This window comes from Phascolarctos cinereus, unplaced genomic scaffold (genome assembly GCF_003287225.1).
Source record: "Phascolarctos cinereus isolate Bilbo 61053 unplaced genomic scaffold, phaCin_HiC Scaffold_4;HRSCAF=312, whole genome shotgun sequence".
NCBI lineage: Eukaryota > Metazoa > Chordata > Mammalia > Diprotodontia > Phascolarctidae > Phascolarctos > Phascolarctos cinereus.
The window spans coordinates 440,479,083-440,600,978 of NW_027555847.1; the positions used below are offsets into that span (position 1 = coordinate 440,479,083).

Here is a 121,896-nt window from a genome sequence, read left to right on the forward strand (position 1 = left end):
GCCCCTCAGGCTTATCTCTATAATCCTGAAGGGAGAAATAGGCAACCACTTTCTGGAGCTCCGGCCTGCCAATATTATTAGAGTTTGGGGAATTAGCCCCAGAGGAGGTGCTACACAAGTACTAACTTATGTGGTATGAGTAATGAGTATTAAAATAATTCTGAGGAAGGAGAGATTAGAGCTGATTTATGGAGAAGTAAGGGAAAACACTTATTCCTTCTGGAAAGAGATAGAACTTGACCTTGAAGAAAAAGTAAGATAGGTTAAAAAAAAGAGGAGAGGACTGGTCAGGCAAGGGGCACAGTATAGGCAAAAACATGGAGGCAATAGTGATGTGCATATGTAAAGTATGTGAAGTAGAAGTTGTACATCCCTCCCAAATATCTATCTCACAGGGTTACTGTGAACAAAGTGAGTTACTACTACTAGTACTACTACTACTTCCACCATCACCACCTCTATTATTGTTGTTGTTACTATTACAACCAAAATTCCATTTCTCAGTTCAGATAATACCACATTCAAGTTAGCAACAGGTAACTCCTACTGTCTCAGCAGCATGACTTTTCTACCATCATATCTACTTTGCTTTTGTCTTAATTCCTCCAAAGACTCTATTATAAAGCTTATATGAGAAATTGACAACTCTTGTAAAGATTCGAATGATCAAAGGATCCTCAGTAGCAGGTAGCAACTTATGAATAATATAAACATACTATCTGTACCTAATGATTAAATGGCATTTGCTGCTTTTGACAATGTTTTCCTTATACACTTGAATAAGTTTCACTTGACATCCTTTATACGTACTTTACAAATATAATTGTTTTATCAATTTACAAATATTTGTTGAGCTCACTGGATGTTGGATAAGTACCATGGGGATTATAAAGAAATATAAGAGGTACTCTCTGTTCTCAATGACCTTACAAACTAATTGAAGATAAGATGTTTACCTACAATCACTCCCATGAAGCAGTTAGTGGTACAGGGGATAGAGCACCGAGCCTGGAGTCAGGATAGACTTGAGTTCAAATCTAGCCTCAGACACTTGTTAGCTGTGTGACTCTTGACCTCAGTCTCCCTCAGTTTCCTCAACTGTAATATAGGGATAATAATAACACTTACTTTACAGGGTTGTTTTGATGATCAAATGAAATATTTGTAAAGTACTTAACATAGTACATAGTATGTACTTAATGCTTATTCCTTTCCTTTGTTCCCCTTCCAAATGTCTCCCCCATCCTCAAAAAAACTCTCATTTGATCCATCTGTCCCTATTAGTTTTATCCTATATCTTTTCTCCCTTTTGTAGCTCCCTTTTGTGGAGTTTTCCTTGAGAGAGCCAGTCTACAATTTATGCCTCCACTTCCTTTCCTTTCATGTCTTATTAACTCTCTACAGTCCTCAGTCTAATCTCATCATTCAAATTAAAAAACTAAATTCAGATTAAAATACTCTCCAAAGTTACCATTGATCTCTTAATTAATAATGGCCTTTTCTTAGTCCTCATCCTTCTTGACCTTTCTACTGTTTTTGACATGGTTGACAGCTTTGTTATCCTTCATATTCTCTTCTCTCTAGGCTTTCATGACACTTCTCTCTCCTGGTTCTCCTTCTGTCTCACCAGTCCTTTCCAGTACCATCATCTTCTCAATCACCTAGGCTCATAACCTAAGTATCATCCTTGACTTCTTACTCTCCCTATTGTTGTTGTTTAGTTGTTTCAGTCATGTCCAATACTTCCTGATCTTTTGGGGTTTTCTTGGCAAAGATACTGTAGTGGTTTGCCATTTCCTTCTCCAGCTCATTTTACAGATGAGGAACTGAGGCAAACAGGGTTAAGTGACTTGCCTGGGATCACATAGCTAGTAACTGTCTGAAGCCAGATTTGAACTCAGAAAGAGGAGTCTTCCTGACTCTAGGTCTACCACTTTATCCATTTTACCACTGAGCTGCCTACTTTACTCACTGTAAGCCCCACATGTTCCATTAGTTGCCAATTAATTACTTCTACCTTCCTAACATCTATTGTTTATACTTCCCTTCTCTCCTCTGAAACTGTCACCATCCTTGTGAAGGCCCTCATCACCTGATGCCTACACTATTACAATACTTTGCAGATGGGTCTGATTGCTTTAAGTTTCTCCCCACTCCACTGCATCTGCCACTCAATTGTTAAATTGATTCTTCTAAAGCATGATATCACCACCATTCCCCTCATTCAATAATCTCCACTGGCTCCCTATTGCTTCCAGAATCAAATATAAAATCCTCTTTTTGGCTTATAAAGCCCTCTGTAACTTGAGGTGGTATAGTAAATAAAGCATAGGGCCTGGAGTCAGGTAGACTTCAGTTCAGATCTGGCCTCAGACACATACCACCTGTGTGACCCTGGGCAAATCACTTAATTTCCATCTGCCTCAGTTTCATCGAGTGTAAAATGGGAATCCCAATGAGATAATATTTGTAAAGTGCTTAGCACAGTTGTTGTTGTTTATCCTTCATAATTGAAAAGGACCAGGACATCAGGAAGGTGAAGTCATGACTTACAAGTGAATTGGATTTAAGTGAGGGTGGGCTGTGCAAGGTCACCAGCCTCACTTTTTACTCTGGAGACATCTGGGTCCAGTGGCAAGATATAGATCAGGAAGATTAGAGATGGCCCTGGCTTAGCACAGAACCTGGCACATAGAAGGCACTTAAACGATTATTCTCTTCTTATTCCTTCTCTTCCCGATACAAGATACTCCATCTCTCTATTTTGAGTGTTGTTCCTGGCTATCACTTAGGCCTGGAACTCTCTCCCTCTTCATCTACACCTCCTAGCATCTCTGGCGTCCTTCAAATTTCAACTAATGTCTCACCTTCTGCAGAAAGCTTTTCCTGGTCCCCCTCAAAGTTAGTGCCTTCCTCTGTTGGTTATCTCCAGTTTATCCTGTATACATCTTGTTTGCACATAGTTTTTTTGAATGTTGTCTCCCCTATTAGACTGTGAACTCCATGAGAACAGGGACTGTCTTTTGCCTTTATTTGTATCTCCAGCACTTAGCACAGTGCCTGATACATAGTAGGCACTTAATAAATGCTAGTTGACTGACTGAATGGTATTAAAAATTAAATCAAAATGAGTTCCTAAAACACAGGTCTGTCCATGCCATTCCTCTGCTGGAGAAACTTCAGTGGCTCCCTGTTATCTCCAGGATTAAAAATAAACTCTTTTGTTTGGCATTCAAAATTTCAGAACCTAAATTCAATCTACCTTTCTATACTGATTTAACTTACTTGCTATTATATAGTCTACATTCCAGTAAAACTTCCCTACTTGTTGTTCCATATACATTACAGTCAATCTTCCACTTGAGCGTCATTACAAATATTGTCCATGAGGCCTGGAACATGTATTCTCCTAACTTTTGCCTTATAACGCATAGATTTCTTCAAGGTTTAAGTCAAAAGCTACCTCCTACTTGATCCCTTTTTCTGATCCACACATTCATTAGTATTCTCCCACTCCCTTCAGAAATCACTTTATTTTACTGAATTATCTGTGTGCACGTTCCTCCCTCCTGAAGTTCAAGCATAGTACCTGATAAATAATAGGTGCTTATTAAAAGCTTATAGAATGCATGAATAAATTAAATGAGGTGGGATATGATTTTATGATTTTTTCATAGAATTTTATTGATATTGTTTTTAAATCACCTTTACTTTTTAAAATATATTATGCCTCCCCCCTTCCCATTAAGTCATCCCTCATAACAAATATCTTAAAAGAAAGCAGAAAAAAATATTCAGCAAAACCATCCAACATATCAGTTGAATCTGGTATCATATGCAATATTCCATAATACATAATTCTCCACTATGCAAAAGAAAAGAAGAGATATTTTTTCTCAGCTCTTCTCTGAGCCAAACTTGGTCATTATAAAAAAACACCATGTTCAGTTTTGTTTTGCTCTTTCTATTTGCCTTTTAGTCATTTTATATATTGTTTTCCTGGTTCTGCTCACTTTAGTTCTCATCAGTTCATATAAATCTTCTAATACTTCTCTGAATTTTTCAAATTTGTTGCTTCTTACTGTATAGTAAGATTCCTTAATATATGGGCACTTGTTTTGTTTCTAGTTCTTTGCTACCACAGAAGTGGTCCTTTAAATATTTTATTGTCTCTGATCTCCCTGGAATATGTACCTGGATAAGTTCTTAATTATTGGTACAAACAATAAAATTGTTGTAGGAGTTCATAGGAAAGATAAATAAATCATTCCCACTTGTTGTGATTAGGGAATACTTTGTGAATAAAGTGGTATTTGACCTCCACCTAGAAAATGGATAAGAGTTGGATGGTAAGAGAGAAGGAGGGAAAGCATTCCAAAGAGGACGATCATATGAATATGTTTTCCCACATGCTCATGGTGCTGTTTTGGTCATCATATTTAGAAAAGATTTGTCACTATTGCCCTCTCATAGATGGAGGAGCTCACAATCTTGCAGAGACATCAAGTCTTATCACAAGTCTGGGAGGAATGTCAGAGATAGTTGTGTTACAACACCATCATCATCTTGGGACCCAAACAGCTATGCTATATCATCTAATTCTACTTGACAACATTAGTTATGGATTAGTTCTACTTTTGCTTTTTAGTTTAGCAGTGGTAACACCACATAATTGTCCACTTGGAAAGCATTTGGTGATAAATTTGAGAGAATGGGTAGAAGAGATGGATCACCTCTCTAGATTGTAATTAGCCCTTTGAACTGTGGATAATAATTATCAGTAGAGGAAAAGAGTAATTCAGAGGAGAAGATATCTATAAATCTATGGCTTCAGAGATCTATATATAAAGAAAAAAATCTCAATTCAAAGAAGTAAATGCGACCTCATTGTCACTAAGACTTAGTGGGAATGCCATTTGTAACTACTATAGTTATAGAACAGCATATCATATCAATAGAGTAGATAAAAGGAGCACTGGAATATCAGTGTGTATTAATGATGCATTCATTTGATGAAATTTATGAACAGAAAAAGAGAAGCATAGTGGTAGAGAAAGAACATATAAGTGAGGATCAAAGGAGGAAGAAACAGAAGGGATGTTATGGTGGGAATACATTTTAGGCCACTCATCCAGAAGAAATGGATGATGAGTTCAGGGCATAAATCAAAACGATGGGACCGAGATATGATACACTAGTGGGGGGAGACTTCAAATATCTAGATACCTGCTGAATCTCTCTCTCACTTCCCCCTGCCTACCTCTTTCTCTCTCTTTCACTCCTTGCCTCCATTTCTCCCTCTGCTCCCTCACCATTAAATGCAAATCACGTGAGTCATGAATTAATAATTTCATAATTTAAAAAGTAAAGAGTAAGTGACAAAGAAAACTATTGTTATTTTGGACCTGATTCTGATCAACAAAGAAGGTGTTTTTACTGAAATATAAATGATGGGAGCCTTGGGGAATTAAAAATTGTGATATGTAAGGAGGGGAAAATTGGGCATAGTTTCACATTAATTCAAGATTTTGGAGAACCAAATTTTGAAGAGTTTAGGGAAAATATGACAGGATCCTATGACCTAAAGTTCTATAAGCAAACTCTCAGCCCAAGAGGATAGGAAGTTTTTAATTATAAAATTACAATGCCAAATCACAAATGATTCCAGTGAGAGAAGGATCCTTCTAATGAAACTAAAGTTAATGTACAGAGAACTTAACAACTAACTTGGATTTTTAAAAGAAACAAACAGAAGATTGAAGTAAGGACAAGTGACTAAGGATATGAAAGAGTGTCATAGAACTGCAAGAATAGTGTCAGGATGTGAAAACTCAGAATGAATTCAGTTTACTGATGGATATTAATGAAAATCAAAAAGATATTTTTGTAATTCTAGTATGACAGGAAGCACAGACAAAATCAAAGAATGATTAGTTCTGTCTCTTTAAGTGGATGGATCATTGATAATGGATGACAGAATACATAAGTAACCCAGCTTATAGCTCCTGACATGTCATACAGAACTCTGATTTTGGTTGCGTTTTATCTAAGAAGGAGAATGACCTTCAGACTAGGAACAAATATAGTGTAATTGACTTTGAGAAGCATCAAATAAAAATGATCAATAAGCTTAACAATAAGTGAAGAGATAAAGTAGCAAGAGAAAACCAAGTTACTCTCAATAAGTTCAGGCCACAAAGACAAGATGAACTACATCTCAGGGTTCGGAAAGAACTAGAATATGTGATTACTTAGATGTTGTCACTGATCTTTTATTTAAAAAAATCATGGGGAATGGAAGAGTTTTTATACTTTGAAAGGATCTCAGTAATCATTAAATTCATCCCATACCCAAAATTAATCCTTCCTATACCATATCCAACAAGTGATCATTCAGCCTCTGCTCAGAGACTTCCAAAGAGCAGGAACCCACCACATCCAAAAGCAACCCATTTCAGTTTAGGGCAACTCTAATTGTTAGGAAGCACTTCTTGACATCAAGCCTACATTTGGCCTCTGCAACCATCACCCAGTATTCCTGGTTCTGCCTTCTGAATCCCAATGAAACAAATCCAATGCCTCTTCAACATGATATCTTCCAATACTTGAAGACATCTATCATATCATCCCTTACCTTACTTTTACCCCTAAATCTTCTCCTGGTTAAACATCCCTAATTCCTTCAGTGGAATCTAATATAACGTAGACATGAAATCCTTCATTATACCAGTTATCTCTCTCTGGACAATCTAAAACTTAGCAACATCAAAAATCTATGGAGTACAGTATATTCAAGACATGGTCTGACCATGTCAATTATAGAGGGACTATTGCCTCCTTCTTCCTGGAAGCTATGACTCTTTTAATGCAACCCAAGATTGCATTAGCTTTTTTGGTCACATCATAATACTAATTCATTTGGCTTTTAGTCTGCTAAAATTACCAGACCTCTTTCAGACAAATTGCTGTCTACTCATGACTTGATTTAAAAAAAACCCTCAAGTATAAGACTTTACACAACTTCTTTTGATAAATATTGCACCAACTTTAAAAAAAATTGAAGAGAAGCCAGTGTGGTACCAGTGCAGAGTTCTGCTTGTGAGTTGACCTTGGGCAAGTCACTTAACCACCCTATGCTTTAGTTTCATCATCTGTATAATGAGAAGATTGGACTAGATGAACTGTAAGTTTTCTTCCAGTTCTAAATCTATGATCATCCTATGATATTCGATCCATATTAGCCCTTATGGGGGTACACGGACAAGACTCTCATAGTATAGTCAGGACTGGAGGGGTTGGAACCTGCATCACTGTAGAGAACAATACTGACTAAATCACAGATCCACTTGAGTAGCAAACCATGGGGATACCACAGACCAGGGGTTCTCAAATTTTTTTTACATCATGAACCCCTTGCACAGGGACCCTTTTTCAGAATAATATTTTAAATGCACAAAATATATAGGATTACAAAGTAAATAAATCATATTGAAATAGTTATTACAGTAGTTTTTTTAAAGCCAAGCTCACAGATTCCACAAGAACTCCTGCCACAGACACATTGTATCCAGATTTAAGCAAAGCATTTGATAAAATTTCTCATGATATCTTTGTGGACTAACTAGATGGATAGATAACTATAGGCTAGATAATTACAATTAGGAGAATTCACAACTGTTCAATAACTGGATTCCAAGAGTTATGATGCAGGTGAACATATTAATCAGGGGAGGGGAAGGGTCTCTAGTAGAATGTCCCAGAGTTCTGTCATTGGCCCTAAGATGTCAATATTTTTATCAGTGACTTGGATAAAGACATACATGGCATTCCCATCAAATTTGTTCAAAGGCAGATTGGACTAGATTATCTCTGAAAGTCCTTCTAAATGTGAAATTCTCAGAGTTTTCAGGGTACCAAGAAAATGACTGTCCTGAAAAAATAATTCTCCCACCTGTTTTCTTTTGCTTGAAATTCCACTCTTAATAATATACTCCTTTGATTTAAGGCTTTTTGTCCCCTATTGAAATATTATCTAAGAGATAAATTCAACCTTATCATTCATTAATACATTGGGGATTACCTAGTCAATAAAATTGATTCAATAAATGTGTATTACATGCCTACTTATTGCCTGCAAAAATTCTTTTCTGAGGATAGGCCTTGATGGAGTTGGAATTTAGGGTAGGACAAAGAAGATAAAACTGCCAAAAGGTGAGATGAAGAAGTAGGAGGCTGTAGTACTTCCAAATTTTGCCTTAGGTTCTTAGGTTCAGGAGTATAGTTGGCTACTTTTTAAATTATTCTATGTTCTCTCTTCAATAAATAAGGCCCTCTTTCCTATCTATGCTACAAGTTCAAAAATCCTTTGATTCACAAATGTAAAGTGGTAAGTCATATGAAAGATAGATTAGACTTGTTCTGCTTGATCTTTAATGGGAGATGAATTTCAGCTGGAAAAAAAGGAAAAACTTGCTGACAGAGCTATTGAAAAATAGTAGTGATTGTCTCTCAGAGAGTAGGGTGTTCCCCATTTCTGGAGTTCTAAAGCAGAGGGGTAACTGACCCAATCTGTTGGAATTCCTGTTGGAATGCAGGGATTCATGATTTGGGTAGAATTTGGGCTGGAGTAGATGACCTGAGATCCCTTCAATTCAAATTCTAACACTTGAATTCCAAACACCAAATTTTAGGCATATTAAGGGAAATTTCCTGGCATCACCAATATTTGCAGAATAAAAACCAAAAGTTGAAACATAAATAACCACATTTTAGTCCAAATTGTTAAACAAGATAAAGTACTCTGAAATTCTCGAATAATTTTTATAGCACAGATGAAAACTTCTTGACACTTCACTTGAGTGTCTGAATATTATATTTTAGGAGGAGAACTTTCTTAATATATTTTACATAGAAACTTAATTGGCTTTACTTTGTGAATAGTAAACTTTTAAAAAATCTATTTGGAAAAAATAGACTTATAGAATGATAACTCCAAATATCTGAATAAAGTATTCATTTGAAATAGTCAACCGTACCCTCTAGTTCTCAAAACTGTTTTAGGAAGTCTCCACTTGTGACCACCACCATTTCTAGTTTAGTAGTTTCAGATGTGTCTTTGTGACATATAACACACAAGTTGACTTAAGTTTGTTTTTGTTTTTTTAATCAGTCAAATGTTAAGGAATATGAAGACAAAGTAGCTGATGAGAAAGCTGATTTCTTCCCTTTTCAGCCAGTTTTTGTGTTTAAGTGCAAAAATGCCTCAAGTACTAAAAATCGAGTACTAGCAAAGCAAACAGCCATTTTTGGCTTCAGAGGAAAACACCACTTGGGCTATTAAAATAACTTAGGCAATCCAACAGTGATGATAGACCTCCACACATTCCAATGATGTCTTCATTTAAGACAAAACTGAGGTTTTCCTTATGCACTAAAAGTCATTTTATCTTTCATTGAAATGATAACAGATGCAAAATAACAAAGCATAATGAACTTTCTGGAATTAAATTTCAGTGTAGAAAATGAAATACTCCAAGTTTTATCATTTTGGCAATTTAACACTATTGGGGGAAATGTAGGTTTGGTCCAAAACTGTTTACTCCTCACCATCCTATACACTGTCCTGTATAGACTAAAAGTTTTAAAATTAAATGTTATTTTTAAGTGAACAAAAATCTATTTTTCTCCCTCCTAAGACCTTCCACTCATTAGAGAAAGAAAAAAGAAAAACAAAAACTTTGTAACAAATATACAATCAAGCAAAACAAAACCCCACCTTGGCCATGTCCAAAAATATGTTTTAACTTGATTCCATCACTTCTTATCAGAAGGTTAGTGACATACTTCATCATCATCCTATGGATTAGATTTACTTAACTTCATGCTGGCAAAGATTTATTTTTTTGAAATTCTGTATCCAGAGTTGGGATTAATAACCCAAAGAAGGCATGTAGGTCAATCTTGTGTTGTACGTGACAGGTTATTGCTATTGTGTCCCACTGCCCATCACTCGTTAACAATAATAACTTCCAATGATACGGTGCTTTAAGATTTACAACATCTTCCTTACAACAATCCAATCAGACAGGTAGTGCATATATTATCTTCTCTGATAATTTATAGATTTATAGAGCAGAAAACACACCTGGTGTGTGTTAGTTGCATAGTAAAGACTTAAATCCAGGTCTCCTAACTCCAGGTCCAGTGTTCCTTCCATTCCTATTGCAATCTGCTACTACCCCCATTATAGTTTGGTGTCAACTCAAAGTCATTACCATTGGGAGTGATATCATAATAATCACTCAATTACCAATAAGATTTTTGAGTGTTTTTCTTTTTTACTTAAAACTAGTGCCCCTCTATCTCCACCACGCTTAATAGAGCTATGAACTAGTCTAACCATTTTGGAAAACAATTTGGAATTATGCTAAAATGCAGAGTGACTAAAAAGTCCATATCCTTTGATCCCAAGAAAGTTACAGATAGGAAGGTATCACATACACCAAAATATTCATGGCAGCACTCTTAATAGCATCAAATTAAAAACAAAGTAGACATCCTTCAACTGGGGTATGGCTGAACAAATTATGGTGCATATATGTAATGAAATATTATTACACTGTAAAACCAGAACAAAACTGATGACCGCGAAGAGTAAGAAAACATAGGAAGACTTATAGGAAATGATGCAAAATGAAGTAAGTAGAACCAGGAAGACAACATACACTATACCAAAACAATGTAATTAGAAAGGAAAAAAATGAAAATAATGCTGTGTAATTACAATGGCCAAGCTTGGGCCAAGAAAAGATGAGAAAATCTACCTTTCCTCCCTTCTTTGCAGAAGTGGGGGACTTTAGGTGTGGAACACTGCCTATGCTGTTAGTCTTGTTGATGTGTTGATTAGTTTTAGTCAGTCAGGTTGATGTGTTGGTTAGTTTTGTTGAACTGATTCCTTCCCTCTGCCCCCCTTATTCTTTGCTACAAAGAAAGAAAGAGGAAGAATATATTTGGAAATGAAGGTGCTATAAAAAAGGCATTAATAAAAAGTAAAAGAAAATAAAACTAATGCCCCTCAATTTAAAGTTAAACCTAAAATCTTTCTGTCATTCATCTGAATGTTTTATAACAAAGAATGGCATGTTCAAGACAAATAGGATTAACAGAGGCTTAAATAGTGATAAAATTGAACACAGTAAATGCTACACGGTCAGACACAGTAAATACAGGTTTGGAGGCTCTGAATTCTCTAAGCAGCAATGCAATGGCCTGGACAATTTTAAATGTTGGGTCATGGGGTTAATTATAGAGGCCAGTACATACCTGAAAGGAGAAAACAAGTCTAAGATACTCAGTCCAAACTAATTTCTTTTTTCTCCAATCAAATCTTTCCCTTCAAGATCTTAATTATGATTCAAATAATTAAGAGGCCTAAAGGGAAAGAAATATCTTTGTATAACATTGATCTCTTTGACAAGCTTTAGGCTTTGGATCATATATGTTGGCTCAGTGGGGTGTAGGGTATGTTCAGAGAAGACTAGTACTTCTGGTGTGAGGGTTGTCCAGGCCTTTTCAGGGCTGCTTTCCACCTTTGGTGTCTACCTGTTCTACCTAATTCTCACCTGCAGCTCCAAGAAGCCACAGCATGTGCAGCAGCCACATGTTTCCACAGACAGGCTAAACCAGGCTGAGGGTAACCAAAGGGTCTCAAACTCGTCAGTGAACTGGGGGAGGGGGAGCACCTACCCCAAGCATGTGAACACTTCCCCTGGTAGAATGGGTCAATGAGAACAATTTGTTCCAATGGCCATGAAGGCAGCTGAAGGAAGCACTGTGGAGCACTTAGAGCTTGGTTAGACAGCAAAGACACCAAGGTCATCCACTGCAACATGAGCCATCACCAGTCATCTTTATTCTGCCCTGCCACTGGACTGTAATAACTCTGTCGGAGAGAGTGAGGCCAATGACTCTGTGCACCTCTGCCTCACTTAAATCCAATTTACACATGAATCAAAAGACATCACCCATACCATTTTACCATTTTTATCTATCTCAAAGCCCTGTGGCAACAGCCAAGTGACAAAGCAGCAGATGAGGACACAATGAGAGCTGTAGTCACAACCCTGCACACAGGCATCCCAGGCCATAGGGTCATCTTCTCACTGGAAGCAGCAGTGGGATTCAGCAGGGCTCCCCTCCTCCACCTTCCTCCCCAGTGTCTGAACAGTCTGTTAAGGATCGCACTTGTGTGAGGAAGAGGCTAGAAAAGGTGCTCTAAAAATTTTTTGCTTACTCAATCCTGATCTGACCTGCTGCAGGCAGGGATCTCAGCCTGTGGTCAAAACACAAAAAAAGTGCAAAAACTTCTGCAAAGATGATTCCACTCACCATCGGTACATGGAATGCGTGAGCACTTATAGACAACACAAAATCCAGCAGACCTGAAAAACGAACAGCTCTTGCTTGTTGCAAGAGAGCTCAGCAGGTATTGCATCCAAATGGCAGCCCTGAGTGAAACAAGGCTGGCAAATGAAGACCAGCTTACTGAAGCTGGAGCTGAATACAGTTTTTCTGGAGTGGCCACAGTGAAGGGGAGCACCGTGACGTTGGTGTAGGTTTTGCAATCAAAACTAATCTAGTCAATAAGCTTGTATGCCTACCAAAAGAAGTAAATGACAGACTCATGACAATACGATTGCCACTTGCATGAAAACATCACACTACCATCATCAGTGCCTATGCTCCCACCATGATGAGATCAAAGAAAAATTTTATGAAGACCTGGAGACCCTTATCATCAATGTGCCAAAAGAGGACAGCTTATAATTCTGGGTGACTTTAATGCTAGAATAGGCTCAGACTACCAGACTTGGCAGAGTCCTTGGGAGGAATGGAGTTGGAAACAGCAAGAGCAATGGTCACTAACAACTGAAGACTTTGCATCTCATTACCTTCTCATTACCAATACTGTCTTCCCTTTACCAAAATGCACTAAAACTTTGTGAATGCACCCTCGAAAAAAACATTGGCATTTAATAGACTATGTGATTGGAAGGAGAAGAGACAGACAGGATGTGACAGTGACTTAAGGCTATGTGTGGCACAGAGTGCTGGACTGATCATAGACTTATCCTCTCCAAGATAAACATTCCAATTTGACAAAAGTAGCAGCCCCAAGGCAAAATGACTACCAGAAGAATTAATATCAACAGGTTAGGGCTCTTCTCTGAGCAGGAACAGTTTGTTGCTAACTTGGAGGGAAAGTTGAGTCAACACACAATTGGCAACAGTGGAGCAGAAAAGGTGTGGGCAGCTTTCAGAGATTTGGTATAGAGCATTGCATTTACTCCTCTGGGTCAGAACACTCACAAACATCAAGACTGGATTGATGAAAATGATGGGGAAATTCAGAAGCTGTTAAATGAAAAATGAGAACTCCATAGGGTTTACTGGCAGGATAGTTCATCCATCTCTAAGAAGGCAGCATTTAATTCCATCAAAAGTAAAGTACAAGTGAAGGTTACAGAGATGCAGGATTCTTGGCTCAGTAAGAAGGCAGATGAAATTCAGTTTTATGCTGATAGTAACAATTCAAAGAGATTTTATGATGTCCTGAAGGCTATTTATGGACCTATGGTGCATCTCAACTACTTGGTGCTGATGGAGCCACATTGATTAGTGATAAGGACATGATCCTAGAGAGATGGGCTGACCATCATCAATCAATGTTGAAACCACTGACTGTTTACCTCAGGTTGAAGTCAATCCCTTCCTAGCTGAAGTTCCAACAGAAGAAGAGGTTTTGAATGTCATTAGGCTCCTTTCCTGTGGCAAAGCACCTGGTGCTGATTCTATAACAGCTGAGATTTACAAGGTAAGGGGTCCATTTCTCATACAAAAGCTGACTGAAATTTTCTGAGTTATATGCCAAGAGGAGGTTTTCCCCAGGAGTTCAAGGATGCCTCCACTGTCCATCTCTATAAAGGTAAAGGAAATAGATTGTCCTGTGACAATCATGGGAGGGTGGGAAGGTGGTGGGGGGGTGGTCCTCTCTCTTAGTCATTGCTGGCACGATTCTTGCCAGAGTCCTCCTTAATAGGCTGATCCTTCACCTGAAAGATAGGCATAGAAATCCAAATCCCATTATATGACAGTACCATCTAAACCAGCTGTTCACTTGGTAGCAATGATGAAAGTAAATACCTGTGCTATTAAGATTTTCAATTTCATGCCCAAGACTTTGTAATCTTTAGCAATGCTTTCTAGATTCCTTTCTGGTAGAATCATTTATGTTCACCTATGTTACCAGAAATGAGCAGTAGTTATCAGGTTTGATAAGTCTTGGGAGATTCTCTGTCACATCCTGGATGCTTACTTGACCCAGGAGGTCAGCATGTCTTTTATTTATATTAGGTCAATGAATAGCGGACTTAGTTCCCCTCCAATGCACAATCATTGATCAGTACCTTTACTCTCTGATGTCTGATGTTTTACCTGTTGACATCTATGGCTCTCCATTATCATTCCATTGGATAAAAGGCATCTCCTCAGAAAATCCTGTTCCCTCCTTTTCAGGAAGTACCATATGTTTACTGCTTAGTTCCCATTGTTCGATGGTCCTTTTTCCTTTTCTCTTCTGTAACATTTTTCTTTCTTTCCATCTTCTGATGTAATCAGGATTCCTTTCTGCCTCTTCACACCTTTTTCTTCTTTCATTTTACATTGAAACCTTTCTTCCATGTTTAAATAGAATAAATTATGTTCATTGAGAACCTGAAGAGTAGAGAGTTGTTCCTTAAAATATAAATCCTTTTATCACCTCTTCTGTTTGGTAGAACAGCATGAACTTTGAATGTAGACAGCAATTATGTGGTTACTGAAGGGAAAAAGAAATATGCATATGCTACATAGGTCTTTGCATATTCACTCTACTCTCCTTACCTGGAGAATGTGAGATCTTCAGCCCATGTCCCATTTGCAATTTTTTTTTCCAGTTAGTAAATGTTGCCTCTGGGATAGGTTTAGGTCAGGCAGCACTAACTTTTAATAATTGAGCAGAAGCTGTACCTGACCAGGGCCCACTCTGTAGTCTCCATCAGGGCAAGCAGGAAAGGCTACTAGTTTATACTTTGCAAAGGCCTTTCTAGTTCCTTAATGTGTCCCTGAAATCAAAGTAAATGGGAGAAGAATATTCCACAGCTATCTTAGGAGATTCAGTTTGATTCTCAAAATTGGCACAGAGGGACCCTGGAAATTGGCTTGGTTTCAGGATTTCCTGGGAAGTATAGATTTATTCATGAAAGACTTTTTCACATGGGAAGATGAAGTTGGTTTGACTCAGTCTAGTCTTCTTAACAAATGGAACCAAATTCCATGAAACTAACTTAATTTTCTGGAACCTTCCAAAATAACTATCATATAACTAGACCAGACTTCTTAGGCAGATTCTTTTGCCTTCTTGCTCAACTACCTATCTCAGTATCCCTAGATTTTCTGATGTCATAGAATCAGCTCATGAGGTGGGACTATGTTGACATCACTAACTCTGATTTCTTTCTTATCTCGGGCCTGTCTTATAAAGAAAGGTATTTTTCCAAACTTTTTTTTTCTAATTTTATTTGTCCTTTTCCTCAGCGAAAAGTTCTTGCATTTATTTGATTAAACCATTTTTACTGCAACTGAACATTCAGTAAAACACTATGTGTGTTTAAAGTATAAAAATATATATTTTGTTTAAAGTCATGATAGCATTATACTCTATTTCAAATCTCATTTCTGGATTTGTTTTGAAAATTTAATATTTAAAGCCAAAATCATATTAAATATCCATAATAAAAATAAATTAATTATGGGAAAATACATGATATAACATTGGACTGGTAATCAGGAGACCTGATAGTTGCCATTGTATGACTTGGAGCAAATTACAATTTCTCCAGGCCTCAGTTCCTCATTTGTAGAATGAGAGAAATAGATGATCTCTAAGGTTCTTTCCAGCTCTAAAACCTACGAATTTATTACTCTTACACACATATAAGCACAATTTGGCATACAGAAATAAAGTGGGATTAGGAATATAAAAATAATCCAGCAATATTTCTCAAGTATCTTTTAACTGCAGGGAGAGAATATTAACACATTACATCAAAGAAATATAGCTAGCATAGCAAAATAGCCCAGATGAATTGGGCTAGGTACTTCAAATAGGTAATGATGTAGGTGGGTTCAGGACTGAATAGATCAGGGTGGATACTATTTGACAGATTGTGAAGAACTTTCAATTATCCCAAGATGTTTTCCATTCCAAAAACTAAAAAATAATATATTTCTAATTAGCACTGTCAGCGGGGGAAAAGTCTGTCATCATGTATTCACTTTTTTTAACAACAAAATTCTCTTCATGATGCGAATCATAGCACAGAATAATATCAGAAATATAAAAGATTGCCAGTGATCCAAAGGGCAATGGAAAGGCCTTTTCTGTACAATGAAGTGCCATAGAAGATACAATTTAGGACATGCAAAAAAGAGATAGGTCATTTATATCTGAAGAAGGATAACTGAAGCGCAGTCTGCACTTTTACCCACAAAATATCAGAAGAACAAAAGGAATATCTCCAGAATGTTGGGTAGATCCTCTGGGGTTGATTCATGGAAAGACAGATAAGAATCCCATGGGATGATAGAAAGCATGGATGAATTGAGGGACTATTTATATTGAGATCATGACTCCATGAAGTACGCAATTTAAATAAGGAAGTTTCCTTAATAATCTTTAAAAAGAAATTAGGTGAACAAGAAGAATCATTTGATGACTAAGATGCTATTATAGATCATGTCATGATAGATGAAAAGTTGAGGAAAGTCCATATCAAATCCTTTGTGGTTTATACAACACAGATTGTAGAAGTCCCTTTCCCTCACCACCATTAAATGGATGTATGAAAGTCTCTAGGGCAGCTAGGTGGCACAGTTGATAGAGTGGACTCCTGGAGTCAGGAGGACCTGAGTTCAAATTCCACTTCAGATACTAACTATATGACCCTGTGCATATCACTTAACCCTGTTTGCCTCAGTTCCTCATCTGTAAAATGACCTGGAGGAGATGGCAAACCACTTCAGTAAGTTTGCCAAGAAAACCCCAAATGAGGCCACGAAAAATTGGGCATGACTAATCCACAAAACAATAGCAACATGAAAGTCTCTGAAAGAGTTGCACATTTAAGCAGGCTGTGTCAATGACAGAAATATGACCCAGTAGTTATTTACATGACTTGCAATATCTCTAGTCATATTATTCTTGATAAATCAAAGTGCTCACAGAGAGTGAAGCAGATTTCACATAAAGGGTTAAACACTTCTATTTTTAAAAAACACAGAAGAAGGAAATAGAATTCTAAAGGCAAAAGTTTCCATAACTGTTGAGGTTGTCAGTTAGCTGAAGAGGCAATGGGAGGCCTAGCAGACCCTTGCTAAGTAACATACAATAAACACTGTTTTAATAAACAAGTTATCTTCTTTCTTGATATCTGAAAGGGTTCTCACCTACTTTGTGCACGAATAGAAGAAAAGCTGTCATTTTCTGGATGTCTCTAATAAATTATACAGGGTTTCTTGAGTGCTAAGGCTCTAATGAGCTTGGCTTTAGGAATTCCTTTGGTTTTATAAATTGGTTTCTTAGGGTTTGAGCTTAGTGAGATGAATAAGCTGGAGGCTTCATACTCCCATAAAAAATCATCTTTCACAGAATGGTTACAATGGGATTTTTATTTTTCTATATACAATACTCCTAAATACCTCTGTAGGGTTTCCTTATACTGACAAAATTGATATTCTCTCTTCAGCAAAGTAGTGAGCAGTATCTTATTGACAAAAATTTCCAAAGCAGAGGGTAGCTAAGTGGCACAGCAGATAGAGCACCGACCCTGGAGTCAGGCGGACCTGAGTTCAAACCCTGTCTCAGACTAGACACTTGATACTAGCTATATGACCCTGGGCAAATCACTTAACCCCCAACTGCCCCCCCCCAAATTTCCAAAGATGCTAAAATCATCTATTACAAGGAAAGAACCTAAAAAGTATTTTACTAACCTTCAACCAGCCCTACTGGATATAGAATGCTGACTATCCGTATAACATTTTAAAAAGGGCATCATGATAATAAAGTTTTGGTTGCCTTTTTCAAACTCAAAAATATTAGAGCTGTTAAAAATATTACGTTTTTTTTTGTAAATCTAGGTCTGAGAGATATACAGTAACTTGTAAAATTCTTAGACGCATAGCACCTATTTAGAGGTCTGAATGCTGCAATGACGTAAATAGCACAGAAATATAATTCAACAGATGAGAGGACTGACAAAGAGTAGGATCCTTGGGGCTCTGTGCCTAACTGGAGTTGACATGATTTGCCAATTATGTTACAGACCAAAGGAAACTATTAGATTGATAATCTCCACACCAACTACATTATCTCTTAGTTCAGGAACTGTTAGAAATATTTACTATTTAGCTGACTATCCAAGCATTATTAGACCATTTCGACACGCCTGCATAATAGTCCCTTCTTTTACTGAGGATTTAAAAAAAAAAAGTCTGCCCCAGCAAATGAAGTCATTAGGCCAATCAAAAAGAAAGGGAATTGAGTATTTGAATCTTCCTCTCAGCATAATCAATGCCTTTGAAACTTGTTAGATGTGTCTGGATATTCAGAGTTTAGGAAGCCAGGAGCCAGGAAGATGTGGGAGCACGCCCTGAGGTTGCATTCCTGCAAAAAGAGGAAACCTTTTCCCCTGCCAGAATCGGGGGGGGGGGTGCGGGGGGAAAGGGCCGCGCTCCCCATGTACGCAGAGTCGCGCCACTCCCAGAGCTGGGGGGTGGCTGGGGAAGCCTGGGAGGAGCTGGAAGGTGCAGCAGCAGCAGGAATCGAGGGGAGCAAGTAGAATTTCCCGGCTTTTCTGAGACCAACCACAACTTGGAGAAATGCGACGCAACTGCGTGGAAGGCACCAGACAACAGGCCAGACAGCCAGAGGAGTGAAACTCCGAGCTTCTTACATAACGTATCACACACACACACACACACACACACACACACACACACACACACACACACACACACACACACACACACACACACACACTCCGTCACACAAACACGTACACACCTTTCTCCCACTCCCTACCCCCCACCCCCACTTCCGTCTCCCCTGCCTAGCACCTTCCTTCGCTTTGGAACTCTTAGCCATTTAGGACCGCGCGGAAGCCGCGAGGTGGGGGTCGAGGGAGACGACAGAGGAGTAAGAAGGGGGCGGGGCCTTCGGAAGCTGGCGGCTCCAGAGGCCGATGGGTGTGACGCACAGCGGCCTCAGCCTCTAGCCCCGGCCGCTGATTGGCCAGAGAGCCAGTGCGTGGATGCCGGCGGCGTCCATCGCTCCCTCCCGCCCCCTCTACCCCGCCCCGGCCCTCTCTTCCCCTCCTTTCCCTCCAGCCCAGTCCTAGCTCGCTGTTGGGGAGCCGGTTCGCCGCCGCCGCCGCCGCCAGCTCCTTGGCTCCGTGTGTGCGGGAGGAAGCGCGCGACACACACACGTCCGGACACAGAGCCCGAGAGTGGAGGGCGCCGCCGCCCGCCCCGCAGCCGGGAACACCCCGCCCTCTCGCCCGGCGGGGAGACGACGACGACGACGACACCGCCACCCCTCCCGGCTGCCGGAGCCGCCTCCTCCGAGCCGCGGGGAGACTCTCCCCCGGCCTCCCCCGCCCCCTCCCCCACCTGGACTCCGGAGACGGCGGCATGGAGGGGCTCGGCTCCTGACTCTCGGGCGACCCTCGCCCTCGGCTCCCGCGCGCCGCCTGCCCGTTCCCTAGCCTCCGCCTCCCCCCCGCACACGCGCCCCTCCGCCTCCGCCTGCATGTCCGCGCCGCCCTAGCCGAGGATGCTGAAGATGAAACTGCCCCTGAAGCAGACTCACCCCAAGGAGCAGCAGCAGCAGCTGGAGGCTGAGGAGCAGGCGGCGGCGGAGGCGGACGGGCGGATGGGCGTCAAGGACCCGCTCCACCGGCGCGACTGTCACCTCCCGCTGCACCCGGCCGTGCGCCCACCGCTGCCTCCGGGCCCCGGGGGGCGCTGCCTCCGGGAGCGGCCGGGCCCGCTGCGTGGCTTGCTGCTGCCGGGGCCGCCTGTTGCTGCCGGGGCGGCGGCCGTGGCGGCGGCGGCCGGGGAGGGCATGTCCCTGCAGGGCGGCTGCGGCCCCGCCTCGCTGCTCCGGGACCAGGAGCGGGTGTACGAGTGGTTTGGGCTGGTACTGGGCTCGGCGCAGCGCCTCGAGTTCATGTGCGGGCTACTGGACCTGTGCAACCCGCTGGAGCTGCGCTTCCTGGGCTCGTGCCTGGAGGACCTGGCCCGCAAGGACTACCACTACCTGCGGGACTCGGAGGCCAAGGCCAATGGCCTCACGGACCCGGGACAGCTCGGAGACTTCCGAGACCCCGCCGTCCGCTCCCGCCTCATCGTCTACCTGGCGCTGCTGGGCTCGGAGAACCGCGAGGCGGCCGGGCGTCTGCACCGCCTGCTCCCTCAGGTGGACTCGGTGCTCAAGAGCTTCAGCTCCGTGGTCGCCTGCGGCCCCAGCGGCCGCCCGGCCCCAGCCCGCAGCGACCCCGAGCTGGGCGAGGAGAAGGGGGACAAACTGGAGGAGCGGGGCCCGGAAGGCAGTGGCGCGGCGCCCCGAGCCGACGGGCTGGGGTTTGGGGCCCAGGAGGAGCTTCTGCTGCTTTTCACTATGGCCTCCCTGCACCCGGCTTTCTCCTTCCACCAGCGGGTCACCCTGAGGGAGCATCTGGAGCGGCTTCGGACGGCCCTGCGAGGGGACCCGGAGAATGGAGACGTGGAGGAGTGCAACTTCCCTGCCCTCAGGGCCCAGGTAGACTTCTTCCTTGGGAGGGACCTGCGGAGTGTAGAGGGGAAAAGCGAGCCTCTCGTCCGGAAACATAGTGCTACTGTTTCTGTACCTAGAAACATCCTTACTAAACTGTATCTTCTAGACCTCAGTATTCTTCCCACTCTATTTCTCATAGCGTTAGTGTTAATCTTGTTTTTCATGTATTTCACCACTCTCACCCCCACCCGCCATAACAGAAAGCTCTAGAAATCATCCTCAGTGGTAGAATAGCCACAGAAAAGATGGGGATCCCGACTTAGGCCCCCACCATCTCTTTTGGAGGTTCCATTGCATTTTTTTTTGTCTTTTGAACCTACCCAAGGGTGCAGCGAGAAAGCTACCTTAGGAGACTTAATTTCTCTACTGAATTCCTTTCAAGTAGATTTAACCTTTTATAGTACACGTTTAAAAGCCCTAGTATGCTCTTCACTTTTTAATGAGATCTGGTGTGTCCAACCTACCTGATGAAGGTGTTGCTTGCCTCGGAGCATGGGCTGACTTTGGCCACAGCCTAATTCTGACTAAGTCTGATGTCCATCTAAAGAGTTTAGTGGTCTAAAAAAAATCATATACGAATTTATTCATTTCAAATAGAAGTAGCTCCATACACTCTTACAAAGTAAACAAAACAATCAAGAAATACTAGTTTTTCCCCCTTCACTTTTGCATAACCTGGAGCACTGGAAGCTTTTGGTTGTGTTAGTGTTTACACACTGGGTCCATCACCATATGTTGATTCCTTGCCGTAGAGGCTCAGATGTCATTTCCTAAGGATCTTATTGAGCAATCCAGGTGTGACTGGAGAGAATGTATTTGGGCCACTTTTAAACATTTTGATTTTAAAATTGAATTCAAATGTAGTTTTATAAAACCATCTGTGGACTAATGCAGTATTCTAGTTACAGTTTAGGTAACTTGTTTTAGTACTTAAGGGAACTCACTTCTTGGACTACATGCACTTCCTCCCCCTTTTTCATTCCTTGAAATCTCATCATTGGAACTCTGGCTTTTTCATGCAAAAAGCCAGGTGGACTGAGATAGGACTTTGTAAGTTTTGTGCCCTTACTGTGGCTTCTTAAAGAGGCTTTTTCCCCCCTTGCCTGGAAGTTTAGAGATGTAATGTACATACAGGAGCTTTATAAAATCATTTAACTCTTTTTCTAAAACTAAACTTGCTGTGTACATTTTAATTCTCAAAAGTTTCTTAGTATTTTTAAATGGGGGTATGAGGTCATTCTAATGTTTACTATGGATTGCTAAGTAATTTTGTCGTGGGAAATAGAGGTGGCTGAAGTTTTTCTCCTTAAAAATATCCCTTCTCAGATACTTAATATATATTATATGACGGCTTCTTAGATTTAGATGGTGTGGGCAAGCCTAGTTGAAATCTTGAGGAAAGGGCTAGAGATGATAACAAAATCATTTTGATATCCCCCAGCACTTAAAAAATAGTTTGAGTATTTGAAGCTTTACTTGGCAGAGAAATGTTCAAATTCACCTGCCAAGTTGTTAAGCAGCAAGAGTCTGTGGTTAGAAGTAGTTGAAATAGAACTTGGTCCTTTCCTTCTGGGAGCTTACATTCTGATAGCGAATTGCCTTGATTTGTCCTCAGCATTGACCAGTAACTCATGTATCTAATCTTGATTTTGATTTCTTACTGGAAAGTTTATTTGAGAGGATTGTTGGGAGAAGAGTGGATGAAAGAAAGAAGTGTAGTGTGAAAATAAACTATTTTTTAAATCTTAACTGCAACCCAGGACATTTCCTGGCAACCAGTGGCCAGCTGGGAGAAGGGTGGTGGATGGATCTGTATTGGGCATCCTGCCATTAATTTCAGCAAGTCATTAATTTTCAGGAAGTATCCTCTATGCTACCTTAGTGGGAAGAGGCATGTTATGTAGTACTACAGGTGATCATTTTTAGAGGGTGGTTTTCAAACTTGTCTTATGAGAAATAAGTGTGCTTCCCCCAAATGTTTCTTACACCATGTTTAGGTCCTAGCATTTACTCCCTTCATCTAATCAAAAATAGTTCAGGCACATCTACTTCTCATAATAACGTTCTCATTGCCCTACACCGGCATATTCTGCCGAAGAAGAGCCCGGAGGATACTCATTCTCGGTCCTGTGACAGCAAGTACATCTTCCTGTCACTTAATTCCTCATGGGAAGGGGTTGACTGGCTGCGGAGCCCACACAGCTGTTCCCCTGTCCTCTCCTGCCAGCTGGCTTAGGGCAGGAGAAGGGAGCAGCCAGGGTCGGTGAGGGGAGGAAGGGGGGTTTGAGGAGCTCTTTGGCAGTCTGGGAGGAAAAGCCTTAAGCCTCATGGACTTCTTCCCTGAGGGGCTTGAAATCTGTCCCAGACTGTGAAGTGCCCTTGGCAGAGAGGATGGGGCGGGTGTGCCCGGGTCACGTGTTGCCGTGGCACAGTCGGAGGTGGGGGTGGATGCCGATTAGCAATGGGTCTCCATGTGGGGCTTCTACCCTTCCCCCTCAAGATGGCGGCGGGGCCTCTCCCGTCACGTGATAAGGGTAGTTGGGTCCCCGCCCCCTTTCGGGTTGGCTGGGAGCGAGCTGGGGGCTGAGAGCGTCAGTCTTTATGTAAGCTCTGTTCTCTCCTGCTGGGGAGGGGGGGACCCGGGGGAGTACGGGCCCAGCGGAGGGGAGGGGCGGGGCGCACGCCTGGGCGGTCGGCCAATGGGAGGCCGGGGCGGTGCCGGGGCTGAGAGTCCCTCCTTGCCCAGAGTGGGCGAGCCCCTGGGCCGCGTCCATTGTAGGTGAGGACCCGGGGGGTTTGGAGCGTGACTCCGGACCCTCGAGATTGGGGTGGCAGGGTTTCCTTTCTGGCCCGGCAGCTTGAGGAATCGGGCAGCTCAACGCAGCCTCAATTTCCAAAACTTTTAATTGTGACTCAACAAGTGTTCTGGGCTAGTGCCTTAAATTGTCGTTTTATTTCTGTTTCTCCGAGACGTTTATGGTGTCCGGATCAGTGCTCCGACACAGCGACCGCAGAAGAACAGAGCACGGCTGTCGTTTTCATATCAGTCTGGTCACAGAAAGTTGCCCAAACACAACCTTTCCAATAAACAGAATGTCTTACCAAACCTATGACAGTTTTAAATGAGATCTTATTTATCAGATCCACTTAATTCTTCCATATTTTTGAAAAGGATTTATCCGGTATTTCTTCTAAAAGTGAAAATATTTCACATTTCATTTTGGTGTTTCTGTAATACAAAGTTTACAAGATTGTATAGTAAATTTGTTTTGTTCCATATATGAGAATGCAGGATTGCGAGTATTAATTTAGAATTGCCTGGGGGCACCGAGAGGATAAGTGGTTTGCCACGGGTCAGGAGGTAAGTATGTATCAGAGGTGGTACTTGAACCCAGGTCATCCAGATTCAGAGGCTGACTGTAGTCCCATCCTACCCTTCTTCTATTTAGTACATGTTGTATTTTACTGTCATTTGGGTATTCGGAGATATTTTTTGAAATGGAAGTAATGTATTTCTTAAATTCTAGTAAGTTTCAGTAGACTGTTAGTATTATTTCCCCTAGTAGAAAAAGCTTATGTCATTTATCTTTACAAAATATATCCATTTGTTGTGAAATTCTACCATTACATAAGTGTCTGTAGATTATAGGAACATAGTGAATTTTCTTAGATATCCTAGGAAAAAGTGTAATTTGCTGATACTAATGAATGCTGGTTCGAGAAGAAAGGAGTGCTTTGACATGTAGGCTTGTTAATTGAAAATTAAAAGGAAAATTCTTAATCCATGCTAACTTTTCAAGTGGCAGAATCTATTGAAAACAAATCTGATTTGTTCAACTTAATCTTAAAATAGTATGTGACGCATTTTGAAAACTCTGGCAAAGAAAGAGCATCAGTCCATAATTTTTTCTTTTGTACTTTTTGAAAGAGATTGGAGAGTTATACTATGAGGAATGCTCCTGACTGCCCCCTTTTCCTGGAATGCTCTCCCCTCCTCAGCTTCAGCTGTTGACCTCCCTGGCTTCCTTTAAATTCTAACCAACTAAAATCCCATCTTTTACTGGAACCTTTTCTCAACCCCTCTTAATTCTAGTGCCTTCCTTCTTTTAATTATTTACTAGTTATCCTCTTTGTAGTTGGATTTATGTATATATTTGTTTGTATGTTGTCTCTCCATTAGACTGTAAGCTTCTTGAGAACAGGGGACTGTCTTTTGCCTCTTTTTGTAGTCCCAGCACCGTGGTCTGGCATGTGATAGGGACTTTCTAAATGTTTATTGATTGAGGAGATAAAGCCTGCTATTGAACCCCAGTTGCCTCACCAAAAGAAAAGGGGTGGGGGGACGATTGTATTAGACACTTAACAGTTTAAGAACTAAAACATATTTTAAATTTGTTATTCAGTTGTGTCTTACTCTTCATGAACTATCAACTGTCCATGGGATTTTTTTGTCAAAGATACTGGAATGGTTTGCCATTTCCTTTTCCAGTGGATTAAAGCAAACAGAGCTTAAGTGACTTGCCCAGGGTCACACATCTAGTAAGTGTCAATTGTCTGAGGCCAGATTTGAACTCAGATTTTCCTGACTCCAGGCCCATTGCTCTGTCCACTAAGTTACCTAGCTGCCTCCTTAAATTATTAATGATCAATAATTATATTATTAGTTATGGGTTATAATTATTAGAAATAGCACATTAATATAAATTGTATAACATAATTTATATAACGTATGTGAATAAATTTAGTTATGAATTATATAACATATTTGATATATAATATTTTTAGATATTAAATGAAACTACTGAATCACAAAAAGAGGTATATTTTCAGTTGTATGAGTGCTGAGCTGTGCTAGGGTAAAACTAAATCACTGTTTCATTTTTCCTTCCCTGTTACTATAAAGGGCAATACCATCTTGCCAGTCCCCCAGGCTCAAAACCTAGGAGTCATCTGGGATTCCTCACTGGCCCTCACCCCGCCTCTCCCCATGTGCAGTCTACTGCCATAGCCTTTCAGTTTTGCCTTCCCAACATCTCTTAAATATGCCCCTTCTCTCTTCTGACACTGACACCCCTTTAGTACAGGCCCTCATCACCTCATACTTGGACTATTGCAATATCCTGCTTGTGGATCTGTCTGCCTCTAGTCTCTCCCCACTTCAGTTCTTTGTCCAGCCCCTAAAGTGATTTTTCAATCATGTCACCCCCTTTCCCACTACTTGATGAAGTCCAGTGGCTTCCTTTCATCTCCAGGGTGAAACACAAAATCTCCTGGCATTCAGAGCTCATCATAACCTAACTTCCTCCTATCTTTCCAGTGTTCTTACACCTTATTCCTTGTCATGTTCTCTTCCATCCAGTGACAGTGGTCTCTGGGCTGTTCCATGAACAAGACATTCCAGGCAGTGTAAATGGATGAGATAGATGGATTGTCCTTTATGAGGACCAACAAGTGGAACAAGTTGGCTTGATATTAAAATGTTTAGGGTGGGGACAGCTAGGTGGCGCAGTGGATAGAGCACTGGCTCTGGATTCAGGAGGACCCGAGTTCAAATGAGGATTCTAACACATAACACTTATTAACTGTGTGGCCCTGGGCAAGTCACTTAACCCCATTGCCTATCCAAAACAAAAACAAACAAAAAAAATTAAATGTATAGGATGGAATAGAGAGAAGATGGAAAAGGTAGAGAGGAGCCTGTTGTAAAAAGCCTTAAATGCCAAACAGATGTCTTTGATCTTGGAGGTGGTGATAAAGAGCCATTGGAGTTTGAGTATGGGGACTGACGTGGTTAGACGTAAGCTTTTAGGAAAATTGCTGGGGCGACAGCACTGTGGGGAGACACTTGAGGCAGACACACTGATTGGAAAGTTCTTGCAATAGTCTAGGTGATTACAGCTTGAACTATAGGGTATTGGCTATGTGAGGGAAGAGAATGGGATATTGTAAGGCTAGAAAGCACAGCATTTGACAACTCATTGGATATATGGGGTGAGTGAAAGTGAGAAGTTGAAGATGACAATGAGCTTCTATAAGTCTGTGTGACTGGGAAGCATGGTGATGCCCTTGATGCTAAGATGAGGTTGAAAGACAGGAGTGTTTGTGGGGAAAGATTGAATTCTTTTCTGGACATGTTCAATTTGAGATGCCCAAAAAGCAGTAGTGGATGGGATCTCAGGAGAGAGACTACTGCTGGTTATATCAATCTGAGAATCATCTGCATAGAGATAATAATTGAGCACATAACAATTGGTGACATCACCAAAGGAGATAGTAATTAGTCAAACAAGTATTTATTAAACACTTACTATGTGGCAGGCACTGTGCTAAGTACATGGGATACAAAAGAAAGGCGGATTGGATAAATTGGAGATAATTAGAAGGAAGCCACTACCTTAAGAGGAACTGGAAAAGACTGCTTGAGGTGGTGGGATTTTAGCTGGGGACTTGAAGGGGGTGGGGTTGGGTGGGGAGAGAAAGGAGCAAAAGAGAAGATGTTGGTCCAGGATAGACACCTGGGAGTTTGGGGGAGGGCGCATGGCTAGTGGGCGTGAAATGGATGGGTGAAGAAAGTCCAGCAAAAGATACAGATAAGGGGCTTGTCAGACAGGTAGGTGGAAAATCAAGAGAGAGCAGTATCAGGAAAACTAGGACAGGAGGGAATGTCCATGGTAGAGAAAGTGATCAGCTATGCCCAGTGTTTCAGGAGAGGTCAAGAAGGGTAAAGATTGAGAAAAGGCAGTTAGATATGGCAATTAAGAGATCATCATTCACTGTATATTTTCACAAAACAGCTTCTCAGTTTTTAATTTTTCTCTTTACTTAAGATATTCCAGGCTTAACAGAGTATCCAAAATAAATACACCAATGGACCTGAGAGCTAAGTAGAAAAAAGGATCTAAAGAAAGAGAAATATGCACATTACGCTTGCCCCGTCCCCGTTAGTTTTCAGAGTGTTGCTACTTAGTTTTTATTAGAGAACCTTGGCTTTAGCTCCTAGAGCCTGAAAAATGCATTATTCCAATAATAATAACAATTACAAATACACAGAAATCTTCAAATATTTTATACAGTTTATTACAATGGGATTTTACTCAAGTGAATATTTTGAGTATTAAACTCAGCTTTACTTTAAAAGTTGGCATGTGTTGTTTTTTTAACACAAGGTTTATAACTAAAAGGATTGATATATGCAAGAGGGATTAGTTAGTGAGTGAAAATTGTAGGGAGGTACATTTTCAGTTAAATATAAGAGAAGATGTGATGATGTTTTGTTTTTCAGTGGTATCTGACTCTTGGTGCCCCCTTAAGGGGTTTTCTTGGCAGAGACACTTGAAGTGGTTTTGCCATTTTCTTCTCAAGCTCATTTTACAGATGAGGAAACTGAGGCAGTTAAGTGACTTGCTCAGGGTCATACAGCTAGTAAATGTCTGAAGCGAGATGTGAACTCAGAGGAGATGTCTTCCTGACTTCAGGCCCAGCACTCTCTCCACTTCCCTACCTAGCTGAAATTCCCCCATCACTGAAGATTCAACAGGGGCAGTTACTTACTAGCTCAGTGATCCTGGGCAAGTCACTTAATCCTGTTTGCCTCAGTTCCTGCTCTGTAAAATGAGCTGGAGAAAGAAATGGCAAATCACTCCAGTATCTTTGCCAAGAAAATTCCCAAGTGGGGGCACAAAGAGTCAGATGTGATGGAAAATGCCTGAATAAGAAGATTCAAGCAAAGGCTGGATGACCGCTTGTCAAGGATATCTTAAAGGATATTCATGCTTTGGGTAGGAATTGAATTAGTTGACCCTGAAGTTCACTTCAGTCCCACCATTTTTGAATGCAAAACCCAAGTCAGTATTGCTGTTGCTAAATATACTAAGTGCTGTGATTTAAGAACATTTCCCAACATCCAGTATTCCTTTTGAAATCAATATTTGTTGAGACCAAGTCTCCCTACATTGCCTGAGTTCAAAAGGTAGCAACTGGCTGTTCCCACGACCTGATTCCACTCCTGATGGGCATGGAAACTTTGATCTGCTCCATTTCCAACCTGAGCTGGTTTGTCCCTCCTTAATGATGCTTTGGGGGGGCTTGCTATGTTGGTGCTAGACTTAGTACAGACAGTCCATCAGCTTTAGCCTTACTATGTCTCAGAGTTCTTAAGCTCAATTAGTCCACCAGTTTTGGCCTCATCAGGATCAGGAATTAGAGGCATTTGTCACTACACCCAGCAAGTATTAATTGCCGAGTGTGTGCTTGTTTGTATCATACAGCTGAAAAATCTCAGGACCTGGGGAGACCATGTGGCTGATATTGTGCATTTCCACCGCATATCTTTTTTCTGTGGTTAATAAATCATTCTGTTGAAACTCCTGTCACATATGCTGTGGGGTTTCCTTTATTTGAACTTTGATGTCTGAGGACAATTAGGTAGTATTATGGGGGTTATGACATGATTGGACCATCACTTTAGTGGCTGAATGGGGAATGGAGAGAGACTTGAGGCAGGCAGACCCACTTGCAGGCTGTTTCAGTAGCCTTGGTGTGAGGTGATGAAGGCCTTCACTAAAGTGGTGGCAGTGTCAGGAGAAAAGGGGGTGTATTTGAGAAATGTTACAAAGATGAAATTAACAGATTTTGGCAACAGCTTGGATAGCGATGAGGGGGGAAGAGTGAGGAGTCCTGGATGACTTCTAGGTTTCAAGCCTGAGAGACTGGGAGGATGGTGTTGAACTCCATTGGCTGGTCTCCATTCTGACAGTCAGAATGGTTGCATGATTTTCTTCATCTTTGTTAAGCAGCCCATGTGAAGGAGTAAAGCCTGCTGATGGTGGGAATGATCTAAGACTGAGGTTTGGTTGAGCATAATCACAAATATAAAGGAGGGTAGGGACTTGAGAGGACAGTGTAGAGTTGAATTGGTTGTTCAAAGGATCAAGATGAGAAAAAGGATATGGCCTGGGAAAGATTTTGAGGGGTCAAGGAACTGAAGATCGCAGTGCGGACAGAGAGTAGGATTTTGTAAGGCATGGCAGAAAGAGTGATGAAAAGTCGATAGTTATGGTTAGATAAGGGGATTTCAGAATTCTTGAACATAGAGATGGTACATTTCAGGTGGACTGCAAGATCAAGAGTATGTATAACCATCTTTGTGCGTGGCTGAGGCGAGGTGGAGGAGTAAGTCATGAGAAGTGAATAAGGTTGAGTGGTTATCATTTTGAAGGGAGAGTCTGTGTGTTGAAGGGCCCTAGTATGAGGACAGGAGCTGGGAAGGAGAGAAAAAGTGTGAACAAAATGAACTCATTGAGAAAGGGGAGTGACATCGGAATCTCTAGACAACAGCTGCCAGGATTTTGATTGGGTGGTAGATATGAATAGCATGAATCTCAAAGAAGAGAGGTTACTGAGTGATGGAGGTAGATGAAGAACCTGGAAGTGACAATGGGGAGCAAGGAGAATTCCAACTCCCCTGTCTTGACTAGTGAACTGAGGAGAATGAGTGAAAGTGCAGTCAGTATTGGAAAAGGGTGTCCAGGGAGGCTGTGTTATTGGTGGGAGGCTAGGATTAAGTAATAGCTAGTAGCTGGAAGGAATGGGAAGAGAAAAGATTTAATATGAAAAGAAGTTTGTTGCCTATGGAACAGGCATTCCAGAGGACATAGTAGAAAAACTGGATGGTATTTGGTTCAAACGTTGGAGAGGAAGAGGGCTCAAGGAAATGGAATGAAGAATGGGGGGAGAGGGGGATAGGTTTTGGATTATGATCTACACTGTAACTAAATTCCTATCAGGAGTTTAGAGTCACTGGCTCTGAAGGATATGACCAGGTGTGAGAATTCATCATTGAGTGGAGAGTGACAGATGTTTGGGATGAGGCTGGATGCAAGTGCAAAATGAGATGGGAGGTACTATAAGAGAATAGTGAACAGGTAAAGATTTAGTAAACAGGACATTGCTACTGTTTCTGTTAATTAAGCTTTTCTTCCCTAGAAGAGCACAACATAGTTAGTACTTAATAAATAAGTTAATATTATGGTTTGAATTTTTATTTGCCCCAAGCAGCTTGATTTATCTTTATATATAATTGTTGGTGTTGTTCAGTCATTTCAGTCACATCCAACTCTTTGGGACCTCATTTGGGGTTTACTTGGCAAAGCTGCTGGAGTGGTTTGCCGTTTCCTTCTCCAGTTCATTTTACAGAAAAGGAAACAGGTAAACAGGGTTAAGTGACTTGCCCAGGGTCACATAGCTAGTAAGTGTCTGAAGTCAGGAGGGTGTCTTCCTGACTCCAGGCCCAGGGCTGTGTTTACTGTGCCACATAGCTGCCCCTTACGTTGGATTACTTGGTGCTTTTGTGAGGACTAACTAGTATATTAGTTTTTGTTCATAGAAAAGGTAAAAATTTATCTTTGATTAGTGAATGTTTATGCATAATACTGTATAATAGAAGTATTTCCATTTCTTCTCAAGTTAATTATAAACTTAATGTGGTAAAGTAAATTTAACTATTGCATGACATTCATTTTGATTTAATGCCACGCTATGTATGAGATTATTGAATTTCATCAAATCACATGGAAAATGTGACAGGAATGGTATATGAAGTTTGGGCATTTTGGCTACCTGGAAAAGGGAATTCTCAGGTAAAAGTTCATCTTTCAGAAAAGTTGTCTTTTGAAAATGCTTTCATTTTGGATTGTGACCTGGCAAGTAATGATTTTGAAGAGATAGCTTTAAGAGCAATGTGGGTCAGGATATTAAAGTCTCAGGAACAGAAGGCCAATAATTTTCAAGGGGAATCCTGAAAATTTGAAGAGAATCCCAGGATGAAAAGTCATATTCTCATTTTAAGTTCTTTTAATCTTAAAACCAACTCAGTTATCTTTTGTTGTACCTTCATGCACAGAAATGTGTGTTTGACCAGCTCGTTCAACACTGTCATGAGGATCCCCTTAACAATGTCCAGATGAAAAAGGGATTATTCCTTGTACTTGGTGAATTCCTCCAAATGTGCCTTCCAGCAGATAATACTGTGTTGATGGCCTTGACCCCCAAATGTAATAGGATCTCTTTGGTAAGATCATGATTTTTGATGAGATAGTTTTAAAAGTCAGTACAGAAAAAAAAAAAAACTAGATGGATGAAAAATGCATTTGGATGGCTGGTGGTACATTACATTAATACATATATTTGGTACAAGTTTTGCAGTTGGACAGTGAATTAGTCCCAAATTTGGAGAAGGGAGAAAGCAGACTGGATTACATTTGAAAAACTGAACATTATTTTAAGCTCCATCATACAAAATCATTCATTGATTAACTTAGAGGACTATATCCAGTTCTTTACAGAATTCTGTGTGTGTATTTTGGGGCATAAAATCGGTTGTCATTATGGTAATCTGTTGTTTTATATCAGTCATGAACTCTTGGTGAGGGGACTAGAGAAAAGTAGCAAGGTATAGTGATAAATTCCCTGGACTTGTAGTCTGGAATATCTGAATTCAGATCCTGTCCAGACATTTGGTTAGCTGTGCAACCCCTGGGCAAGTCATTCTTACCTTATCTGTAAAATGTGGCTAATGCATACCTGGTAAGGTTATTGTTGAGATGAACAATTTATAAGTAAAACACTTTTAAAAAAAGCTAAAATTGTCATGAAAATGTCACATTATGATTGTGCTCCATGATGTGATGATTTTTACTGCTTTGGGGCACCTGACAAAAAACTTCCAATTCCTTTATTTTTCCTCTCCAAGGAGAAACTGCAAGCTCTCCTTCTACTTTGTTATACATGGTTTTCTGATTTGGTGGTCCAAATGTTAATATAGATATAGTTCAGTTATTCCAGTAGTGTCATTGCACAAAGAACACAAGTTTAGAGTAGGAACAGTTAAGGAGATGAAGGATCTGAGAAAGTGGGTTTTTAAAAGGATCATCAGCATGAAGTTTTACAGGTTTAATGGCAGCAGTTGGGGGTGAAGTGAAGAAGACTGTTAGCCAAATGCTGAAGTCATCGAAGAAGGTAGGATAGTATCCTGGAGATGGATAGATAAATGAATGACAAGATTCTGAAGAGGGTGGTGTAGTCAAATCAGAGGAACTTGAAAGAAGATTGTTAGTGATAATGACAAAGCAATGGTCTAGAATGAAAACTTAGTTTTGAAGTCTGGTTTTTTGACGTTGGAAAAAGTCACTTAACCTCACTAGATATTTTTATTTGTAAAAATGAAGGACTAGGGGCAGTTAGGTGGCACAGTAGATAGAGCTCTGGCCTTGGAGTCAGGAGGACCAGAGTTCAAATGCAGCCTCAGACACATGACACCTACTAGCTGTGTGACCCTGGGCAAGTCACTTAATGCTGATTGCCTCACCAAAAAGCAAAAAAAAAAAAAAGACTAGATCTTTAAATGGTCCCTTGTAGTTCCAAATTGTATGGTCCTATAAGTGATATTGGAAAGCTGCAAGTGGTAGGAGTAAGCAGACTTCCTTCTAGCTCTGTAAAACTAAAAGGAGATGGTGCATGAGAGGAAGAGGGACCAGAAAATGACCCTCAATTTGATGTTCTCAAGGGAAAGTTTCATTTAGTGTGGAACTAAAACAAATACAGAATATTCCAAAAGTCTTAGTGCAGTTTTAGCTATTAAAGCTTAACATTTTCCTCTTTTCCTCCACTACTGGGTGTCCCAGAAGTCTTAGTTCAGTTTTAGTAAGATTGAAGAGGAGTTTGACAGTAAAACAATAAATTCTAAGGGCGTGGTGGAAATCTTGAACAGAGGGGTGGGGCTAGAATAGGAGTGAGTTAAGTTACATGAGTATCATAGGGAATGAGTGGCAGGGAAGGAGGGTTTGCCACCTAAGTGTGGTTTTCCATGACAAGTATGAAGGATAGTGGGAACAGTTTGGAAGGGCTCTGAGCAATAACACAGAGTATAAAATAAATCAGCCCTGTGGTCACTTCCAGTTGCTTGAATGTTTCCAGGGTGCAGCTGGTGACTTCCATTTAGATTAAGTATTCTTAACCTGTCATCTACCCCCACAGGGTCTGGGGATAGATTTCAGGGAGTCCATGAACTTGGATGAGAAAAGATTTACATCTTTATTTTCACTAACCTTTAACTGAAATTTAGCTTTTCCTTTGAGTATGAAAGTAGGCAACAAACATTCTGAGAAGGGGTCCATAGTTCACCAGATTGCTAAAGGAATCCATGTGATTAAAAAAAAAGTTAACTCGTAATTTAGTATGTATGAATTAGTCACAGGCCTTCAGGAATAGTTTCAGTGGTGGTGTATGTATAGCTACTCTGCTAAAGGTCTCTGTGGTTGGAAGGAGGAGAGTAGGGGGTAGATAGATCTTGTTCAAGGCCAGCCTACCAACATGCAAATGAGATGAGGAATGCAGTGAAAAACTCAGATTAGACTGAATTTTTGGCTCACTGGACTGGTCGAGGCAGTCAGTCTATCAAGGCAGTTGTTGGTATGTGTTGTAACAACTACCTGTGTCCCACATTTGATCCCATTTCCAAATTTGTAGTTGAACCAGATATTGGGTGAGGTGGTAGGAAGCGAGTATGAAAGGGAGTAGTGACTGGAAATCTCTTGCTTATTCTCTGAACTTTAAACATGCAACACATACTTTTATCTCTTGATTTCTCCCATTATCTTTCTCTCAATAGTAAGAATAGATTGGCCTTCTAAAGCTGTAGGATAACTGACCCTCTTTGCATTAGACATTGTTAGATTATTGTTTGCATAGCTAGATACGCTATCATTATTAGATGGTGGTTTACATTAGTTAAGACCTGTAGCCTTTAGCAGTACAAAAAGTAAAATTTGTTAGATAATTCTTTTATTTTAAATAACCCATGGTGAAGTAAGGCCTTCTAATCTGTCTAGTAAGCTTTATAACATGTCCTTATAGATATAAATGAAATTATCCCAAAGGAAAAACTTTAAGGTTACAAGCATTTAAAAATAGAATGCTTATTTTTAGACATTTTCCTTTAAAGTTTTTAAAAGTCTGAAAAAAGCTTGTAGTGTGAAATAATTTTTAATTTTAGTAAACTCTTTACCTTTAGTTCAAGAAAGGAGAACTCCCTTACACGTGTTTTTTTTTTTAACTTAAAGAATTTTTTAGGGACAGCTAGGTGGCGCAGTGGATAGAGCACCGGCCCTGGAGTCAGTTCAAATGCATCCTCAGACATATAATACTTCCTAGCTGTGTGACTCTGGGCAAGTCACTTAATCTCAATTGCCTCACTTAAAAAAAAAAAGAATTCTTTGAATTTAAATGCTAATTGAAAGAGCCAGTAAAAACATTGAAGATTGTGTAGTATTAAATTAAAATTGAACTTTTATTACTAAAAATGAAGTTTGAACACTAATCTCTTTTTCACGGAGTCTTTTAGTAAGGAGATGCTCTCTGGGACTGTGTCCACACGTGAGGTAAAGTAGTTAAAAATTTAGAGTATAGTATTTTGTGATCCCACATGCAATCTATTCATATAATCACTGTATCATCTTACTGCTCATGAGAGGAGTTAAAGTTGTTTTATCTTTTGTGAAACTAATTTGCAATTGAATATTTAGATTTTTTTGCATTTTGAAATACAGGTAATGGCAAGCAGACAACATACTGGGAAAGAGAATCCTTGAACACACTGACTTCATAGCAGAGAGTTAGGAAAAGCACTTTGTTGACAAAGTGTTTTAGGATATATTCTTCATCACCTAGATCTAACCTCAGTGTACTCTTAAATTTTTGTTTCTCTCTGGCTTCCTTACATTCAGTCAGTCAGTAAGTCTTGTTCATTCTTTCTTTGCATCTCAAATCAGTTCCTTCCTTTTCATTCCCACTGTAAATGTGTCAGTTAAGTTCCATGTTACCCCAGCGATCATTGGGTCATAGATTTAGAGCTGGGAGTTCAGTTCCCTTAAAGATAAGGAAGGTGAGGCACAGTGAGGTTAAGTGACTTTTCCAAGGTCACACAGCTAGTGAGTAACTAAGGCAAGATTGGAATTCAGGTCTTTCTGGCTATAAGTCTGGCATTCTATCCACCATAGCACTTTATTGCCTCAGTAGTCTGGGAAATGTTCTTTCCTATATGTTCTTAGCATCGGAATACACTCAGCATACTGCCATCACATTAATCTTAAAACATTGGATTGACATATTCATGAATCCGAAATTCCTTTATCTGATCATAATCTGTTGTCTTTCTATCTCTCCTTTATGCTTGTATCCCAGAACACTGTTCTTCCTTCTCATTTCATCTTCTAGTCCCTCTCCCCCATACCAGCTTCACTCTCTTTTCACCATCTTGACCCTATGATGAACCAGTTCAGCTCTACACTGTTCTTTTCTTGTCCATTGCCTTCTTATCCCATTGCCTGTCTTTTCCTGACAAACCTTAGCCTTAGATTACTCCCACCTTTTGCTGCTTTGTTTCCTAGGTATGTGTTACTGAAGGAAGCTGGAAAAAAATCAGAAAACTGTGCCATCTGATTAACTACAGATTTGTGTTACATAATCTAAATTGGGCCCTCCTTGTGGGAATCATTTCACTTCCCTTAATCTGTTCACTATTCCACTCGCCACAGCACCTTTTCCAGATTTTTTAAAATCCCTCATAACTACCTCTTTCCCAACCCTCTCAGCTGGAAACCTTGCCTCACATTTCACTTAAAAAAATTGAGGCCGTTCTCTTCTGAGCCCCCTCTTCTGCCCTCCAGCTCCTTCCCTCACAACATTTAGTTGCAGAAGGCAATGATCCTTCTCATTGCTAAGGCAAACCCCTCTATATACACAAGTGTTCCATTTTATCCTGTCTTCTCCAGCAGATTTCCACCTTTGTCATCCCTACTCTCTAGCTTATCTTCAATATTTCCCCGTCTACTGGATGCTTCTTTCCCTTCTACAAACATGTTTATGCCTTCCCCATCCTCAAAAAACCCTTACTTCATCCATCCATCTCACCTGTCAACCTATATTTTCCATCCCTTTTTTGACTAAACTCCTTGAGAAGACTATTTATAATAGTGCCACCGCTTCCTTTCCTCTTTTAATTCTCTATAGCTTAGCTTCTGACCTCATCGTTCAACTCTTCCTGTGGGCAGAGAAAGACGAAATGTCTGAGGAAACAAAGATTTGAGCTTCCGAGCCTATGGATTTTATTAAGCATTGCATGCCAATTGCTCAACAAATAGGGACCATTAATTTCCTCAGTTTTGGCACTGGATCCCAAATACAAAGGGAGATTTTTATACATTAGAAACAATTACTCAAATAAGACCAACTAATTAAAACCAAGAAACAGTTAACCAGGATAAATCTCATTTCTAATTGGAGGAAAGATTAGGGACTTTCCCAATTGGGAGGGGTAGGTGAACATGTACAATTCCCTGAAATCAGAAAAAGAGATGTCCAACTCCCCCCAAGTGTAACCAGGGTTACACAGCTAGTGAGTATGATGTGTTGGAGGCCAGATTTGAACTTGGGTCCTCCTGACTCCAGGACCAGTGCTCTATCTACTGTTCTACCTAGCTGCCCCTGAGATGTATAATTGTGGGGAAACTCCTTGCATCAGTCTTTAGATCTGATCAGGTTTGTGGTCACCATAACCTAGGACCTTAGTTAAGTGTCTCTGAGCAATAGGAAGAGGTGGTCTAGCTTCCCAGTCATGCAGGGATAGGTTCGGACAATGCAACAAAGTCCTCTCACAATTCCCACAATTAAATAAAGTTTTCTCACAAAATAGAAATGAGACACAGCCCATAATTGAATAGAATTGAGCTAGCTCCAGAATTGATTCAGTGTGGTTCATTCAGTTCCCACCACCACTTGGTGTTCTAATCCCCTTGATTTGCCTCACTTCAAAGTTACCAACAATCTCTTAATTGCCAAATCTCCTGGTCTTCTCTCAATCCTCATCTTTCTTGACCTCTCTGCAGCCTTTGAAACTAACAGTCACCCTCTTCTCCTTAATAATCTCTTCTCTGAATTTTCATGACACTTCTGCAACTTACAGGCATAGTTGCTTGGGTACTGAGAAGTTAAATGACTTGCTAAGGAGTTTTTAGATAGTATAAACCAGAGATAAAATTGAACTCAAATCTTCCTAACTCAGAGGTTAACTCCCAGCCCCTACTCACCCCACCTTAATTTAGTAAATATTGAATAATGAAGTGGCCTTTTGCCTCAATAAGGCAAATGCCCTATTTGTACAAGTGATCCTGTGCCATCCCATCTTCTGCAGCAGATTGTCTCCTCAGTTATCCCTACTCTCTCACTTACTTTCAATCACTCTGTGTCTACTGGCTTTTCCTCTCCTGCTTACAAACATACCCATCTTCTTCATCCTCAGAAAACCCTTACTTGATCCATCCAACCCCCTCCCTTTTTTTGACTAAAATTTAGAAGGCTGTCCACAATAAGTTTCTTCACTTTTCATTCTCTTCTTAACTTTTTGTTGTTGTTGTTGTTGTTGTTGTTGTTGTGGTTGTGGTTAGGCAATCAGTGACTTGCCCAGGGTCACACAGCTAGTCAGTGTTAAGTATTTGAGGCTGGATTTGAACTCAGGTCCTCCTGACTCCACGGCCAGAGTTCTATCCACTGTACCACCTAGCTGCCCTGGTCTTCTTAACTTTTGCAGTCTGACTTCCAACTTTATCATTCACAGGAAATTGCCCTTTCCAAAGTTAGTAACAATTTCTTAATTGACAATTCTAATGGTCTTTTCTCAGTCCTCATCCTTTTTGGCCTCTCTTCCTTTGAAACTGTCAATTACCTTCTTTTGCTTGATATTCTTTTCTCCCTAGGTTTTTGAACCCTCTCCTGATTCTCCTCCTACCTATCTGACTGCTCCTTCTGAGTTTCCTTCACTGGATTTTGACATGCCCGCTACCTGTGAGTATTCTACAAAATTGTGTCCTGGGCTCTCTTTTTTCTCTATACTTTTTCAGTTGATGATCTCATCAGCTCCCATGGATTTAATTACAACCTCTATGCTAATGATTCTCAAATCTTACTTATCCAATCCCAACCTTTCTGCTGACCTCCAAATCTCATGTCTCCAACTACCTGGCTTCTTGAATTAGAATTCCCGTAGTCATCTTCAGCTTACTCTGCCCAAAATGGAACCCCTTATATCTCCATCCATACCCCCCTTTGTTCCTTCATTTTAACTCCTCTGTTACTGTTGAGGGTAGCACCAACCTTCCAGTTACTCAGGCTCACAACCTAGCTGTGATTCTCAACTCCTCAGTCTCTCTCATCTGCCCTCTGTTGCCAAGGCCTGTCAGTTTCACCCTTGTAACTTTTAGTACATATGCCTCCTTTCATGCCACCACCCTCATCACTCCATACCTGGACTATTGCAGTAGTCTGCTAGTTGGTCTCCCTGCCACAAGTCTCTCCCCACTTCAGTCCATCCTCCTCTGAGTCATCAGAATGATTTTTCTAAAATCTTCTCTCTCCCCCTTCCCCAAATCAATAAACTGCAGTAGCTCCTGTCACCTCCAGAATTAAATATAAAAACCTTGTGGTCAAAACCTTTCATTACTTTCCCTTTCCATCTCCCTTTGCAGGCTTCTTATAGCATCCCACCACCCCCACAATCCAATGACAGTAGCATCTTTGCTGTTTCTGGCAAAAGACACTTCATCTCCTCACTGGGCATCTTCATTAGTTGCTATCCATGCTTGGAATGCTTTCTGTCCTCATCTCTATCTCCTGGCTTTGTTCAAGTCCCAACTAAAATCCCACCTTCTGCAGGAAGTCTTGTCCAGTCCCTCTTAATTCTAATGCCTTCCCTCTGTTGATTATTTCCAATTATTCTCTATATAGTTTATTCATATATAGTTATTTTAAGCCTAGTGGCACGGTGAATAGAGAGCTGGACCTGGAGTCAGGAAGACCTGAATTCAAATGTGGCCGTAGACACTAGCTGTATGACCCTGAAGTTGCTTAATCCTGTTTGCCTCAGTTTCCTCAGCTGTAAAATGAGCAATAGAAGGAAATGACGATCCTCTCCAGAACCCCTGCCAAGAAGACCCCAGATGGGATCAGGAAGAGTCAGACACTACTGAAACAACTGAACAACATTTTAAGCATGCTGACTCCTCTATTAAATTGTTAGGTCCTTAGGAACCAAGACAACTTCCAGCACTTAGCATAGTGCCTGGCACATAGTAAGAGTTTAATATACATTTATTGCCTTGACTTTTAATATTTGGTAATAATTTTTTTAAATTGGCACATAGCCAGTGTGTGTCAGAGGCTGGGCTTGAACCCAGGTCATTCAGATTCTGAAATCTGAATTTCGGAAATTCTGAAATTCAGATTCTGAAACTAGGCTGTCTAGTCATCATGACTCTGTATATAAACATAGGCCATTCTAATAGAAATTATTTCACAAGTATGAGAAAGTGGGATTTAAATGCTCATAATCAGATGTTTTGATTCAGTTTTTTTGTTTGTGTTATTCTGTGGGCAAATTTTTTTTTCCTGTTGTTTTGGAATTTTTTTTTCTTCTTTGAGATCTTGAAAATTAATACCCGAGTATCTTAAAATTTTTTTCCTCCAAATATTTTAGCCTGCAACATGTCTCCAAAAACATCTTGGCCCACTAGAAAGAGCTCAGACTTAACACAGTTTCTACATGCCATTCACCCCAAGTTCGCTTCCAAATGAGGCCTGGCTGATGAGTGGGTGAGGCTGCATCTCTGCCAAGTACTGGTCTGGGCAGGACAGGTCTTTTGCTCTTCATAATTGGGCTGCTAGCCAGTCTTTAGACTTTGCTCCCAAATTTCCTGGTTTCTCACTCTTCTGACCTTTCAGAGTTGTCAGGATCTCTAGTGTCCATCTAAAAGCTGAAAAGAATATGTGCCATAGAGACAGAAGTGATCATGAGGCCCTTCCTCCATCCATCAGGAGCCCCAGAGCAGCTAATCTTCCTTTTCTAGTTAGCCAGGCCAGAAAACCAGAGTCCTAAATTGTTATCTCTAAAACATAATTTGCACTGTTTCTGGTAGGATGCCCTCTCATTTTCTTGAGGGCCATATTTACTTCATGGAGTATCATATGCTAAATTAAGATTCCAGTGTCTTTGCTGGTAATAGCTATAAAAATGCTGATGAAACTTTTCTTTTTTCATTGCTGTTTTTTTTAATTTAATATTTAAATGCTTTTGATATAACCTGGCTTCGTTGGTTTCATGCCAAGCTTTTTGTAAGCTTGTTTTGGCTGTTGCTATCTGCTCTTGTTGCCTCCCTTTTTCTCTCAGCTCTTTGCAGTCTGGCTTCTTATCACTCAACTGAAAAGACTATCTCCAGAGTTACAAATAATTTTTCAATTGCCAAACCTGAGGGCCTTTTCTCGATTATCATCCATTTTTTTACTTCTCTATGATATTCAATACTATTAGGCTGTCTTTCTTCCTGGAAACTCTCCATTCTGGGTTTTTGTGGCACTGAACTCGTGGTTTTCATACTTGCCTGACCCTTCCTTTGCTAGATCATCACTTGCTCCTTCCCCAAATAAGTGTATCCCTGCAGCCCTTTCTCAATATTTTCTATTGGTGATTTTGTCAACTGCCATGGCTTCAATTTGTCATCTCTTCATAGGTGACTTCAAGATCTACATAGCTAGCCCTAATCTCTCTCTTGAGCTCTTCCTACATCAGCACCTGCCTGTTAAACAACTGGATATCTCAGGCATTTCAAAGTCAGCCTGTCTAAAACATTTCCCCCCCCTAAACTCCTCTTCTGAACTCCCCTGCTTCTGTTGAGATAGCCACCATCCTTCTAGTTACTTAGAGTACCTTTGACTTTTCCCTCTTAATCTGTGAGTCCAAGTCTTCATAGATTGCACTGCCACAGCACCTCTGGCATCTGTCCCTTTCTTTCTGCTAACACAGTCACCAGTGTAATTCATACCCTTCTCATCTCTTATTTGGACTATAGCAGAAGTCTCCTAATTATTCTTCTTGACTCATCTCTCCCCTCTCTAAACTATCTTCCAGGGGTCAAAGGGATATTTCTAAAGTACGAGTCTGACTGGATCTAATTATTCACTGCTTAATAAACTCATGGTTCCTTACTGCCTCTAGGATGAAATACAGACTCTTTTATTTGGCATTTAAAACACTTGTTCTAATCTACCTTTCTAGCCTTATTTTATATTAGTGCCTTTCAGGTACTCAGCAATTTAAGTAAATAAGACTTTGCACTGGCTGCCCCCCTGCCAGGAAGGGGCTCTTTCCGTAGTCTCACTTTTTTACAATTCTTGATTTCCTTAAAAACTTCACCTGAAGGGTCATATTCTACATGAAGCCCCCCCTTCCCCATCGTCACAAACTGGTGGTACATTCCTCACGATAATTACCGTGGATTTATTTTGTTTATATTTTAGATGTACGTGTTCTCTTCTTCTTAAAATGTGAACTCTTTGAAGGCAAGGATTGTTTCCTTTTCTGTGTTTTTATCTTCTGTTCTTGGTGCGGTGTCTGGCACATAGTAGGTCCTTAGTAAAGGCTTGTTTGATTTTTGTGAAATGGCATTGCTCATAGTCTTGACCTTTTTAGTAATATTTGTAGAATTAGTGTGGTCCTTGGGTTCCATGTCCTTCAACAAGAAAATCAAGTGTTCTGCTGGCTAAGGCAGTTTTCTAGGTGCTTTTGATGACTCCTGTGGTGTTCTGATTGTTGTATATCAGCTAAACTTTTGTGAGAACTAATGAAAATTAAAATATAGCTTCAGTTTTATTCATTACCTGTTTTTCAGAATCAATAGCTTAGTTAAGTTAGGTTTAATTAATTTTTATCCTTTTGTTTTAGTGATTTAATTTTTACTGGCTCTAACCACCCACCCTTAAAGATTCTGAAATGATCTCAAAATCAGTATGCCATCTTTAACCGTTAAAATATAATCTAACTCTTCTTTTTTTGGGGGGGGGGTTAGTGAGGCAATCGGGGTTAAGTGACTTGCCCACCACCACCAGGTGGTGAAGTAGATAGAGCACCAGCCCTGAAGTCAGGAGGACCTGAGTTCAAATGCGGCCTCAGACCAAACACTTGACATGTACTAGCTGTGTGACCCTGGGCAAGTCACTTAACCCCGATTGCCTTAAAAAAAATCATTTATACTGTGTGGTTATAAAACTTCAGTAGCTTTTGGTTTCTTTTGTTTCTTAAGTCTGAGCTTTATTTTCTATCACATATTCTACTTCGCTCACTTTAATTTTTAGTTCATCAGCTGTTAAGTCATATTTTGTTGACTTGCTTAGAGGATCTGGTCAAATTCTTCATATTTTTTTTTCCATTTTTATCCTCTGCAACAGATGTCAGTACTTAAGCTGCACTTATCTTCATTATTTTCTCTTGTCTGTGCTTAACATGAGCATTGCAAGTTAAGAAGTGATCCTTTTGGTAGCCTGAATTATAAGATTGAGAATTGTAGATGATTTGCTTGGGTTAAGGAGTTTCCTCACTAGGAAATTCCTACACCAAAGAAATAAATCCGAGGTCAAGACTAGAAAAAAAGAAGGCAGTGATTTAGGAAATTTGGGAGGAGAGAAGAAATGAAGGAAGTAAGAATGAAGAGGCAAGTTCTTTCTTGGCATTAACTAATACCCCTTATTCACCTTAGTATGGTCTAATTAGGATATTGCTTGTAAAGAAACTTCATAGATATGTTTCAAAACTTTAGACAAAAGTAGAATTTTGCCTCTTGGTGCTTGATATGCTAGATGTCTTTTAAAATTATTACATTGTATTCTCTCATTCCTACTTCAGTTAGAATTACTGATAACTGTCAACTTTGGTATTTTTTTCTGTTGGTCTGATGCACCTGTGTTGATCACTAGTAGGTACCTTGTTTTCAAACTATTTACTAATAGCATTTTGCTTGGTATTATGATTAAAGTGACCAATCTGCGTTTTCTCATGTGTTGATGGTTATATTTCTGATAGATAATGCCTCTTTTACACAACCAAATTTCTTATTTAATTATGGTCAACTCCCACTTGGACTATAACTTCTCTTCACTTTAGATCATTTAAAACACCCAAATCAGGTCAGAGGCCTGAAAAAAATTTAGTTATATTTTTCTTTTAAAATTCCCTCCTGTGTTCTCACAGGAACATTAGAATGTTATATGCCTATATACTGTAAACTGGTAGTTTTCAAATTTTATTTCCTAATGTTGTAAGATTTGAATCTGTAAGGGAATCATAAGTCTGAGTATTTATATGAGGCCATGTATTATATGAGGCTTGCCCTATTGCCCTGTCATCATAATTTTAAAATAGCATCATAATAAATTTTAACCAGTCCTCTTCGTTTTTACTCATTTTTATAACATTGTTCCTATGAAACTAATTTTTTTTCATGGTATTTGATCCAGTATCCTATTTTGATGGAGCAAAATTTCATTGTTAGGCAGCTATACTCTGCAACCTGGTAGTTTTAAAGTTTTATCTCATAGAATTATGATTTCAAAGTTGGGAAAAGAACATTCAGAAAACTAATTCAACCCACTTCTTTTATAGATTAGAAAACAGACTGAGAAAGAAAATTATGACTCATCCAAGGCCACATAAGTTACAAGACTACATAAGTAGCAGAGATCGTTCATATTCATTCCCAGGTCCTCTCATTTCTAATCTCATTCCCCCCCCCCCACTATATCAAGATCTAGAGCCTATTCCTACTTAAGTAATTAGGATAATTTATTCAGAATGAATTTTGTGTGGCTGGAATTTTCTTGGAAGAGATAAACTTCAAGGGTGAAGAATCATTCAGCAAAGCCGTATTGTACGTCTGGTGGATGTACAACTTTTGAATCAAAAGGTGAAAATTTTTATAAAAAATTACAACTAGGAAATACTTGTACTGCTTCATATTGATCACAGAGATGGATTTAGGTATGTTTTTAAGGCTTTTCAGTGAAATTAAATGTAGCCTGGGTTAAATAAAATTAGTCTAAGAACATCTTTTAAAAACAAACAAAAAGTATTCAGAACCTCAGGACTTCCCAGGTAGTGAGGAAGTTTCAAAAAAAGAGAGGAACAACAGCTTTTGTTTTAACTAGCATGTAGTTTTATTCAAGTATGCACAAAAATTTAAATCACTCTAAACTTAGAATGAACACTTAGTGATATTTTAATCATTTGCGTTTTATGAACCATCACTTTTGTTGCAGAATATGAATTACACAATTGGAGTGTGCATACATAATCTGCTTGATAATTGGTTGAGTGACCATGGAGGAATACCAAAGTTTGGTATTATTGGTATTTGGTGCTTATAAAATTTAAAGTATTGTGCTACTGAGCATAGAAAGGCAAAAAGAATAGTTTCTGCACTTAAGGAGTTTACTTTCTGTCTACTGGGAGGGAAATTAAATAGATATAAAATTTCTCATATAATGGAATAGATATCAAATTTGGAACCCTGACTTTGTGTTGACTATAGGCAAGTCTTTTTTTTTTTTTATCGCAAGAGCTTTGTCATCGACAAAATGAAGGGGCTGGGCTGAGTGATCTATTAAGGTTCCTTCCAACATTTAAGTCCTTTAACATACTCCATTCCCAGTTTGCACTACAACATCTTATTAGAATCATATTACCATTTGAGATATGACAAATTAAAAAGAGGGATCTAGAAAATTACAAAGGAATAAATGCAAATGAACTTTGTAAAAAGATATAATAATTTTAGTATAATTGGTTTCCTTTGTAATCCAATATATTTTATTTTATGACTTTAAAAACATTATACTGGAAGGGACTCATAAATTCAATGGCATATATAATGTCAAAGGTCCGTGACATAAAAAAAGTTTAACAGCTAATTTAAAGGATTACACTTTTTTGATCCCAGGGATTCCTTCCTGTTCAGTATGCTCTATGGCACCATGTGCCAAATGTTGGAAATACGAAGACAAAAATGAAACAGTTCTTAACCCCAAAGAGCTTACATTTTATTAGGGAGGTTTTACACATTAGAAGGGGAAGGAACTAGTAACTGGAAAGGTGGGGTGGGGTATCAGGAAAAGATGTCATGTAGAAAGTGACATTTGAGCTGAGCTTTGAAGGAAAGGGATTCTAAGAGGTAGAGGTGAGGAGAGGGTTGCACTCCAGGTGTGAAGAACTACCAGCCACACATACATATATGGAGAGAGAGTGTCAGTCACATTGAATTTTGGTTTCTTTAATTTGGATCTTTTGGGGGGGGGGTGAGGCAATGAGGGTTAAGTGACTTGCCTAGGGTCACACAGCTAGTAAGTGTCAATTATCTGAGGCCAGATTTGAACTCAGGTCCTCCTTACTCCAAGGCCGGAGCTGTATCCACTGTGCCACCTACCTGCCCCCTAATATGGATCTTTCATCATGACCCAATTTATTATGTGACAAGAAAGATTATTCCTTTTTGCATAGAAGTTAAAAATGTCAAACTTGTGTGAAATATAATTTTAAAATTTTCAATTATGCACATAATTAGCAGAAATGTTACTATATAAAATCCTTTGATATTGTTGGAGTTTTTTTTTTTTTAAGTTTTTGGTTTTTGCTTTTGAGAATATATTTCTTATAGCATCTTCAGCACTGACTGTATTTGGAATGCATTAGTCTCCTAAAAATAAGGAAACCTACTGACCAGTCCTCTTGGGATTGCAGTATGTCTGTTATAATTTAGTGAATCCTATGATCTAGAACATCTCTAACTTGTTATTGCATACACGACTCTTCACATCTGGTCTTGGAAACTTTGTACTGGTGACAGTTATCCACTCCTGGACTGCATCCTTTCTTCACCTCTACCTCTCAGAATACCTTATTTCTTTCAAACTCAGCTGTAGACCTACTGATAACTGAAAAAACTGTTGACTTCTTTTTGGCTTTCTTATTCTTCATGCCTTCTCTTGACCAATCTCAGTTATCCTTAAAGTTGCTTATAAAATCATTACAAATATTAACAAAAGTATTAAACTTTGAAATTGTTAGAGGAATTCATTATCCTTATTAAAGGTTGTGTAATGTGAATTAATATGACCCTCTCTTTCATCTAGAATGACACTTCCTGTGGTGATTATATTCGAAATAATGAAACCAGTTTGATGGAACAAGCCCCTTTACTTCACGATGGACTTACCATGGCTTCTCATAGAACTCAACGAGAAGGTATGAAGATATTTTTGAGAAGCTCACTGTTGGCTTCAGTATTTCTTAAAGTATGTTAGAAAATTTTACATATTAATTATGGAAATTCACTCAAGACATATTTCACATATTTTGTTTTCAGATAAATTAATAGGGAGAAGGAATGAAAAGGATGCCATTGTAATACAAAGAAATAGGGTAACATTATGGAAGAGAGAAAAGAAATTATTTTCTCTCTTTTGCATTCAGGGAATCCCTTTTCCCATGCAGAGAGGAGAATTAAATGGGAAAAAAATCTGTCATTCACAAGTGATGTCTTTTACCTGAATTTCTGAAGCACCATAAAGTATTTTCATTTTAAACATAATATATCTTCAGAATAGTTGATTTATCTTACTTTCCTGTTAATATTTGGTGTTTTTCAAAGCACTAAAGGGGGCAGTTAGGTGGCTCAGTGAATAGAGCACTGGACCTAGAGTCAGGAAGACCTGAGTTCAAATTCAGCCTTAGACACTTGCTATTTGTGTGGCCCCTTATAAGTTACTTACCCATTTCCTCATCTGAAAAATGGGAATAATAGCAGCTCCTACCTCCCAGGATTGTGAGAATTAAATGAGATAGTAATTGCCAATTGTTTAGCACAGTGGCCGACACATTGTAAGTACTATCTATATAAATGTTGGCTATTATTATTATTACTACTAAAAGATGCTTTTTAAATTGTAGCATAATACCCATTTAAACTATGGAACCAGATTATGCCATTATGTTTTTAACTTTACTCCTTATTTTGCCAGTCATTATTTCCTACTTTTAATTTATACTTTGAATACCCAACTATTTTCATTTTTAATGCCTCTCTTAGCAGATAAACTTTTTTCCTGTTAGTTTTAAGATTTAATTCCTTAATAAGTATTTGTAGTAAGTGTTTAGAATCAGTAGTTTTGGAATTTTCTTGTCTGTAGCTGGTTTTGTCTACAGTTGGTCACTGTAACTATTTCAGATGAAAATAACAATCTTGCAAGTCAGTGATACTGCTACCTACAGCTATGTTTTTTTTAGTCATGTTGAATTTCAGTTTATTAAAATTAGATATTTCATCATGTCCCAAATTTTGTGTGACAAGATTTTTCCATTGATGCATAGAAGTTAAAAATGTCAAATGTATGTGAAATATAATTTTTAAATTCTCAATTTATGGTCAAAATTGGCAGAAATGTTGCTATATAATCTTTGAGATTGCTGGGTTTTTGTTTTATTTTTTAAATTTTTTTGGTTTTGCTTTTAAGATTACATTTTTGGTAAAAAATTTTTTTATTGTACACTTAAATACAAAATGATAAAAGAAAAAAAATCTGCCATGTGCACAGCAGACCATAAGAGAGAATTTAATAAAAAACAGTAAATTTTCATCTCCAGAAAACCTATGTAATAACTATTACATATTGTTTTCAAAACTGCCCAGCTTTTTATTGCTTCCTTGTTGGTTTTCTTTTGTTCTCTGCTGTGTACTTTTTCCTATTCCCCCTTCCGCCCCAAGAAAGCTACAATTAAGCGTGGAGATATATATATATATATATATATATATATATATATATATATATATATATATATATCTATAAATATATATACACACACATATATATGTATATGTGTGTATATATATATGTATATATGTGTGTGTGTATATATGTGTATATGTGTTGCGTGTATATATGCATGCATACACACACACACACGTATGCTTAGTTGTAAACGTAGACACATATACACTCATACACATATATGTAAGACCATACTATACTTATTTCCTTCTTTCACACTAGAGGTGGATAGCATCTTCCTTCATAAATCCAAGTCTTTTCATGTTTTTCTAAATGAACCAGCTGATAGTTGCCTATACTGCAGCAATATTCCTTTCTGGATTCAAACAGCATCTTCCTTCATAAGATTTTTGAGGTTAATTTGGGTATTTATAATAGAATGACATAGTTGCTCAAAGTGGTTTTTAAAACAATACTGCTGTTACTGTATACAGTTTCTCTTGGTTCTGCTCATTTCACTTTTCATTATTTTGTGGAGCTCTCACCATGCTTTTCTAAAATCATTGAGCTCATCGTTTTTTATAGCAAAGTTATATTCCATCCTGAACATTTCCATAATTTGTTTAGCCATTCCCCAATTGATAGGCATCCCCTCAATTTCCAATTCTTTGCCACCACAGAGAGAGCTGCTATAAATATTTTAGAAAATACAGGATTTTTTCCATTTTCCCTAATCCTTTTGGGAAACAGACGTAATCGTGGTATGGCTGGGTCAAAGGGTATAGGCAGTTTAATAACTGGTTGGGCATACATTTCTTATAGCATCTTCAACACCGACTTTTTGTATTCAAGATGTTAGTCTCCTAAAAATAGTGAAACTTTCTGACCAATTCCCAACTCTAGCGGTTAACATAGGGACAAAGAATACCTCCAGAGAGCCTAGAAGGCTGTGAGGTTTAGGTAGTACGTGCCCAAAAAATATTGTGAAGACCTTAGGGGTACAGGTAGTGTTTCTTCATCATTACTCCTGATTAAGGTTAAGGATTTAGAAGAGAAGCTGACTTTGGAAGTGAACAGCCAATGAAGGTAGTGTTTGAAATGTAATTTTGATTTCTGAAATAGAAATAATAGACTTTTGGCCAAGGATGAAGTGTTTCTAAGAAGGACCAATTAAAATGCATTTCTTAAGTACAAATCTACTTAAGAGGAATTTAAATTGAAAAGAAAGGTGTAGAAAACTACCCATAGAGATCTGTGACAGCCCTGGCTTCCCACAAAGACTAACAAGTAATAGAAGATGAATAGCTGGTGACTTGTCATTGACTTACTTCTTGGCTGTTTCATTCCCACCCTCTCCAGCTTCCATGCCTGGTACAACACTTTTAGGCCTGATAGCCCTGCCTTGCTGGTTGGTGGTTGCCTCATTTGATCACTGTATGTAGGCCTGGATTGGAGACATTCATTCTACTCCCCTGCCATTTCCTCAGTCGCCACCATCTTGCCATGCACTTACTCCTAGAACCTCTGCCCTGAACTGCCCTTCACCCCCCTTCCTTGACTCCACTCATCAGTCTGTCTCTTTATGAAATAAAGTCCCTTCCCTGGCCACTGTTCCCCAGATGCATTGTCTCCCCCTGTAAGCTCTTGAGTGGCAAATTAGACTATTTTTGCTTTTGCATTTTATTTCTAATGCTTAATACCGTGTTTGGCACCTAGTAAGTGCATAATAACTGCTTTTTCATTGATTCATTCATGGAAAATAATATCCAAGAAGTGAGCCTCAAATGTCTCTCATAAAATGCCCAGGGTGTACTAGAGATCTAATGTAGCGAGGCAGATTTTATTTCATAGGCATCTCTTACAACTTTGTAGGATAAGAATCATGACTAGAATATGGCTCTATTAGAGTATGCTTTATTCAAAAAGAATAAAATAAATGTGCTGTGAGGTGAAGAAGAATAGTATATGTAGAGTTATATGAAAAAATCCAGATATCTGAGAAAGAAGCAGATTTGAGATTATTTGTATAAAGGTAAGTGGGAAAAGACAGCAGTAGTGTTAGAGCATATACTACAGACCACCTGGCTAGGAGGAGGAAATTAGATGGGTTTGGGAAATAGGTCACAAGTCTGGCGTGTAATCTTGATACTACAGTGATGGGGAACTTCAAATGAGCATTAACTGGATTTCTCTCTGCTACTGTTTTGTAAGTCCTTGCCCCCAAAAGCAAAGCAGATATTTGACTTAAGGATTTCAGCGTTGAAAACATATAAAAAGAGGTACTACTATGCTTAACTAATTCTGACCAACTAGTAAGACCTGGTTTAAGTAGAAACTTAAGGAACAAATCAAGTGACTACTGTATCCTAGTTTTATAATAAAGGAGAGGTTGGGAGGCAGCATGGTATATTGGAAAGAATGCTGAATAGTGTGGAGCCTTTGGCCTGAGTTTCAATCATGGTTCTGCTACTTAGTATCATTATGTCCTTGAGAAGGTTACATAGCCTCTTGGCTTCAGCTTCCTTAACTGTAAATGAAGGGAGTTGTACTAGATAACCTTTAAGGACTCTTCTAGCTTCTCTAGATCTATGATCCTACTGAATGGTAGTCATAATCCAACATGTACCGTAGGTTTTTACAGAAGCAGGTTTTAGAGTTTGGAGAAAGGTTAGCTGAGATTCAGTGGCCTCATATTTTAATTCTAAAAAATGAAATTCATAAGACACAAGTCGAAATTATTTTGGTGAGGAGGAAAAGAGAGACTACTTAAAAGAATTGAATATGTACTTGACCAACTTAGATTTTATTTTTTAAAACTTGTATAGAAGATAGAAGTCAAGGCTGAGAATGAATATAAAAGTTTTCAGTATGTCTTGGTTCTTAAAAAATGTAATCTCAAAAGCAAAAACAAAAAACCCCCAGCAATCTCAAAGATTATTTAGCACCATTTCTGCCAATTATGCCCATAATTGAGAATTTAAAAATTATATTTCACATAAATTTGACATTTTAAACTTCTATGCATCAATGGAAAAATCTTTCCACATAAAATATGGAACATGATGAAATATCCAGCTTTAATAAACTGAAATTCAACATGACTAAAAAAAACATAGCTATGGATAGCAGTGTCACTGACTTGCAAAGTGGTCATATTATATTTCACACAAGTTTGACATTTTTAACTTCTGTGCAAAAGTGAAAGAATCTTTATTTTTAAAATTTTTTTTGTTTTTGCTTTTGAGAATTCATTTTTTATAGCATCTTCAGCACTGACTGTATTTGGGAGACATCAGTCTCCTAAAAATAGTGAAACCTACTGACCAGTCCTCTTGGGATTGCAGTATGTCTGTTATAATTTAGTGGATTCCATGATCTAAAACATCTCTAACTTGTTATTGCATATACAACTTTCCACCTCTGGTCTTGGTAACATTTGCTATCCTTGTGAGCAAGATAGAAGAGATAGTATGATAAATAGTATAAATAATACTGTGGTTATAGTATCATTTGGTTTTGAAACTGGTTGAATGCCTAGAATGAAAATTAGTGCCTAAAGCATGAGAATTAGTGGCTTAATGTCAAATAGGAAGACCATCTTTAGTGGAGCATCCTGAGAAATTTGTCTTTAGCCATGTGCTTTCAACAATTTTAGTGGTGACTTATCTAGAAGCTTAGGTGACATGCTTGTCAAACTTGATTATGATGTGTTTTCTTCTAATGATAGGTTTTCTGCTAACACTCTTAAGTCTTATAATTTGAGAAATTTCTTTCATGGGAGTTTGGAGAAAGTGTCTTATCTCTTAATTGATGGATAGCAAATTAATACTTTCCCATCTTGTCTCAACGTCAAAAGAGTTTTAGCCATGGTTTTGTGTTTGTTATTGAAATAAAACTAAGTCATTCTCTTTCTTTTCAGCTGTACACATTGAGAAAATAATACTGAAAGGAGCACAAAGAAAAAGGGCTGACAAGCATTGGGAATACACCTTCAAAGTAAGTTAAAATATTGAGATACTTAGAGTATTTGTTATGTCAGATTTTTTTTAAGGTAGAAACTGACGTTTTGAAAAAAAAACCTTGTAATTTCAGTTGTGTGGGTGTATGATCAAATATTTGCATTGATAGACTATTATGAAGTATCTATTTTCAAAAATTGGAATACAATACAGCATAACATTAAAATGATGCTGAACATATTTTAATCTTTGATTAAATGAATTGCATTTATAGGATTGTAGACTGAAGGGACCAGAGAGGTATCAAGTTAAACCTCTTTTTATTGAAAAAACTGAGATTCACTGAGGTTAAGTGAATCAGTATTACCAGAATTTGTTACATACAAAAAATGTGTACTTTCTTAATTTTCACTGGAGATATTCATGTCACATTTTGATGCCTAGAAATTTGTTTTTAAGAAAACAAATGAGTAAAATTTTACATTTTTTTAACTTTGAAGGGATTGCCTATAACAAATACTTTTGCAATGTTGTGTCTTGAGAACGTTTGATTATGAGTGCTTTAGTAGAAATGAAGAATTTTAAAAACTTTTGTTTTGTAGAATGCTAAGAAAAAAGTTTACAATGTTGGGTGGGAAAAAGGAACAAAAAAATCCCTTAGGATTATTTCTAATGTGGTAAGGTAACAATGTAGCTTCTTTGGCTTCCTTCAAGTCTCAGCTAGTGTCTCACCCTTAGGCAAGAAGCCTTTCCCAGTCCTTGATCTTAGTGCTGTCTTTCTGAGATTGTCTCCAGTTTAACCTCCATGTATCTTATTCGTACATAGTTTTTATTAACATGTCTGCCTAATAGACTGAGCTACTTGAAACTAGTGACTGCCTTTTGTTTTCTTTTGCTTTTCTTTATATCTTCAGTGATTAGTACAGTGCTTAATAAATGCTTGCTTGTTGACATGTGTCTTAATGACTTCATTAAGGTATTGTGAAGACTATCGTCAGTTTCCTTATCTGTAAAAAGGAGTTGGCTTAGAGCTCTTAAAATTCTGTCATTATATTGAGATTTGAATGAGAAAATATGTGACAATACTTTAGGTTTTCAAAGTTAGATGCATATGTATACATAACATATATGGTGCTGTTTCAAGTTGGATAATAGAAGCAAAGGCATAGGCAAGTATAACCTGCTATACAATATAGTACAGATAGATTTTTTTATTTAAATAAGTTTTTATCAATAATCTTTTATTTTTATATCACTACATTTCCAAATATAGTATATCCTTTCCTCTTCTCCCAGAGAGCATTCTCTTATGACAAAAAGTTAAAAGGAAATGAGGCAGAGCAGCAGAGAAAACTACCCTACTTGTTGAAAAAGCATCTCAAGACATTCAGTGTTCCACACTCATAGCCACCTACTTCTGTGAATAATCTGGAGAGGAGCCTTTTCATATCTCTTCTTTAGGGACAAGCTTGGTCATTATAATTTTATAGCATTCCATATCCACTGTTATTGCTGCTTCCATTTGCATTGCTCTAGTCATTATGTATATTGTTTTCTTGGTGCTTCATTTTACGTCAATTAATGTCTTCTCATGTTTATCAGTAAATAATATATTCATCATTTCTTGTGGCATCCCCAGTAGAAATAAATCATTTTTATCATTATCCCCCTAAGGACATATGTCTACCAGTGGAATTTCTGGGTCAAAGAGTGTGGACAGTTTAGTTACTTTGTTCATATAGTTACACATTAACAGTATTATTTTTATAAAGAGGTATAGTTAGTGCTTTTAACATACTAGTGTAGGATTATCTTTTGCTCAGCTATCTTAATTGTAACAGACAACTAATTGAGATACATGTGTAAAGTACTTTATAAATGTGAAAATATTATATAAGTATACAAGTGCTAGCAATTATTTTAGTAATTTTTAAATTTATTTTTGTTTTGCTTATTTTACTCTCCATCTATTTCTACAATTCTTTCCATATTTGTCTGAATTGTTCATACTTATCATTTCTTACTGCACAATAATAATTTCTTATATTCTTAGGCCTTAGTTTTTTCATTCGTCCCCCAATTTGTGGTCACCTACTTTGTTTCTAAGGGTGCTGCTTTACATATTTTGGTACATGTTGTACATTTGTTTCTGCCCTTGATCTTCCTTGGTTTATATGCTTATTTGTGGGATCTCTGAGTCAAAAGATAGGGGCATTTCAGTCACTTTTTTTGCATTATTATAACTGGATATACCTAGTATGGTTGGATTTCCTAAAAGCTCTGTTCAGTACTTGAATACTTGTGAATATATCCTGAATAATAGTTTAGAATTATGCTAAGAAAGTGAACAAAAACTCTTTGACCAAGACATTCCACTGCTAGGCAGTCTATATATACTATATTGTATAAATTTTACTTCGAGAACAAAGGACAAACAATAACTATATTGCATACCCCAGTGACATCAAAGATAGAAAGAGGTCCTATGTACACCAAAATATTTATAGCTTCCCTTATTGTGGTAGCAAAGAACTGAAAACAAAGTAGAGACCGTTGGGAATGTCTAAATAGATTGTGGTACGTGAAGGTAACAAAATGTCACTACTGTTAAAAAAAAAAAAGGACTATTATAAAGAATTCAGAAAGTCATGGGAAGACTTGTAAAAACTGTTGTCGAGTACAGTGAGCAGAACCAAGAAAAGAATATCCATGACTGTAGCAATATAAACAGAGGGAAAATACCCCAAACTGAACACTACATAGTTATGATCACCAAGCTTGGTTGGTGTTGAGAGTTGAAGAGTTGAGAAAATGTTTTATGTCTTCATGTAGAGGACTATGGATATATAATGCTGTATATACTCTCTATGTTTTAGTTAATTTGCTTTACTGATTTGTAATCCGTTACAAGGGGTGGCTCAAGGAAGTAGGGAGGAAATATAAAGAAATTTTTTTAAAGGAGAAAAAGTGAAGTAGTATACCTCTCTATAAGGACAGACCCTCTAACATTAATTGTTCCCATCTTCTGTCACTTTGCCAGTTTGTATGGTATGAAATAAAATCACACAGTTATTTTAATTTGTGTTTCTCTTGCTATTAGTGAGTGGGAGCGTATTTTCATGTGGTCTTTTATTGTGTGCAATTTTCCTTTTGAAAACTTTTTTCATATTATTTATCTACTTATATATTGGGAAATGCTTGTGCTGTTTTATATTTATCTTGATTACTTATATAGGATGTCATACTTTTATCATATCTTATGCAGAGCTTTTTTTCCATTCAACTCTTTTTCTCCTGAGTCTTTTCTCATTTTCCCCCCACACAAAACGTTTTTAGTTTTAGGTGTCAGAATTGCCTGTTTTGTTTTTTTGTGGATCCCTTATTGACTAGTGAATTCAACTTTTGGTTTTTCATTGACTGTTAAGATTTTGTACGTTCATCTAAGCAAGCTAAGATATCCAGATGCTTTAAGGGCCTCAGATAATAAAGAACACATTGGGTTTTATACCTTTCCTTTGGCAAACATTCACCTTCAACCTTGTCACCTCAAAACACACCATTTGTTGGAAGTTGTGTGATTTAATTGAGTTTAAAGTTCCAGTAAACTATAAGAGAGTATTTTTCACAATTCATTTCCTTATATCACATGACAGACTTGAGATTTTTCTATTGGGATGTTTTAAGAAGAAGATAACAGAGCAAAGCAGGTTATTTTAAAAGATTTGTTTCATTGATAGGCTCACTTCTTTTTTAATAGCTTCAACTTATACAAAACTTTCAAAAAAAATTTCTGTTGCAGGAAGTAAACATGCAATATGTTTTTTCTCTATCAGGTAAACTGGTCTGATCTTTCTGTAACAACTGTAACAAAAACACATCAAGAACTACAAGAATTCCTACTAAAGGTATGTATTTTTAATAAGGCTACATAGTAATGGCCTGCCCAATTTTAATAAAAGCCTTAGATATAGGGAATAAATTTTAATTTTAATATAAGGATACCAGAGAGGCATCTTCTTTCATTTCATTTTCAGAATGTTACTTTAACCAATGTTAATTGAAAGAAAATTTTCACTTTTAAATTTGTTTACTATATATTAACTTTCTTTCAATGATGGAAATAGTGAAATTTTTGCTCTTATGGAAACCAAGTCTAACTCCACATCTCTTACTGAAAGTTTTGTGTTGTTAACTTGGGGGATTGTGGAAAGAATGGTTTCCAGGAAATTAAGTCAACCTCATTTCTGTAAAACTTTTCACAAACTTAAAAAAGAAAGTCATTCGTAAGACTTCCTACTCCCATCTTCCTATATCTCCAAGTAAAAATTTTGATGGAATTTTTAAGCCAGTAAGCAGGAGATAGTGATAAAATAGTTTGTTTTGTTTTTTAGCTACTCATAGATGATCTGGTTCTTGATAGTTGTAGTTTACCTTTCTATAGTTGATATTTATAATAAGTTTATGTATGTAGTGAATGATAAACTAGATTAATAATGTACAATATTTGTGCATTTATGACTTATTAAATTATTAAAAGTTTTCTTTACATATGCACATGGTCTGCAGTTTTCCATAGCACACTGCTGATCTCCAAAAATTCCCATTTAATTGTTGATGGGCAACCTGGAATAACCAAAACCATGAATATTGAGGGATAACTGTATATTTTATTCCTTTGACCTGAAATAGCATCTTTGCCTCTTATGTTCCATTCTGCACTATAGTTATTACGTGCTATTTTCTCAATCCTCTCCGTCCCCCAACTAGATTATAAGCTTTATGAGGAAAGGGACCACCTTGTCTTTTTCTCTTGCCACACTTGCCACAGCACCTAACAGTCCTTTGCAGATATTAGTCACTTAATAAATAGTGGTTTCATGAATGAATTTGTAAATGAAATAGTAATTTAAAACAACCTTACTTGAATATATTGGGAATTTTAGGTGGGGTGGTTTTAAATTTTTCTTCTTGCACATTTGAAAAAAAATTAAATTTATTAAAGTTTAATTATCAGTAAAATCATATTTGAGAGATTAAGGAAAGGAGGCTAGAAATATTTGAAGTATTATTAGTAGTTTTTGCTTATTGTGGGTATGCCTTATATCTTTTAGTTGTTAGATAATTGACAACAACGTGCCAAATTTTTATGAGTAAAACGAATCCTTTTGAATAAGCAAAATTTTGTGAATATAAACTGAGTAATTCAGGGGATCAATTCTTAAACAAATAGATTTTTACCTTGGCATTGTCTGATAGCTTTTAGATTTTAATTTTTTTCTTCCTTTCTACTTCTCTGCCTTCTACCTCTATCCTGCAAGTTGTACAGCAAAAGAAAAAAAAAAAGTAAAGAAAAAAATCTTTATGATAAATATGTATAGTCAAGCAAAGCATGTTCTTCTCATTGGCCATGTCTAGAAACATGTATCTCATTCTGCATTTTGATTACATCTCCTGTCTGTGAGGAGATACGTTTATTGTGTTTCATTTTTGATCCTCCAGAATAGTGTTTGGTCATTTCATCAATAATTGTTAAGTCTTTTAAAGTTTTTCAAAGTTATTTTCTTTATAATGTTGTTGCTATTGTGTAAGTTGTTATTCTGGTCCTGCTCACTTCATTCTGTATCTGTTCATAAATGTCTTCCCAGTTCTTTCTGAAGCTGTCCATCTCTTATTTCTTAGGGAAATGTGTCATTTCATGTGAAACAATAATAAAAATATTCCATTATACTTGCATACCATAATTTATTTAGCCATTTGCTAAAGGGTGAATATTACTTTAGTTCCACCTTTTTTTTCTTTATTGCTGCTGCAGTAAACATTTTTGTACATGTGGGTCCTTTCCTTTTCCTTTTATTTCTTGGGGTTTAGGCTAGTCATTAGTGTTATTGCTGGGGTACAGTGACTTTGAGAGCATAGTTTCAAATTATTTTCTGGAATGACTGTACCAATTCATAGCTTCAGTAACAATTCATTAGCTTGTGTACTTGTTTTCTTTCACCCTTTCCAATATTTGTGATTTTCCTTGTTATCTTATTTGGCAATCTGATGGGTATGAAGTAGTTTCTTTAGTTGTCATATTTCACATTATTAGTGATTTCAAACATTTTTCAGTATCATTGCTGACAACTTGTATTTCTTCCTTTAAAACTATGTTTTCATATCTTTTAACCATTGATCCATTGGGAGAATGAACCATATTCTTAAAAATGTGGATCAGTTCCTTATATAATGTCTTGGAAATGAGGCCCTTATCAGAAAAACTTGCTGCAAAGGGTTTTTTTTTTTACAATTAGCTCTTTCGCTTCTAATTGTAGATTCATTAGTTTTGTTTACGTGAAAATTTCTTAATTTTATGTACTCAGAATTGTCCATTTTATCTTCTTTGGGCCTCTGTCTTTGGTCATGAACTCTTTTTCTATCTATAATCTCAAAGGTAAATTCTGCTTCTCTGATTTGCTTGTGATGTCACCTTCCACGTCCAAGTCATATATACATTTTGAGTTTGACTTGGTTTAGAGTGTGAGCTATTGGTCTATAGACCAACAATCTAGATCTGTTATGCTAGACTACTTTCTAGCTTCCCATTGGTTTTTCTCTAATAGTAAGATCTTATTTCTTGTTGGGGTAAAGGGTCTTGGGGCTCGCCAGATGCTGTGTTGGTTTTTATGTATATTTTATACTTAATTTGTTCTGTTCCACTGATCTAACCTTTCCAATTATTTTGATGTTTATTGCTTTGTAGTACAGATTCAGGTCTGATATTTCTAGGCCTCCTCTTTCCCATTATTTCCTCATTATTTGACATTTTTGTTCCTCCAGATGAATAATATTTTTTCTAGCTCAATAAAATAATAATTTTGTATGATTGGCAGGGCATTGAATGGGTAAATTAATTTAGTATTGATATTTTTGTTATGTTGGCAGGACCTTTTTATGAACAATTAGTACAAGGATTCTTGGAGTCTTTAAACTTTTAAAAAATATTTTAATAATTGTATTTTGATATAATTGGTTTTTAATCCTACATATTTTATGCATTTAAAAACATTCTGAAAAAAGTCCCATTATACATAAAAGGCTAAGAAACTTAGAATTAGTATTTCTGCAATTATTTAGGTCTTTTTTTCCCCCACAAATAGTGTTTTATAATTATGTTCATATATGGATCCTGTTTGTGTTTTGGTAGATGGACTCTCAAATATTTTATGCACTTTTACTACCCAGTTAAGACTCCACTTTCCAACACTGGAATTTGTTTTCTATATGTTTCTATTTCTGTGCATGTGTTGATTGTATTCATCCTTCTTTTGTCCAGTTAAGGTGAAAGTGAAGTCCATGGGATGCTTGTTCGCCCACTGCTTCCTGTATATTTGTATACTCTTCAGTTCATTTACCCTTATTATGTGTTTTTATCTGGTACATATTTTAGAAGATTTATTCAGGTTTTTGTGGGATATCTGGGCTCTTCTAGGTCCTACCATACTGCCATTTTACTGTCCTAATTTTTAAAAAATGTTACTGATAGTTCTGACATCATACAGCCCCCTACTGTATACTCCAAAATAGATTGCACACAATATAGAATCCCTGAAAAGTTAAATAAAACAACATAAATAATTGTGACTGATAGTATGTGCAGCCTTAACACTCAGTTTAAGAATAAATGTTTGCTTTGTAACCTAGTAGCAACTTCATCTAGTGTTTTCTCTCTGTTGCCATTTAATGTTGTCTTGACTTCAGTAGCCAAAGCAATTTGTTTAATATTTTAATTCTGCCTGGTTCATGCTGCATCACTTTATGCACATCTTCCTACATTTCTTTAATTTCTTTATTATTATTCCTTATAGTATATTAATATTCCTTTTATTATATTATTTATATGTATTATATATTACATATTTATAAATTATATATTTATGTATTATATTATACAAAAGGGCAGTCCTTTTAAAATTCCCCTAAATATCATGACATAAATTGATTCCATTTTTTTGCTATTACAAATGTTGCCATTATGCATATTTTCATCTAGATATATCTTTTCTTCTTATGTTTTTCCTTGGAATATTATCCTAATAGTGCAGTCACTGGATCAGAATGAATCAGTTGCCGGGCATTTTATTTAGTGCTTACGTGTTCCAGGCACTGAATTAAACACTGGGGATACATAGAAAGGCAAAACCTGGTACCTGCTACAAATTTTATATCCTAATGGGGAAATGATACCTAAATAACTATGTACAGATAATATATATGCTGTATAAGTGTAAGATAATCTCATATGAAAGACATGAGTAACTTTTCTTTAGAGATTCCAGGTGGTTTCCTAAGGGATTAGACCAGTTTATTGCTTGGCCAGAAGTGTATTTTTGTGCCTGTTGTTGCAGCACTAAATTTTTTTATACAGTAATCATAATCATAACCAGCATTTATGTAATACTTTAAGAGTAAAGTACAAAGTTATTTACAGATATCACATTTTATCCGCACAACAACCATGTGAGGTGAGTGCTATTGTTATTCTCATTTCACAAATGAGAAAACTGAGGCAAACTGGTTGTGATTTGCCCAGGATCACAAAGCTACTAAGTCTCTGAGACTGGATTTGAACTCTTGATTTCAGATCGAGCACTTCTCTACACTGTGCCACCTAGTTGCTTTTTGTCTTTGCCAACTTAATGGACCCAAGTGATAACTCAAGAGTTGTTTTAATTTTTTTCTAGTTATTAGTGATTTTGAGCACTTCTTTAGATAGATGTTGAAAGAATAGTTTGTATTTCTCCTTCCAAGAACTGTGAGTTTGTAATCATCAGTCACTTCTCTGTTGGCTTGTAGTGTCAGCCATTTCCTATGTGTTTTCTCTGTGTTTTTACTCTTTTTGCTACTTTTTCTCTCTGCTTATTTTTATGTAAAAGTTTTTTATTTTTATATATTCAAATTAATCTGTTTTGTCTTTAATGATCTGCCCTACTTGGTTACAAATGCACCATTTATCCATAGTTATGAGAGAACCTATCATCCAGAACATTTTTATTATGATTTAAAAAAATATTCATCTTATTTGTTTTTTGTGGTACATGGTATAAGATGTAGATCCAAATATTTTTTGTATTAAACTTCTATACAGTTCTCTAAGAATTGTTGAATAAAGGACCACCCCCCACTCCTCCACTCTCGTTCCGTGTGTTCTTGGGTTTATTTAAAACAAGACTGATGTACATATTTGCTTTGAAATCTTGTATATCTAATCTATTCCAGTGATCTACTTCTTAAAAAATGATTCAGCAGATAGTTTTGATATAATTTGTGATTTGGCAATGCCAAGCCCCCTTAATTGCTGCTTGTTTTCATTATTTTCTCAAATTTTCCTTGGCTGTTTATTATTACTACATATGAATTTTGTCATTTTCTTTGTAAATGGTCATTTTGGGGAAATGTAAAAAATTAAATCTCTATGAAAAACAATAGAGAATTGGCAGAGGTTGACCAGGAATAGACAGATTGTGGTGCTTATCTCTGGAAGGAATACTCAAAAGGCTGAGATGATATGTCATTGAGAGTTTGAGGAATAGAATTTTACAAAATATCCCCTTATAATTCAATAGGTTTAGTGTTAAATTTGTTGTAAGTATCAATTTAGTCTGTCTGTGGCTTCCACCATTTTGCCCTATCCATGTGCAGACAGGGACAATATAGACAGTGACAGGGACCAATAGATCTACACCCCCCACCCCACAAAATTTTACAAAGGAAAGAGACTTCCCCTTTCATCTGATATCCATTGACCTCAGTAACATAGAGGTGCTGAATGGGGATGGATTGGTTATTAATTTTAAAACAGCTTCCTTCAATAAGTAGAAGCTCCAGTGACTGGTCTTCTGTGAACTTGGTTTGGGAAAATGGGAAACTTTAAGAAGAGTTATAGACCCGTAAGTACTTTAGTCTTTGTTAGTGCAGATTTCTTAAGCATACCAAATTGTCAGGTATATTCCCAGGAGCAAAAATGATGTCAGAAAAATTTTCCATTTTCAGTAGCAATTAATTTGACATTACTTAACCTCATTTTTTCCTTCACTGTTGGGAAGCAGTAGAGAGCAGAGGCTGCAAACTTCAGAATAATAAACTGTTAGTCCCAGAGAGTAGGGGAGAAGTATTTCTTGGCTTCTGTTGTAGTTTTTCTATACACGATTCAGGGACTACTTTTGTTCCTTTCGATCTGTTTGGTTGTTCTCTCTCTTTCCTTCTGATTAAAATTTATGCTCTATTTTTATACAGAAGTTGAAGTACAATTAAATTTTGAGTGAGACCCTGTAACAGCATGATTTTACTACTCTCTCTCCTTTCATCCTAAATCTCCTAAATAATTTTAATTGTGCTAAGGTAAAGTTGCTTTATCAGGTTTCCTTCAGTCCTGGATATTTTGTCATATTTCATTTATTCAGTCATGTAAATTTCTAAGCTTTTAAAAAATACTATGTGTTTCCACAGGAAGTATATATAATATACTAAGTAACATCTAATACACAATTCTCTTCTGAAAGACTGTTTTGGTTAACATTGGAGCTTTACAACTAATTTCATATCACAAATATATTTTTTAAACTACCCAGTAAATAATTATAGTAAATGCTCTTTTTATGTTTTCTGAAATGCTCAGCAAAATTTTAGACCTCAAGGGGCAGCTAGGTGGCACAGTGGATAGAGCACCAGCCCTGAAGTCAGGAGAACCGGAGTTCAAATCTGTCTTCAGACAAACACTTGACACTTAACTAGCTGTGTGACCCTGGGCAAGTCATTTAATCCCAATTGCATTTAAAAAATTAGACCTCAAATAAATAAAAAAATAATAATTTAGACCTCCCAATGCTGATTGTTACCTGGGATTGATAATGAAAAGGGATAAATAAATGTATAAAAGTACAAGTATTTTAACAGTGTGTGTGTGTGTGTATGTGTATACACATCCTTTATAAACTACAACTCAGTAAAAATGGGAATTAATATAAGGAACAAAAGCAGTTAGACCTAGGTGGAGACTTAATGATATCCTACACAGTAATTGGGTCAAAGAACAACTCAGAAATAATAATTGTGAAAAAGATTGATAATGATGTGACAGGATGCAACTAAAGCAGTTATCAGGAAAGTTTTATCTGGGAATTTAGAGGATTAAAGAATTTAATATGTAATTTGAAAAACTGAAATTAAATCATCCAGTAAAACCAAAATAAACAAAAAATATCTTGGAAATTAGAGATATTAAAAAGAAAATGGAAAACAGAATTTCTGTAGGAATGATTAACAAAAACAAAAGCCTCAGTCTCCGAAAATGATAATAAAATTGATAAACTTTTAGCTACATGAGGAAAAAGAGATGAGAAAATCACATTGCTAAAAAAAAAAGATAATAGCTAACATTTATACAGTGCTTACTCTATGCCAGGTACTTTAGCAATTGCTATTTTATTTGATCCTCACAACAATTCTGGAAGGTAGGTGCTATTATTATCCTCATTATGTAGATGAGAAAACTGAGACAAATGGGGGTTAAGTGATTTGTCCTGTACCACTCAGTATGGTACAGGAAGCCTTATTTGAACTTGAGGTTTTCCTGACTCCGGTCCCAGCATTCTATCTACTGTGCTACCTGTCTAGCATATCCTCAATAGAATGAATTCTCAGAACCAACTATACATAATTATATGCCAATCAAACTAAGAATTTTAAATCAACTTAGGATTATTTTCAGTAATATGAAATGCCCGAATTACCAAAACATGGAAATAGTGATATGACCTCATTCTCAAAAAAATGAAGAGAGTAAGTAGAAATCAAGAAATGACAACACTAAAGGCAGCAATAACTTCATTGTCCAGAATACTGTCTGAGCATTAGAGATTAAAGTTATATAATTTGGGTATTTTAAGCATTTTGTGGAAAATGCAAATAATGGAAAATCATGTACTTTTCCCAGACAATATACTGGATCCCACCATATTAGTGCTATGTCATTAAGACACCTACTTCCACTTACATGAACTGATACAAAGTGAAGTGAGCAGAACCAGGAGAACATCATACACAGTAATAGTTCAACTGTGAAAGCCTTGGCTACTGTGGTCAGTACAATAATCTAAGACAATTCTGAAGTACTTAGGATGAAAAATGCTATCCACTTCTAGAAAGAAAACTGATCAAGTCTGAGTGCAGATTGAAATGGGATTTTTTTCACTTTATTTTTCTTGCTGGGTGGGGAGGGGGGAAGCAGATGGCATAGAAGTATGTTTTGCATGACTTCACATGTATAATTGATCTCACATTGCTTATCTTCTCAGTGGGTGGGGGAGAGGAGGGAGCAAGAGAATTAGGGAACTCAAAATTTAAGAAAAAAAAGAATGTTAAATTTTTTTTTTAAAAAAGGCACATCTGAGTCACTCTTGTACTTGGAGTCCTGAGATATTCTTATATGTTGAGCTTTTACATCATCAACTGAATGTTGAAATATATGCTTTTTTTCACTTTCAGGTATGCCCATAAAACACAAAAATCTGGTTATATATCACTTCAAAATAGTAAACATACTGACTACATTGATTATTTATTGTTTACTATGTCAGTTATGAATAATTAGAGTAGAAATTGCTTTTGGATGAGTCATGGGCAAGAATGGTTTTTCTTGATATTTAGAGTTATTACAAAAAGCCTTACATCTTTTTTTTAACATGTGAGAAATTCATTATTTATTTATCTAGCTTCCAAAGGAACTGTCTTCAGAAACTTTTGACAAGACAATTTTGCGAGCACTAAATCAGGGGTCTCAGAAGAGAGAAGAACGGAGACACCCTGACCTAGAGCCAATCCTAAGGTAATAAGCTTTCTGAAATAGCCCTTTTAGCATAATTGTTACTCAAGGTAGCAGATTATCATGATAAACACTAGTATTGGTAACTAAAACAAGCTGTTTCTCTGTAGCTCCTTAAAAAGGGCTATTTGTGTTAAGGATATTTTAGATATATTCCTTCCTGGATTAAAAGAAAATCAACTTTTATTTTTTCATTATGTTTAACATACTGATTCTGAGCTATCTACTCATCAGAATATGTAAGGTTTTGTTTTGTTTTGTTTTTGTGAAATCTTTAATTTTGTCCTATATGAAGTATTTACTGAGGGGAAGGTTGCATATTTAAGATCCTTGACTATGTCACAGTTGATTAAAAGATTACACTCAGGATAGTTGGATACAATAAAATTTTAGTACATATTACCATGTTTAAAATAAATGTTTATACGTAGGTTTGTAAATGGAATGTTACTTTCCTGTAATTCATGCTAAATTATTAGTTCATTCAGTTGTTTTTTGTGTCGTTTTGAACTTTTGTTACTTTTATTCCACAATTTTTGATATTACTTTTCATAAAATTCTACTTTCTGTGACCCGTCTGTATTCATATTGTGACAAGACAAATTTCATGCAGTTCTGAAAACTTAAAGCTTCTGATGACACAGGGAAAATAATTTTCAAAGGCAGAGAGCAGGATTAGTAAAAAAATGTACTTGTAGGACAGCGAGGTGGTGAGGGCAATAGAGCACTGGCCCTGAAGTCAGGAGGACCTGAGTTCAAATCCCGTCTCAGACCAAACACTTGACACTTACTAGCTGTGTGACCCTGGGCAAGTCACTTAACCCCAATTGCTTTAAAAAAGAAGCACTTGTCTTATTTCTGCTCAGATAAACAGTTTCAGTTTCTTTCCTGCATAGCCCTTATTTTGCATTTATTCTTTCATTTGCTCATTACACATATCATGTTAGTTTTAGCAGCTGCAATTATAGAGTTGCACAGTGATGAGATTATTAATTAATGTATATTCTTTATATAAATGTTAACATAATGCAGTGTAAGAATGAACTGCTGATTCATGCATATGGTCCATCATAACATTAAGATATTTTTCAATTATCTTTGTGAATGATCACTTTTCTTCTTAGCTTCATTTCTGATCTGTAAATATATCAAACTTTAAAATTTAGCATCAAATTTTACAGAAAAATTTAAATCCTTTAGTATATTATGGAAACTGTTCCAACCCATTGCCTTCATTGGGTTGACCTCAGTTAGAGCAAGTATCTAGTTCTAAGTCTGCTTTCGTGTTTGTGTAATAAACTTGTATTTTATTTGTTTTTTATTTATAAAGTGTTGATAATGTAATTTATTGTACACAAAATAAGTAATTCTGTTCTCTTTTTATATGCAGGCAGCTATTTTCAGCTTCATCGCAAGCTTTTCTACAGAGTCAAAAAGTGCACAACTTCTTTCAGTCCATATCATCAGAATCTTTGCACAGTCTCAGTAAGAATATTTGCTTTTATTATGTTTCCTTTTAAAGTTTGTCTCTTCATTTTACTTTATTCTACATTCTCATTAGATTTACAGTTACTTTAGAGTGTAATCAAGTGTCAGTGATCTTTTTTGATATTTGCAAAATATTAAAGTGCTTTTATCACAAAATAAATTATAATTAGTAGTGAGTAATACTTCATACTAACATTCAGTTTTTGAAACAAAGATTTAGCAGCGAATGTAAACCCTAATGTAAATATTCCCCAAATCTGTGTGTGTAGTCCTGCCTCTTAAAGTGCTGATTTACAATGAAAAAAAAATACATTTTAAAAAATATTTGAGGTACTTTTTTTCATTAGTAACACTTTTCCATAGTAATAGTAGTTAAAATCTGTTGTCTTCTCGAATTTTCTTCTCTTCTGCTAGCATTAATATTAGAGAGTAGGGTGTTACATTACTGGTTAATTTTATGACTTCGATAAAGAGTAAAAGCTATCCTGCTCCACTTGATTTTATGATCTTTTTTCATACATAGGTTGCCTTAGATGATATTGCATCTGTTGATGTAATTTGCTTCTTTTTCTATACTCTTCTTTCTTTGTAATAGTTATGTTTTAGCAGCTATTTTATCAGTAAACTTGAGACAAGAACAAAGGTGTTTGCTGTTGGCTTCAAACATTGCTGCAGTAAAAGGGGACATAATTTTATTTCTTGGTTATTAAACACATTACTCTAAACAAACATAATTACTCATTCACCTTTAAATATTCTTACCCAACCCTTAGTCCTTGCTTCTATTGACCAAAATCTCCTACAAAGAAATTATGAGAAGATACGCATTGTCCTAAAATTTGGCATCAAGTACAAAGTATTGAAATTAAATTTGGAAATTGAATGGTTTGGTTTTTTGTGAAAAATTTAAACTGTGTCTGAAATGAAGAACTTTCGGAATAGCCCAACCCATCTTCAGTTTTAGACAGTGTGTATTTACAAACATTCTTTCAATATTAGATTTATATTCATTTAATTGAATTGGCATTTGTTGAATACCCGTTAGCTATAAGGCATTTTGTCAAGGTAAGCTATTTATAATGCCTCATATATACCTTCAGTTTTTAGGATTTAAGAGCTTAAAGGGACTTTAGAGTTTTAATCTAATTCTCTTTAATTTTATAGACTATGATAGTGGCCCAGAAGGTAACTTACCCTGTATTACATTGCCTTTAAGTTACAGACTTTCTACCTTTGCCTTGCTTTACCACCTGTTCTCTATACTTGAAATTCCCACCACCATAGCTCTCCAACCAGTATAATACAGCAGCTATTTACTAAACTTCATCTATTTGCAGAGCCTTCTGCTAGGTGCTAGAGGCACAATCTGAGAAGGGCATTTGAGACCAAATTAGAGAACTATAATGGACAAGAGTAAATTAATACAAAAGGTTACAACAGCCCCCCCACAGTGGTCAGAGAAGGAGGTGACATTTGGACATTAAAAAATAAATAGGTATTCAGAAGGCAAAAACACCAGAGCTGAGGGGCATTTCAGGCTTGAGAAACAACTTGATCATAGGTACAATGGCACATGAATAAAGTGTGCATTCAAGGGAAAAAGAACTGTCAAATCTGACTAAGATGAGAGTAGTATAGGACTTAGTTGTAAGGGTCCTAGAACACTAGGTAGGGCACTTTCAACTTAACTCAGAAGCAATCTGGAGCTGCTGAAGGTTTTTGAGCCAAGGAGTGGCATGGCCATACCTATGCATAAGAAAGATTATTCTGGCATCAGTCTGATTAAAATATGGTTAGGAACCCCTGTTATTAGGGTATTGCAGTGAGGAGTGGGGAGTTAATTTAGGCCTACACTGTGTACTGCCATTTAGAACAGAGAGGAGATCTAGGCAAGAAATGTTGTAGAGATGGAATCTATAATATTTGATAACTATATAAAAGGCAAGAAACCACTTTTGAACATGGGAGACTAGATGAATGTTGATGCCACAGATCATAAATTATCATAAAGAAGCTTATGTTTGAGGTTCAGTTTGATGTGCGTGTTTAGTTTATATCTTTCTTTTAAAATCCAATGCAAATGTTACCTCCAGAAGGCCCTTGATTCCTTCTTCCCTATCTCCTCCATCCATTGTTTTGCTTACATGAATTATGATTTCATCCATGCATCCTTCCCTCTACTAATAACTTCCCTCTACTTCCCATCTTCCTTTTACTTTGATAGAAAGCCTTTGTGATTTATTGTGAGTGGGGAAAAAAATTTCTTAGTGGTCATCCCTTTAGTGATGAGTCTTTCTGAACTTAGGTTGGTCTTCAAATGAATCCATTCGAAACCCTTACAGTCCCTCCCTGGGCTTCTTGAAGCTTTTTTAGCTTGGTGTAGCTTCTGCTAGAACTTAAACAGTGCTCATCTAACCTTCAGGACTCAAGATCACCTCCATATTACCATGAAGCATCAGAGAAGGACTGTAGTAGAAGAATAACAATATGCATTTATATAGCCCTTTAGTTTACAAAGGACTCACCCAGAGCTTTACTGAAGTATAGTTGCAAGATGTATCATCCTCTTTTTGTGATAGAAATTAGAAAATAAAGTGTCTGTATAAAAAAATTCCATATTTATTATGAACGACACAGCCTTTCTTTTGAGCTTGGATCATCAACACCTTACCTGCTTTAGCATGAAATTTGGGATTCTTGATATCATTGTTTCCCAAATGAATTCCAGTTATCAGAGCCTTACCTGTTCATTTGAAGTCTTAATGCCTTGTGACCATTAATATTATTTGAGGAGACATCATAGGGCTTCAGCCCTTTGTGACTATTGAATAACAACCAACTATGTAGAGGCCACAAGTAGCACGAGAACCCTTACCCTAACTCCAACTCCTCTTGTTTTTTCTTTTTCTCTGAATCCAAGAAAGGAGGATTCAAATCCCAGCCCCTCTCACATACTGCTACACTAAAGTCTCTGACTTTAGTTGAGAGCATTTGTAGTAAGTTCCCTCTCCTTCCTGAAGAACAATTCATCATCCTCCATTTCTTCATTTGTTTTAGTCTCTGAGGAAGATGGGGGGCGTCCTTCTGGCCAAGATCATTCCTTCTACTCGTGTTCTTTATCTGATCACCTTTGGAGAGCCTGTCCTCATCATTGACTAGCCATTTCCAACGCTCACCCCTTCTGATCTTCAGTTTTTTCATTATGAATTGGTTTCTTCTCTGCTGCCTAATCTTTCCTTATAAGCAGAGGCCTTCTCTATCCTTAAAAAAAAAGTTTCCCTCAAGCTTTTCTCTTATTGTCCTCTCCCTTCCTTAGACAAACTCCTAGAAAAGATTGTCTGCATTCTACTTCTGCTTCAAATTTCTACTTTTCACAGTGCTCAGCACACATTCCTTTCCACACTGAGTAATCCAGACATACTGGCCTACTTGTTATTCCTCACAGAATGCTCCATCTCCTAACTCTCTGCCTTTGTACTGCCAGCCCCTGTGGCTGGAATGCTCTCCTTCCTCACCTGCCTCTCAGTTTTTCTAGCTTTCTTCAAGATTGAGTTTAAATTTAACCTTATACAGGAGACTTTTCCTTCTAAGATTACCTCCCATTTACTCCATTTAAGGCCCATTTTTTCCCTTTGTTGGGAATGGTGTTCTCCCTTTTCCTCCCCCGTTGCCAGCCCCTCTCTCTCTCTGTCTCTCCCCCCCCTTTCTCTTTCTCTCTCTTTCTCTCTCTCTCTCTCTCTCTCTCTCTCTCTCTCTCTCTCTCACACACACACACACACACACACACACACACACACACACACACACACACTATTTGTACCACTTACACACTTATTTATTTTATATTATGGTTATTGCTAATTTGTCACATCTCCCCTACAAGAAAAAAATATTTGAAAGCACCTTTTTTTTTTCTGTAATGGTTAGCAGAGTGCTTGTTTTTTTAATAAATGCTTCCTGAATACTTGAAATCACAAATAATAAAAGAAATGTAATTTTTAGAAAAGCTTTGCACCCAGAAAATTGGCAGACGTTACAAAAAATAACTTGTTAAGGTTGGAGGGGTGTTAAGGAGACAGGCATGCTACGCTATCAGTCCAACTACAAACTGATCCAGTAGTTACAGAAAATAATTTTAGAATTATGTGAGAAAAATGACTAAACTATTTATGTGTCTGGCACACGGTAAGTACTTAATAAATTCTTGTTTACTTCCTTCCTGTATCTGCCTTCCTATGTGTGACCCTGAATGAGTCACTTTAACCTCTGTGCCTCATTTTCCCCAACTTTAAATGGGCATAATAACAGCACCTACCTCTCAGGGTTGTTGTGAGGATCCAGTGAGATAATGATTGTAAAGCACTTAGTACAGTGCCTAGGGTGTAGTAGGTGGTATATAAATGCTTATTCCCTTCTCTTTCCTACTTCCCCGTATGTACTCCCCTGTTGCATGTATATGCCAAGAAAGTTTAAAAAAAAAAACCCAGAAGATTCAATACATACCAAAATGACTCTTGGTGTTACATTTTGTATAAAATGTAAAAAGGCAAAAATCTACAAACAAAGTGGGTGTTGGGCCGGAAAAAAGTTTATGTGAATAAAATTAAGTATTATTGTGCAGTAAGAAATAACAAATATGAAGAATTCAGAAAAACATTAGGTTTCCATGAACTGATGCAAAGACGCAAATAATAAGCAGAACTAGATGAATAGTGTGTATGATGACAAAAAAAAGAAATGGAAGGAATATTACAAGACAGTCAAAATCTTGAGTAATTTTCACAGTCTATCTTGGTTTCAAAGTACATATATATATGTATATGTCACCATAGACTTCCCCAGTATCCCTTCACATATTCCTTCCAGAAAAACATCCTATATAACAAATAATATTTTTAGGACAAATAAAGAGGAAAAAAATCTGCATAACCGATTAGTTCATCCAAAAAAAGCCTAGAAATATGTGTATTGTGTTGTACTTGTGGACCTCCCACCTCTGCAAAGGTGTGGAAATGTCTTCTCATATGTCTTCTTTCAGGCCATGCTTGGTCTTTATAATTTTGCAACATACACTTTTGATTTTGTGTGTGGGTGCATCTGTGCATGATTCCTTAACATTTACATTGTCATAGTCATTGTGTATCATTGTTTTCTCAGCTCTGCTTATTTCTCATCACTTCAGGTAGATCTTTGCATCCTTCTTTTTATTCATCACATCATTTCTTAGAACACAGTAGTAGTCCTTAATTGATGGGCATATACTTTGTTTCCAGTTTTTTGCTATCCCAAAAAGTGCTGCTATAAATATTTTAATGAATATAGGGGCTTTCTTATCAGTGGCCTCCTTGGAAGTATAAGCCTGGAAATGGAATATCTGAGTTAAAGAGTATATACATTTGGGGCAGCTAGGTAGTTCAGTGGATAGAACACTGGCCCTAGATTCAGGAGGACCTGAGTTCAAATCCGGCCTCAGACACGTAACACTTAACTAGCTGTGTGACTCTGGGCACGTCAGTTAATCCCCATTGCCTCACCAAAAAAACCAACCAAACAAACCAACCAACCACAAATAAGAAGAGTGTGTACATTTTAGTCACTTTATTTGCTTTCCAAATTCCAAATATTCAAATTGCTTTCCAGAATGGTTGTGCTAATTCATAATTCTACCAGCGATGCACCATTGTGCCTATTGTCTCTTCCTATCCTTTGTCATCTTTGCCAATTTGTAGGGTATGAAGTAAAACTTCAAAGTTTTAATTTTAATTCTCATTATTAATGATTTGGACCATTCTTTTCTGTGGTTGTTAATACATTGTAGTTCTTTTGAGAACCATTCCTATCTTTTGACCACTTAAATATTGGGGAATGACTTTTGGTCTTAGTTTCCTAGGATTTAGTAGGTAAAGCATAGTTAAATTGGAACAGATTGGTAGAGACAGTAGGTTGTAGGCAGTTGGTGAAACAATTTTTCACATATTTGAATTTCTATAGACAGAAGCAGAGCCCCCTGTTTTGTAATGTTAAATCCAAGAATTATATTAAGGTAGTAAACTAAGTCACTTTAATTTTTATACAAACTTAATTATCAGCAAACACAAACATTTCATTATACAATAAACAAGAATGAGAATTGTAGAAACTGAACTTTGCTTCCATAGTTTTTTTAAGAATCTGTATTAAATTTTCCAACATAGTAATAAAATTGCCCTATTTATATCCTTTTCTGACCTGCTATGTATGTTAATTTCTGTGTATTTATTGTACTTTTACAATATTTTGTTAATGCTGTTTTCTTTATTTTTTTTTTTACCACTACCTTCTAACCTCCCCCAACCTTCCTTTGTAACAAATTTTCATAGTGTAGCAAAACAAATCAGCATATTGGTAACTGAAAATTAGCTTCAGAAAATGTGTCTCATTCTGTGCTTCTGTCGTATCAGTTTTCTATAAAGGGGTAGAAAAGATGCTGCCATCGCTGTTCTCCTGGTTCTACTCTTTTCACTATGTATCAGTTACTTTGAATCTTCCCAGGTTTCTCTGAATCTGTATTATTATTTCACAGGGAGTTATTTCAGTGGTATAGAGAACCCCTTGGTGTGAAAATTCCCTTTGCCAGTGAAAGTCAGTGTCTTCTCTGCTAACTTAGAGTCTTTCCTGGAGTTCCCTAGAGTAGAGGTTAAATGACTTACCCCTGGATACATATCCAGTGTATGTCAGAGTCAACACCTGACCATATCTTCCTGAAGTGAACGCCAGACCTCTGTCCACCACACCTTGTGGGTTCCTTGTCATTTCTTACACCATAGTAATGTTCTACCACATTATTCTATTATCTTTTGTCCAGCCATTCCCCAATCGATGGGCATTCATTTTGTTTCTGGTTATTTGCTAAAACAAAAAGTGTTGCATTAAATATTTTTGCACATATGGGTCCTTTCTCTGTCTTTGACCTTTTTTTACTCACTCCTAGTGGTATCACTAGTTGAGAAGGTGTATGTAGACACTGAGATGCAGAGAGCTCCAGTAACTTGTTGATGCTTGCACAGCGAATGTGTCAGGCAGAGTTTAGACCCATCTCTTGGCTCCATGTCCAGAACTTTAACTACCATGCCCCACTCCTTAAATTATCAGCAAATTAATTTTGCTTTTGAAATTATTGTGTTTTGTTTTACCTGGGGGCAAAGAAGCATTTTTAAACCAGCTATGTGCACAGTATTAAGCTCCAAGATAACATAGTCCATTTTCAAATGATTGTTATCACCAGCAGAAATTTATTTTATCTTTTATTCTTACTTTCTGTTTCTATGTATCTGTCACCCATGAATAATTTCTAGTTTTCTATGTCTATAGAAACCTAGTTTCTTTTTTAAAATTTCTAATTTTCTTAGAACGTTTCATGGAATTGGTTATTTCCTACAGGTAATTTGCAGTCTTCTTTAAAGGCATCTAAAATACCAGAACACTTAAAGGAGGATAGTTCTGAAGCTTCAAGTCAGGAGGAAGGTGGGTAAAGAAAAAGAAGCTTGTCTTATTCATTGGCAGAAATGTTTTGGAACGACAAACATAAATTTAATGCCTCTGGTTCAAAAGATTGATTGCCAAATGTTGAAAATTTGAGAGCTTATAAAGGAAATTAGTTTGAGCATTGAATTTAGGTTAGCAGAGGAGGATATGAAGAAAAGCAGAAAAAAGCCATAATAGTTAACATTTATATAGGGCTTCAGGGTTTGCAGTGTGTTTTTCATGTTCTCTTATTTGAGCGTTTAAACAACCATAATTAAGAACTATGTGTAGTAGTGTCCCTATTTTACATAGGAAGAAACTGAGGTTGAGTTTGTGGTTTGTCAGTTGTCACCTATGTGTCAAAGGCAAGATTTGAACACAAATCTTTTCTTGACTGGCCCTTTTTCCACAATACCATTTTGCCTCTAGAAATCTTCATTTGCTTTCTCATGACATCTTCCTTTTACTGTTTTTTAGTTGGGTTTAGAGTACATGAATGCTAATTTTTCCCAGAAATTTTAAACTTAGGAATGTCCAGTGTTATTATATTGAGCATAATAGAGCATCATACTTAGAAAATGGGGTTGCCCTGTCCTCTTCACCATCTAACTGGTATAATCTTTATCTCTTCTTCCTGTCATCGGTCATTGAAGGAGCATTTAGTGTCTTAGGTTACTGATGAGTTTTTGGTTTTTTTTTCCTTAGATGTTTTACAACACACAACAATTCACAAGAAACATACTGGAAAGGGTCCTGTAATGAAGTAAGTACTTAAATTTTTTAAAATATGGTTTTTCCATGTACTTTTAATCAGTATTCCAGTGATTTTAAGTGTGTCAGTTTAATCATTATTAATAATAGTATTTTGTTTGGAGCAAAAATATTTCTGTTCCATTAATAAATATAATTTAGGTATGTTCTTCTTTACTAAGACTGTGACACTCTTTCCATCTCATTTTCTGAATAATGACAACATGATGCCTGATTTTTTTTTTCAGTAATAGTTAAACTTGTGGCAAAATGGCTTCTAAATTTAAATCCATGCCTTCTCTGCATAGCCGTTTTCTTAATTTTGTGGTAATTGAGAAACAGGGTTTTCTGTTACTTTCTAACCTTGTTTGATGATTCAGAAGCCTAAATATTAGTTATTTATGTTGTTATTTATGTTGAATCATGCAATCTTTAGAGCTGGCTAAGATCCAGAACACTTCTTTTTCAAATAAAAAAAACAAGCATAGCAGGTAATTGACTAAGACAAGGGTATAGACTTCAGCCTTGGGGTCACATGTGGCCCTCGAGGTCCTCAGGTGTGGCCTTTTCACTGAGTCTAAGTTTTACAGAACAAATCCTTTTATTAAGGGGATTCCCCACCACTGATCTAAGATTATCTAGTTAGTGGCCAAAGACCTTAGGTGTCTCATGGCTCCAAGTTCAGTATTCTGTTCATTAAGAATTGATTATGATATTCAAATCCAGCCATAAATTGGGCAGTTTATTTTCTCTAGGAGACTATGTTCTTTAAAATCTCAATTGCCAAATTTTCTAATGTGTGGTTTCAATTCTGTTGATAAGGACACTGTTAACAGTCTCAGAGTCTAAGAACTAGGAAGGGGTTTGACAAACATGCTTTGAATGTAGAGAAAATTTAAATAAAACAGCTTTATACTTGTAGGTGAGAATGATGAAAAACTGTAGTAGATAAAGAGCTGGCTGTGGACTCAGGAGCCCTAGGTTTGAGTCATACCTGTTGCATATACTGGCTAGAGAATCTCTTTGTGTCCCAGTTAACTTTACAAGACATTAAGTTGTGAAACAATTGCAGAGCTACAGAAACAGCAAGGAGCTTATTTAGAGGGTGCTCCCAGTTGAATCATTGGTCCTGATCAACAGAACATTAGAATTAGATGTTCTGAAAAACACAACATTTATTCATTTATGTAGTCCTCTAGATTACTTTAGCACTGGTACGCTTTAAAAGGGTAAAAATTCAGAGAAGTATAAGTTATCAAATGGGACCGTGACTTAATTTCATTGAGTTCTCTTTTTACCTTATGGTTTTCAGGTATATCTATTAAGGTGAGTATAAGTGAAATCCGCTGATTTCTCCTTGCCATTTATGGGAAAAGTCTCTATTATCTTTATATCTATTATTTTTCTTCCCTTCCCATTCCCATCACCCCCATTTCATTACTTACATGTATTGTCATCATTGTTGGTCTTGGGTTTTGCAACAGAACTTTTTATAGAACTGAGTCTGTTTGGGAGATAGAGAATATAACACATATTATTTATGGTCCATTCATGAATAGCCAGTAATTGATTTCATGACCCTACTTTATCTCTTCCTTATTCCCCTTTTTCAGCCCATACTTCCTTTTGGAGACAGATGATAATATAGGGTAATTAATATCTACTTTACACTTGTTCAGACTTCTACCTTTTTTTCATGTGTACAAAAAGAAAATCTTTATATCATAATTTAAGTATAATTTCCATTAAAAGAAACCTTTAGAATGTCCATTTTCTCCTCAAGCAATCGTAGTTTGTGAAAAGCAAGTATAGTAATGTCTTGTTTATCTAGTTTTCTTAGAAAATGAACTTTCCACATGAATGAAGATTACTCTTTGAGTAACTTTTTTTGGTCAACCATTTTTGATAAAAATTTTTCTAAAATACATTACATGCTTCTCTGCACTATTCAAGTGAGATGTTAGTATAATCCTGAAAAGGCTAATCTTACATGACCTTTGTAACTATCAAGGTGGAATAGACAAGCTTTTAAAAATTTTGAACTGAAAATCTTGTGGAAGTAAACGTTGAAAACTAAAAATAAATAAAATTTTTAAAAAGTTCAGCTCCATCTCTGGAGGCAAATCATCTCACAATAGCTGGAATTGTTAAGAAGTTTTTCCTTATCAAGCAGGAGTCTAATACACTGTTCCTAGTTCTGTCCTTTGGAGTGAAACAAAATCAGCATTGCCTTTCACATGCTATCCCTAAAAGTGATTCAAGACAACTGTTCGGTTCCCGTTGTCTGTTCATTCCAGATTTAAAATGTTGTAACTGATCTCCATGGAATGGTTTTGAGTCCCCTCACTTTCCTGGCTGCTTTCTAGAAATATTCTAGTTTGTCTTTGTGTTTCCAAAAATGTGGCACCTAGAACTGAACACACGTTTAGAAAAGGTTCGAAGTACAGCATTACTGAGACTGCTCGTATTCTAAACAAAATTCTTTTTTTATTTTTTAAAATTTTAGTATACTGCTTGGTGCTTTTTTCAAAAATAAATAACCTTCATTTCTGAATATCGCCTTGCCCCCACCATTCCCCAGTAAACTATCCCATGTAGAAAAAAAAATCTCAGAATTTGAGATTTGGAAGTGACGACTTCAGTGGCACTCTATCTAGTTCTGACATTTTGAAGGAATCACCATTTCACCTTTGGTCATATAGCCTTGGCTGAAAACTTGGGGAAGGCGAACTGGCCACATTCTCAATTAGGCCAGTTTACTTGTGGCAGCTTTAATTGTCACAAAGTTTTTTTGTTTTGTTTTGTTTTTTTTCTTCCACCCTCCACATCCAGCCTAAATTGGCCCCTTTGGCACTTCTACCCATTGTTCCTGTTTCTGCTTTCTAGGGTCAATCATAGTTTAATACCTCTAAGGCAGCCTACAGATAATTGAAGGCTGCTGTAATGGTCCCCAGGCTAAACAATCTCAATTCCTTGAGCTGATCATCATGTGACATGGACTCAAAATTTTTCATTGTCCTGGTTGTCCTCCTGGATACTCTTTTAGCTTACTAGTATCCTTTGTAAATTGTAGTATCCAGAACTGAACATAGAAGTTCAAGTTGGGCTTGATAAGAACAGAATACAGGGTAATTATCATCTCCTTCTTCCTAGAATCTGCCTCTTTTCATGCATCCCAAGATCACATTAGTGTTTTTGGCTTCAAATCACAGGGCAGATTGATTCATCTTGCAGTCCACCAAAATCCTCAGTTGTTTTTTGTTTTTTAATTTAGATATGCTGTTTAACTGTTTTCTCCCTTATTTTATGCCTTTGAAGTTGATGGGGGTGGGGGATCTTGATCTGAGACTATATTTATCTTGTTGAATTACATTTTGCTAGGTTAGGGACAGCTAGGTGGCATAGTGGATAGAATACCAGCCCTGAAGTCAGGAGGACCTGAGTTCAAATCCGGCCTCAGACCAAACACTTGACACTTACTATCTGTGTGTGACCCTGGGCAAGTCACTTAACCCCAATTGCCTGGGGGGAAAAAAAACAAACGAACATTTTGCTAGGTTAAGCCTAAAATGCTGTGGCCTAGTGGTGTCAAACTCAAATAGAAATGAGGCCCACTAATCCTTACCTAAGGATCCTTGTGGGCCACATAATGACTGAGTTTTAAAATGTAATATTATGTATGTTTTATTGTATTTTCATTTTATTAAAAATTTCCTAATTATATTTTAATCTGGTTCAGGCAGTACTCAGGGGTTGTGGCCCCATGGGTCATATGTTTGACACCTCTACTCTAACCTGTCAAGATCCTTATGGATCTAGACTATCTACATGTTGGCTGTTTCTCCCAGCTTTGTGTCATTTGTATATTTAATGAGCTTGCCATCTAGGGCTTTATCCAAATTATTGCTAAAATTGTTTTTGTTAACAGAACAGGGCCAATCACATGTTCCTTTGTGACTCCATAGACCATAGCACACCAGGCCCTTCTGTCCTCCACTATCTCCCGAAATCTGTCTAAGCTGGGACGTTGAATGGATTTTCCTTGGATTTGAACAGATATAATTCTGTCACTTTTTAGTTTATACTGCTTTTCTCAACCTTTTATTGACTTTGAGGGCTACTACATTTTTTCTGAGTAGTTGTCCATTGATTAAGGAATGGCTGAACAAATTGTGGTGTGTGAATGTAATAGAATGTTATTGCATGATTATTAAATCATCGAGCATATCCTTCAAAAATGAATACAAATATTGGGTGCATTAATAAAAGATCCCCCTCTTGGTACCCTGCCACATCATGGCAGAGGGGCTTATGTAGCTCAATGAAACTGTGATTTGTGCTGTGCAAGGTTACCCAAGACAAAGAGGTCATAGTGGAGAATTCTAACCAAAGGTGATCCATTGGAGAAGGAAGTGGCAAATCAGTCCAAATATCTTTGCCAAGAAAATCCCATGGATATTATAAAAATGAGAAGAGATGGGACACCAGAAGATGAGCCCTTCAGGTCAGAAGGTGTCCAGTGTGTTCCCAGGGAAGAACAGAGGACAACTGCAAGGAGCTCCAGAAAGAAGGAAGTGACTGGGTCAAAGCCGAAAGGAAGCTCAGCTGTGGATGTATCTGGTGATGAAAGGAAAATCCAATGCTGTAAAGATCAATATTGCACAGGAATCTGGAATATAAGAACTGTGAACAAGGTCAGCTGGATATGATCAAACGGAAGATGGAAAGATGAAACTGACATATTGGGTGTCAGTGAACTTAAATAAAGAGGAATGGGTGAATTTAATTCAGGTGCTCATTGCACATACTACTGTGGGTGAGAATCCCTTAGAAGAAATGTAGTAGCCCTTGCAGTCAATAAAAGGTTGAGATATCCCATAGGCATGTCAGACTCTGCATATGTGAGGTGAACAAAAAGTAGTAAAGTATGACATCAAGTCTTTAAACCTGGATGACTAAAACAATAGTGATATCCTTGGCAGTAATAGGGAAATTCAGAACCAGGATGGGTTTTCAGGGAAAGATAAATAAAAGTTCCATTTTGGACATGCAGAGTTTGACATGCGTATGGGATATCTAGTTTAAAATGTTCAGTAGGCTGTATCACCATGGATCTGAAATATGAGGACTTAGAGAAATATAGGATGTCTTGTACAAACTGAGGAAGAACAGAGCAGAACCAAGAGGAAACCATCCACAGTCACTAAAATAACAGGTAAATAAAAGGCAGCTGAACTCAGGTGCCAGACAATGACAAATATTAATTCCAAAGGACAGATTATGAAATAAATAGACTTTCCTCTTCAGAAGGTCCAAGAACCCGAGACCAGAAGTTAGAGTAGGTGTGCAATTATTGTTGTATATGCTGTTCAGTGTTGCTGTATTTGTTGGTTGGCTAGCTTAAGTTAGGGGCAGGAGGACATTCTGTGGGGTCATAGATAATGGGGGAGATACCTGTGATTTAAAAACCAAAATATTGATGAAACTTATTTTTGAAGAGAAAAGGAGGAAAAACCCTCACACCTTCCCTTCCACTTTTTGCTGATCTATAGGCTGTAAGAGTAAATAGATGTTGATAATCATTAACAAATGAATTACTTAGGCAAAGAACATGTCATGAAAGAAGCAGATTTCTTGAAGGACGGATAATTATTCTCTTGTGGCAGTAGCATATATTGTCTGAGTTTGAGTCAGTAAACCTAGGGAAAGTAAGAGCCTAACTTCTGTTCTTTTCAGTTTTTGTTCATGTGCTAGCTAGAATAATGCAGTGACCTTGCACCTCCAGAATTCCAAGTTGAAATTAATTAAATCATTCGATATATTTTCCTTTGCAGGCCATGCAGTTATCTAAAGAGTGATTCATATCAAAATTGTGTTTGTTCCTTCACCCAGGAAAGATTCTTTTAATGTAATAAATACTGAAAATTATAGTCCTTGAGTCACCCTTGCTTTTAAACATAGTCATTTCATAGAATCAAAGAATTAGGGAATGGAAGGGATCTCAGTAGTACCTAGTACAGCCCTCACTTTTTTTTTCTTGTGGGGAGAAAAAAAGGGAATAGAAGAAGCAAATGTAAAGAATGAAATACTAAAGAAATGGTGAAATAAAAAATGTTATTTCTACATAAGTGAAATGGCTCCAATGAAGAACTTAACTCATACTTGGGGTTTTTTTGGTGATTATGTTGGTAATGCTCATATATTTAGACTCTACAGATATATGATAAAGGCAATAGGCGTCAAGTGTCTATGATACTGAGGTTGAGAGAACTTTGCAGCCCGAGAAAGAAAGAACACTGGTCTAGAATTTGAGACTGCCCTAGTCCTGCCTTTACCACTAGTTATTTGAGTCATATTGGATAATATATTCAACTTTTTGGGGGTTTTGATTGTTAAAATTAGAATATAGGAGTGCTGTTGTTGTTAGAATATGGGAGTAGATGGTTCCTAAGGTTGTTGCAGCTCTAAAAATCTGATCCTATAATTCGTTTTAAGGAAGCTCCAAAGTAAGTCATTGATTAGAGGGCCAACCTTGGAGTCAAGAAGACCCATGTTCAAGTCTACTCACTGACATATAATAGCTGTGAGAACACAGGCAGGTCACTTAATCTCCTAGTCAGTGTCCCAGGCAACATTTAAGTTGCAGATTTACTTTGTTTGGAGGATATTGTTACCTTGTGTGAGTCCCATATCAGTAAAATCCCAAACTTACTCAAAAAGTTATTTTATTTATTTATTTAGTTTGTTTGGCTAGGCAGTGGGGTTAAGTGACTTGCCTGGCGTCACACAGCTGGTAAGTGCTATGTGTCTGAGGCCGTATTTGAACAGTCCTCCTGAATCCAGGACCGGTGCTCTATCCACTGTGCCACCTAGCTGCCTCTTTCTTTTTCTTTCTTTCTTTCTTTCTTTCTTTCTTTCTTTCTTTCTTTCTTTCTTTCTTTCTTTCTTTCTTTCTTTCTTTCTTTCTTTCTTTCTTTCTTTCTTTCTTCCTTTCTTCCTTTCTTCCTTCCTTTCTTCCTTTCTTTTTCTTCCTTTCTCTCTCTCTCTCTTTCTCTCTCTCTCTTTCTTTCTCTCTCTCTCTTTCTCTCTTTCTCTCTCTTCCTCTCTTCCTCCCTTCCTCCTTTCCTCCTTCCTTTCTTTCCTCCTTTCCTCCTTTCCATCTTTCTTTCTGTCTTTCTTTCTTCCTTCTTTCTTTTTCTTTCTTTCTTTCTCTTTCTCTCTCTCTTTCTCTCTCTCTCTCTCTTTCTCTCTCTCTCTTTCTCTTTCTCTCTTTCTTTCTCTGTCTCCCTTCCTCCTGTCCTCCTTCCTTTCTTTCCTCCTTTCCGTCTTTCCGTCTTTCCGTCTTTCTTTCTTTCTTTCCGTCTTTCTTTCTTTCTTTCCTTCTTTCTTTCTTTCTTTCTTTCTTTCTTTCTTTCTTTCTTTCTTTCTTTCTTTTTCTTTCTTTCTTTCTTTCTTTCTTTCTTTCTTTCTTCTTTCTTTCTTTCTTTCTTTCTTTCTTTCTTTCTTTCTTTCTTTCTTTCTTTCTTTCTTTCTTTCTTTCTTTCTTTCTTTCTTTCTTTCTTTCTTTCTTTCTCTCTCTCTCCCCCCAATACCAGTCAACAATAAAATTTGTCAGGTGCCTACTGTGTACCAAGCACTATGCTAATTGCTAAAAATACAAAGAAAGGCACATTCAGTCCCTGTCCTCAAAATGTTCACATTTGAAAGAGGGAAGATAGCATTTCAAAAACATAGGTACATGATATGTACAGAGTAGAAGAAAGGTAATCTCAGAGGAAAAGGTAATGGCAGCTTAGAGGGACCAGGAAAGACCATATGCAGAAAATGAGATTTGAGCTAAGTCTTGAAGGAGGCCAGAGAAACAAAGACATGGAAGTAAGGGAAAATAGTCCACGCATTTGTGACAGCCAGTAAAAAAGCGTGGAGGAGTCGGGGACCCTTTAGCCTCCTTAGGCCAGTCATTCCATTGTCCTCCTTCCATTCTCTGTCTGATAACCTTGGGATGACTCCACTCCAAGACCAGACCTCTAGAGAGGGTGATAACCTAATTGAATTTATTCCTCAGTGATTAACACTCCTTTCTTTACATCCTTCCCATCCCAGGGATTCTGAACCTCCAGTTTCAACTGAAACTGCTCTCTCTGCTAGTTAACAGTGATCCCTTAATTGCTAAATCTGTGGCCTTTTCTCAATTTGCATTCTTTTTTTTTTAACTTTGAAAGCTTTTGACACTGTCAGTCACCTTCTCCTTAATACTCTCTTTTCTCTAGGTTTTCATGGTATTTTGTCCCAATTCTCTCTCTACCTGTTTGACCATGATTTCTCAGTATCCTTTGTTGGATATTCATTCAAACCACACTCACTAACCAAGGCTTTAGTCTGGAACTTTTTCTCCCTATTTCGTTAATATTTTGCTTAGTGATATCATCCATTCCCATGAATTAAATTGATCTGTTTGTCCAAACCTGATGTCTCTCCTGACCTACAATATCACATCTCCAATTGCCTGTTGGATGTCTTAAATTTTGGATGTCCTTGTAGACACCTAAAAACATGTCCCAAACTAAACTCCTTATTATTCCCCCAAAACCCTACCCTCTTCATATTACTGTTGAGAGTACCATCATCCTTCCAGTCATTACCTAGGCTTACAACATAAGTGACATCCGTGACTTTTCACTTTCCCCCATATCCGATCTCTTGTCAAATCCTATTGATTCTGTCTTCATAACATCTCTAGTACAAGCCTCCTTCTCTTCTGACCCCTACTATCTTAGTATCACACACTTGAGCTATTACAATAGCCTTCCCATTGGTCTCTGCCTCAGATCTCTTCCTCATTCCATTCCGTCTTCCACTGAGCCATCAAATTGATCTTCCTAAAGCTTAGGTCTGACTATGTCACACACTCACCAACTCCCCCACAAATAAATTCCAGTGGCTCCCGATTAACCTCTAGGATAGAATATAACCTCAAGACTCCCCTCTAAAAAGTCTCACCAGCCTGACTTCCACCCCAATTACCCCCAATGTGTTTCCTCTGCATCAGGCAATCATCCCTTACTCCAGTACAGCATATGGAATAGGCCTGTTTTGTTGCATCTTTATATCCGAAAACAGAGGCAGCTAGGTGGCACAGTGGATAAAGTGCTGGGCCTGGAGTCAGGAAGCCATGAGCTCAAATCTGGCCTCAGATCCTTACTACCTCTATAACCGTGGCAAGTCCCTTAACCCTGTTTGCCTCAGTTTCCTTATCTGTAAAATGAGCTGGAGAAGGAAATGACAAACCACTTCACTATCTTTACCAAGAAAACCCTAGTTGGGATCACCAAGAGACGGACACAACTGAAGTGACTGAACAACAAATCCTAAAACGTTTAAATTTTGACAAAATAAAATTGTCTTTCTAAAACACCTCATATGATACAGGTATTCAAGCTTAATAGTGCTACTCACCATTTTTTTTTTCAAAGGTAGTGATGACTTGAAGTCAAGAAATTGCCTTTCTGTTTTTATCATTACAATTTTAGGAAATGATGAACATGCTTATACCAGAAGGCTAGAGTATTATAGTATGTATTCACTTCTGAAAAATGCATTTTTACACACTTAAAGTTATTTACAGAACTTTAATTCAATAAATGTCTTATTTTATGGAGGAAAACATTTTATTCCTCTTTCCTTTGGGTATCTGTGTTTAACAAATTAAAAAAAAAACTGGGAGCCCTAGCGATGCTTTTAGGAGCTTCTTTCAAAAGAATGTGTAGTTATAACCTCTATTTATCCGAAAACTTTTGAGGAATACTTAGAATGAATTTTGTACTTAACGAAGAAAATAAATATATAGTGGACTAACTTCTGTGAAACTTTAAAGCACTATATAAATGTGGTTTTTAAAATATACATGTATATATGTGTACATGTATAGACATAGACGTGTATATGTATACACACAGATGTGCATTTTGTGTGTGTGTGTATGTTGTGTGTGTTTGTCAGAAGCTAGTATTTTTAACACAGATCTTCTGGATTTGAAGCCAACTCTCTATCCACTATGCTATGCTGCTTCTCTCAAAATACCAGTTGAATATTATTCCTACAACTTTTATATGTGGGTAATGTAAGTATCTAATGAGAAGGTAGCATGGTGTAGTAGAAAGCCAAGGTTCAAGTCAGCTCTTGGGCCGCATGTGGGTCTTTTAAACTCTCACAGTACCTCAGTAGTTCTCTAGAACTAAAGTTGCCTTTAATACATTTGATGGAGAAACTTTTTTGATATTGTTACTAACCAAATCACAGATCTGGATCCACTAGCCCTTTCTGCCCACAAAAAAAGCAAATAGCTAAACGATGTTTTATTGTCACAGATAATGTGCGTTCCAGACATTTCTATAGTGTTGTAGTTAATTTTTAGAGGATCTTTAATAAATGAACAAACTTAAGATATATTTCATTGTGGAGTAAACATTATATTAAAAAATATAAATTGCCGTAACTTAAGTGCAAACGTTTTTGTTAGGAATCTTTTTGGCATTAGTTTGGATATGAAAATATTGTGACTTTAATAAATAATTGCACTTGTTTCCTATTTTGTTTGAGTGTTCCTTTTTTTTGTATGTTGGGATTTTTAGGGTCTCAAATTATTTTTCTTTAAAAAAAAAAAGAGAAAGATGGAAATTCCTTCCAGAAGGGAATTATATGGTTTCTTCACTCCATGAAAAATACTTAACAAACAAATGTTAAGAACTTTAAAAATTATCACTGCTCTCTTCCTGTGGCAGCACTGTTGGTACAAGTTGTTCCTCATTGGATGGTCTCGCCCTACAACGCTCTGAACAGAATGGAGTGGTTGTGGACTGGAGAAAGAAAGGCTGTGTTCTGCAGCACCCAGAGCACTGCACAGCATTGATAGACCAGGTATGTGACATGCCACCCCCCCAATTGTTAGGTCACAATAAACATTTATATCTGGAAAGAAAGTAAAACTAAAGTGACAGTTTGTATCAGACATTTCATCTTGAAAAAGAACATTGAAGTTTGCCCTGATTTTACACAGGAAGAAGCAGATGAGGCTTTATAATAATTAGTATATAGGGCTATGTAGTGAGAGTGGGGGACAGTGGAGGGAGAGTTCATACAAATTGCACATGACCACCCATACGATAATAGGGCTGTGATCTCATTGGCATGAATACACTCCCTCTGCTGGCATGAATGGCAGCTTCTCTGTGCCTTTTCCCTATTGTCCAGAATGTCTTTCATGGAGGAATCCACCCAATGCCCTGGAAGCCTTTATTGAATGTTTTTAATGTCTCATTGGTATTGCTACCCATTGGTGATAGGAATTTTGAGGCTGATTTGAAGAAGGACATTGTTTTATTAGTACTTAATCTTAGTTTATTAACACCATTTAATCTTCATAAAATAAAGTACATAAACATAGAGGTAACCATGATGTGTTGGAACTGATCTCAGAACTAAAAAGACTTGTTCTAAGTCCTGCCTCTGACATATACTGGCAGTGTGACCTCAGGCGAGTCAGCATTCTAAGTAACTCACTAGGGCTGTACATTACAGATGAGGCACCAACCTACGTTGGTGGAGGGAGTTTTATCTTTAAGGGGTTCCCTTTTTTCAAAAAAGTCACAGGCCTAATCCCTATCTCCTAAAATGTAGGACAAAACAGAGAACTACTTGGAGTCAGATTCCTGATAAAGAAAATACTGAATAGAGAAAGAAGAAAATCATGTATAATTAGTCCAGTTTTCAGGAATAAAAATAGGAAGGCCTGTAACAATTGAAAAGACAATAGGAAACTATTTCTTTTCCTCACTTGTAACACAAGCTGTGGGAACATGATTTTTTTCATTACTGATCCATATTTAAAAATCAAAGTAGAAGAATATTAAGTGTATCAACTAGTTTTAAATTCTGTAATATGGATTAAACTCCATTTATTCAAGGGGACGGTGACTGGTGCTTAGGAAATAGGATAATTTTTTCCTTTGCCCAAGGTACTAAGGCTTTAAATTCAATGATTTGCAACTTTTCTTCCAAACACAGTCAACAAGTCTGTGTACTTCTCTTAGACCAGTCTTAGCCTACATAAACTGTTACTTATTTTATTCTTCTTTATTTTTAGAAATAAGATTCTTGGGAAAAGAAAATGGAACTGATTCAAGAAGGGAGAAGGTGGGAGGTTGGGTGGTAAGGCACAACTAAGAGTTACATATAAATGTTTTGCCATTGCAAGCTAGATTGTCCATAGTTATCTGATTGTGATCAGTCTTCTCTTTTCTGATATATTGTGTTGATATTCTTCTTTTAGCATGCAGCAGATAAATGGAGCTTATCTTCATTAAGCAAAAAGAAAGGAAAACCCCAAATAGAAAAGTAAGTTGTTTGTTATTACCTGTAATGAAGAATGTACTGTAACAGAATGTACCTCCTAACTGATTAGTAGAAAATGTAGCTCATGCATTACTGTGAAACTAGTATTCTTTAGTTGAAGTTGTAAATACTTAAATTTGTCATTTGAAGGTGTCATTAAGATAATTGTATAGGGAAGGTTTGTATAAAACATCCCTCAGATAAATTCAATGTAATGTACAAGGGTAATTTTCTACTTTGTAATTAGAGGCTGTGTGTATATTTGTTTTTTGTGCGTAGCATAAATAATCATTAAGAAATATTTGTAATGTGTGTGAACTTTAATTTAGGGAGAAAATTAAGAAGACAGACAGTAGATTGAACAGTAGAACTAATGGTGTTAGTGTCTCCACACCCCAGCATGTCCGTGGAGGCACAGTGAAAGGTAAGTGGTTTGTTGTTGTTGTTGCTGCTGCTGTTGTTGTTGTTGTTTTAAGTATAAAGTATTAATAAAGATATATCTAGTAATACAGAAATAAAGCTAAAGTTGTGCATGACTTTCACAAGTAATTCTGCCTGCTTAGTCCTTTTAAAGAGACTAAACATGTCCATGATTATATCTAATAATTTAAAGGCCTATATATTTGTGTGTTTTTGTTTTTGATTCATGCATTAAGCCTTTTTAACTGACTACCAATTTTCCATTGACCAATCAGTTTCCTTTAGTTCTCTAGTCTGTACATTGATAAAATTGGTGTGCTCCCTCTACTGGTATCTACTGTCTTACAATTTTTATGTTAAAATAAATCACTAAAATTAGTCTTCTACACATAAAGATTTTTAACAAAGATTGATCCCACAGATGGAGATTTTTTTGTTCTGCAAATTGATTAAGTTTAATTGTTTGGCAATATAGATTTTTACAAATAGTATGAATATTTAGTGTTTAGGGGAGTTGAATACTAAGGAATGTCACATTTTTTTCCATTTTAAAAATAATTGAGTGACTGATAATGTAGACTAGCTTTGGAGGCAACCATGTCCAGTCTAAGAAGTTTGTCTTAACAGCTTTTTTAGCCCTTGTAATGACCCTAGGAGTCCCTATCCCACCTTTCATTTCCCAGAAGACAGGTAAGTTGTAGTATTTTTTTTTCATATTAATGTCTTTTGTTTTTATGTCATCTCATTTCCAATTAAGAATAAGAGAGAGGAAAAAAGCAGTTAAACACCTTTAACCAACATATCAAAAGTATATATATATATGGTGTTCTGAACCCGTAGTCCCATTTCTGCAAAGGTGGAAGGTTTATTTTCTCATATTTTTTTCAGGTAGTCATATTTACACAGGATCCCATTTTGGTTTTTTGTTCTTTTCATTTATTTAGTCATTGTGTATATTGTTGTCTTGGTTCTGCTCACTTTATTTTGCATCAGTTCATATATATCTTCCCATGGTCTCTGTATTCATATTCCTCATTTCTTATGACACAGTAACATTCAGTTAAGTTAAATGTTTTCTGATAGAACAAATACCTGGTGGAAAACTTGAGGATTTCCTGAGACTTCCTTGTATATCTTTTCATAGTATAGGTTAAATGGTCCTCTGCAAAAGTCATAAGTACTCGTCTATCTCTTCTTGATGTGAAAGTGACCTGGGATTCTCAGAGGCTGAGCCAGGGGAACACAAGCTGAAAAGGAATAGAGTACAGGACCAGTGACAGACTGTTGTCCAAGAGCCAACCTGTTTAAGTAAAGAGAAGCTCAAAACCAGAAGATTGATCAAAAAAAAACTTCTCAGTAGTGTGTCCTCAAACAGTGACAGTGATGAAAAACGGGCCAGAGGATGCTAAGAATCAACTATGTTGTTCAACGACTTGCCTGAACAAGTTGACCTATTACTAGAGATACTAAGCAATATCCTACTGACATTTTCATTTTTAATGAAATCAGAAGCCATGAAGGATTTGAAACCAAGACAGTTCAAAGAGTCTCATCAGAAGTGGGAAAAAGGGCAGAGTTGGGTGATCATCTAGTACCAGAGGCGCAAGAAGGAGTGTGATTTCATGGAACATTTAGTCATCTTGCCCCTGCAATGGCTCGTGATCATCTTCTGCAAATAAATAATGTAGATCTTTGCAGCTTGTCTAAACATCTGTTTCAGAGGATGAAAAAATTGGAAAGTTCTATGAAGTACTTAACAGTATCTTTCAGAATATCTTGATATTTATTCAGTGACTTCCATACAAATGTGGGCATAAGAGAGGATGATCAAAACTGTTGGAAAATACAGCTTGGGATTTAAACACACACACACACACACGTTTGTAGGCTGTTTAGAAACCACTTCTTAATATCACTGTTATTTTGTTCACATAGAGAAAACTGGTCTCCAGAGAACTTGGTGTGAGATTCAACTAAGCCAGATAACCTAAGGCATTTTTGGATAAAACTGGAAAGACAAGAAATTGATTTGAAATGAAAGAGAAATCTGCTTATGTTTCTATAGCTATCATATTCTTGTGGGCAGCAGTAATGAAGCCATTTAAGGAGCAGGGTCACTTCTGAAGTCTAAAAGAGCCGTTGGACCTGACCAGATACATAAAAAAAAACCTGTGTTAGAGACGATGCAATTTTAAAGGCACTCAGGAATTAATTTTTAAGCTATCTAAGGGATAGTCATTAGCAGCGACTGGCCCTACTTTATCATCCTTTAAAGTCTTCATGGAAAATAATCATACATTAAGAATATCCTTAATCAAAATGTGAGAAATGGAGCAGAGGTAGCCCTTTGTTGACAATTGTAGTCCACACCTTTAGTTACCTGACAAAGGGGTGTAAATAATTATTTTGCTTTCTATAATTTGGTCATCTCAAGAGGATTTGACTTTTCAGAACTAAGTTATAGCTTTAAAGACCTTCTTCAAAAGGTATCTTTCACCTGTTAATATCAGTCAAGATTCTGTTCTAGAAATGAACACAAAGATAGCTTTATTTAATTGAGATCTCAGATTATTGTTATCAAGTGAAGCATAAAACATATCAAGTGAAGCATAAAACATAATCAAGTGAAGCATAAAACAAGGAGACCCTTACTTACCTAAGGCATTTTCAAGTTTCTGAGAGCAGAATCTAAAAAGGATTTCACATTCTTTATTAAATTTTTAAAAATTGAATTTGTTACTGATTGTGAGGTTCTCCAGATTCACAGTTGAAGTAATATTATTGTTGTTTATCATCAACACATTTATTAAGCACACATTTATGTGTGTCAGGCAGCATTTTAGGTTCTGGGGATAAAAATATAAAACTGGAACAGTCCTTTCCCTCAAGAAGCTTACATTCTGCCGGGGGAGGCATGTTCATAGATGGGTAAATGGAGATTATAGATAGACTGTGAAGTGATTTGGAATACATACTGGGGGGAATCATCAAAGCTTTCTTGAAGGAAGTGGCACTTGATTTGAACCTTGAAGATAAATAGGGATTTCATGGAGGACAGCCTGGGCAAAGGCATAGAGACAAAAGACAGAATGCCTTTTATAGGCAGCATAGCATGCAGGCTGATCTGCCTATCCTTCAGAAAATAGGGTGGGAGTAGGGAGAAGACGAAGGAGAGTATGAGTAATCAGCCTAAAAAGGTAGTTTGGAGCAACATTTTGAAGGGATTTAAATGCCAAACAAAAGATTTTGTGTTTTATCCTAGAGGCACTAGGGAGCCCCTGAAGCTTGTTGATCAGGGGAATAACATAGTCATACCTGCACTCTAGGAATATATATTTGACAATTATATGGAAAATAGAAAGAATGGATAAGAATGACCATTAGGAGACCATTACAGTAGTCCAGGCCAGGCAAGAGGTGATGATGATCAGAGCTAGGGCATAACAGTATTGAGTTGGAAGGCATAAAATCTCCTTATTGATGGGATATGTGGAGGAGATAAAATGATATTTATAGAGTGTAGATGAAGCTTCAAATCTCAGTTTTTAGAAAAATGGTAGAACCCTTGACTTACGGAATTTAGGAGGGTTTAGATGAAAAGATAAACTTGATTTTAGACACGAGTTTAAGATGCCTGTGTCTATCCAGATGGAAATGCCCATGAGAAAATTGAACTGGAGTTTTGAAGGGTCTGCACAGAGATGAACAAAGCTATCTCTGTGGTGCCATGTCTCAGTAGAATCATCAGAGCCCAAAGGGTTGTGAAGAGATTGGAAGAAAAAAGTGATAATTGTATATTGCCCCAGATCAAAGCCTTTTCAATGAAATCTGTAACATCGCTAAAACATCTACAGGGAAAAACAAAGTGTAAGAAAAAGCACATTATTTAGATTTTATAACAGGTAGCCCACTATTTAATTAATGTCCTAGTATAACTATCTTGGGTGATGAACTGGATATGAATTGAATAGGACATAACAGCTGGATCATGTTTGAGAGTTGTTGGCTTCAGTGATCCTAAGTTGCTTGCCGCATTAATCAGCAAACGTTTAGCATCTTCTGTATCCTGGGTGTTGGCAGCTATGTTAGATAAGATTTCTGTGCCCAGAGTTAGGGAGAGTTCAAATACAGCTTCAGACACTTAGTAGCTGTGTGACCCTGGCAAGCCACTTAACCTCTGCCTCAGTTCCCTCAACTGTAAAATGGGGATAATGATAATGATAGCATCTACATCCTGGGATTGTTATGAGGATCAAATGAGATATTTGTTAAGCACTTAGCATAACACCTGACAAATAGATGTGTAATGAATACATGTTTTTTTCCCAAGCTTCAGAAACAAGAAAGGGAAGAAATAATGCTTTCATGGAGCTTACATTCTATCAAAAGCTTAATTTTTTTTTTAATACCAATCTTTTTCTGGCAGTGCAATATGGCTATAAATCATGCAGTACAATTACTTCGTATCAGTCAATGTTGTAAGTGATTTAAAGGACATGGAAAGATAACAAGGGGTAGATAAAAGAAGGTTGTAGCATATAAACAATTTTTTTTAACATGAAATATAGCTCAAGACATGACTGTGCACATTTGGCCAAGACAGATGCCTGAATGGAGGCAAGCAGCTCAGCTCCCATAATCTATTCCACTGAAAACCTAAAAATAGTGCCAGAATTAAGTAATGATCAAGAAAATGAACAAGTAATGACAGAAAGTTATTTTATCTATATCAGAATTGTACAAAAAGTCAACCAGAAGCCCACAAGCAAGGGGGGAGGGAGTTCACCAAAAAAAACTAGTGTTAAGCAAATGACATGAAAGACTCTCACTGTGTAAATATAAACTGGGCCAAACATTCCTGCAGCTTTCAAGGCTAGAGGTCTCAAAGGTAGAGGGCTCCCACTAGAAAGCTCCAGGATATAGTCTGAAACTCAAAGCTTGGATCTTGGAAGGGGCTGGGAGCAGGAGTACTGAGATTGGGACACCCTATGCTTGAGGTCTCCAGGGTATCCCTAGCACATAGTCCTGAGTTGCCATAGAAGACCTTGGAGATCCTGAACCTTAAAGGTCAAGGGGAGCCTAAAACCTACTAACTCTCCAAGCATAGATATTCTTTATAAGGGTGGAGGTTAGCATAGGAATTCAGGTAACCCAGGTACAGGCAAGTAAAGAGGGATGGTTAGAAGAATGAGTCAAGGAACAACTCTTATGATGTCAGGGGTGCCCAAGTCACAAACCAGGAAAAAGATAAGAACTCCACAACATCTGAAAGCAAAACCTTAAAAGAAAAAACGCAGTTTGGCCACAAGATCGATTAGAATTCTTTAAAAAAATGAAGCAAGAAAAATCTTTAAAATAGTTTAAATGAAATGAAGGCTTTGGTGTAAAGATTCTGGGGGAAAAAAATAACAGCTTATTACAAGAGATAACAGAACATTCCCATGTTAAGACTCCTTGAAAATTAGAATAGACTAAGTAAAAATTATTTCATTAGACAAAAAGAAATATTAAAACAAAGTCAAAAGATTAAAACAATAGGAGAAAATGTTAAGATTTTACATCAAAAATAATTGACCTAGAAAACAGACTAAGAATAATTTAAGAGTCATTGGACTACCAGAAAGTCATGCCCCCTCCCCCCCTCAAATAGAAGAGCTTGGCTATCAAAGGAAAAACACTGTGAGAGAGTTTAAAGTACAAAGAAACCAGTCAGTGTTTAGCAGCTACCACTTTAAAGGAGCAGAGCTCATGGAATATAGTAATCTGAAAGGCAAAACAAAAAGGGTTACAACCAAAAATTCAATAAACATTTATTAAACACCTGCTGTGTGCCCAGGCGCTGTGCTAAGTACAGGCCTACAAGGGAAACAGGTTGAGGAATGGACCTTTAATGAAATAGAGGACTTCCAAGAATTCCTAATGAAAAGAGCTGAATAGAAACTTTGAAACATAAATATGGGAATAAAGCAGAGCATAAAAAGGTAATACAAATGAGGAATTTTTTAAAAAAGTTTTGTTTGTAATTGGGAGAGATGTCATCAGGCGTCAGGGATTCAAGTAAGCAGGATAAGGAGTACTTTAGATACTTTTTGGTTATAGGAGAAAGGAAAGGGGGAAGATAAACTAGAGAATAAAGAGGAGGAGTGGGGGAAATTATTACCACACATAACTGGGGGACACATACAAAGGAAGAGAAAGTGGGCATTACTGAAACTTCTTAACTGGTCAGAGCAGAATAGAGCATACACAAATACATACCCAGTAAAGAGTTTGATGTAGAAATACATTAAGTTAAACATGAAGGAACAGAAAGGGGGGAAAGAGAAACAGTAGATTTAGGAAGGCCTTAGTCATAAGCATAACAAAACCTAAACTCAGATTGGGAATTGAGAAGAGTTTAAAAGGAAATAAAAGGGTAAGAATTTGTGATTGGAGAGCTGGGTAAGGGGAACGGAAGAGGAATAAGGGAGCAGAAACTGATTTTGTAGAGCATATTTCTGTTTCACTACATTATTCTTTTCTTTGTAAAGAGTTAAGTGGAAAGCAAGGAGAAGAAAAAGTATTAGAATAAGGTGGAGAGAAATACACAGTTAATGACTGGGAATGGAAATAGGAATGAGACAGATACTCCCATAAGATAGAAGGCAGTAGACAGAGTGGATAAGAAAGCAATATTCCATAATTTGCTGTGTATAAGAAACACATTTGAAACATAAAAAATTCTTATCAAGACCTGGAGGAAATTCTACGAAACAGGGTGGAGGAAGGGAAAGGAGGAGAGTTGTAATCATAATCTCAGAAAAGACAACAGAAAAAATAGACTTAATTAAGAAACAGGGAAATTACATTTTGCTGAAAGATATGTAGAATTGTAAATTGATTCCTCACTTTATTTTGTATTATTTGTCATCTTAATTTACCATGTATTAATGATCAAGTTGCTATGTATTAGTTATTCTCTCTTAATTGTGAACTTGAACTCTGTCTGAACTCCATGAGTTTGTAGCTATTAATTTCCTTTGCAACGTAAGCCGCCCTCTACTCACTAAGTTCCCTTTCTCAGGAGTTTCCAGCCACAGGGGTCTCATTTATATCCTAATCTGTTAGAATTTGTGAGCATGTAAACTGCACGTATCCTGTTCTCCCTCAGTAATTGCCAACCACGGGACTTCCCAAAGGGATGTTAGTCCACCTGGTGATAAACTGAAGTAAATTGTGGTTAAGTGACCTTAGCACTGACCAATCAGAAGTGAGATATGCCTCTGTTGTGCCAGATTGATGTCACTGTCTGTTTTCTTCTGTGTAACTGTAAAATAACTGCCTTGATTGTCAGATGGATCCTTGGCTGTTGAGGAGCCTTGGATCCCATTTATTGGCAATTGCTAACTTTGCTAATAAATTGATCGTGCTTAGACCTCTGTGCCTCAGTCTCTCTTTATCACAGATTTTTATTGCGACAGCTACTGTAGACAATGAATCTATAGTAGTTAATATAATATTTAAAGGAAATACTTAACAAGTTACAAGGAGAACTAGATAATAAAACTATAATAGTGAAGGAATCTCAGTGTACCATGTTCAGAACTAGACAAAAAGTTAATGAGAAAGTTGTCTGTGAATAGAATTTTAGAAAAATTAGATATCATAGATTTTTTATTTTTCACTTATGTAAATTGACCCTGGATTAAGCCATGAAAATCTCACAGACATGCAAAAATATTAAAAACAATCTTTAGTCAATAGAGTCATTGAAGAAAGAATTACATATTAATTGGAGACTAAATAATGCCATCCTAAACGGTAGTGGGATGGTGTCAAAGAGCAAAGTACAGAAATGACAATTTCATTAAAGATAACAATAAGACAAGATACCAAAATTTGGAGGATGTCTGGGCAGTACTTAAGGAAAAATTTGTGTATCTAAATATTTTCAACCAAGGAGAAAAATTGGGGGTGCATTTAAAAAAAACCTAGAAAACGTTTTTAAAACCTTAATTAAACTCCAAAACAAAAATCCCTAAAACAAGGTTAATAACATTGAAAGCTTAAAAATTGAATTAATAAAAATTGGGGCTTTTTTTTTTGAGAGGGAAAACAAAATATTGATTAACTATTGGACTAATTTTGTTTTTAAACAGAAAGAGAAAAACCAAATTATAAGTATTGAAATGAAAATGGAGAAATCAAAATAAATGAAAAAGAAATGAAGGATATTATTAGAAACTTTTGTTTAAAAATTTTTGTGTAGAAGATTATGTGCAAATCAAACTGACAAATGAAATAGATGAGCATTTGCAAAAATATGAAATATACAGATTAAACAACTCAGCTTAGAAAAAGAAACTGAAGCCAAAAATAAAGTCCTGAAGGAAAAAACCCTGGGACCAAGTGGATTTACAAGGAGGGGGAAAAAAAGATTTTTTTTTAAAAGAATCAAAGAACAATTCCAGTAATTCAATTGGAACATTTCTAATATTTGCAAGCGAACTGTGAAAATAAAAAATAATCTTACCAAATTCTCTCTCTGATACAAATATGGTCTTAATTGTTAAGCCAGGGAAAGTCAAAACAGAAAAATAAAGCTGTAAATCAATATCGCTAATAATGCTGCAATATTTTCAAATAAAATTATCACAGAGACTATAGCTTCATATCAAGAAGATTGTACACTATGATCAAATTGAATTTATTCCAAGAATACAAGGCTGGTTTAGTATTAGGAAAGCTATAAAAATAATTGACCATATATTAATAACAACAACAAAAATCACATGATTATATCAGTGGTTGCTGAAAAAGCTTTTGGCAAACTGCATCTATTTCTGGTGGGTTTTTTTTTAAACATTAGGAAATATACAGACCTTTCCTTAACATAGTAAGTTGTATCTATCTAATACCAAAAGCTAGCATTATATGTAATGAGGATAAATTAGTGGGGGCTTTTCCAATAAGATAGGGGTAAATCAAGAATGTCCACTGTTACTACTGTTTGACAAAACGCTAGAAAGGCTAGCTATAGCATTAAGACAAGAAAGATACATCAAGGGAATAAGCATAGGCAAGGAAGAATCAGAGGATATTGATATTATGGTGTACTTAGGGAGCCCTATAAAGAGGCAACTAAAAATATAATGGAAACAATAACTTAAGCAATGTTGCCGAATACAAAAAAACCTCCACATAAATATTTGGCAATTTTGTAAGTTACCAACAAAACTCAGCAGAATGAAAAAAAGAACAATTTTAAAATAAATACAGAATGTAAAATATACTCAGGAAGTCTGCTTACTAAGATATACATAGGAAATAGAAGAATACAACAAAACACTCTACAGAAAAAGACCTAGATATTTGGAGAGAGAGCCATTGTGTGTGGTTATCCCAAGCCAATGCATTAAAAATTGTAATACTGCCTAAGTTAATTTACTTATTTGACTCCCAAGTGATTCATGTCATGGAACTAGAAAAAGTAGTAACTAAAATTTTTTGAACTTTACCACAAAGCAGTGATCATCAAAAACCATTTGATACTAGTTAAGAAATAGAGAAATTGGTCAATAGGACAGATTAAGCGCATAAAGACAGAAACAAATAAACATAGTAGCATAGTGTATAATAATCAAGAAACTCCAACTCCTGCAGTAAGGACTTTCAGCAAAAACTGTTGGGAAAACAGAAAAGCAGTCTGGTAGAAACTAGTTATAGACCAGCATCTCACCATAAACCAAGTGAGGGTCCAAATGGTTACATAACTTAGACATAAAAGTTAACATTATAAACAACTAGACCAGCAAGGAGAATCTAGATTTCACGGAAATCTGTGACTATGAGAAGAGTTAATGGCCAAAAGAAAGGATGGGGAGAGGATCATAGAACATAAAAGAGAGAATTTTGATTAGATAAAATTTAAGTCTTTTACTGAAACAAAATGAGTATAGGTATCATTAGAAGGAAAGCAGCTAACTTGGGGGATGGAAGGAACCTTTGCAACAAGTTTTGCTGTTAAGGATTCCATTCTCAAGATATATGAGCAGCTGTTTTCAAATCTGTAAGAATCCAAGCCATTCTCCAGTTGATAAATGATGAAATATATGAGCAGGCAGTTTTCAAAGGAAGAAATTCAGTATATTAAAAGCTGTATAAAAAAATGCTCCAAATCACTCATAATTGGAGAAATGCACAGTGAAGCATCTCTGAGGTTGTACTTCACAACTATCAGTTCAGAAAAGTTGACAAAAAAAGTAAAAAATGATAAATGTTGAAGGGGTTATGGAAAAACAGACACTTTAATAAATTGTTGTTGAAACTGTGGATCAGTCCAGCTATTCTGGAAGGCAGGTTAGAATTGTGACTCAAAAGTTATTAAACTCTGCATTCCCTCTCACCCAGTGATGTCCCTAACAGGCCTAACCCCAGAAATATTAACCAGAGCAAAACCTCCTGTGAATTAGGTTGCTTTTTAAATCATATTAACAGTAGCAAATGAACAAATTTCTCCAGGATAAGACATGAGTAGTTGCAGTCTGATATAGTAGAGAGCATACCTACAGTAATGAGATTGATGATTCATTTAAGTGTCCCAATTCTGCTACCTCTGTCATCCTGGACAGGTCTGCTAGCCTGTGGGCCTTATTTTCCTCATTTGTAAAATGAGGGAGTTGGATGAGATGGTCTTTTGGTCTTCCCTCTCACAGGGTGGACATGGCATACTGCTCCTTTGCTCAGTGCTGGCCAGGATGCTTACTTGGCCCCAAGAGGGCAGGGGTAACCACCATCTCATTTACCCACAAACTTAGCTGCTTTTCCATTTTTTCAGTACCCTTGAGAGGTTACTTGAACACTTTCTGGAGCAGATTCATGAACACTTTTAGAAATACCTCCTTTTTGCAGATATAAACTTGCCACACCATACTTCTCATTTTTTTTCTCTACTGTACATAGCTGCAAATGCACTTAGTTGCCAACACAAAAGTGAAAATGCGATTACTAATAAAAATCATGAGATTGAAGTTGAAAAAGTTAAATATGTGAATGTTGAGGATTGACTGTATTTTATACTTTAAAACTTAGTCATTGGTGTGTGGGAGCTCTAGATTAACAGGAATAATTCGTAGCATATTGTCTTATATCTAATAGTCATTCAATGATTGAATTAATTTGATTGGATTTGGTTGATCAAAATATTTTTTATCTCTGTCTGGATAAAAGCAAATTTATTGTTACTTCTTGGGTAACAAGTGTAATAATGCTAACTTCATGTATTCCAAAATACCTCTTTAAATGTTAAAAGAGCTAAGTGTTACCTGTGTGTTTAGATAGTTCACTGTATCTATAGATATCAATATCTTCTTAAATAATTAATAAAAATTTTAACCTAAACTTGTCTAAGCTAGTCAGTCCTCAGTGTATGATAAAACATCCTCTTGATCTAATCAAGTAGGCTCCTTTTGTTGAATCGTAAGAATTGATATTTATTAAACTTCATTTGTTTTAAGCTTAGTTTGCCCTTTAATCTCAACAGTGGAATTAAATTCTTTTCTGGGTAAAACAAGTTTTTTAAGTTTGTTAAATATGTTATCTTATATTTCCAGTAAGAATCCAGATAGGAAATTAATTTTGGATCCTTATAGTGTGATAAGATAAAAGATCTTGTCTTTATTTTTAGATCCCAACTTGGATATTGGATCTGGGCACGATACATGTGGAGAAACATCTTCAGAGAGCTACAGTTCTCCTTCTAGCCCACGGCATGATGGGAGGGAAAGCTTTGAAAGTGAAGAAGAAAAAGACAGAGGTTGGATTTGTGGCATGTGTGTCTTGTCTCTTAAAACGGAAACCTGATTGTACATGTAAATAAAAGTTATGGGTTTGTTTTTTCTTACTTTTTTTTTAAACAGTCTGAAGCTCTTGGAAGAAATAGAGGCAGTCTGGAAAAGACTGCCTCTATCAAAATTGGGCTTAGTTTTTTACTGTTTAGTCAATATTTAAGAGTCTAAAACATTCTGAAGCACTTGTATTTTCCTAAACATGTCTGTAGTCATCTTTAGTTTAATTGATTTATTGAACTTCATATTCTTCTCCTCCAATTGTGGATTCTCTTTGAGCATATTGCTTTAATAGTTAGTAGTAAAGTTGCTTATTTTATTATCTTATATATAATCTTTAAAATCTTGCTGATTTTAGAATCTAATATACATTTGTATATGTGATGAAGATGAACAGGAAGAAAGGGTTACCACAGAAGGTAGTGTCAGAAGATACTTGAGGAAATGTGAGAGAATGTGTAATTAATTATTCTCATAACTTGGTTAATATTGGATTGGTTGCATCAATCTGGTGTACCCATTGTCTCTGGGTTCAGAATCTCCTATAAACAAACATTTACCTTCAGATAGATAAAAATACAGTGAAATCTAGATTTCAGCTGTCAAGTCTGATATGGATTTTTCATGTGCAACCTAAAATTTTTCAGTACCCTAATTTTCTACATTCTACAAAGCAATGAAACTGATTTTGTACATTTACTCCTATACGACTAAGATCACTTTAGTTTATCAAAACAGATACTAAATATTATAATAGTTTTTAGAGGACATGTAATAGTTTTGGCTAATGGTGACTGCCTATCTGTATCCTTAGTCTTAAGGTCCTACTACGTGGATATTAACTCTTGTAGTAACTTTTGCCACTTTTTAGACATCTCCCTATACTGCAGACTATATTGGGTAGCCTGCTCATTTGAATATTTTTCTCTTTTTGCCCTTGGTGGGGGGGGGCACCTCTTTACTCTGGAGCCAACCTGTCTGGTTGGCAGACAGGACTTTTACTAGAGGAAAGACAGATCAAAGAAAGCTTATCCAAAGTCAGAGTCTGTGAGTCATGTGATGGGTGGGTTTGAACAGGGATAGGCAAACAGTGTGGGCAGTTAAACCAAGAGGGTAAATTTGAGGGCAGTGCTGTAATTCCAGCCATCTGAGGTTCCACAATGGACATTTAGCTGCCTGCCTACAAATGGTCTACCCCTCATTCGCCTCTCCCCCCCATCTTTGGGGTTAAAACATACATTTCTGTACTTAAGTATTAATATAATGACAACTGACACATTTTACTTTAAGGATTAAGAAGCACTTTTATACGTTTTCATTTGAGCCTCATGAGAATGCTCTGCAGTAGATACTACAGGCAGTATACACATTTTACAGGTGAGGCAACTAAGGCTCAGAGAGGTTGTAACTTGTGCATGGTTACCCAACTAAGTAGGAAGTGTTGGAGGTAGGATTTGAACCCATATCTTCTGACCCTGTAGCCATTATGCCACACTGCCACTCACTTCAAGAATCAGTGATTTCATAGATCTGGATATTTCCTTGACTGATGCAGATTGAAACTTTAATAGAGTACAAATACAGCCTCAAAAATCATAATGTGCTATGTGTATTCTGTAGGTACCAAGCAATTGGATCTTTTGTTTTTCCTCCAAAATTGAGCAAGAAAAAACTTGTAACTAAATCAACCAGGAAAGATTTTACCTTTGCAATAATTTCACCTGTGGTGGTTTTTCTTTTATAATTTAACATCTAATTGATACATTATTGAAATTCTACATTGGTTATTGAATACTGTTTTATCTTCCACAAAAGATGATCATTTCTAGTTGATATTTCTTCACTAATTTGAAAGATACAAAAGGTTCACTAGACCAGGTAACTACTTATTTTACAATAATTGTAAAAATAAATAATTTACAATACCTAATATATCCCAACTTATATTTATGCACAGAAAGCCTGTAAAGTAGTCTCTTTATAAGTGATGTGCTTGCACAAAAGTCTATGTAGTATAGAAGTTGAAGGAAATAGTTTGAGGAAATGGGTGTTTAGAGTCTGAATTGGGTTTCACCTTTCTTTCCATTTAACAGTAAAGGTTAGGAGCCAAATTACAGAATGTTAGTATCAGCATTTTAAATGTGCTAATGTATTCTAAATAGAGAAAAATTAGATTTGATGAATCTACTATCATATTTTTGTTTCTCTTGTCTTGGACTATAGAAATACATTATAATTCACTCTGGTTCTCACATACTAATCAACTGCCATTTTTTATTTTAAAAGTCAAAAAGACAGCTTCCTCTCTTCCAATTGAAATTTCAGTTGTGGGAAACATTCCATTCCAAAATTCATTCTGCTACTTTCTAAGAAACTACTTTCAAAGAAACTCAAAATTTGAGCTAAATACATTACTTGATTTTGTTCTATTTTAGTGGTAGTTTCTGTTTAACTATAATATGATATAGCTATGACTGACATTTAGCAATGCAAAATGGAAATCAAGTGGAGTTTTTCTATGTTGATGCAAATTTAAGTACGTACATAGTTTTGGACCTTTATGAATAGTGTTTTGCTAACAGATTGTTATTTTGTGAGATTTATTCTTGGTGCAGTTGCTGGTTGGCCTGAGTTTTTGCCTATTCTCTATTTTTAAAGTCATTATTCTTTGACGTGAATGGAGGGGGAAAAACCCTTAGGTTGGGAGAAGGGATCAGTTCTTTTACAATTCAAAACTCAGACTTTAGTTTATGACATACTAAACTAATATTTAAAATGAGACATTAAAGTAATGCTTATCTTTTAATTTTTACTTATTTATTTCCATTAGACACAGACAGCAATTCTGAGGATTCAGGGAATCCAACTACAACCAGGTTTACAGGTTATGGCAATGTCAACCCATCTACTGTCAATGTCCAACCACCTGCTCAGATTTCTTCAATAGGAAATGAGAATGGAAGTATTTCAGAGGATCCTTTAACCCCTTCTAAGTATCAACACATTTCACCTACGCCTGCCTTACACTGTGTTACGTACGGTGGTGCACAGAAGTCTGAAGTTGTTGTCCCTCCACCCAAAACTGCTGATGGCAAAGCCATGGGGATGCTTGTTACTAGTCCAGTTGCTATTTCTGCAATACGAGAATCTACAAATTCAACGCCAGTTGGAATATTAGGACCAACAGCTGCTTCTGGAGAATCAGAAAAACGTCTTGAGCTCTTGACTTCCCCTTTACCTGTACCATCCCCTTTCCTTCCACATACTGTCCAGCCTGGGAGTCCTGCTTTGCATTTGGCAATACACAGGCTAAAAATACCATCTCCACAGGGACCTTCAGAGAGTTGCACAGTAAATGTTCCACAGCAGCCTACTGGAAACTTGAGCATTGGATCACCAAACACTGCCTTTATTCCAGTCCACAACCCAGGTAGTTTTCCAGGATCTCCAGTTGCTACCACAGATCCCATCACAAAGTCTGCATCCCAAGTGGTAGGACTGAATCAAATGGTGCCTCAAGTTGAGGGAAACACAGGGACAATCCCTCAGCCTACCAATGTAAAGGTAGTTCTTCCTCCTGCTAGCCTCTCTGCAGCAGCACAGCCACCAGCTTCCTATACTTTACCAGGCTCTCCCCTTTCTGGTAGTGTGTTACCTAACCAGAATACAAATGTGCTAAACACAGCAGCACCATCAACTCAATCAGCTAGTACAGGGGTCAGTCAGGTCCAGTCTTCTATTCCTCCTGCAGTTCCTACCCATACACCAGGCCCTGCTCCTAGCCCAAGCCCTGCTTTAACACACAGTACTGCACAGAGTGACAGCACATCTTACATAAATGCTGTGGGAAATACTAACACTAATGGGACACTATTACCCCCACAGCAAGTAGGGTCAGGGCCTTGTGGTTCCTGTGGACGAAGGTGCAGCTGTGGGACCAATGGAAACCTTCAAATAAATGGTTACTTTTATCCTAATCCAATGCCTGGACCAATGTATAGAGTTCCATCGTTCTTTACTCTGCCATCTCTTTGCAATGGCAGCTACCTCAACCAAGCACATCAGAGCAATGGAACCCAGCTCCCCTTTTTTCTGCCTCAGACTCCATATGCAAATGGACTGATGCATGACCCAGTAATGGGGAACCAAGCCAACTATGGCATGCAGCAGATGGCAGGATTCGGGAGATTCTACCCTGTATATCCAGCACCTAATGTAGTTGCCAACTCAAATGGATCAGGGCCCAAGAAGAATGGGAATGTTTCATGTTACAATTGTGGTGTAAGCGGACACTATGCGCAGGACTGTAAGCAGTCATCAATGGAGGCCAATCAACAAGGTAATCATGATAACTCCCAAAGGACTTGTTTTTGAGCTTACCAATTTACCTTGATCATGGTGATTCTGTTATGGCAAAAAGATGTGTCTGTGTGTCTTTTGTGTATGTTGTGTATTAGTGGTGAAGTAGAAAATGAACATTTCAGAATAGCTCATTTAATTACCCAGGCAGGTTACTCAGAACACAGTGAAGTTCATAGAGACTTAGTTTGCAGATGATGAATTAGAACATCAGGGCTTTTAAGCAAAAGCCTTGTATGTTTTCATTAGATATTAGCATTCACAAATAAGAGTGAGGACTTTCATTCTGTAATGTAAGGTCTCATCACAATACATTTTTTTTGTTTTTTGAACAAGGTCTTGTAAATTATGTTTTTCTTAAATAGTGAGCAAAAATTTTAAATATTAAAGAATTAGAAAATAGTCTAGCCATCCAATTATGTTTATAAAATAACTATTTAGGATATCTATGCACAACCAGCCAGCCTCATTCATCAACTCCCAGCAAAGATAAGGTGGATTCATCTCCAAGATTCGACTACATTTGTAGAAACAAGATATTAGAGCAGTGACTTGGAGATGAGTGAATGTGAATTAAATTTAATACAACCAAAGGGAGCAAAAAACAAAACAAAACAATCCTTAGAGTATTTGTATGAGCGGAACATTGGATGCAATGTTCTCAAATTCTTCTCAACACTACACTCACATTGGCCTTTGTCATTTTGCCAAATCTTAACAGGAAAGACCAGTCTTGATATTTGGTGTATTTATTTCAGCCTTTCTTTTTTTTTGGAAGATGAAATTCTACGTCATTTTAGATTGGACTTCTTAAAGCACAAACTTCATAGTAATGGATTTCTTAGGTAGTTTTATTTACCATTTTGGAACTTAACTAGTGCTGAAGAAAGTGCCTTCTGAAGAGCATGTCCATTTGATATCTTGTAGTGATTTGTAATCCATTTCATTGTAAGCAGTGACTTAGCAGTTCTGTCTTTCCTGTTTTAGGCACTTACAGACTGAGATACGCACCTCCCCCTCCCCCCTTCTAATGATACGTTGGATTCTGCAGACTGAAACAAGTAAACATTGCCTCTTAATACACTGAAGCTTGGGGAAAGTGGGAGTGGGAGGGTGAGGAGGGGAAGGAAAGTTGTTTTTTTTTTTTGTCTTGCCTTTATATTTCCCCGGATTTCTATGCAGTTGGGGTTTTTCATTTCTCTTGCATCAATGTTCCAAAACAAAAGAAGAATACTTTTGAGCCTCTGGTCTCCTGGTTCAACAACAGGCTTGTATGATACATGTAATTAAACACACAGCCAAACTATCAAAGGAAAGCATTGAAACGTACTTTTTACACTGAAGACTTGATACGTGCAATGTTTACTGCATCTTTTAAAATGTCATATTTAACCTTTGACAACACTGGTAACGTAGTCATATGGTTAAAAACAGAACTTGTTCCCACTCCACACTCTTTTTCCCCGTACATACCCTTCCAGTTTTCTCCCTGTACTGCTGCTTTTCCCTCTCCCACCCTCACTTTGTCCACATGCTACATTGGCCTGCATGAGTAATCTGCAGTTTATATTTGTCCACACTTTTGTAAATTGCTACGCTCATAAATTGAGGGTAAAATGTTTCCTCTTACTCTTAGGAGAGAAATCAGATTCACAGAATAGTGTGTGTGTGTGTGTGTGTGTATATGTAACAAATAGTATAATATACATATATGCAGCACTTGTGTGTCCAAAGCAAATTAAAATACACGGAAGAAAGGGGAGGAGGTAAAAAAACTTATGAACTTGTTAAAAATATGAAAATGGACAAGAGCTTTCTTTTTAAATGGGGGGGAAAAACCTTTTTACTTCCAATAAAAACTTTTAGCCTGTTGATTCAGAGAGGCACAAAGTGAACAAAATGGTGTGAATGTTGTATTCCTGTGTGTTTGCATTTGTAATGAAAGTTGACAGCCTGTTTTCTTTTTTGAAGTTAGTCTGCTACCGTGTCATACTAAAATGGACACGTTACTTGAGTAAATTTTTTTCCTCTACATACTGTTACAGTGTTTCCTTATATTTAGAATGTAAGTGGTTTATTTCAATCTGAACAGAAGCGGTTTTCTACAAAAAAAGTCAGGTATTAGTATTATAACCTGTCTCTCGTAGCAAAATCACTATTTTATAGCAGTTTACCACTACACGTGATTGTAATGTGAAAGACTGAATTTTGAGTGTAAGATGGTATTAATCATGTAAGTGTCATGTCACTAAGTTTAATGCTGCTGTTTTGTGTTTTTTTTTAAAGCCAATCTATGTACTAAATTGCTTCCAGGTATTTTTTGATTTCCTAAAGTGCACTGAGGTTATCTGGAAGATTAGAGTGTATTTTGATGACTGCTGCATTCAACAGCAACGAACAACTACCACTGTATATTCATAGGTTTTTTGTTTGTTTTTTTTAATTCCTTAGTTGATAGCAGGAATAAGAGGTTTTCTTTTTAAGGAGTGTGATATCAGAATGCAGCAGAGGAACTTAAATGTTTGGTCTTGAGTCAGACGCCTAACAAATTGCTAAACACAAGGAAAAACTTGAAGAAGAAAAAAAAAGAAGCTTAATTTAATGCTTCATAGGTAGCATCTATATTTATAGCACCAGTGTACATTTTGAAACTTTCTTTCAGGGGTGGGAGGGCAGGGGAAGGGAGTGGGTGGGCCTGAAGGGGGTAGATGAAAGCTTTAATTTAAAAATTAAAAAAAAAAGTTTTAGTAAAGGAAATTATTTTGATTAAAAATATTTTATTTGATCTGGGTATTTTTGGACCACTTTATTAAATGAATTGCTAAACTGCGGTTGAGTTGTTCAAGTGAGAGTTTTGATAAGCAACACATGGACCTGCATTGTGAATTACCTGCCAGTTGTACTTTATGGAGCTTATTTTATGATTTAAAATACTGTACTGTAAATAGGAGGTACGTTACCTTCTCTTTATTTGTATGTTTACCATATACTTTGATATTTGAAATGTTATGTACTGGAAAGGTCACTTATATTTCTAGAACAGATTGGATTTTATGCAATCTTTTTTCCTTGAATTAACAGCAATAAAAAATGAAAAACAAATTCTCATAAGTATTTTTCCTTTATTACTAATTATACTGAAAATCCTAAGTAAGATAGAATACCATTTACCTTATTCTGGGTTTTTCTAAGTCAAGACTACATGGCTGATGTTGGAGATAACTTTCAATGATATCTAACCACTACAGTGATGAATCTAATCTAGCTGGCCTTTTCGTGTCATATTTCCAACTAATTTTATTTTCTTGGGCTTTATTGGGTGAGTGACAGCCAAAGAAAATTAATTTGTATTTGTTAAATTAAGACCATTAAGTGCTCTTCCAGAATATCAAAGCTTATATTTTGCCCCATGAAGACAGAAAAGCCATTTTTGTAGGCCTTTTACACAGAAGTCAGAGAATTTAGCTGAATTTTCCAGTTTTGGCAGCCAGTGAATTGTTTTGTTAGCCTAGTGAAAAATTAGAGGGCAGCTAGATGGCACAGTGGATAGAGCACCAGCTCTGCAGTCAGGAGGATCTGAGTTCAAATTTGACCTCAGACACTTGACACTTACTAGCTGTGTAACCCTGGGCAAGTCACTTAACCCCAATTGCCTTGCCAAAAAAAAAAAAAAAAGAAAGAAAGAAAAATTAGTGATTTTTTTTCCTTTTTTTTTTTTTACAAAATCATTTCTAGCCCCTAGTTTGAAATCACTATTTTTAAGTGACCCATATGAATTGTAGGAGATGGACTCTTAGATTGCCCCCAGAATAAATCATGAGCCACCATGGGAAGTAGTAGGAATTAACCTCAGTAGCAACAGACCATTAAAAGTCTTTGCTTTGATAGTCTAGCAGAAATGATAAATATGTTATTGGTATAATAGGGGACATTTTGTATACATACTTACATATCCAGTATAGTCATGCAACAGAAAGAAGTCATGCAACATGAGTATCCTGGATTATGGACCAGGAACACTTCATTATTGGCTGGGTCCCATTATTGTGGTATTTTAGCTTTGTAGTTACCCCTTCTGGTACTGCAATGAATAGGCACTCACTGATCTGTACTGCAGAGCAGAGGATTAAACTCAAGGTAACTGCCAAGCGAAACAAATCAAATCTTTTGAGTACTGTTGAGCCAAATTAAACTGTAATTGGCAAGTGTTTAACCAAATAAATTTAAAATGTAGTAGAACACAGATAATGTTAATTTGTGATTTTCTAAGTCAAGGGAATCTGTCTCTGTTTAATAGCATTCAGTAGCATCAGTTACATTTTAATCTGTTTCAGATGGTGGACTGCTGCCTGCGAGTTTAACACCTCTGCTCTAGGGTATGGGGACTGATACTGAGTGCCCAGTTTTTACATTAGCCTGTATTGTATCCAGGGAAACATTTTGAATGATATAGAAGAGTTGAGCGCCATCATAAAGTTACAACCCAGAGTTAGAAATTCAGAGAGAAGAAAGATGAGTATTTTGTTCCTTTGGATGTTTAACTATTTGACATTTCACTTTTCATTTTCATAACTATAAAATTTGCTGTAAATTTGGTACACCAAAGTTTAATGAAATGGCCTATAGTGACATGAAAGCAATATGTTTTTCAATAAGCACATTTCATTTCATTGCCCTGAAATCTCTGGTTCAGAGCCAATAATTCACCTTTTTATCGATATTAAATTCCGTTGAACAATTATTTGGCTAGCTCTTATGTGCCTAGAACTCTTTGGCATCCCAAAGAAGTATGTTTTACATAGGTTATGCCTTCAACAGACCTTACGTTGGGTGAGACAGTGCTTAAGCAAATAGGCATGAAAACAATGAACAAATGACAAAATGCAGAATTGCTTATAATCATGCAAGAATTCACGTTGCAAACTTCTCAATCATCAGGAGATAAATCAGTAGTTGGCAAGGTAGGCAGGTTGTTGGGCAAGGTTTAGTGAAGGAAATGGGCCTTGATATTGGCCCTGAATAACCAGTATGTGGATAGACACGTGCAGGAAGGATAGTCCGTGGAAAGAGAATAGTGAGTGGAGTTCACAAGAGCACAAAGATGAGAATAAGTGGCAAATTTGGCTAGAGCAGAGGATACATTAAGAGTAGGAGATCAGATTGACTAGATAAATTATGAGGGGTCTTGCATGTTAGGATAAGATGTGTTAGAGTCCATCGAAAGCACTTTTTAAGCTCTCAAATAGGGGAGTGACGTTTTGAAGATGATGTTCTAGGAAGACTAGCAGCTATGTGCAGGATACAGTTGAGAAATAGGGCAGACACTTAAAACAAAGAGACTGCTAGACTAGCTGTTAGTTGTGCAAATGTGAGGTCCTAGACCAGAGGAATAATGTGGAAATACAGGCAACAGTATGAACAATATACAGAACTTGCATAGAGAGATACTTTAAGCTGGATTGATTAGGAGAATCAATAGTGAGGCTGTTAAGAGGGAAGCTGGGAAAAGAGGGTTGTTCAGTTGTGTCTGACCTCATGACCCCATTTGGAATTTTCTTGGCAAAGATATTGGAGTGGTTTGCCATTTCCTCCTCCAGCTCCTTTTACAGATTAGGAAATTGAAATGAGCAGGGTTAAGTGACTTGCATAGAGTCACACAGCTAGTAAGTGTATGAAGCTGGATTTGAACTCAGGAAGATGTCTTCTTGACTTTAGTGTTCTATCCACTGTACCACCTAGCTGCCCACATTAGCTTAGAAGAAATGATGATTCAGTTGGATAGTGAAGGACCTAATTTTTAGAACCAAATTAAAAATTTCTTCCTGCTTCTACTTGTGAATCAGACAGAGTCATATCTTTCCCTTAATAGGTATAGCATGTTCTTAAATATAGTTGACTGTGTAGTCAGCTCTTTACAAGTCTTTTTTCCCCCCAGTCCTGGTTTGGTTTTGGTTTTAGCTTTATTATAAACTTGTATATAATCTTTCAGTATACCAAAAAAACCAAACCCACACACACATGAGAAAGGATTATATATGCATGTGTGAACTTTTATTAGTTTTATAACTCTGCTAAATATTTTGTGGCAATAAAATTCAGCGCGTCATGATTTCTTCTCCTTAGCCTTCCCTGTTCCTCTTACAGCCACCATTCTCCCAGCTGCACATGTTCTGAACCTTACCATCATCCCTGATTTCATTATCCCCAGCTCATCTTGATTCTCCCCAGTGTTTGCATTTATACATTGTTATAGTTTACAGAGTGCTTTCCTGCAAGCAGACGTGTGTGAGGTAGTTAGTACAAATTATGCCCAAGGTGTTACATGTGAATTGAGTAAACTGAAGCTGAGAGGTGGTTAAAGGTCTCATGAACATAGGTTGTGGAGTTTGTTTAGTTTTTTGCTGCTGTTTTATTCTGTACTTTCTGTTCCTTCTACATAATACTGACATATATGTGCTCTCTCTTTTCCATTACTCCTGTCATCACCCTCTCCTTAGCCATTCTCAACATCAAGCCCTCATTAATATTTTTCTGGACTACTACAGTAACTTCTCAGCTCCCCATTCTCCATCTTCAGTTTTTCTGTCCTTCCTATGACCAATGTACTTCCTTAAGGATAACTCTTAAGTTTCTGTTATTTCCCAGACATCCTTTCCAAGAATCACCTTTAGCTTTAGAAGCTAAACTCAAACTCTGAAAACCAACAGTTAAGTCATATACAGGAAAGGTCAGTGATTAACTTTACCATTGTGTTGTGAAATTCAATAAAAATGCTAAATATCTTAACACTATACTTTATCCCCTCCACACACACAAGCCCTTGTAGTTGTATTCAAATTTAGACCTAAATTCACATTTAGGTTAGCATTAATTAGAAACAAAGTTTTTTGGGGGAGAGGCACTGTTTTGACTGGTGATTTGCTTTACTAATATACCTGAACTCAAGGAAATCCTCCCCTCCAACCTTCCTCAGCCCCCTCTTGGTTTACAGAGAAAACAGTTGTCTGAAATTTGTTAACTGTAAGGCAGCACTTGGAGGCTTTTCAGACATTGCTTACATACCTATTGATGTGCATAATAATAGCATTTCTAGAGTGCCTTCTATATCCAGGCACTACGTCAAGTGTTATATAAATATCTCACTTGATCTTCACAACAACCTTGGGAGATAGATGCTATTATGCCCATTATATAGTTGCAAAAACTGAAGCAGGGGTTAAATGACTTGTCCAGGGTCACACAGCTAGTAAGTGTCTGAGGCTGGATTTAAGCCCGGGTCTTCCCAACTCCAAGCCAAATGTTCTATCCCCTGTGCCACCCAGCTGCCTCTGTGTTATAAAGAATGGCAGCTTTGCATGTGTGTATGATAGCTGTGCCTAAATTTGGCTTGAAATTCAGTTATCCAAAGATAAAAGCAACTTCCCAAATTATGTTAAGATAATTGGGATAAAATTAACAACTTTGATTATCTGAAATTTTAAAAATTTTGCACAAACATATAAATGTGTATGCAAAATGTAAAAATTAGAAGGGAAGCAAGCGGGAAAAAAAATCTTTGCATTCTCTGTTAAAAGAGAATGAGATGCAAGACGTACAGGGAACAGATACAAATTTATGAGACTAAGAACTGTCTCCCAACAGATAGTCAGGATGTGAACCAGCAGTTTTCAAAGGAAGAAATACAAGCCATCAACAATCATGAAGAAAGCCCCAAATCACTAATTAGAGAAATGCAAATTATAGCAACTTCAGGGTTCTACCTATCAGACTGGCAAGGATGACAGAAAAGGAAAATGGCAAATGGGGGTCTGGAGACCGTGGGAAGACAGTTGTACCAGGGTACTTTTAGTGGAGCTGTGAGTTGGTCCAGCAATTCTGGAAAGTGATTTGGAACTATGCCCAGAAAGCTGCCAAACTGTGTGTACCCTTTGATCCATAATTACCACTACTTTGTACCTCAGAAGAAAAAGGAGCAGGATCTATCTGTACAAAGATATAGCAACTCTTTTCCTGGTAGCCAAAAATTGGAATCTAAGAGGGTGTTCTGTTGGGGAATGGCTGGATGTAATGAAATACATGATGAAAAAAAATGAGGTGGACAATTTCAAAGGAAACTAGGAAGACCTAGTAAATAAGCTGAGCAAAGTAAATAGAAGTGAAAGAACAATTTATACAGTGGTAACATAGAGAAAACAACTTTGAAAGATTTTAGAGCTCTGATCAACGCAAATGAGAAATCACAAGTCCAGAAGGATGAAGATAACACCTTCCCCACTCCCTGACAGAGATGATTAACTTACATGTACAAATAACATATGTTTTTGGACATAGCTAATGTGGAAATTTGTTTTACCAGATTATCTGGGTATTAAGGAGTTTATTTTTCAGATTGGTTTTTTTGAATTTGTTAAATTAGGGGTTGGAGAGGGAATATAAGGGACTGATTAAAAAATGCATGTTATCCGGAAAAAAAACAGTAGTTATAAGAAGTCATGTGAAGGAAACAGAATCAGAGAAAAATAAACTCACTAACTATACCTAAGTAGTTAATAACAAAAGAATCCACAAAAATAGAATTAAATTTCAGAGGAGGGCATGGGAAACAAAAGATTTCATTACCTTGTTAATTCATCCTTTCATAAAGAGTAAATAATGGGGGCAGCTAGGTGGCGCAGTGGATGGAGCACTGGCCCTGGAGTCAGGAGTACCTGAGTTCAAATGTGGCCTCAGACACATAACCCTTACTAGCTCTGTGACCCTGGGCAAGTCACTTAACCCCATTGCGTAGCAAAAAAAAAAGGCAAAAAAAAAAGTAAATAATGGGAGTTTGTAGTTTTTTTGTCAGTTATTAGCCTTGCATTTGAGAACCATGCAAACTAACTTAAAAATAAGCAACATTCAATTCAGCAAACATTTTATTCCTTACTATTAGCAGCTGTTGTAGACAATGTCCAGCCCAGAGTTCAGATGGAGAAGAATTTCCTATAGAGGGTATTGCCCATTTGCAAATGACATCATGCCGATTGCCTTAAGCCCCGATACATTAACAGGCTTCCAAAATGAGATCATGACTACTCTAGGATTTGGTCTCAATGTCCACACAGGAAAAATCAGGTGAATGAAGAATGCCCATAGAACTGCTCTGTGAATCCTTTTTTCTCAGACACATTCTGCAGATAACAATGAATTCAGCTCAGTGTTGAATATGAAGAAGAGAACAGGCTGGATTGCCTTTAGGAACTTCCATGTGCTTTAAAAAGTTCTTAATTGCTTTTAAATTTTTAAAAAATTAATTTTTTTTGTTTTTCGTAGCCTCATGTATCCTCCCATTCTCTTACCCAGGGAGCCATCTTTTATTACAAAGCCACCACATCAAGTCTAATAGAATATGTAATTACCTGTTCCTATAATCCCCTTCCCTTCTACCCCTTCATCTCTGCGAAGAAGGAAGAAAAGTGGTACACAGGGCTTTTAATGCCATAACTTGTCGAAAGCCCATCTTTCTAGAATTTTTCTGGTGATACTCTGGCTGCAAATCGTAATATAACATAGCCCCTAAATAATTCAAGTTGCAGGCCACCCAAAGGATAAAAGAGTTAGTAAATGCTTGCTTAATTGCACAGTAAAACAGTGGCTGTAAATAGGTTACAGCATTTTACCAATGGTACATCAACAAGAGTTATCCTCATGGTGGCTGATGGGAGGATCCAAAGAAATCTAAAACAGACTCTGTTCTCAAGGACTTTACAATTTAACGGGAGAGATGAAATGTGCATACTTTGGTGGATCGGTGATCTTATTGTGTAAAACAGTACTTCTACCAGTATGGATGAAAGTCATCAAATGCCTTCTTATCCTATGTGGTAATTAACCCTTTTGTGAAATGTCTCCCCAACACGTTGGAGGACGCCTCAGCTCTTTTACTATTTTTGTGGATATTAGTACAACACCTGGGCTCTCCATTTGTTATTCCTCATAGTCTCTGCTTGACTGGTCCATCTTGTTGGTCATTCCTTTTGCCCATGTCATTATTAATAAAATTCTGTACAACATTTGGGTAATGGCTATAAGTGATAAAGCCCTTCCTAAGTCTGGGAAGAGCTATTGAGTGTTCAGAAGAGATTCATTTCTGTATTGTTTTGTTCCTTTTATTTAATCCATGCTAAAGAGAAAATGACAGATAGATGGATGGATGGATAGAAGATGGATAGATATACATATAGAGCATGAAAGACAACATGTGGCACACTACACCAACTATATGTATTTCCATTGTATTTTGGGTCACCTGTAATTGTGAAAGTGGAAAGAACACTGAACTTGGAGTCACAGAACTTGATGTCAACTTCTGGCCCGTGTTTATTACTATGTAGCCTTTACCAAGCGGCTAAGTGGCACAGAGGATAGAATGCTAGGCTTGGAATCAAGAAGACTTATCTTGCGGAGTTCAAATGTGGCCTTGGGCACTTCCTAGCTATGTGACCCTGGGCAAGTCACTTGACCTTGTTTGCCTCAGTTCATCATCTGTAAAATGAGCTGGAGAAGGAAATGGCAAACCACTCCAGTATTTTGCTGAGAAAACCCCTCTTGGGGTTATGAAGAATCAGACACAGCTGAAATGAAACAACAATAACAACACAATTTTATTTAGCCCCTTATTTAACAAAAAGAAAAAACTACTGTACTATGATATTCACATCAATGTCACAAACCAGAGCTTAATAATTGATTTCCACACAAATTGTAAAATGAGAAAAACATCAAATTACTCATTGGTTATTGACAGCTGAGTGTAAAAGTTAAAGGAACTGATTTCTTTTTAGACATGCAACACTTTAAAGAAAAACACAAAATACTCTTTTAAAATCTCTACCTCACAATGACCAGCTCTTTCACTAACTGTGTGACCTTGGACAAGTTGAGAATCTGTGCTTCAGTGCTGTGTTCCACAGCTGTAAAATAGAAGTGATATCTGCACTCTGGACCTGAGTACAGTATAATGAGTGCCAGCCTCAAAGTCAGGAAGACCTGTGCTCAACTCCTGCTTCTGAGTGAGACATACTGGTTGTGACCCTGACCAAATCATTAACCTCTTAGTGCTTCAGGCAGCTTTCAAAGACTTCTAAGCCTGAAACTTCAGTGTTGCAGGGAAGATTCTAACCTGCATTGGTAGGGAAAATTTTCTCACCTGGAAGTACCCTATACCAAAGAAATCACAGGTCCAGGTTCAGTCCCTATCTACCTCACGAAGTTGTGATGATCAAATAAAGTAATGTACATGAATTATAGTATGGTGCTATTTAAATATTAATTAAAAGGACCAAAAAGAAATCCAAAATGTTTTTCTGAATTTCTAGGGAAAAAATAAATTACTAATGTTATCTTTTTTCAAAATTAAAGCCCCCTAGGGGGAAGCAAAGGAAACAAGCATTTATATGGCCTGCACCATATGCCAGACACAGTGCTTGGTACTTCCCCCCCTCCCCCAAATATCTAATTTGATCCTCACAGCAATCCTGTGATGTAAGTGCTATTATCATCCCCATTTTAAAGGTTAGGAAACTGAGGCAAACAGATTAAGTGACTTGCACGAGGTCAGCTAGATATTAAGTATGTAGGTCAGGTTCAAACTTGGGTCTTCCTGACTTGAGGCCCAACATTCTATTCACACACCACCAGCTTCCTCTAGACTAGGAGTATAGGTGAATATTGTCTGATTTTCCCAAAAATATCTTCATTCTTCAGTAAAGGTATAGTATAATAAAAAGAGTAGTAGCTTGAATCAGAGGAGCTGGGTTCAAATTCTACTTCTAATATTACTTGTGTGAACTTGGGCAAGTGACTTAATTTTCCTGGCCCTCAGGTTTTTCAGTTATAAAAATGAAAGGGTTAGACTGACTGCCCTCTGAAATTTCTTCCATCTCTAATTCTGTGATCCTATGAAATGCATGTGTTTTAAGAGTTCTTCCTATTCTGCACTTTTAGAAATAGGAGAAAAAAACCAGCTTGCTCTGGAAAGTAGGAAGGCTCACATCCAATTTTATTTATCAAAGTTCTTTCATAAAGTAATTCCTCCATTTGCTCTCGTTCTTTTTTTAATCACTAAAAACTAAGTCTAATATCATAGTCTTATCTTACTCAAGAGTTTTTGTTTTGTTTTGTTTGAGGGGGGAGAGGGTTAACTTCTAAGTGGCGATGTGAATGTGAGCTATTACAGCTTCATAAGCTAATCTTGGTTTCCTGAATCCTTACTTTGTCTAGTCAGTCCCTTTTCCTCAGTCTCTGTCCATCCTTCCACTTTCTGATTGTGGATTAGAATGCAGTGGTACCCTCTGGGAAGCATGGACAGTGGGTGAGCAGTCACAGAAGCTCTTTATTTCTTTTCCAGTTTAGTCACAGAAAATAAAAGACAATAGAAAATAGCTATAGAAAAAAAAGAGAGAGAAAGAAAGCATGTGTCCCAAGCCTTTGGGAAAGCAAAAAAACAAAAAAATCTAAAGGAAATTTTTAACGTTCTGCCTTTTCTCACTCTTCATTGGAATCTGTATTACCATACAGTATTGCAGCCAGTGCAGAGGATTGCTTTTTGGAATCTATTTGCAAAATGATATAGACCAGTATTTACGTAACATATGCTTTATAGGTCACAAAATTTAGAGCTGAAATGACCTTGGAAATCATTTAGTCCAACCCCTTCATTTTATAGATGAGAAACAGATTCCCAAAAGGGAAGTGATGCCGCAGTAACCCAGGCCTTTTGTAGCCATCAGAACTCAACTTTAGCCTCTGAGTCCAAATCCAGCCATCTTCCCAGTACAGGCCACAGCCCCCTTCATTTTTGAGGAAGCTTCTGTCATCATTCAACTCCCTGATTTTATAGATGAGGACACCTAACCTGACTTGTCTGAAGTAAATCCAAATTTTCCAAACACAAATTAAGCACTTTTCCCACTACACCATACTACCTCCCAGTCACGTGATTGTGGAAATTTTCCTAAAACAGTTACTTCAGTTTTGTCTGCTTGTTTTGGTTTTCTCCCTTGAATTCTGAGTATTTGCTGTCCGTCATTTCTGTACCAAAGGGCTGTTTCAAGAAAGGGGTCTAGGGAAGAGGAAAGCACAGACTAGCAGCTTCATGAATTTTAGAACGAAGCTCTGAGCATGATCTTGGCAAATGAGTGTAGCATCCCTCCCTCCATGTTTCATCTTTCTTTCCTGCAATCAAGATTTTGAATATACATCTGCCCAGTAGATACCTTGCAGATCTTATTCCTTGTGAGAATTTGTAAGTCACACTTAGTCTTATAATTTTTAGGGTTTTTTTTCAAATTAGTAGAGACCAAAGTTTTATTCTCCTATATTGCTACTTCCAGCCTATATGACTGTGGGATACCTGCAAGAGGCAGTTAGATGACTCAGTGAACAGAGCACTGGGCCTGGAGTCAGGATGACCTGAGTTCAAATCCAGCCTCAGACACTCACTGGCTGTATGACCCTAGGGCAAGTTTTTTTGGGTTTTTTGTTTGTTTTGTTTTGTTTTGTGTTGCCTTTTAGGAGGAGCACACCAATTCTTTATTCCTGACTCTGGTGGGGAGTGGATAGGAGTAGCAGGGGTAGAGGAAACGTCACCTCCTTTCATGATGGGCTCTCACCTCTTTCCAACTGGGAGTTTTGGCCACTGGGGCACTTTGCCTAGATTCCTCCTCACAGGCCACGCAGTGCCTGCAACTGGTTCTGGGGATTCTACTGCCTCCTGTTCAGAAAGCTCAGGCTCAAGGGTTGGCAAAGCAGTTGGCATCACTGAGGCCTTGGACATACACCTGGCCACCAGCACATCAGCAGAAGACGGAGAGATGGTGTTCTCCAGTAGCTGGGGCTCCAAGTAGAAATCTGTTGGTTCTTCAGACCCAAGATGAACAAGGACAGCAGGAAAGAGGTTAGCCTGGAAGAAGGTCAGCGTGTTGTCCCTCAGGATGGTTTTTTGGAGGAGCAAGGAACAGGTAAAAGGACTCTGTTTGCCTTAACCCACTGGCGAAGGAAATGACAAATCACTCCATATCTTTGCCAAGAAAACCTCACGGCCAGTAAGATCCACAGAGTCATGAAGAATCGAATGACAAAGAGTGCCGACATTGGCCTGAAGGGGAAATTCTCTAAAAATGTTCCAAATCAGACTATTTTTAAATGTGATATATATGTATGTATATATGTCTATACACATACATATGTAGGCACTTATATATGCATATACTTGTGTATGCATGTAGACAAACATACACACTATATATGTGTGTGGGTGTGTATATATATACATACATACATACACATATAATAATAGTTAACATTTATTTAGCACTTAGTGTATGCTAGGCAGTGTGCTAAGTGCTTTACAATTATATCATTTGATCCTCACCACACAAACCTGAGAGGTAGGTGCTATTATCCTCATTTTACAGTTGAGGAACCCGAGGCAGAGATTAAGTGACTTGCCCAGGATCACACAGGTAGTAAGTGTTTGGGGGGGGAGAGGTTGTGGAAGAAAAGGACTTTGACTAAATGAAGTAAATTAACTCCCTCTGCCACCTCTTCAAGAGAAGAGTCTCAATTAAGTCTATTCTGTCATAACCTTTGAATTAATTGAGAGTGAAAGAATAGGTCTCTCCTAATCCAAAGGGAAGGCCTTCAACTAAGACTAGTGACAGGAGAAGAGAAAGAAAAGATCTGGATTGAAATCCTAACTCAAGGAAAGGGAGAGTCTGGCTTTAAGACAGACACACACCCCTCCAGGGCTAAGGAAAGGTCCTCAACTGGATATGATCCTCAGAACAGGGAAGACCTAGAATTCAATTCCTGAGTGTCCGGGAACAAAAACATATAAACAAATGAAAAAGGAATTTTGTGATACCGAGGATAATCAAGACAAACCCAGAAGAGGAGAAAAACTCAAATACCTCAAAAAAAGATCAAAACTTCAAAGAAAAAATCAGGTTTGCCCAAAAGAAAAATTAGAATACCTCAAAGAAATGACTGCAAGAGTTTGAAAAAAGGTATTATTCTAAAAAATGAGAACTATGGAGGAGAGACTTGGAAAAAAGATTGACACTGTGAGAGGTAAGAAACTATTATGTTTCCATATAAGGAAACTGAGAGAAAAGGTAGCTCTAGGTCAGAGATTCTAGAACCGGCTAAAAGCGGATGAAACTGGTTGTTTGGTTAAAGAGGCTGGAAGTAGGATAAAGGTTAGGCTTTACCTAGAGTGTCATTAATACTAACTTCTCCGCCCAGAGGGGAGCAGTAGCACAGAACTAGGCACATTTCGTATGTTAATGGGAGGGCAGATATGTTAAGGAGTAATATGAAGCAGGAGTATCAGGAAGATTGTAACTGGGAAGAGCAGGGACCGGTCCTGGCTCTGAAGGGAGCGACAAGAAGGAACTAACTGCATGAAAGGCCTGCTCTGGCTTCTGGGGTGGGGGGGTGTCCTTTGGGGTGCCACACACATCCACTTCTTGCAAGAACCGTAAATAAACGCTTCCTTTGCTCACTTTGGTTCAGTTTTGTTTCTTGAAGGAGAACAGAACTCTGAAGGTTTGCAACTAGGGAAGCAGTGGGCTGCAACAGCTTGCCCATAATTCCCTAACCTTACCGGGGAGTGCCTGAACCCCATTTCTAACAACATTTTAACAGAAGAGGTATAAAATTTTACCCTGGTGACAAACTGTAAAAATCAGAGTGGACCAAATGGAAGTTTTTAAAAAATAAGTTTTTATTGATGTCTTCTGTTTTTTATATCATAACAATTATCCCAAGCATCCTTCTCCCTTCCAGAGAGCTATCCCATAGAACAAGTAGTATTTTTAGAGAAGAAAAAAAAAATCAGTTGATATATTGAAAAATATATAACATGTATAACGTGTTTGGGCCCCCTGCCTCCATAAAGGAGTAAGATGAAAGTGTCCTCTCATTATTTCTTTTTCTAGGTAGAAATTAACTTCAAAAGGCATTAAGAATTCTTAAAATAAAGTTAAATGAATGAGAAAAATAGAAGAAAATGTAAGAAAACTCATATAAAAACAGTAACAACTCACCTGTGTAACAAGGCTTGCCGAGGTAGCCCAACATAGAGGCACTCTTCATTATCACATTTTAATTAACTTCATGGCGAGAAAAGGATGCATCTTTAAAATCGGTAATGCCGAATAGTTGGTCTTTTCCAGATTGCACTCTTTCCTGAATGCTCCTTTCTGATCAGTACAGGAGGTGAAGATCACAGTTCAGTTGCAGTGTGGGCACCGTGAATTAAACCCATAAGTGGGGAAGATTCCTTCCTCTGCCGTCCCATACTTCCCTGCCATCTCTGGTTCTGAGAAATGGGCCTGAAGGTGTTTCTGTTCTGTTTTGTTTTGTCCTCAGTTTTAGGTGCCAGATTATCCCCATCAAACAAGGAGTTTGAGCCTTGGTGACCTTGGACTCAGGATTCCACCCAGAGAAGTCAAGATGCCTGGGATTCAAGCCCTGAAGACTGTTTTGGACTTAGAACTCAGACTGTGCTCTGGAGGAACTGACTTCAGCCCTGAACCTAATCCATTTCCTTTTCCTTTCTTGACTGGTTTCTGGGATGAAAGCAAAAGAAAGCAATAAGCAATTAAAATTATATTGTAATTGGATAATAGCCTATTTATAGTAACATACATTTTCCCAAGGAATTCTGCCTTTTAAATTGCCTGGCCAGTGCCAAGAGGTTGCCCGTGAGCTATTCCCTCAAGTGAAGATCAAGATGCTTATAACTTCCACACTCACCCCCAGAAATTCTAAATAGGAATGCTAACTCAGATTCTATAGAGTAGAAGAAATCAATTCTTAATGCCCAATGATTTTAAGGAGAGAAAGGTCTTAATTATTAACATGGTTAAGTATGAATGGGTACATTTCCTAGAAGAATGATAGAATTTGCAATTATAAAACTTAAGCAAACATATCCTTATGTACATCATTAGAAAGGTCATAGGAACCACAAACTAGACACAAGGAAATCAATCAGGGCAGTCATAGTTTATGGTACCCTATCCCCAAAAGAGCATAGGGAAATAGTACCAAGATACTTATGATAGCTATTGTCATCACTGCCCCAAATAATATTGTACCTATGTCACTGCCCACAATAAATATGTAATGTGTATTAAGAATATCCCATTGACCTAGGAATTAAAATGTAAAGCACTTAATGGAAATGAAAGGTACACTGGGTCTGTATTTAAGAAGAGTACTGGCTGGACTTTGGCAGCCCTCCAGTTAGAGGTTAGCAGAGGAAGGGAAGACCTGTGTCAAATTTTATTTAACCATGGATTAAGAGACGCTTTTGATGACACACCAAGAACCTGAGACAGAACTTGGAACCAAAGCTTGGAATCCAGAGCATCATCCTCAGCAATAATGTTGGCTTCTGCACATGAATGAAGAGAACACTCAGAAGAATCAAAGGAGGGGTCTCATCCACTCACCCACAGATAGGGTTTCATAATTGACTGATGATCTTACAATGTCTGGTTCCCTTACTGCTCAGATCTGTGACCACAGCCCACTTGTGCTGAGTTGAACTTCTGGGTCCTACAGACAAAGGCTTCAGAGCTTTTGCAAATGTTTCTAGCCATTGAGTTAGGAGTCAAAGACTCCTCCCACTCTGGATGTGGCTAAAGATGACACCTAGGAGGCAAG

At 37.3% G+C, this 121,896-nt stretch overlaps 1 protein-coding gene across 1 annotated transcript; it reads left to right on the plus strand.

Annotated features, from left to right (window-relative positions):
* The first annotated feature begins 19,496 nt into the window (after positions 1-19,496).
* Positions 19,497-107,283, plus strand: ZCCHC2 (zinc finger CCHC-type containing 2). The gene is given in 15 exon segments (XM_020995701.2): positions 19,497-20,917; positions 46,991-47,102; positions 52,545-52,621; positions 56,418-56,489; positions 65,337-65,449; positions 66,837-66,931; positions 74,354-74,437; positions 75,143-75,200; positions 85,969-86,104; positions 87,516-87,580; positions 87,907-88,001; positions 99,663-99,791; positions 102,653-104,161; positions 105,169-105,194; positions 105,196-107,283. Coding segments are annotated over 15 exon segments (3,600 nt in total). The 5' UTR covers positions 19,497-19,930; the 3' UTR covers positions 105,238-107,283.
* The last annotated feature ends 14,613 nt before the right edge of the window (positions 107,284-121,896 follow it).